Below are 127741 nucleotides of genomic sequence, written 5' to 3' on the forward strand. Positions count from 1 at the left end.
TCTGCCAAAAGACAAGTCATTTTTCTCAGTTGTTGCAAATATTGCTGTGATGCCTAAATGAAATCATATTATATGTTGTAGGGTTTATTGATGGAGGTGGAGTAGTTGCCGTAGACAATGTGTTTGTTATGCGTACATGTTAAAATCTGTGTGCCTATCGGGGTATGAAGGAAATGGGTGCTGGCAGTCCACTTGCAGACGGTGATATAGAATTTGTTATTTTTATTTTCACTTTAAATACTTCAAACCTGTTGATGAGCAGTTGAAAGTAATCCTTCCGATTCAGCTTCAGCAATTCCCAGTAGTACTATCCGTGTTTTAGGGTTGTTCCCATGCTGGGCGTTAAGAGTGTCTGGAGAATATCAGGCACACGCTCTGTAAAGAAAACAGATTACTTTTCTCTGGTGTTTCAGATATTGCTGCGATGCCTACATGAAATCTTCTTATAGGGGTGTCTATCAGGGTAAGATGAAAATGGATACCAGGTAGTCCACTTGCAGATGACTACATAAACTCTGTTGAATTCTTAGTTTCTTCTCATAAAGACCCCCTGAATATGAAAATCACCCTTACAAAGTCTGACCCCAGCAGATGAAGCAGCTCATTTTCTTGCCTGTGACTTCATCCTGTTGTGGTAATGCTCATCATGCGGTCACATTGTCCTCACAGTCATGCCTATGCTGTCATAAGTTGTGATAGTTCTATTTCTAATTTTACTTTAAATACTTCAAACATGTTCACAAGGGCAAGAAAATTCATCCTTTTCACAAAAGTGACCTAGAATAGATTCTCCTGGCATGGTTGAGGGCAGCCTTTCTCTCCTACGTCTCTATTGCAAAGCAGTGCACAGGAGCGTGTAAGTGTCAAAGGTTACCATTTTCTTGCCATGGCTCTCAGGTCTGCTGCCTGAGCTGACCATGGCCTGAATTTCAGATTCTGCTTCTCATGGTGCAGTCCATATATTTTGTATTTTTTTATAATAGCTAAGATTCACCAGCCGAAGAGGTCATACACTGAAGGAGCATCTCATAAATCTCGGCAAAGAGACACAGAACAGCAAACAAATATCTAAATGTACAAGAAGGTTTAGGTTGATTAGATTAAGATAAATTCAAAAACTTGTATTTGTAGTTAAGATGAAAGCAGCAGAGTATAAACAGCCCGGAGCACAGCCTAAGGATTTGAGGCCAAATTACAATGTATTGCAGTCAAGATCTACAATACAAGCTCAACATTGTTCAAACAAGTGCCTTATATCATGCATAGAAGTTTGACTGTTGTTTATGAAGTACCAAACAGTGCTACATTAAACTTTTTAAAGTTTATACCAAAAACAGGACCCAAATGGTTAGTTATTCATCTGACCCAAAAACATGTATCCAGACAGACGTTCCGAAGAGAAGCCTATGGAGCAGATGTACCTTTTAAACAAACTAGATTGTCCACATTTTGTATTTTTAATATTCACATAATGGTATCATGAAGTACAATGATGATATGAATTAATGAACAATTAAAGAATCATTAAATAAACTAGGAGTCTTGTCTCACGAGAACCTAAGGAGTGCCCACTTTTCAGGGATGACACCATTGGCTGATGGTGTCACATTATCAGGATTTATCTAGAGAAGTGCCTGGGACGGACACTTCACCTGGTGGAGCACCCGACCGATTTACCCTTTCAAAATACTCTTTGTATTTGTGAAAAACAATTTATTTCGCTGCGCGTCAACCACCACTTGCAAAGTCATACTTATTTTTTTCCGCCCGAAGGAAGACAGCACGCAATTAACAATATGCAATACGATGAAATCACCCGTTCAACTGATGCCAAATCAGACATTCTGGCTTTCGATGAGAGCGAAACAGCCCGCATCTATGCACTAATCAGTGAAGACATAGCCTCCAACACCTCAGACCGCACCAAGGCACAGTGTATAAGGCAGTTATTATATTTGTCAAAAAGAGAAGTGAACCAAAAACTACACGCTAGCACCCTACTCAAATATCACCGCGTGCTACGAATCCCCAGAGGGTTACGCATAGCGTTGAAACCATCGTTGTGTAAGAACTCTAAATCATTCCCGGAGAAACGGAACGCTGTATGAAATAAGTGCAGCTTGGATCTAATACTGCTTATAATTCAAGAATTGTCAAATATTCTAATTGATTTGAGCAAAGAAATAAAGGAAGTGGAAAATGAATTGTCGAATATGACAACAACTGATGAATGGGCGAAGATACTTGAAGATATAAAAGGTCAATTAAACAAACACTCCTGAGAAATAAACGATCGAAAAATTCGAAAATTTAGGAGGGATACCCAAGATTATAAATTGGGAGAGGTGTACATGTGGGCAGACATGTATGCCCAACGCAGGAGAAACAAACCTTTCAACTCTCAGACTGACACATCCTCCTCAGGCAGTGATTCATCTAACCGCCCATTAAGAAGAGTATTTACACCATCAAGTGAGTCAACCACAGGAGCCGAAACTCAAAACCAACAGGCAGGATCATCAACTGCGGTATCTTTTTTAGTCGAGGGCAAAGACACCCGAGACGAACCAGGAGGAGCCTCCGAAAAAGGAAAGGAGAAGGAAACTGCTCACCCCAGTACCCGGAGCACAAAGAAGGACAACAAGAAAAAGAACACTTGATTATCAACATCTCAGATATGACGCTTACTAAGCACGAAATTAATTTGTTATCCAAGGGAACTTCGTTCATACCTACTTACAGAACCAACCAGTTAGAACTGCAAGTAAGCACATATAAGTTCACACGCAAATTGAAGCTGCGACATTATTTTGACCACGTGATTCCCCCTCAACCAAAAAAACCTGATCAATTAATGGGCCTTAGACCGCCCAGCACTTTTGAAGCACCTACGAGTCACAAAAGTATTGATTTGTTTGAGAACCTCGTAAATCAAGACATCTCGAAATTGAATTACAACAAAAAAGGACACAAAAACATTACCCAGAAGGATCATGACACCTTGAGGAAGCTAGCTAACAACGAACAAATTAAATGCATCAAGGCCGATAAGGGTGGCGCCCTAGTGGTGATGAACTCTACCATGTATGATCGGAAGATACAAGAACACATACAGGATGAATCGACCTATATGAAACTCACTAGTAATCCCACCATACAATTCAAAGAAATCCTCACCAACATTGTTCAAAAAGCTTATGAATGTGGAACAATTGATGAGAGAACAAAGAAATATTTATTGAAACCATTTCCGAAGAGCCCAACGATCTACCTTATACCAAAGATCCACAAGTGTTTAGAAGACCCTCCATGCAGGCCCATAGTCTCCACCAGAGGTTCAATCCATGAACCAGTGGGAAGATTTATAGACCGCTACCTACAACCCACAGTAAGACAGATGGAAAGCTATATCCAAGATACAACTGATTTTCTCAATAAATTGGCACGCATTGAAATTTCTGGAGAAGAACAAATTATTCTATGCACCGCGGACGTCCGCTCGCTCTACACGTCGATCCCCCATGCTGGAGGCATAGAGGCGATAGAAAAATCAATTCTTGAAAGCAATCTTGAACCTGGTATGCAACAGTTCCTTATGGAACTAATGATTTTCACGCTGTATCAGAGCTACTTTCAACTGAACGACGACTGGTACCTACAGCTGTCCGGCACCTCATCTGGAAGAACACTGAAGAGTCTTTAATACAGGCCCTCACCTTATTGAACCAAGCAAATGAACGCATCCAATTCACTTGGGAAACGAACAGAAGTACGATTAACTTCCTAGATGTGAAGATCACAATGACAGCCACCGGTTTTGAAACAGACCTTTTTCGTAAAAAAACTGACCGTAACAATACGTTACATTATTCTAGTCACCACCAGGGGTCTTTAAAATTTCATCTACCTACATCCCAAATGCTAAGAGTGAGAAGAATTTCATCAAACCCCAGACAGACTGAAATTCGTTTACAAAAAATGGGTGAAAGGTTCCACACAAGAGGATATCCTAAACCGCTCATAGAAAGTGCCAAAAAGAAAGCTCTGGAGACACCAAGAGCGGAACTACTATCCAGAACATCACGAAAACAAAAGAACAGGATGGTCCTCGTGTCAAAATTCTCGAATATGAGTTCGCCGTTTAAAAGGATTATCTTACGCCATTGGCCGATCATGAGTATTGAACCTGATTTTGGTGACACCTTCAAAGAACCGCCTATATTTGCATACACCCGCAGTGGTAACTTGAAAGAAATTCTCACTAAAAAACATCCCATGGCATCACAAGCAAAAGGTACCAGGCCGTGCAGAAATTGTGGAAATTGCAACAATATTATCACTGGAACGGTGATATGTCATCCCATGAAAGGGACTCCAGTAAAATTACACGTAAATGCAACATGCGACACCAGCAACATCGTATATCTCGTCAAATGTACCTGCGGAAAGTGTTATGTTGGCAAAACTGAGAGAAAAATAAAGACTCGGATTAATGAACATAAATCGAACATTAGACTAAGGAACACCAAATCAGATGTAGCGATACATTTAAGACATAATGTGTCCCAACTCAAGTTCTTGATCCTAGAACAGGTCCATAAAATTGAAGGCATCGATAACAGTAAATACCTGTTGCAAAGAGAGTTGTTTTGGATTTACAGAATGCAAACCATGAAGCCCGTGGGCCTTAACGACCGTTTAGAATTTTCATGCTTTGTATAAGATATAATTACTGCAGTAACTGTTCCCTGATACGCTTTTTAGGTCTATTACACACACCGCACCATCTATTTCACACGTTGTGGTTTCTCTCCCAATATGGCCGACATCGCACTCCTACACCGTTGGACCCTTGTCTATGTCTATGTTTTTTCCCCGGCACTGAGATAACATCGCTTCCCGTAAACAGACTTCCGCATCACAACACCTACAACCCCTTGAAGCAGAAGATAGCAGCACATCGAGTAAGCTTTTTTAACTTTACTTTTCATTTTTCACACTATCTGGCCACTCGTTTGCACTAACGTTTGTAGCTCGCTTAGAACGGACCTAAGTACTTTTCACAATCACTCGACTAAAATCACTCGATTAAAATCTGAGCACTTAAATGCACCTCCTTCAAAGATGCATATTCTCAACATCCCGCATGAATTTCCAGAGCACGATCCACGTACCCGTTTCAGGCTTATGCGCCTCCCTAACCCGCCCTTAGTACACCCCCAATCATCACCAGCTTTCCCTCTCTTTAGTTTCCTTCCAGCATGCGGTTGTCATTTTGTTTTTGCGTTTTGGTTGCATATCACGTCCCCGCACGCGGCTTTAAGTAACAGATAGCTGGTTGCAAACATTTTCTTAGCGCTATGTCTTTATGTTTATGTATATAGACGCTCCCAGATAAAGGGCACACTGCCCGAAAATGCATTGGAGCCACTGGATGTAAATGCACTAATGAATTATTGGAAAAAAGTGGAATTCACATAATGTTATCATGAAGTACAATGATGATATGAATTAATGAACAATTAAAGAATCCTTAAATAAACTAGGAGTCTTGTCTCACGAGAACCTAAGGAGTGCCCACTTTTCAGGGATGACACCATTGGCTGATGGTGTCACATTATCAGTATTTTTAATATTAAACATCACTAGTGAGTGGTAGAGTGTGTTGGTTCCATATCTGATGCATCGTTATATCCTTCAGCTTTAACGTGTCACTATCTTTGCTTGGGCAGTGATAATACGGGTTGACAAAATGGCAGATGTTGTGTTTGATTTTACAATGAAGTTAATATAGGCCTCAATACTGTAAGTTACTATGGGGTAACCCAGTATCCGTGAGAACCTGGGCAGTACTATGTTATGCAAACAGTGGCTTTGTCAGGTAAAAACTTGATTTCTTCAACATTTCAAAACCCATTCTTTTACTAAATCCTTTGGTTATAGTCTTAATCACTCTGAGCATAACAAAAAAAAATGCAAATCCAAACAAAAAGAGGGAATTAGAAAATTATTATATGAATTTAGTTGCATTCATAAATACCCTGTATCAATAGATAACATTTCAATTGTATTCACAGAATGGCGCATCAATTTGGGGTTAATGTGATACTAAGTGCGCAGTGACATATTGTACAACAGTGATATAGAATTAGTGAGTTTATGTTCAGGAGAAGGGGGAAAACAGGATGTTGGCCAATGCGGTATTCAGTTGCAGTTATTCCTTTGTGCCACTTTTGTTAGCTAGTTCTATGGAATACTCTCTGTTGGTCCAAGGGCTTGTGCTCTTGATGTTTCGACCCTATTAGTGCCCGGTTTGCGGGTCAAAAGTGGGTCTTCATCAGGACTGGGGGCACACCCAGGCTTGACTTGTGGGGGATTCTTGTCGGTATTGTGATTTGGTCCAAATGGAGATCGATCTCCCACTTCGAGGGTAAGAAAGCCTAGCCAGTCACTTTATTCTTTATAATCAGTATCCTCTGCACAATCTGTTACGAATTTCCTGCAACTCTGTCTTTTTTTTTTTGTTTTTTGGGATTTACATTTTTTTTGTATTGCTCAGAGTGATTGAGACTATAACCAAAGGATTTAGTAAAAGAATTGGTTTTGAAATGTTGAAGAAATCAAGTTTTTACCTGACAGAGCCACTGTTTGCATAACACGTTAATATAGGCCTCAGCTGTCTTGGATGCAGTAACAGGACCTTGTACAGGCACTCTGGAATAGGAGTCAGCAGGGTTCTGATTCTATCCTGGACGATGCACAGTGATAAAATCATACTCTTTTAACAGTAGTCCCCATTGGTCATTATGAGGGGCATTTTGGCCACAGCTAAGCTTCCTTTTCCAGGTTGTGAATATGCAAGTTCTGTTTAGGGACAAACTCTACCTGCATATGTCACAATATGCATTCGAGCATTCTGCTGTCCACTGGGCTGTGCAAGGATAGTGCCTAACCTGACTGGTCTAGCGTCAACAACAACCTCAGTATGAAGCTTCTGTTTGAAAAATGCCACTTCCGCAGCATTCTCAATGGCTTGTTTAATTTTCCTAAATCTTTTCTCACATTCATGTGATCATACCAAGAAATGAACATACCATGGAAACATCTTGCGGGGGTTCAGCATTTGACTGTGTTTGTAATTTAACAGGATTTGATGTGATGCCGACATCAGAAAAGTTATGGACAAAGAGTTTTTGGTTGTCTTATGGAACTTACCCCTGCCAGCATTCAAAGGATGTCACTCTTTTCACAGGGTGAAGCTTTTTCTTTGCCGCTGCCCTCTGAGGAAATAAAAACAATGACAGCCACTGTAAATACTGAGCCCAAAAACAGTGCTTTGTTTTTTTCCCATAATGCCACATCAGAAACAAGCTGGAAATATGTAAATCATCTTTAGTCTTGCTCCAGTCAGAATGGTGCAGCCAACACTGTCAAACCAGGTCACCTTCAAGCTAGACCACAGGCAATTTTAGGGGGGTTATATATTTGGACCTCTTCAGTAAGGTTTTGTTTCATTCCTTTGACCCATTGAGCACAAGACCGATGTCTGGGTATATCTGTCACACTCAGGATAGCACACTTCTAAAAACAAAAAAATTATGTGTCAATTGCTCGAAATAATTCCAGCCACTGGTATTTACTCTGGGCCATAATCCAGTGCTTTTTTTTGCCCACCTGACGGCCCCAGGCAGGAACTAGCCATATGATAATCAGCCTGAATTCTCCTTCAATAAGATCAGACAACCCGTGTCTACCAGACCAGGTTGCCTCCAAGCAGGGACACGTTTAAGTAGGTAACAAGCAGTGTGTAGCTCGATCGATATGGCACAGTGAGCAAGAGACCCAAGTCTGAGCATTCCTGACAAACTTAATGTGGTTCACAAAGAAACACAAAAAAGTGATGGGTGGATGCTTGAACTAATCTCAACCATTCCACTCATCATGTGTTTTGCATTTGTCAGTGTGACGCCCCAAGCAATGAGTGTGTCCAAACATGGATTTTGTGATCCCACTCATGCGACTGGAAGCAAGCTGTATGCTACAGAAGAGGCCTAGTCCTCTAGTCCCTAGCTGGGAATGTCTATGTTCATGTCCAAAGGGGACTTGTCTTGGCACTCATGATAGACGGTTCCGATTATAGCAGAATGAGGCCAATTGGCAAAGTTCATGTGTGGGTAAAAAACAACAATAGCCTGAAATGCAGACCGAGCAATTATCAGTGACTGAGATTAATTGAAGCATACTGCCTGTCACACCTTTACATGCCTTTGGGAAGCTACCACGATATCGGTTGAGTGTATTTGCAGGTTTATTCTTTGCTATCACCCTAAAGGTTGATCATGAAAGTCTCCAGGAGGGTAGCTGCAGTCAGTGACATGATTAGTTCTGAAAAATGTTGTATTGGTTATTTATACTTCTAATATCCTTTCACTATCATGAACAGGGTTTTTGGAGAAGCATAACTTACTGTATGTGAGTCACATCAGGGGTAAACAAAACCTGTAAACCACTGCTGTGACATATTATAGTTCTAGTGGGCCACTCACTGAACCAATGGCAAATATAACTCTTAGAGCAGTCGCTTTCCCACACTGAACCTCTATTGAACATCTGACATAGTGAACTGCTTACTTAAGTATTGATGTTTAAGACGAAAAAACAATGTAAAGCTCTGTTTGTTTTTTCAACATCTGAAAAGTAGAAATCCAAGTAAAAACACCAGCAATGAATGCTCAAACCATCACAAAGCCTTTTGACACATTCCCATGTTGGTAAATTTGGGGATGTTCCAAAATCCATGGGTAAATGCGTGGGAACATCTACGCTCCACCCATGGAAAGCATTGAGTCTAGCTCTTGTTGTACATAACATCACTTAGAACCCTTCAGTTAACAATATCTATCCTTGTGTCTTTGAAAGCACAGAAGATTTGTTGCCACTTTTTTGCAGGGTTATGCCAGAACTTTTTACCTTCCTCCTGTATTTTTTCTGACCCTTTTCTTTTACTCTGGGCACTTTACCACTGCTATTCGGTACTAAAGTTCATGTGCTCTTTCCTGTAAACTTGGTAAGATTGGTCTACACCTATTTGGGATACTTAATTTTCGTGTAAGTCTCTTGTACAGTGGTATCCTATGTGCCTAGGGGCAGTACATTAAATGCTACTAGTGGGCCAGAAAAACTGCTTATACCACATATAGAAGTAGACTTTCAAACCAGTCTGCGTGCACAGTTTACTGCAACGTTGATGTGGCATTTAAACTGGTTGTAACATGTGAAGCTCTCCCTTTTACATGTTTAGGTAGGCCCTACAAAGCCATATGGGCACGGTGTAATATAGGTAAAAGGTAGGTCATGTGCCTTTGTTGTAGAGCAAGTCCTGGTGAGGACAAACAACCTATTGATGCCTCACTTCTGTGAGGCTGCTCCTTTCATGTTTGCATTGGGAGTATCCAGATATGTGCTTTAGTGGTAATTTCTCATATGAAAGGGGTAGCATGGTCATGTTTGGTATGTTTGGAATAGTACTGATAATTGGTGAAAGCAGATTTGTTATTATTTTTTTAGAGAGTGGACATTTCTGGTGCTTATGACTGTTTGTGCTGTGCCAGATTGTGTATTCACCGTCTGGTTTAGAATGACAGGAGAAGGCAATGTACTGTAACTGCACTCACAATGAGAGAATGAAGTATGACCTGTCTTAACTGAGTCACTCATAGTTGGGCTGAATAGGCCTGGGCTGCATTACACTGGTAGGAGGCTTTGTCACCTGCACTTGAATAGAGCTGTTCCTGCCTTTCAGAATGCTGTCTCCCCCCCTCAGTAGTGTGTCCGGAGCCTGGCTGGGGATTGAATGGGGTTCTTGTGCACTTCAAAAAGTTGTTTGACATGCCTCAGCATTTATTTTTTTATGGGTATAAGTGCATGGGCTGTGACCCTTTGTTTTTATACACTGTGTGGAACTTGTAACCAGTCGCTGCTGGCTCTACAAACTGCACCTTGCCAGAAGGAACTGTGATGCTGTCAGGAGGAACTGCCATTGGATTCCCTTTTTTGTGTTGGCCTGTGAGGCTATGAGAAGGACTGTCACTTTGTTTCCACTGGCCCTGATGTTCTAGCCCACTGGGTGTTCCCTGTGTTTTTCCAGCCAGTTGTTCCCCAGGGAATGGGTAGTGCAGCCCTCCCTGTTTTGCCATAAGCATGTGGTGAGCGCTTCAGTCTCTGGAAGTTCTAGAGTTTGCATGCTGTTTTGCACTGTATTAATGCTTTCCCTTTATTTTACACATCCCTGATGCTTGTGGGCCTTTGTTTGCACTCTGCTTACTTGGGGGAACCTCAGGCCGCAAGGACTGATGATCAATATTTACCCTAATACACTACCTATTCTGTTATGACCATTGCCTCATGGAAAAATGATTTATGATCTATGTGACGTTATGACCATCCCCTGGTTGGCGAAGGAATTTATCTGACTGAGGTCGAATGCATTGTATATACAATATAAGTGATAGTTGTATATAACATTGTGTGGAGTGTTTTTTTTTGGGTGTGTCTAGTGTGTAATTGTTCTTTAGCACATATCTGAATGAGTGTGTCAGTTTCTATTTAGGGCTGGGATTGCATGTCTATGTAAGTTGATGGTAAATGTCTGCCTGTCTCTATAAAGGGTAGCAAGAACTGCCCATGGCTGTGTTAGTAAGTATTAGATTATTTAAATGTTTGTGCAATTGTCTCCATTTGCACTAGATAGATATTGGCTCTGCCTGTCTGTGTGGGTGAATGTTCAGGGTCTTACCTGAGTGGCAAAGCGGATGTATAATTGGGCACATGGGTCTGTATGAGTGGATGTAGCTCACTGAAACTAGAGAGGACAAGTGTTACCTTGTAAGCAAATAGCACCCTACCTTATGATCTAGCTCCAGACTACCTCTCTGGTGAGTTATACCTGGCAAAAGAACAGTTTCTACTTTTTATAGGACTATTAAATATGAAAGTTGACCAAATAATAAAACTGCATATTCTGATCGATTGTGGCAGTCCCAAGACACGATGCATGGCCTAGTTCTCCGAATGGTAGACTTCAAAGTGTCAGATCTTTACCAGATTTCCAAATGAATGTCTCAGTTGCTATCTGGAGCTTTGATTGCATTTGTATGTGCGTTTCTTGGTAAATGCCTGCATGTGGCATGCACACGAATGTATGACGTTACAACACATACATTCACAACACATACCATTACTAAGAAACTTTTACAACACAGGATCCATTACAACGCATGCCATTACAACGCATACCATTACAATGCAGATGCTATTAAACTGCAGATTAGTAAAATTCTTAAATTTGGCCGAACAAAAAACACCTAATATTGGAATAGCCATGTAAGTAAGCCACACAAGGATGAAGCCCCAGCGAGTAAACTAACTAATTTATTATCCTTGACTGGTCCCATTTAAAGGACAGAGCGTTAGCCCTTTTCTTGAACAAAAAAAACTACTGCGCAAGAACAAACAACAAGAACATTACAGACTAAAAGGCTCGATCAACACGCCCACGTCCTTGACCAGCCAGGAACAGCGAATGCACTGTACATTATCTTGCGAATGAATCTTGGCATAGCTTGTATAGCTAATTGTATCTGTATAGTAATTGTGGTTCCTGTTTTATGTTTTTTTTTACTATTGTACAATAAAAATTTTAACATATGTTTTGTTCTCTTTTTGAGCAAATGTTGCAATGGTTTTAATTGACTATGCAAAGTAAACATAAACCTAAACTTAAACTGTGAACAACTTGATTTGATTAATGGAATTCCTTGTCAGCATACTTTCAAGCATGCACTTACATTCATGTTTGACAAACATTCCTGCACACCTAGACTAATATGGATACCACAAAGACATTGCTCGATACCTTTTTAGTTTTTTTTTATGTTCGGGGAATGGCCCATCAATAATAATTACAACCTCCTTCGCACTATTTATCTGGTCACCATTCTAACAATACATAATCAGTCTGCCTGGCATTTGCCACTATTTGTCCAATACCAAGATAGTTTGGAACTTCCTATGTTATGCTCCTTTTATTCCAAAGGATAGCTTTGTTTATGTAGGTTGCTAATCAGTGCTTTAAAGCGAAGCAAGGCCAGCAGAATTCTGCTGTGGAAAGTAATCATACATTTACATTAGTTTGAGAAACCCTGAGTAGAGACAAATGGCAGGCAGCTAGGGTTGTCCCAAGCTGATTAGATTGAGCCTTTGAAGCATTGGATGCTCCTGTTGCTCATGAGACATCCTATTATATTATAAACTATTAGTTGTGACTTAGCCATGAGGGCTGGGTTCAGGCACCCAGGGTGGGTAACACAGACAGATGCTGCATGAGCAGAGCAGTGTCACAGCTGAGGCAGCCACTGGCACACATAATCTATTGTCACTTGTACACTGGCAAACCACAGAAGCCTCCTCACCATAGTCATGTTGTCCACCTTTAATTAACCAATGGGAACCAAGGTTAATCCCTTTGACAAAGTTACAATGGTGATGGATGGCCACTGAAAGGTCCAATCGACTTGTGTTGCTTGCTCTGGCTCATATCCCACAACATGATTTGTGTGTAACTGTCCCAACAATAATTTTCGGTCTAATTAGACAACAAGACACTTGGAAAAAAGTCAAAACCTTTTTTGATTTATCTTATGTTCACTATGGCCAATTGAGGGACAAGCTCTCAAGGGCACATGTCATATTAAATAGTTATTTGTGCTGACCACCAGTACACTGGCTAAGCTTGGCAGAAACTAAGCACTGGCTGAAAGTCCAATCCTGAAGACTATGCTAAAACATCAAACCAACAACATGTTCTCTTCTAACTGCTTCAGGTTCTTACTCTTGCTTGACATACCATTGCCAGAGAGCTCAATAGGAAGCAACAGACATGATGATGAGTTCCTAATAGGATGCTGCTGTTGAGGAGAATAAATCTCAACTTATCTCACCTACAAGGACTCTTCCACAAATGTAATACTCTACTGATGATACAGCTGTCTCTGCCAGTCACATTTAGTTAGACTGCTGACCGGATGATTCTGAAAGCCTCTCCAGTGAACATTGGTCAGAGATGTGTCTTGTGCAGGTCTAGTAGAGAGGAGAGAGACATGTTAGATGTTCTGTGGCCACAAATGGATGTATATTAATGCAGGTAAACAAGTCCAATGTGATATATTCATACAAACTTTCAATTCCTAAGGTCTGGATTGGTGCTTTCCATTCAATGTTATATATCTTCAGCAGGGATTCCCAGTAGTGCTATCTTTCTTTTGATTTAAACTCATGCTGGACATTAAGGGTGCCTGGGGAAGACTGCACAATTCTGCCGAAAGACAAGTCATTTTTCTCAGTTGTTGCAAATATTGCTGTGATGCCTAAATGAAATTGTATTATATGTTATAGGTTTTATTGATGGAGGTGCAGTAGTTGCCGTAGACAATGTGTTTGTTATGTGTACATGTTAAAATCTGTGTGCCTATCGGGGTATGAGGGAAATGGGTGCTGGCAGTCCACTTGCAGATGACGACATGGAATTTGTTATTTTTATTTGCACTTTAAATACTTCAAACCTGTTGATTAGCAGTTGAAAGTGATGCTTCCCATTCAGCTTCAGTAATTCCCAGCAGTGCTATCTGTGTTTTAGGGTTATTCCCATGCTGGGCGTTAAGAGTGTCTGGAGAATGTCGGGCACATGCTCAGTAAAGAAAACATATAACTTTTCTCAGTTGTTGCAGATGTAATGTGTGTATACTTATAAAGCGCACTGTCACCTTACAGGTATCCTGGCGCTGTATACCGCTGTGGAACCCTTCCTGGCTTACCCTGTGAGATGCCCCTTACTGGGCACCTCCAAGGTGAGGCCAGGCATCCTAGCGCTTTCGAGCCGTTTGTGGAGATTAAGCAAGCTATTGCCCAGAGTCACAGAGTGGGACCCATGATTAGAGTAGGCACCGTGCCAAGAATTATCGGGTCCGTGGACATTTGAGCCCAAGACCCTGCCGCGTAGGGAATTGAACCCTGGTCCCGGGCCAGACCTCTGCCTCAGGGTCCGGCGCTCTAATCGGTGAGCCACACTTCTCAGATATTGCTGCGATGCCTAAATGGAATCTTCTTATATGGGTGTCTATCAGGGTATAATGAAATTGGGTGCCAGGCGGTCCACTTGTAGATGACTACATCAACTCTGTTGAATTCTCAATTTCTTCTCATAAAGACCCCCCGAATATGAAAACCACCCGTACAAAGTCTGAACCCAGCAGATGAAGCAGCTCATGTTCTTGCCAGTGACTTAATCCTGTTGTGGCAATGCTCATAATGAGGTCACATTGTCTACTCAGTCATGCTAATGCTGTCATACATTGTGTTTGTTCTATTTCTCATTCTTCAAACATGTTGACAAGGGCATGAAAATTCATCTTTTCCACAAGAGTGACCCAGAATAGATTCTCCTGGCCTTGTGGAGGGCAGCCTTGATCTCTTCCGCCTCTATTACAAGGCAGTGCACAGGTGCCTGTAAGTATCAATAGTTACCATTTTCTTGCCTTGGCTCTCAGGTCTGCTGCCTGAGCTGACCATGACCTGAATTTCAGAATCTGCTTCTCATGGTGCAGTCCATATATTTTGTATTTGTTTTATAATATCTAAGGTTTACCAGACGAAGCGGTCATACACTGCAGGAGCATCTCATGAATCTCAGCAAAGAGACACAGAACAGCAAACAAAGATCTGAATGTGCAAGTAGGGTTAGGTTGATTAGATTAAGATAAATTCAAAAACTTGTCTTTGTAGTTAAGATGAAAGAAGCAGTGTATAAACCGCCCGGAGCACAGCCTAAGAATTTGAGGCCAAATTACAATGTCTTGCTGTCATGATCTACAATACAAGCTCAACATTGTGTGTAGAATATGTTCATTAAATTTGCACAAACACGTTCCTTATATCATGCATAGGAGTGTCACTGTTGTTTATGAAGTACCGAACAGTGCTACATTAAACTTTTTAAAGTTTACGCCAAGAACAGGACCCAAATGGTTAGTTATTCATCTGACTCAAAAACATCTATCCTTATAGACGTTCCAAATAGATGCCTATGGAACAGATGTTCCCTTTAAATAAGCTACAGTGTCCACATTTTATATTTTTAATATTAAACATCCCTAGTGAGTGGTAGAGTGTGTTGGTTCCATATCTGAAGTATCATTATATCCTTTAACTTTAACGTTTCACTATCTTGGCTCGGGCAGACATAATACGGGTTAACACAATGGCAGATGTTGTGTTTGATTTTACAATGAAGTTAATATAGGCCTCAGCTGTCTTGGATGGAGTAACATGACCTTGTACCGCACTCTGGAAAAGTAGTCAGCAGGGTTCTGATTCTTTCCTGGACGATGCACAGTGATAAAATCATACTCTTTTAACAGTAGTCCCCTTGGTCAGTACGAGGGGCATGTTGGCCTTTGGATTTCCAAATATAATCAGTTACCATTGTGAAAGGTTTTCCATAGAGGAATACATTGAAATGTTCACAAACCCTCGCCACAGCTTTGCTTTCTTTTCCAGGTTGTGATAATGCAAGTTCTGTCTAGGGACAAACTCTACTTGCATATGTCACAATATGCATTCGAGCATTCTGCAGTCCCCTGGGCTGTGCAAGGATAGTACCTATCCTGACTGGTCTAGCGTCAACAACAACATTAGTATGAAGCTTCTGTTTAAAACATGCCATTTCAGCAGCATTCTCAATGGCTTGTTTAATTTTCCTAAATCTTTTCTCAAATTCATGTGATCATACCAAGAAATGAACAGACCATGGAAACATCTTGCGGGGGTTCAGCATTTGACTGTGTTTGTAATTTAACAGGATTTGATGTGATGCCGACATCAGAAAAGTTATGGACAAAGAGTTTTTGGTTGTCTTATGGAACTTACCCCTGCCAGCATTCACAGGATGTCACTATTTGCACAGGGTGAAGCTTTTCCTTTGCCGCTGCCCTCTGAGGAAATCCAAAAAATGACAGCCAATGTAAATACTGAGCCTGAAAACAGTGCTTTGTTTTTTTTCCCATAATGCCACATCAGAAACAAGCTGGAAATATGTAAATCATCTTTAGTCTTGCTCCAGTCAGAATGGTGCAGCCAAAATTGTCAAAGCAGGTCACCTTCAAGCTAGACCACAGGCAATTTTAGGGGGGTTATATATTTGGACCTCTTCAGTGAGGTTTTGTTTCATTCCTTTGACCCAGTGAGCACACGGCCCATGTCTGGGTATATCTGTCACACTCAGGATAGCACACTTCTGAAAACAAAAAAATTATGTGTCAATTGCTCAAAATAATTTCAGTCACTGGTATTTACTCTGGGCCATAATCCAGTGCACTTTTTTGCCCACCAGACTGCCCCAGGCAGGAACTAGCCATATGATAATCAGCCTGAATTCTCCTTCAATAGGATCAGACAACCCGTGTCTACCACACCAGGTTGCCGCCAAGCAGGGACACGTTTAAGTAGGTAACAAGCAGTGTGTAGCTCGATCGATATGGCACAGTGAGCAAGAGACCCAAGTCTGAGCATTCCTGACAAACTTAATGTGGTTCACAAAGAAACACAAAAAAGTGATGGGTGGATGCTTGAAGTAATCTCACCCATTCCACTCATCATGTGTTTTGCATTTGTCAGTGTGACGCCCCAAGCAATGAGTATGTCCAAACATGGATTTTGTGATCCCACTCATGCGACTGGAAGCAAGCTGTATGCTACAGAAGAGGCCTAGTACTCTAGTCCCTAGCTGGGAATGTCTATGTTCATGTCCAAAGGGGACTTGTCTGGGCACTCATGATAGACGGTTCCGATTATAGCAGAATGAGGCCAATTGGCAAAGTTCATGTGTGAGTAAAAAACAACAATTGCCTGAGTTGCAGACCGAGAAATTATCAGTGACTGAGATTAATTGAAGCATACTGCCTGTCACACTTTTACATGCCTTTGGGAAGCTACCAAGATATCGGTTGAGTGTATTTGCAGGTTTATTCTTTGCTATCACCCTAAAGGTTGATCATGAAAGTCTCCAGGAGGGTAGCTGCAGTCTGTGACATGATTAGTTCTGGAAAATTATGTATTTGTTATATATACTTCTAATATCCTTTCACTATCATGAACAGGGTTTTTGGAGAAGCATAACTTACTGTATGTGAGTCACATCAGGGGTAAACAAAACCTGTAAACCACTGCTGTGACATATTATAGTTCTAGTGGGCCACTCACTGAACCAATGGCAAATATAACTCTTAGAGCAGTCGCTTTCCCACACTGAACCTCTATTGAACATCTGACATAGTGAACTGCTTACTTAAGTATTGATGTTTAAGACGAAAAAACAATGTAAAGCTCTGTTTGTTTTTTCAACATCTGAAAAGTAGAAATCCAAGTAAAAACACCAGCAATGAATGCTCCAACCATCACAAAGCCTTTTGATACATTCCCATGTTGGTAAATTTGGGGATGTTCCAAAATCCATGGGTAAATGCGTGGGAACATCTATGCTCCACCCATGGAAAGCATTGAGTCTAGCTCTTGTTGTACATAACATCACTTAGAACCCTTCAGTTAACAATATCTATCCATGTGTCTTTGAAAGCACAGAAGATTTGTTGCCACTTTTTTGCAGGGTTATGCCAGAACTTTTTACCTTCCTCCTATATTTTTTCTGACCCTTTTCTTTTACTCTGGGCACTTTACCACTGCTATTCGGTACTAAAGTTCATGTGCTCTTTCCTGTAAACTTGGTAAGATTGGTCTACACCTATTTGGGATACTTAATTTTCGTGTAAGTCTCTTGTACAGTGGTATCCTATGTGCCTAGGGGCAGTACATTAAATGCTACTAGTGGGCCAGAAAAACTGCTTATACCACATATAGAAGTAGACTTTCAAACCAGTCTGCGTGCACAGTTTACTGCAACGTTGATGTGGCATTTAAACTGGTTGTAACATGTGAAGCTCTCCCTTTTACATGTTTAGGTAGGCCCTACAAAGCCATATGGGCACGGTGTAATATAGGTAAAAGGTAGGTCATGTGCCTTTGTTGTAGAGCAAGTCCTGGTGAGGACAAACAACCTATTGATGCCTCACTTCTGTGAGGCTGCTCATTTCATGTTTGCATTGGGAGTATCCAGATATGTGCTTTAGTGGTAATTTCTCATATGAAAGGGGTAGCATGGTCATGTTTGGTATGTTTGGAATAGTACTGATAATTGGTGAAAGCAGATTTGTTATTATTTTTTTGGAGAGTGGACATTTCTGGTGCTTATGACTGTTTGTGCTGTGCCAGATTGTGTATTCACCGTCTGGTTTAGAATGACAGGAGAAGGCAATGTACTGTAACTGCACTCACAATGAGAGAATGAAGTATGACCTGTCTTAACTGAGTGACTCATAGTTGGGCTGAATAGGCCTGGGCTGCATTACACTGGTAGGAGGCTTTGTCACCTGCACTTGAATAGAGCTGTTCCTGCCTTTCAGAATGCAGTCTCCCCCCCTCAGTAGTGTGTCCGGAGCCTGGCTGGGGATTGAATGGGGTTCTTGTGCACTTCAAAAAGTTGTTTGACATGCCTCAGAATTAATTTTTTTATGGGTATAAGTGCAGGGGCTGTGACCCTTTGTTTTTATACACTGTGTGGAACTTGTAACCAGTCGCTGCTGGCTCTACAAACTGCACCTTGCCAGAAGGAACTGTGATGCTGCCAGGAGGAACTGCCATTGGATTCCCTTTTTTGTGTTGGCCTGTGAGGCTATGAGAAGGACTGTCACTTTGTTTCCACTGGCCCTGATGTTCTAGCCCACTGGGTGTTCCCTGTGTTTTTCCAGCCAGTTGTTCCCCAGGGAATGGGTAGTGCAGCCCTCCCTGTTTTGCAATCAGCGTGTGGTGAGCGCTTTAGTCTCGGGAATTTCTGGAGCTTGCATGCTGTTTTGCACTGTATTAATGCTTTCCCTTTATTTACACAGCCCTGGTGCTTCTGGGCCATTGTTTGCACTCTGCTTGCTTGAGGGAACCTCAGGCCGCCAGGACTGATGATCACTATTTACCCTAATGCACTACCTATGCTGTTATGACCATTGCCTCATGAAAAAATGATTTATGATCTATGTGACATTATGATCATCCCCTGGTTGGCGAAGTAATTTATCTGACTGAGTTTTTTTTTGGGTGTGTCTAGTGTGTAATTGTTCTTTAGCACATATCTGAATGAGTGTGTCAGTTTCTATTTAGGGCTGGGATTGCATGTCTATGTAATTTGATGGTAAATGTCTGCCTGTCTCTGTAAAGGGTAGCGTGAACTGCCCCAGGCTGTGTTAGTAAGTATTAGGTTATTTAAATATGTGTGCAACTGTCTGCATTTCCACTAGATAGATATTGGCTCTGCCTGTCAGTCTGGGTGAATGTTCAGGGGCTTACCTGTGTAGCAAAGCGGATGTATAATTAGGCACATGGGTCTGTATGAGTGCATGTAGCTCACTGAAACTAGAGAGGACAAGTGTTACCTTGGAAGCAAATAGCACCCTAACTTATGATCTAGCTCCAGACTACCTCTCTGGTGAGTTATACCTGGTAAAAGAACAGTTTCTACTTTTTATAGGACTATTAAATATGAAAGTTGACCAAATAATAAAACTGCATATTCTGATCAATTGTGGCAGTCCCAAGACACGATGCATGGCCTAGTTCTCCGAATGGTCGACTTCAAAGTGTCAGATCTTTACCATATTTCCAAATGAATGTCTCAGTTGCTATCTGAGGCTTTGATTGCATTTGTATGTACATTTCCTGGTAAATGCCTGCATGTGGCATGCACACGAATGTATGACGTTACAATGCATACATTCACAACGCATACCATTACAAAGAAACTTTTACAACGCAGGATCATTACAAAGCATGTCATTACAACGTAAGTGTGGGTACGTTTTTTTTATTTTAATTATTGGAAATGTAATAGTAGTGTAAGTGTTGGATAGTGTAGTGGTTAAAATTACTATTCTAACTCTAGGGGGTGTAATAGTAGGGTAAGTGTTGGATAGTGTAGGGGTTAAAATTAAATTAAATACTTACCCATACTTACGTTGTAATAGCATGTTTTGTAATAGCGTCTGCGTTGTAATGGCATGCGTTGTAGTGGCATGCGTTGTAATGGATCCTGCGTTGTAAAAATGTTGTTGTAATTGTAGTGCGTTGTGAAACTTGCGTTGTAATGGCTGTTTCCCATGCACACTTATCTAAATGGGTCTCTAAGGGGCTGCAAGGATTGTCCCCCTGACAATGAGTTAATTTAATGTGTATGCAACAGCCTCCACTAGCGCTAGATTCATGTCAGATCTGTGGGTCCATGTGAGTGAACACTTAGTTCTTTCTGTCACAGTCTCAATGGGTGTTTTAGTGTCTGTCTGCTTTTCAACTTAGTTATATCAGAAGAAAGCCTGAATGACCGGGTGAATGTGTCATTGGGCAGGTGGATGTCTAGGAGTGCATATAGCTCACTCAAAATTCAGAGTACATGTGTTACCTTTCAGGCACATAGCACTCCACCCTATGGCTACGTTACAGGGAACCTTAGTAGTTAGTTACACATGTTACAAGGACAGTTTATACCTTGTGCCAGAGTTTTAGGTGACAAGACAGCCTTGGCAGTAACACTGCATTCAGAGGCTCAAGTGTAGCAGGCCCAAGACATAATGCAAGGGTTACATCTCCACATGGAAGACTGGAAAGTCTCAGTTCTTTAGCATTCACTGTCTTACTTACTATCCGGGACAGTGATTACATGTTTATGTGAGCTTGTTAGTAACCGACTCCTTCTCTTGGTGACATAAAACTGCTGTAAATATATCTGTACGGGGCTCCATGGATTCTTTCCTTGGTATGTTAGTGAATATTAAGTGTTTGTAGAACTGCCTCCATTAGCAGCTAGGCAGATATGAATTCTGCCTATGTGTATGAGTGACTTTTTAGATGCTTCTCTCACAGCTTCTCTAGGTGTTTTAGTTAGGCCCGGTCAGAGTGTGCATAGTCAGTAATAGTCAGTCGTGCCTGCCTCATGGAGATGGCCAATTCTGACATTAATCTCTGTCTACCATGCTTTGTAGCTAGATATTTGCAACAAAACCTATTTGGTTGTTGCACAAGAATGTCCATGCACCACCCATGGAACACCCCTTTGATGTAAAGTAATGCAGGGTATTGCACTGAATGAATGAATGAATTTACACTTATAGAGCGCAAAGGCCTCCCAGCGCTAGAGACAGAGTCATAAACCAAGATGAAGCAGAGGATTCATGGGACCAGTAGAGTCTTCAGGAGCTTGCAGAAGGAAAGATAATTGGCCTCAAGCCGAATATGGTCTTGCAGCTGATTCCAGCATTTCGCCGTAATGAAGGAAAACAGACATCGACCACTCCGAACTCGGTTTACTCTGGGGACGGCTGCTAGGTGCAGTGAACTTTTTAAGAGGTAGGGGGAATGATTGATCGAAGAATCGATGGGGCCCTTTCCGAGAGCGACTTATGGGCAATGCACAATGCCTTAAATTGAATTCTTTCGGCGACCAGCAGTAACATGAGGAAAATGTTTTTTTTTGTTGCAAAGATTGAGGTTTGCAAGTGAATCTGGGTAACAGAATCCGCTGAGAACTACACAAGTCAACCCATCCTGGATTCCCCTGCGTGTCTAGTTTTAAAAAATGCACAGGAGTGCTAGGTTTCTATAGGTTTCAATAGGTGCCAGCTGAGCTAGGGCCCAAAAGCTACAGAGAGGCATATTGCAAAAAAAGGGTCAGTTTTGCCCACAGAAAAATTTGATTTGTCCATGTTGAGTTTTGTTGCGTAGTGAGGTATCATTTTTACCGTCAGACTTGGGAGTATGCTGGGTGGGTAAAGTTTGTGGCTCCCTGCAGATTCTAGAACTTTCCATCACAGAAATGTGAGGAAAATGTTTTATTTTTTTACAAAGTTTGATGTTTGCAAGGGATTATTGGTATGAAAACCTCATTAGAGCCACACAATTCATCCCATCCAGAATTACCCTGCAGATATAATTTTATAAAATGTACAGGTTTGCTAGGCTTTCCTAGGTGCCACTGGGCTAGGGCCCAAAATCCACAGCTAGGCGCGTTGCAAAAAATGGGTCCGTTTTCAGTGGAAAATGTGATATTTCCTTGTTGCGTTTTGGGCCTATTCCTGTCATGGACATGAGGCCTTCCCACACAAGTGAGGTATCATTTTAACTGGGAGCCTTTGGGGAATGCTGAAAGTATGAGCATTTGTGGCTCCTCACAGATTGGAAAACGTTCCGACACAGAAATATGAAGAGGTTTGCCAGGGATTATGCCTAAAAGAGCCTGATGACAGTCACACAAGTCACCCCTTGCTGAATTTCCCTGGGTGTGTCAGTTTTAAAAATATAAAGGTTTCCTAGGTTTCCCTAGGTACGGGCTAAGCTAGGGTCCAAAACCCACAGTTAGGCACTTTGCAAAAAAGGATCTGTTTTCACTGGAAAAATGTGATGTACCCATGTTGGGTTTTTGGCCATTTTCTGCCCCAGGAACTAGGCATAACCCCAATGTAAGGTACCGTTTTTATTGGGAGACTTAGAGGAACACAGAATAGTGGAACAAGTGTTATTATGAATTGACTTTATATGCATTCCTGCCAGTTTGTAAAAAAGTAATTTTGAAAGAAATGTCCTCTAATTGACATGCTAGTGTGGGTACCCACAAATTCTAAGATGTACAAATAACCACTGCTGCTAAACTCCATGTCTTGTTCCCATTTCAGAAATACATACGTTTTCTTGATACCTATATTTTGCTCTTTATATTTTACCAAATGATTTGCTGTATACCCGGTACACAATAAAAAACATTGCAAGGTGCAACTCAGATATTGGCTTGGTGAACCGACAAGCCTCATTTATCGCCTCAACCAGAATGGTCCTGCGGATGTATTAGTATATAGCTTTAAAAAATCTACCATAGTTAGAAGAAGTTACAGGTGAAAATGTCGGCAGAAATTGCAGTTTTTTTTAACATTATTTCAATATTGTTTATTTCTATATGAAAACTTTGAAGGATCTACACAATGACCCCTTTCTTTATTCAAAATGTTGTCTACATTTTAGAAATATAGAGCTTTCAAATCAATAAATCAATCAATAAATACATTTATAAAGCGCACTACTCACCCATGAGGGTCTCAAGGCACTTGGAAGGGGGGTGCTGCTACTGCTGGAAGAGCGAGGTCTTGAGGTGTTTCTTAAAGGTGAGATGGTCCTGGATCAATCGTAGGTTGGTGGGAAGGGAGTTCCACGTCTCGGCAGCCAGGTATGAGAGTGATCTTCCTCCGGTGGTGGCTCTGCGTATCCGTGGTACGCTGGCGAGGGCGAGGCTGGCAGAACTGAGCTGGCGGGTTGGAGTGTGGAACTTGAGGCGGCTATTGAGGTATTCGGGGCCCGTGTTGTGGAGCGCTTTGTGTGCCTGGGTGAGGAGCCTGAAGGTGATCTTTTTGCTGATGGGAAGCCAGTGCAGGTCTCTCCGGTGGGCAGAAATGTGGCTGTGGCAAGGGATGCCAAGGATGAGTCTTGCAGATGCATTCTGTATGCGCTGGAGCCTTTTCTGAAGTTTGGCTGTGGTTCCTGCGTAGAGGGCGTTCCCGTAGTCCAGTCTGCTGGTCACGAGGGCCTGGGTGACGGTCTTTCTGGTCTCGGTAGGGATCCCCCGGATGATCTTTCGGAGCATGCGCAGGGTGTTGAAGCATGAGGATGATATGGCGTTGAATTGCTTGGTCATCGTGAGGGAGGAGTCCAAGATGAATCCCAGGTTGCGTGCGTGGTCCATGGGTGTAGGTACGGTGCCTAGGGCTGCGGGCCACCAGGAGTTGTCCCAGGCGGATGGGGATGGTCCGAGGAAGAGGACCTCTGTCTTGTCTGAGTTCAGTTTGAGACGGCTGAGTTTCATCCATTCTGCAACGTTTTTCATTCCTTCCTGGAGGTTGGATATGGGGGTGGCTGGGTCTTTGGTGAGGGAGAGTATCAGCTGGGTGTCGTCTGCGTATGAGATGAAGTTGAGGTTGTGCTTGCGTGCGATGGTGGCGAGGGGGCTCATATAGATGTTGAAAAGGGTTGGGCTGAGCGAAGAGCCCTGGGGTACGCCGCAGATGATCTCGGTGGCCGCTGAGCAGAAGGGAGGAAGGTGGACTCCCTGGGTTCTGTTGGAAAGGAAGGAGGTGATCCAATCTAGAGTGTTACCTTGGATCCCGGCGTTGTGGAGGCGAGTGATTAGGGTGCGATGGCAGACTGTGTCAAAGGCGGCTGAGAGGTCTAGGAGGATGAGAGCGGTTGTTTCTCCGCTGTCAAGCAGGGTCCTGATGTTGTCGGTGGATGCGATAAGGACGGTCTCGGTGCTGTGGTCAGCTCAAAATCCAGCCTGGGATGGGTCAAGGGAGCCGTTTGCCTTGAGGAATGCTGTCAGTTGTTTATTGACGGTCTTCTTGATGACTTTTGCAGGGAAGGGGAGATGGGGCGGAAGTTCTTGAGGTCTTTAGGGTCCGCCGTGTGTTTCTTCAGTATGGCGTTGATCTCAGCGTGCTTCCAGCTCTCTGAGAAGATGGCGGACGCAAAGGAGTTGTTTATGATGTTCCAGAGGTCGGGTGGGGTGCGATGATGGAGTCAGCTTTGTTGATGAGGGCAAGGCTCGGAGTGGATGGTGTACATAACGTGGGTGGTGTCTTCAGTGCTGATGGGGGTCTAGGCGCTGAGGGTGGTTGTAGGGGGCGTTGGTTTGATGGCTGGTCTGGGTGCCGAAGCTGTCGCGGATGTCGGCGATCTTGCGGTGAAAGAACGTTGCAAAGGAGTTGCAGAGGTCTTGCGATGGTGTGATGTCGTTGCTACTGGCGCTGGGGTTGGAGAGCTCTTTTACAATGTTGAAGAGTTCCTTGCTGTTGTGAGTGTTGGTGTCCAGCCGTTCTTTGAACTATGTCTTTTTGGTGTTGTGGATCAGTTGGTGGTGTTTGCGAGTGGCGTTCTTGAGGGCTGTCATGTTTTATGTCGTCTGTTCACGGCGCCAGGCTTTCTCGAGGGTTTGGCAGGTTTTCTTTGATTCTTTGAGGTCGTCGGTGAACCATGTTGTCTTCCTGTTGCCTGGGTTGCCGGGGGTTTTTTCAGTGGTGCAAGGTTGTCTGCGCAGTTGATGATCCACTGTGTGAGGTTGCGGGCTGTGTCGTTGGTGTTGGTAGTGTTGATTGGAGGGTTCTGGCTCACAGATGTCGTCAGCTGTTCTGCGGTGACTTTGCTCCAGCATCTACGGGGGATCTGTTGTGGGCGGTGGTGGGATGTTGTCTTCTTAAAGGTGAAGTGGATGCAGCTGTGGTCGGTCCAGTGTAGTCCGGTGGAGTGGCTGAAGGCAACATGGCTGCTGGTGGAGAAGATGGGGTTGAGCGCGTGGCCGGCGTAGTGGGTGGGGGTGTACACCAGTTGCTTGAGTCCGAGGTTGGCGAGGTTGTCGAGCAGGCCGGTGGTGTTGTTCGTCTTTGTTGTTCTCCAGGTGGAAGTTCGGGTCCCCTAGGAGGATGTAGTCTGATGAGGCGAGGGCATGTGGGCTGATGAAGTCAAGTCGGCGATGGCTTCACTGAATTGTGTGCGTGGGCCCGTGGGTCTGTAGATGAGAGTACCTCTGAGGGTGGTCTTGGGTTCGGTGGGGATCTGAAAGTGTAGGTGTTCGGAGGTGGTGAGGGCATCTTCGGAGTTGGTCGTGATGTTGATGGTGTTCCTGTAGACGATGGTGTTTCCTCCTCCGGTTTGGTTGACGCAGTCCTTTTGGGTAATCTTGTGGCCGTCCGGGATGGCTATGGCGATTAAGGGTTAATGGCGATGTCGGGGGCTGAGGAGGTGTTCATCCAGGTTTCTGTGAGGAAACTCTGGTGCTGTTTGGGCCCAGATCTTTTGACTGGGGTGAATGTGTGACATTGATCCACATTCTGTCCATCATTGTTGTGTTTGCAGTTGTGTCGAGTAGGTCCCAGAGTTTGACGGCGTGCTTGTGGACGGAGCAGGTGTTGAGCAGGATGCACTTGAGGTGGCTGTTATTGTTTCCTGGTCCGGGTGGTGGGGTGCAGGTTCGGACTCAGGTGAATTTGCATGTTTGGCAGGAGAAGGGTCCGTGGGTGTGCTTCGGAGTGGCTTGGTAGCAGGCAGATGGTTGGCCGGTGTTGACTGCGTGGAGGGTGGTGGGGTAGTACTTTCGTCGGGTTTCTTGGTATCGCCGGGGGCCAGGGGTTCTGGCGCTGGGCGCGGTCCAGGTGCGGACGGGCGCAGACGGGCTTGCCTTTGGCGTGACTTCGGCCTGTATATGAGGGGCTGTGGTAGGGAGGAGCAGCTGAGAGGCGGGAGTGGGACGGCCAATGGGATGACAGGGGGTGAGGCTGCAGGGGACGCAGCAGCGGAAGCGCGGGAAGCTGGGTGACACTGAAGGCAGAGGGGGATGGGGGAGGGCACAAAGGGCACACGGAAAATCGAGAACATCAGTGAGAAAAAGGAACAATGTGGCAACAGGAACTAGAAAGGTTGAGGGAGCACAGGAAAAAAACAGTCACAGGCAATGCAAGGCTGACCTCAGGGGGGAGAGGCGGTCAGCTCACGGCAGGCAGTGGCGAGGTAGCGTCACAGGAGGACCCTGTGGTGGCTTGGGGGGCGACCTACCTGGTGACAGGGTCAAGGGTCGCTCTCTTCACCACCACACGGCCTCCATATGAGGGGCTGTGGGTGGGAGGAGCAGCTGTGATGCGGGAGTGGGGAGGCCATTGCGATGACAGGGGGTAGGGACGCAGCGGCGGGAAGCACAGGAAGTGGCTGATACAGAAGGCAGAGGGGGCAGAGGGTAGGGCACAAAGGGCACAAGGGAAATCGAGAACTACAGTGAAAAAAGTAACAATGTGGCAACAGGAACGAGAAAGGTGGAAGGATCACAGGGAAAAAAACAGTCACAGGCAATGCAAGGCCGACCTCAGGGGGGAGAGGCGGTCAGCTCACGGCAGGCAGCAGCTCGGTAGCGTCACAGGAGGACCGTGTGGCGGCTGGGTGGGCGGTCCATTGTTGACTTTACACCCATTTCTACCACTAACTGGAAGGAGGTTGAAAGGACGAAAAACAGAAACACTAGGCTACGTCCCAGTAAAATGCCACAACTGTGTAGAAAACATTGGTTTTCTGACAAAATTCTGCCTATTCCTGACAGATGGGAAGATGGTGATTTTAGCACCAAATACCCTTTGTTGATACCATTTACAGAAAAAAAAACATATGCTATCTTCTTCAGAACTTTTTCCCATTTTTCCCCAGAATGCCAAAATATAGCTGCATTTTGCCTAATTTCTCAGTCACCTCCGGGGGAATCCACAAACCCTGGTTACCTTTAGGATCCTCAAGATGTTGGAAAAAAAGGAAACAAATTTGGTTTGGGTACCTTATATGGCAGAAATATTATGAGGGGCCTATGCGCAAACTATCCCAAATAGCCCAGAAAGAGCGAGGCACTGGGGGGAAAGGCTTGGTAGCAAAGGTGTTAAGACAAGTCAGCTTGCAGTGCATATAGGATAAGGGGAATTGAGCTGGTTACATGTATACATATGTGTACATGTGTGTTCGCATGTGTGTGTGCTTTGCATGTGAAACTGCTGTTGTGTGCAACCTGCAATTTGGGAACAGGCAACCTAGGACAAAAGGGATTATGCAAAGATTCGAGTTGAACAGGGGTTGACTTTATAATTAGTCTGTGTTAGACCTGGACTTTTCTACAGGGTCACTTCATATTTTTGCATTTGTTTGCTGAACTCATTTTTGCAGGCTTTTAGGACTCAGTGCACTCTGTCCCTGTTAACTAATGCTAAAGAGGTTATGCCCTCTCCTTCCAATGTGATAACAATTTGATGAAATTAGACTACATCTAATTCGCACATTTAATTTACCTGTACGACCCTAGTAAAAGGTACTACGTCTACCTAGGGACTGTAAATGACATGTTACTAGTGGGCAGCAGTACTCATTATGCACCCCAGCAATGTAGCTCATTTAAACATGTCTCAGGCCTGCCACTGCCTAACCCTTCCTGGTTAATCCCCTAAAGTAGGACCTAAGGGATAATAGGGCAGGGCGCATGGTCATTAATATGTAGAGCATGTGTGTTTAAGTTTTACATGTCCTGACATGTCTGTACTGGTGTGAATGTTTGACATTGTTCAGCATTCTGTCCATCAACTGTTCTTTTTACTTTTTAAAATTTGCCATTTTCCTGCCCAAATATTCTGAAATCTTTCTATGAGTTATAAGATTCCTGAGCTTATAATGTTTTCCCCCATCAAGGAAGTGCAATTTCCCCAGAGCTGCACCCTGATTATATTTCAAAGTATCATGCCCAAAGCACACAAAGGCACCTAAAACAAGAACTGCCCTGCCGTGTGTCACAGGAGACAGTTTGGAGCCAAATCCTGGGGAATTGGAAGTCTTTGACATAACTAACCCAGTCCCTATTGTCAACCCAAGCTCCGTCGTGGTCAGCCTGACTGTCCCCAAGTTTAGCGCTACCAGATAACTGAGGGGAAAAGTTCTCTTTTTCTTGGCACTATTTTCCCTAAATAATGTAAAATTAAAAATCTCTGTTTCTACTGATTTGATTCTGTTCATTTGGGTATCAATTTATGCATTATAGTTTACATTATAGTTTTACATTGGTTTAGGATGTTTCTTGTGTTGTGTTTTTACTTTATTACTGTTTGAGTGCTTCATTATTTCTTTGAATGTATGACATAATATCGACAGACAGAATATCTACATACAAAAATATCGACACAAAAATATCGAAATCAAAAATATCGAAATTATATCTACATAATGGTAAGTACAAAAATATCAAAATAATAATATCGTTGTACAAAAATATCAAACTTAAAAATATCGTTTTTTAAATGTATTAATAATAATTTAAAATTTATTTAAAAATACATATAATTTTACAACGCATGTTTTTACAACGCAGATACTTTTACAACGCATACCATTACAATGTAAGTATTGGTAAGTATATAATAATTTTTTTATGTAAATTAATTAAAATGAATATAATATAATTTAATTTAATTTAATTAATTTAATTAAAATTTTATTTTACTTTAATGTTTACACTGTACCCCTGTACCCCAAAAACCCAAAACTGACCCTGAACCCTAAAAATACCCCTTTACCAAAAAACTAAAAACTGACCCTGCACCCTAAAAATACCCCTTTACCCAAAAACTAAAAACTGACCCTGAACCCTAAAAATACCCCTTTACCCAAAAACTAAAAACTGACCCTGAACCCTAAAAATACCCCTTTACCCAAAAACCAAAAACTGACCCTGAACCCTAAAAATACCCCTTTACCCAAAAACTAAAAACTGACCCTGTGCCCTAAAAATACCCCTTTACCCAAAAACTAAAAACTGACCCTGAACCCTAAAAATACCCCTTTACCCAAAAACTAAAAACTGACCCTGAACCCTAAAAATACCGCTTTACCCAAAAACTAAAAACTGACCCTGAACCCTAAAAATACCCTTTACCCAAAAACTAAAAACTGACCCTGAACCCTAAAAATACCCCTTGACCCAAAAACCCAAAACTATAACATTTTAAATATAATTATATACTTACCAATACTTACTTTGTAATGGTATGTGTTGTAAAGGTATCTGAGTTGTAAAAACATGTGTTGTAAATGCATGCGTTGTAATAGTTTTTGCGTTGTAAACGTTTCGTTGTAATGGTAGTGCGTTGTAAAAGTTGCGTTGTAATGGTTGTTTCCCTATAAACACACAACCCACTACACATAAATAAATGAAATCATTTAATCACTTAATAATTATTAATTACCAATTAATTATTAATTTACAATATCAAAAAATAATACATTAAAAATATTAACACATTAACTCTAATTAATTTAATTTACTACTTAATATTATTTCATTACAAATTAATTATTAATTAACAATAACACTAAATTAAATATATTAGCACAATAAATCTAATTAATGTAATTAACTAATTAACACTAATTAATTACCAATTAATTATTAATTAACAATAACAATAAATTATATATCTTAGCACATTAAATCTAATTAATTTAATTAACTAATTAATATTAATTAATTACCAATTAATTATTAATTAGCAATAACACTAAATTAAATATATTACCACATTAAATCTAATTAATGTAATTAACTAATTAGTTTCAATTAATTACAAATTAATTATTAATTAAAAAATATTAAAAAATATATATTAATTATTTAATTATTATTAAATTACTTCCCACCCTATTCCCCTATAAACCCACAACCCGCTCTAATACTAAAACGCAAAATGTTAACATAATTACTAATTTTCAAACATACATTTCTAAACATATTTAGCAAACATATAAACAACATAATAAAATACATAACACTAAACAACAAAATGTTGATATTACTAACATACATACCTTAATCTCGATATTCTGTCTGTCGATATTATGGCACATCGATATACTATACCATCGATATTAAAACATCGATATTATTGTATATCGATATTTTAATTTCGATATTTTGTCTGCCTACCTATTTCTTTTTAATTTGTCTCCAAGTTAAGACTGGCTATTTTGTGCCAAAACTCCATAGGATAAAGCACAGGTTAATTTTACTGACTTGTGGTTCACCCTGACAAATACTGTGATTTTTGCTTGATTTGTGCTTCTATCTCTCCACATCAATAACCCAATTTCTTGCAGTAGACATTCATAGTTTAGGTCTGATGAGCTTACTGGAAAATCTGTAGTGCTATCACTGCACTATACATATAGGTGAGCTCTAATTTAAATTACAGTTTCACTCCACTTGGACCTACCGGACCCAGCAAGGTATCAAACAATCATAAACCCCACACACAGCGTTTCAGGCTTACATGGAAATATGTAGTGCTTTTACTGTATTATACATATATGTGACATTTGCCTTAATATACAGTGTCACTCCACCTAGTCCAGCAAGATATCAAACTGAGATGAACCATACACACACAGTGTTTTCATTTGAAGGTCCCAACAAACTAAATTAATTGCTTATGCGATGTCAGGAATTGCCATTCGTCTCTGCCTTTGCTCATAAACATAACCCGCTTAGGCCCACTAGAACAATTGAGGTGGTCCTGGCTTCTGAACCCTACTTAGTAAAAGTTCTTCTTTGCAATTTTAGTTGGAAGACATCAGGTATTGATGCCAACTAGGGCAGAGCTGAGGCCCTCAGAGGAGAAAACCACTTTTGTAACCGTTTTGGATCATACCAGCTTGCTTGCTGTGCAGAAGGGTTGGAACAGGGTGGAGGGATCAGACGGCTCCACGGTATTAGCCAAGGTGCCTTGGCCAAAAACATTCCACCCCTACTTATTAACCCAGCACAAGAGAGAGATGGTTGAGAAGAAGATATCAGAAGATTCCATGCTTGATAGGGTACCGTATGATATCCTGCAATGTTGGATTAGACTTTCAATCCTGCCAAACCCAAGGACTAGGATGGGTCTTTTAGGGCCTGCGGTTCTAGCCCCCTTATGCCAAATTAGGACCTCTAGGGGGAGATACCTGGCCTCCATTGCCCCTGATGAATGTTTCTCAAGAATACCAGGGTCTCTGAGGCCTGGGAAGTGCAGGCAGGATGATGTTCTGCATGCTGGGTGCAAAGGAACTCCGCAAGATGGCCCGACCAGCAGGAGATGAGTACCTGGAGCCAGGCAGGGACAATGTTCGTACACAGAGTCTGCAATTCTAACTTCCTGCAGAATATACCCCCATTAGAGGCTAGTAAGTAGCCTTTTCCACCATAAGGAAATGATCCAAAGATGATGAGAATCAGTCAAGCATAGTCTGAGATATTCAGCCTTGAAGATTATCCTTTCAATAACAAAGTGGAAAACATGGAGTGAGTGGTGCTCCACTCCATCTCCAGATCAATCCCCAGAGGTGTGCCAAAGTGTGGGGGTCAGCATATTTAAAGTAATTTTGTTCCTAGGAGGAGCAGGCATGCCTGGGGCCCATTCCCAGAATCCAGTCTGCCCTCAGAAGTCCCCATCTTCCCTATGTGCTCAGATCATCAAAGGGGGCCAACCGTTTGAGTATCACGGTACTCTCCATACTTCTCCCAGTTAGGACAGAGACAAAAAAGTGATGCGTGCTTCTTCCTCTGCCCCATGTTTATTTCTGGAAGGTATGGAGGGCCCACAGCTACAACAGCCACCTAGGCTCCACGCCAGTGGGAATCAGAATGCAGCAGTCTTTCCTCATCCACAAGGGAAGTAGTGTGGGCCACAAGATAGCCAGGAACCAGCACAACAGTGCAAGAGGGGGTTCCCTGTATCAACAGATCAAAAACCCAAGGGCGGATCCTGACCACCTTTGTTCAAAGGACATTTTGAATTACACAATCAAGTGTCTCCTTCTGAGAGTCATAATTGTGAGGAAAAACACAAATGTTTTTCAAAACCTTCTTAACAACCTGACAGTGGTTGATTGAATATGAAGATTTATGCTGCACTAAAATCCCCTAACATCAGGGCAGGGAAGCCAAACTAAAGTATATACAGGAGGGAAGAATTCCAACTCAGTCTAAGAGACAGATTAGTTATTAAATTGTAATATTATGTATATTTTAAGTCACATTACTCCTAGTCTATGACAATGTAATGCATTTTATTGTAGTTTAAAAGTTGATCATATTTTACACTATGAAAATGCCCTATGTTAATTTCAATATGTATGAGATTGCTTTCAATGCATTCAATATTCATTTTAATGCAAGTCACACTAATTTCAAAATGGTTCATGCGCATATCAAAGTATACCATTTTCACTCATGGGTTAGGAGGAAAGTTTATGGTTTGCATGTAGGCTTGAAATTAAGCATGGGCGGATTTTGCGAATTGGCAATCTGCGAAATTGCGTATTTACGGATTCGCAATCCGCAAAATCCGCGAACTCTCGCGAATTTTGCGGATTCCGTTTTTTTTGTGTTCGCAAGTGTTTCTGCCATTTCGCAAGGGTTTTTTACCAGTTCGCAAACGCGAACTTACTTGTCGGGCAGCAACGGTCGCGACCATGTTTCTACGTCTGGTTCATCACAGCACCCTCTGTTTCACCACTGCCACCCTCTGTTTCACCACTGCCACCCTCTGGCTCACCCATGCCACCCTCTGGTTCACCCATGCCACCCTCTAGTTCATTACTGTAGATTATGGGGGGAAAAGCACACCTGCCCTGCCTCAACTGACATGAATAAATTAGGGGCTGATTAATGTGTCACTGAATTTGAACTTCCAGGCTGGCACCTGCTTCGTTATCTGTAATTGCTTTCTGTTGCAGTGTAATTTTTTTTAACAGGACCTTTGTTGTATACATGTAGCTATTCTCTGAGCCTGCTAAGAGGGTCAGAGCAGGGTCATAGAATAGTTGCAAGTAGGCAACTGAACTCTGAAGGGGCCCCTCAGGAAGCACTACAGGGAATAGTTACTAATGATAAGATTGAACTTTTGCACATGCTGAGTGCTTTCAGTTTTTGCAAAAATCCAAATATCCAGCAGCATCCACAAAAAGTAATCCTTCCAGGCACTACAGGGAATGGTTACTAATGATAAGATTGAACTTTTGCACCTGCTGAGTGCTTTCAGTTTTGCAAAAATCAAAATATCCATCAGCATCCACAAAAAGTAATCCTTCCAGGTCAAGATCCAAATCAGAGTGACCAGCACATGAAGAAAGCACTGGGAGGAGCCTGCTGGACAGGAACAGGAAGTTGGAGACTGTGGGGCACATCCTTCCTCCCACCCACCCCCAAAATGGACTCCTTGCAAAAAAAAAGTGCAGGCAAATGTCAACCTGAGGAGTTATTCTGATAAAAATCATCATTTTCAAGGTTTATGCTGCCTGCTGGTGGATTTCTTGTGCAAAATTGCAAATTTTGCAATCTCGCAATTGCGAGATTGTCGCTGCCCGCCGCATCTACGTGTTCGCAAGTGTTTACTCCCGTGAAATTGTATAGTTGTCACGGGGCCACCGCTGAGCTGGGACGGGGTGAGGACTTTAACAGTTATTCCTTTCCACCCCGTCCACAGGATGACTGCGGGCCCTTTAATTCAGCCTGGGCTTCCCCTGAGGCGGAGCCCTTCCTCATGACGTCACCCCTTGTCGACCTATCAAGCGGTTGGAAGATGGATAAGGGAGCCTTCCCGGAACCTGTCAGCGCGAAAGCCGGTGTTGGTGAGGAGGAGACACTTGAGGAGACGAGGACGGAGGAGAGCAGAGCACGGGAGGCGAGGACGGAGGAGAGCAGAGCACGGGAGGCAAGGACGGAGGAGAGCAGAGCATGGGAGGCGAGGACAGAGGAGAGCAGAGCACGGGAGGAGAGCGGAGGAAGGACGGTGCGTGTCGGAATCGGAGGGGACGAAAATACCAAGGAGCCAGGAGGCCAACGAAACCACGAATCGCTCGGCCACGCTTCAAGGGAAGTGTGGCTAGAGAAGGTACGGGCTCGTATACGGAACGCTTGGTCACGGGGAGGGACGGGGTAAAACTACAGGGAGGTCACAGTACTGTGCTGGTGGTGTTTTTCTTTCTTTGTGCATTCTTTCTGTCTCATAACACCGTTCACCTTTCTGATCTACACACCCCCCCGGGGTTTTTCACCCGAGGTCCAGTACCGGTTTAGGTGACTCCACACACCCGTTCCCTAATTAGATAATCGGTCCGTTAACCGTACCCTAAAAAAGCCTCTTTTTCTTTTCTTTTGGTTGTTGCCATTTTCCTGTCCGGTTGGAGGGAAGAGGAGAGGAACGCCCGAGAAGAACATCGGGGTCAAGAGGCCAAGACTGCTGTCTTCATGCTTGTAATGGAGTATCTCCTTATCCAGCAACAATAGCAATAAATATTTCAAACTAACCAGTGACTCCAGTCGATACCTTAGTGGCCCCGTGGTGCAGTCTCACAATAGTATTCTAGTTGCTAAGTGCGACCAAGCAAAAAATCCGCTTCGCACGGATTTATGAATTTTCGGCAAGTTCGCGAGAGTTCCCGGATTGCGAATTTGCCGAAAATCCGCAAAATCCGCGAGCGGAACGGATTTTACGCCCATGCTTACTTGAAATGCTAGTAAATCAGAATTGTGAAGCTGATTTTTTATGGAGTGCTCAAGCTTTTTAGAGAGTGACTGTTTGGTCATTTTTCTTTATTGAATAAAACTGCAAATGTTTGGGGCATTCCCCCAAAAATGTGAGTAAAAACATGTTTATTTCTGTCTGTATTTGCCAATCCATTTTCTGAAGGAACCCGTATGGGGATTTTTTTTTTATGGTACACTGTATCAAAGCCAGAAGAAGGGCACCGTCCAGTGGTGTAATCAAACTAATGGGGACCCTTGTAAAGGCTGTGAGAGACCCCTCAGGCCTTCATATTTTAGAGACAGTCATACGCCTTTGGCCACTCTGTACCACAGGGGCTTGCATTACACCTCTGTTCATGAGAAGTCCAAGATGCCCTGGCTTTCTGATGAAGGAGAGATCGTACCACATTCTCATCTTAGGGAAGAGTTACTTCATTACCAGTGAATGACCTGAATCAGACTCATTGTGGTCAGTCCGGCAGATGCCAATTCTTCACATATACAGATACTTTGTAACCATGGATGCAAAACAGAGCATATCCTAGTATCCCTGGAATAGCTGGATCTACAGAGTCCTCTTTCACAGAATCAAAAGAAAAAGTGCATGCATTGAGCAGGACAAGGGGATACAGAGGTATTGTTAATGTTGCTATTGTTGAGATCTAGGTTATCACAATCTAAAAAAAGTTATTGATAAAAAAGAAAGTATTGACTACCAGAAAATCTGAGACACTTCAATAGATTTAAATTTACAATCATTGGGTTGTGACAATTTTTGGAAAAGAGGTAATGTGAGATATGTCAACCTTAAATGGGACTTACTCAGCAATCCATAAATAGAAAATAAAGAAATACTTTCATTTTGTGTGTTGAATTAATCCCATAAATGGGCTTCTAATAAAATTCTTTGGACTTGATGACAAGTTTTACACACTGCAACTCTAAGAAATTGCAGGCTCTATCTGTGCATCTATTCAGAACAGGGTGTCAGCTGTGACAGTTTTGTTCTGCCAGGTGTATTTTTCAAGAAAAATAGGCATATGGGTGTAGCTGACCCGAGTCCGGGGTGTATTGGGGCAAGACATCTCCCATAGTGTGTTTAGAGTTTACTAGAGTGTGTGAGAGTTGTATATAACAAATGATGTTTTTCCTTCCCCAAACTATTCATGTAGAGCAACAGTATCCACTTGAGGTTATCTACTCCTCTATCCTCCGTCCCGCTGGCTTCGTAAGGAGCACGTTGTGCTGTTAGGTGGGATAATTTCTGGGTGGAAGCAGTTATACTTGGGAGGATGTATCTCCCTGCCACCTTCAATTGTGAAGGGTCCTCTCATCCTTCTTGATCCACCAAGAACTCCTTTTCAGATCCCAAATTTATAATACTCTGATTAGTGTCTTGTTCCCCTGAACCTGCCTATATTTAACTCTGCAAATTGATATCAACTCAACTGCCATCCAAAAGTTATACCCTTGTGTAGACAATTGGAAAAGAAAAGAAATCAGAATATATCAGCTTTGTGTTAGTGGGCATATTTGCTTGTGATGATGGAAGCCTATTATAGTAATACTCTTGGGGCCAGATGTACGAAAAAGAATATTTTGCATCGCAAATTGAGACTCTTTGTGAGTCGTAATTTGCAAGGCACAATTTTTGATGTACAACAGTGTGTTTAACACTATTTACGATTCCCAATGGGGTTGCAAATTGCGAGACTCATTAATATCTGGGACTGCCATATCTGGGACTGCTTTGTAATAAAGCAGCTTTTTATTTTTTTTAAATTCAGTCAGTTTTCCTTAGAGGGAAATGTAAAGCATTTAGAAAATAAAAACGAAACCTCTCAGGTTCATTTTTTTAAGGGCAGGCAGTGGTCCCTGGGACCACTACCTTCTCTTAAAAAATTGTTTCCAACATACTCACACAGGGGAAGGGGTCCTGTGGAAACCCCTTCCCTTTTGCGAGTGGTTTACCACCTACTTAAAGTAGGTGGTAAACTGCAAGTGTTTTGCGGCTGCTAATGCAGTTGCAAGACAATAGTACATATCATGTTGACTCGCTATTAGGAAGGTGTGCCCCTTCCTAATAGAGAGAGTCGCAAATGCTATTTTGCAAGTCAGGGACTCGCAAAATAGCATTTGTACCTGCTATTACCCTATTTTGCAGCCGCAAAACAGGGTCTTGCATCTGGCACTTTGTATCATGACCAGAGAAATATGGAAACTTCTGTGAAGACTTTTTGTGAGCTACCCTATGTGGTGTGTGGCAGTGTGCATGTAATTAAACATTGCAGATGGAGTACTTGCTTTATGCAAGAAGTGATCACCCTAATGCTGAAAACAGTTCATTTTATTATCGTTTGTAGGGCCTTCATACATTTCCTCTGAATCAAAAAAGGTGGAATTCGCAATATCCTTTACTATTCCATGCACTGTATCAAAGTCCCAATCATCAGAGATAGTACTAGGGGTGGTAAAATAATTTAACAGGATGCAAAACACAAATGGAATTTGCAAAAGTTCATTAGGACTGAATATATCATGCAACACCCAATCCCAAACAATTCCATCATGAACATCAGATATGTTTACTACCTTAAGGTCTCTTCGCACTTTGTGTGCTGAAGAATGGGATATTACAATCAAGTTCACCATTAGTAGAGCATTCTTGAGGTTAGTGTATATATACAGGCAAAAAAAACTGTTGCAAAATCAATCCACAGAGCTCAGAAAAGTAATGAATTTGTAATCCACAGATATGGCCATGGAGGAACGAAGTATGTCCTCTTCAACAAAAAGTGGCAATTACGCAACCTACCATGGAGAGGTGGAATTGGAGGTATTAGTGGCATAGACGAACCTGATCAGAAGTCATCATAGCTAAAAAAGAAGCCTGAGGCTGTTCGATCTAAATTTGGCAGTTCTTTATGTTGTGTCAAACTTGAAGTAGATGTAAATACCATCCAAGTTGGGTTTCTGAATAGAAATCTGTGTTTCTTTACAAGTTGTTTGTATTGTTGTTGTAGAAGTAGCAGGTAGACGAGATACTTCATTATTTGATATTACCAAATGGGGAGTAGAAACTTCAAAAACCTCCAATGGAACTTCCTGGATAGTAGTAAGTAGAGACAGGTAACTACTCAGGATCCCACATTACCTACTGTTTAAAACTGGCCACATGATGTGCTTTTATGAGATCTATTGACACAAGTCTCATGTTTTGCAATCAGCAAGAGGTTGTAGAAGTAGACTTCTGGTACCTTTAACAGCCAGGATAGGCAAAAAGCTAATTCTTACTTGTCTGCAATTTTCTCCCTGACCAGATCACAAATCTTGGGGATCCAGCCAGAGGATGCCACTTCTCCAGTGGTGATGCATTTTATTTGAACGTTGCTTTGCACTTTCCAGATACTATGGTGTTTCTGTGAAGCAGTCAAGCATTCATTGAAATCAAATTATGCTTTTTCCGCCACTGTTTTGGGGCTGTCGAGGTAGGTTCCTACATTTTAATGGATCTCATAGGGGGTCCGTCTACAGAGGGATTATCTAGGCAGATTGTTTAGTGTTCTTTGTACCCCTCATAGGTGATGGACCCAACTGAGACCTGAACCTAATAATCTTTCTGTTAAAGACTGCTTTAGGTCTCAGTTTTTCCTTTCCACTACTGCGTTTCGCTTTAGGATTGTAGGGGGAGGAGTACCGCATGGTCACACCAATTTTTCCTATGGTGTTTCTATAACCTTAGAGGCATCTGTTCCAAATTTGCTAACTGAGTTTGTCTCGATAATTACGTGCAAGTCTTTGATAACAGTTCAGGTGTCAACCAATCACCGTGGCCAAACCTATAGGAATTGGAAGCGGGAATCCACTGGCACCAGGATGTATTTACGAGACTACCTGATCATAAGGGATACAGTGGTCCAGATAAATAAAAGCCTGGAGCTGTTAGTAGCTCAAAAGTGGTGGCCAGGCTATGGTGGAACCCTTCATCTGCTGGCTGATGTAGCATTTAAGGACAAAGCTCCAAATCCGTTTTTAAAGACATGGCCACCAATTGTGTTGCTGCAATAATGTAGTAGTAGCTGCCACTCCTGCATGTGTAGATGCCAAGCCCCCATGTGCTGCTATGATAAAGCCTAACCTATGAACTGAATCTATCCCCCACTCTGGGAATAAAACCAAATGATATGGTTTGTGCACTTAACTCATAGTATGTTGGTAAATGATGTTTAATTCATATCAAAATGTTTCTCAAAATGTTTTTCAGTAAAATGATAAGCCTAATGTGAATATGATAATATTAGCCTTATATAACATTGTGGATGTACATTTTTTATTCTTTTTTAAGTGATTTGTGTTTTCCCTATTGGCCTAATCTTCAGTCTTTCTCTAAGAACTGGTCCCTAGCCATAAGGTTAGCATTATACTGGATAACACGTTTGATTAACAGAATTTTGTTTCTGTCCATTAAGTCAGTATTTTTAATACTAGTATTTTTTTCTTTTTGCTATTTCATTTTTATAAATTCTTGTAATTTGTTTTCATTATTTGTACAGATGTATTCATGGTATTTCCTACTACTAACTGATGATATTTGACATTTTTCCTTTGGGTGTGCTTTGGCTAGAGTACGACGCATATTGACTCAGCTGCTATTGTGTATGCAGGAGAGGGACAACTCTGTCACACGCTAACCTCATGCAAGTTACATATTTAATCTGTGCAATAATATTTCTCCATGATGTAATTTTGTACCATGTTAGTGTAACCCCTTCACTGCCAGGTCTTTTCCCCACCCAGTGCTAAGCCTTTTTTTGGCTATTTGGGGTAGTTTGCGTTTAGGCTCTCATAACGTTTTGTTCACATAAAGTATCCACACCAAATTTATACACTTGTTTTCCAATAGCTTGAGAATTCTAAAGGCACACAGTGTTTGTGTATTCTGTAGGAAAGGACCTGGAAATTAGCCAAAATACAGCTCATTTTTGTTTTTTATGGCAACAATGGGAAAAAAGTGCTGCAATAGAAAGACTCTGTTCCCCACAAATGGTATTAGCAAAGGGTGCTAAAATAAACATATTCCCAGCTTTCAGGAACAGGCAGACTTGTATTACAAAACCAACATTGTATACACAGTTTTGGCATATAACTGGGACATATCCTATTGTTTGTGCTTACAACCTTCTTCCAGTTAGTGGTAGAACTGGGTGTAAAACTAATAATTGATCCTGGAAAGCTATACAATTCTAAAAAGGTAGACACAATTCTGAATTCAGCAAGGTGTCACTTGTGTAGATCCTTTAAGGTTTTCCTATAAAAAGTAACAGTTTAAATACATTAAATATTGAAATTGAGTTGAAAAAAGGAGCCATTTGTGCCTACATTTTCACCTTTGAAAGCAATATAATGTTACATCTGCAGGACCCTTCTGGTTGTGGGGATATGTGATGTTTATAGGTTCACCAAGAACCAGAGAAACCTAGAGCCAATATCTTAGCTGCACCTTGCCATGGTTTATTATTTTTTATCAGGTGTACAGCAATTGCTTCGGTAAAATATAAAAAGAGTGAAAAATAGGTATCAAGGAAACCTATGTATTTCCAGAATGGAAACAATATGCAGAATTTGCACATCTCTGGATCTGTGGGTATGCATACTAACCTGTTAAGTAGAGGGCAGTTTTCAAAATGACTTCTTTTTAAACACTGTCTTACATTAGAAAGCAGAAATGCTTTGAAAGACAATTGGTAACTACACTTTTTCTGCCATTCTGTGTTTACCTTCAACTCTGCAAAAAAAAGGTACCTCACAAGGAAATGGCCCAAAATGCAATGTGGACACATCATATTTTTCGACGTAAAACTGACCCCTTTTTTTAAATGTGTCTAATGAGGATTTTGGACAGTAGCTCAGCCAGCATTAAGAGAAACCTAGAAAATCTGTACATTTTTGAAAACTTGATACTCTGGGAATTCAAGGATGGGGTGACTTGTGTGGCTCTCACAAATGTATGTTACCCAGGATCACTTGGAATCCTTAAAAGTTGTCTAAAAAAACATTCTGTGATGTAAAGTTATGTAATCTGCTCGGATCCACAAACTTCCACCCACCCAGCGTTCCCTCATGTCTCCTGATAAAATTGTACCTTACTTGTGTGGGTAACTCTAGTGGCCGCAACAGAAAGCGTCCCAAAATACAACGTGGACACATCATATATTTCCACTGAAAACTGACCCTTTCCTTGTAATGTGTCTAGCTGTGGATTTTGGTCCCTAGCTCAGCCAGCACCTATGGAAACGTAGAAAACCTGTATATTTTTTCACTCTAGACTCCTAGGGGAATCCAGGATGGAGCGACTTGTATGGGTCTTGCCATTTTCTGTTACCCAGAAACCTGTGCAAACCTCAAACTTTGTCAACAAAAAAAATAATAATTCTCACATTTCTGAAGGGAGCTACAATCTTCCTCCCACCCAGAATTCCCCCAAATCTCCTTATAAAAATAGTATCTCACCTGTGGGGATAGGCGTAGTGCCCATGAGAGGAAATGGCTCAAAACGCTATGTTTCCACTCAATGAATACATTTTCTTTTACTTTGTGCCTTGCTGTGGATTTTTGGCCCTAGCTCAGCCGGCACATAGCGAAACCCAGCAAATCTGTACATGTTTGAAAACTAGACACACAGGGAAACCCACAAAAGAGTGACTTGTGTGGATTTTACTGGCTCTGTTACCAAGAATGCCTTGGAATCCTGGATTTTTTTTTTTATATTAATTTCTGTGATTTCAAGTTTTAGAAACTGCAGGTATCCAGAAACTTCCGTGCACCCTGCATTTCCCCAAGCCTCACAATAAACGTAGCACCTCACGTGTGTGAAGGCCTAGAATGCATGACAGAGAACGGCTCAAAACATATTGCGGAGACATTAAAATTAGCTATCACAAAAGGCCCTTTTTGGTCCTGGGCTCAGAATATATATGGAAATCAACCAACCCCTGACATTTATGAAAACTAGACACCTGAGGGAGTCCAGGGATGTGTGGGTAGCGTGGATCCCCCAAAGTTTACTTTCAAAGAATCTCCAGCAAACCTCAAATTTAGGTAGAAACAATCACGTCTTGCTTACATTTCTGGCCGGGCCAAGTGCCCATAAGGGAAAGGGCCCAAAACATATTGTGAAGGCACCAAAATGATAAATCACAAACAACCTAGTTTTGAAAGGGGGTAATCAGTGTTTTTGGTCCCGGACTCGGAGACCATCAAAACACAGAGATTTCTGAAAACTATGCACCCTTTGGAGTCCAGGGATGTGTTGCTTGCATCCCCCAACGTTTTTCTACCCAGAATCCCCTGCAAACTTCAAATTTAGGCAATAAAATAACATTTACTTCACAAGTCTGTGTGAGATCACTGTGCCAGCACAAATCTCCTACCACCCACCGTTCCCCTCAGCCTCCTGACTAAAATATTACCTCGTTGTTGTGGGAGGCCCACCGGGGGAGCTCCAGCATCCTCAGCATGTGAGCGCCATGGCTGAGGACGTAACTGTTACGCCATTTGGACCCAAGCAGTTAAGAACTTTGACCTGGTGACACAATTTATAACCAGTCATCTTTACAGAGTTGTGGTCATTTAATCGATTGTAAGGATTGACTACATACACAAAGCATTTTTGGAGTTGCCAATAGCCAGATTCACAGAATCAGCCCATTTCCAGTCACAAAAATGCTTAGCAAGATGCATGTTGAGGGCGTTCCTTCCTAACACAAATTGGAATGGTACGAACAAATGTCTTTTGACTGAAGTACGGTGACAAAACATTTGCAATTCACATTTACAATTGCCACAGCCAATTGAAAGTTGTTAGGAATCCATTTGCAAATGTAAAGGTGTCATTAAGAGACCCCTTTCCCCTTTGAGGATGGTTGAACAATTTTTTTTTAAGGGGAGGCATTGGTCCAAGGACAACTGGCACTACCTAGCTTATTGCTTGGATCAAAAGAGATTCAGTGGGACATCGTGTCACAGGCATACAGCCCTGCCTTACTGGAGGATCGCTGCATTTAAATAGGGACTAAGTACAAAGGTAACACCTTGAACCACGGAAAGGGAATACTCGCCTGCAAAACTTTCTCCCCCTGCAGCTTTGTTCTCCCCACGGGACCACCCCGCCTACCACTTTGTCCTGGTGCGACCGGATTCCAGGGACAACATTGAATGCTCCCAAGCTTCTTACTCCAGCACCAGTGAGCCTCCGGGGAGACTACAGGTCCAAGTGTGCTGTGCAAGCACACACAGCTGCCGCTAGTGAGGGAGAGGTGCCTGACATCATGCTTAAAGCGCTGCCTCTTCCCTCGTGGTGGGAGACACGCACGGGACGTGCCCGGGCAAAGCTCGTTCAAGGGTGGGCCCATCCTTGCCTGTCCTCGCCAGGAAGAGGCAGAGCAGGGCCCCCCCCATGGTTGCCCTGACTGGCATTACAGAAGTGCAAGCTGGTAAGAATTTTGCGAATGTTATCTCCCATGCAGTTATTACAAGCACCCAGCCCATTTTCCTGGGATATCACCGCCATAGACGGCCTACGCCTGTAACCTGAGGTGCACCAAGGACTTCCAGATTATAGTGACTTGTTCAAACATCTGTCAAGTGGGTTGATTATGTCATAGTAGGGCTGTCTGGAGCTGGCGGTACACTTTCTAGCCCATATTTGTAGATTTTTCCCCACAGGCATTAGAGGTCTACAGGCCCCGGAGCGGGACGAGTAACGCTGTAACTTAGATTAGAGTGGGATTGGGAACAAACCTGCCAACCAGTCAACCAAATGGGGAGGAGGGTAGGCCCTACTTGAGACAAAACGACAAGCACTTTCCCAATCCCCCTAACATCTAGAGATAAAACAGCGGCAGTGGATTCTGAAATCGAGATAACAGAAAGGCGGTTATCACTTACACCCGATCTGTTTAACCCCCTTCCACCCAGAACACTCAGTCAAACCTGGTCCAAATCCATGCAGATGTCCACGTCCCGCCACCTTCTGAGGCCTTATCCAACAAAAAAGTGACATGCAAAAATGTTCAGAGTATCCCAAAGTACGGAAAGCATAAACTAACATCTGAGGTTGGATAAAGAAAAGAGAAATACTGTGAGGATACTGCTGTAAGCATAGAGGGGGATGAAGAGCTAGAACTAAGAGCAGGCAGTCTGAAACCAGTTAGTGCAGACAAGACATACCCGCCCTGGGCTCTAAATTTATTGGCAGACTTGCAGAACAACCTGAGGGCTATTATTAAAGAAGAATTGGCACCCCTTGTTAGCCACCTAGACATTCTAAAGAAAGCACTAGTACCAGGGGAGGCCAGCTCATCTAACCACCTTAACGGCCAGTCCATAGGAGGGACTGATGCATGTTGCCAGGTTGAGAGCAAGGAACTAATATCACCATTGGGGCTGGAGGGGAAAGCACACAAGGACCCTAAGCCGAGCAATGAGTTAGGGAACTAAAGTGCCCCCAGGCTACAGAGAGACAGGAGCACTGGCCCCGACAACAGAACCAACAACAAGTCACCACGTACAAGAAACCGAGAAGTATCTAGATACCTAGCCCTAGTTACCAATAGGAAAGAGAGCAGTCAAATAGCACAAGGATCAAGTCAAGGTGGAAATGTCTGCCCAAGCTCAAATCTCCCAGATATAAACCTCCCACCTGCCTGTGCTCCATATGCAGCCATTTTAACAGGGTCTCGACCTCTGAACTCAGCACCAAAGAAACCCATCTCGAGCTGAGGAACAAATGCCTGTTCTGGCTTGCAAAACATAAACATTTTGATTATGCCAGGGCAGGAGAAATCATAATAGTTCGCAGAGTAAGGTGGGTGGGAAACTGGAAAAAAGTGATATGGGTGAGTGTGTTGTTATAAACTTTGAAAACCCCTACACGGTGACCATTGTATTCAAAACCCCCACTAGTTGCTACAATTCTAGATCATCCATGAGTCTTCGCCCTTTGTACTTCTTTTACCCACAACCACAGCCTTTTGTAAGAATTTGCGTTCCACCCCTGATTCTAGAAGCTGGCACAGGGCCCCTTTCAGAAGGCAGCTGGACTGCCCTTAACATGCTTCCTCCTTGCAACATCCCGGTGAATAATAGATATGATGCACTGAAGGAGGTAGATTGATTGATAGAGGGTTTACTGGTGGTTGGGCTCACTCCAGTGGTAGGACATGACGCTAAGTACACTAGGCAGGGTTCGAAGTGGACCACGGAGGTTAGCAGTCCATGTCTCCCCCACCTGAACAACCAGAAAGGAGAAAGAATTATATCACCCGTGGTCCCTGATGCTCAATTTGAAGTCCTGCTCAGACAACAAAGCACAGAAAGTATAGCGTGGGGGGTACCAACCAAGAGTTGTGTGGTTGTCTCCAGCGACTCTTCTTTAAAAAAAGATGTAGCCCCTGGGGATGCTAGAGGGGCTAGCAGGCATGCCAATGGGCTAAGGATACTCTCATGGAATAAGGCGGGCCTTATAACCAAACAGCCCTGCATGGAATGGTGCCATTTTATCGATAAACATGACATTTGTATATTTCAAGAGACCTGGGTGAGGGAAGACCGCCAACGGTTGGGTTATGCCTCTTATAACATATCCGCATCTACGGGGGGAGGGGAGACCCTCTGGTGGCCTCACCAGCTGGGTAGGCACCCACTTTTGTTGCAGGGTAGAATAATTGTCAACCCCTACAAGTGACATCCAGTGCGTGCTGCTCTCCTTCCCAACAAAGGTGAAAATCGCCCTAATAAATGTGTATTCACGCCCTGTTGACACCAGCCAGGAATCATCCACCACTGCCCTGTTGGGAGATTTTATTCCAACCCTAGATCCGGGGATATGGCTGATTGTGGGGGGTGACTGTAACTGCCACTTCAAACCCCTCACTGATCCCTTACATTCTGCCCCAACTGAAGAAGACCTTCATTGGTCGATTCCCAACCCTCTCATCACCCCCATTAAAGCACGGTCCTCGATTTTTACATTGAACAAAGGCAAGACAGCGATTGCAATGCCTTGATCTTGACCCTCAAACAATGGGACCTAGGCATTGCTAACCCTTCCCCCATATCAGCCGACCGTCATAGTGCCTTACTTGCAACCAACAACAGAAGAAATGTTAGATGGGGCCATGTTCAACAGTGCCCTGAGAAGATAGCTAATATTTATCAGTTAGCATTGCCAGCTTTAGTCAAAATGTGGGAGGCAGTCTACATGGTGGGTCTTAATATGGATCTTGACAAGGTAGGGGTAATACATTCTGAGCTCTCCTTGAATCTGGGGGAGGTTTTCTACCCGCTGACTCGTGTTAGTGAAAATAGCCACAAGAAATGCCCCTGGTTTAATGACCAGTGTCTTAAGGCCAACTGAGTCTATTGGATGCAGTCAAGGCCAATGACAGGCCGCAAATTAAACTTGCCAGGGCTAGATACAAACGCCCATTCAGCTGGGGAAAATGAACTGGGAACAAGAAAGGTAGGAAATGCTCATAAGCGCCCTGGATGATAATGATCTGAAAACCTTCTGGGCAATAGTGAGCATGGGTGATAGGGAAGGGAGACCGGCTATCGAGCCCAATATAGCCGCCGAAGCAATGAAGACCCAGTTTCGGTCACTGTATTGCCACAGGGACACTGGCTCTCTCAACACTATCACCATCAGCACTGCACCCGAGTTCCAACTAGAGGTGGAAATGGAAATTACCAGCTCCGAAGTGAGGAACACCATTAATAAGCTACACTGTAATAAAGCCCCAGGTTTAGACAAATTGCCGGGGGATCTTTTCCGAAAAGAAGCCACAATATGGGTTCCATACCTGTGTGCTTTTTTAATGCAGTACTGAAGGGATCAAACACCCCTGATATTTGCCGTCGGGCAGAGATTTTCTCCATATTCAAAAAAGGTTGCCCCCTCATTCCCTCCAACTATAGGCCGATTAGTTTAATCGATATCTCCCAAAAACTCTTCGGCTGGGTGCTCTTGGACCAACTCCAGGGTTGGCTCAAAGAGGAGCAAATATTAGGTCAAAACCAGGCCGGCGTGAGATCAAAAATTTCAACCGTTGACCAGACATTTAGATTACAACTACTCTACTGGAAAACGGTGAGTATAGAGGGTGGCAGCCTCTATCTAATATTTGTTGATCTTGTACCCAGAGAAACACTTTGGAGGGTGCTGAGTCACCTAGGGATTCCTCCATACCTCTTAAATGCCAATAAGAGGCTACACCTTGATCATTTTGCACAGGTGCGCTGTGGAAGGCATGGTGAACTCACTTCCCGTTTCCCTGTCCAAAAGGGGGTACGGCAGGGATATGTTTTAGCCCGTACTTTATTTTGTCTTTTTATTAATGATCTAATCAATCATCTTAAATTAATAAAGGACCACGATGCTGTAAAGTTAGCTTAAGGGAAGGTCCCTGCGCTGATGTTCGCAGACGATACTCTGCTACTCTCAAAATTTCCTGTGGGCATCCAGCACATTTTACAGGGTTTTGAAATTTTTTGCAAGGCAAGAGGGCTGGAGATCAACCTAGCTAAAACGAAATACATGGTCTTCAACTCTCGCCACACAACCCGGCCAAATTCTTCCCTACATGGTGTTCCCCTAGAAGGAGTTAAGATATTTGATTACCTGGGAGTTAGCTTGGCAGAGAACTTTGAATGGGGTCCACAGTTGGACAAAGCAAGGCTCAGATTAACGCAGACAGTGGGTGGGATAATGAAGCTGTATAGATCTTCAATTTTTAAACAAGCCGTCCCGGTGGTGGAAATCTCCAAAGCCCAAGCGAGGGGTGCCACACTTTACGGGTTAGAGCTGTGGGGGTAGTTTCCGACTGGCAATCTGACAGAGGTGGAAAATAACTTCATGCGCCAGTTACCAGACCTACCCCACAGCACCCCCCTAATTCCCCTTCGCATGGACCTTGGATTGAGGCCGCTTAATGAAGAAATTACCCTGAGACCCCTAACTTTTTGGCAGGGGATGTGGGTGACTCCAGAGCTGTCTGACTTTACAGCTGAACTATCTGAGTTTTTATCCATTTGCACTACAAGAAAATCCCATGGCTCTGCCACATAAGGGATCTCGCCCACGAGCTGGGCAAATCGGACCTCTGAAGTACGCCTGAGACATTGTGTGCTAAGCTTTCCAGACTGGACCCAGTTAATTCCTACAGAGTAGCCAAGCTAAAGTCCATTAGAGAAAGCACTTCAAGTGGCCGTCTAACTGTAGAATTCATAGTGGTCAAGGATGTGTACAGCAGGGAAACCATTTTAGATTTTGCTCAACCCCCACTGGCTAGGAAACTATATATGCAACTGAGGTTGGGGACTCTCCCATGGGTGGCATACACCAACAAATGGGCGAGAGACAATATGGTTGAATGTCCTGCCTGTACTTACAAGGCAGATTCCAAATTACATTTTTTGTTCCTCTGCCCTGCCTTTCGGTTGCCGCGCAAGCGTTGGTAAGACTTTAGGGTTTGTGCGCGCCATATAGGCTTACATAGTTTTAAAGTATGACACTCTCCCACCAATTGTCTTCGCTGTATCATGGTTCCTAAACTGTATGTGGCATACTCGTCGTGCCTACCTAAAGTAGATCCCAGGGGGTTGAAGATTTGCATTAACTGGTGAAGGGCGAGCTTGTCTATATCCAGGCCCTATGCCTTGCATAGCTGTCCTACAGTCCTATTTTACCATAACATTTGAGTATAACACTTTACTATTTTATATACTTTTATTATGGTTGGTTGTTTTTAATATTTTTTAAATGACCTGTTGTATTTTAACTCCCCTATGTTAGAAATATATATTTTTTTACATCCCTTCTGTACCTACGTACTCTTTTGGCCTTTTCATTGGTGGGACAATTATTATACATGAAGATCTTTGTTAATAGTTAGTGCTTTCTAAACCAGATGTGTATACTGTTTGTTTTATTTGATGCACTTTTATGGCCCAAGAGGCCGAAATAAAGTATTAATGATGATGATGATGGATACATCTATCTGCCTGGCCATAAACCAGGTTGGTCCCATTGAGAGTAGTTACTGACAAAATCAGTTTATCCAGCACATCTTGATGAGGTTACATAAAGTTTGAGGGAAACAAGTCTGACCTAGATGGTTTTCCTGGTTTTGTGCTGCTTCAACATAGCTCGCATTTCTTTGAAGTGTTTTTTGTGTGATGGTATGAGTTCCTTCTCCCAAATAGTAACCCCCATTTTTAAAAAGACATTCCCTACATGGGAACATTGATCAGCTTTCGATAGCACTCACATGGTTCTGCTTTAAGTTTGAATATTTTTTTGATACTAATAATAACATTGGACAATAAAAAATACTAAAAAGAAAAAGCCAAAAATCAAGCTTTTTCAAAAAATGAATAGCAAGAGCATGTTTTTGACTGACTTTTAAAAAATACTATTAACTGTAGTGTCAGAAATCATATTGCTGTATCTGTTTCAATTAAGATGATGGGTCATGTGGGCCAATTGGCAACATTATGCTTTGCAAAGAGAATGCTAAATATGTAGACCGTTGACTCAGCTGACAGCAAAGAATAATAGAATTTTGAATGAGGATTGGAGCAAACACCAATCAAAGTGTGTTCTGTTCCTCTATGTTTTGCAATTCAAATTATTTAATATAAGTATAGGTGCACAGGCAGAAGAATTTGATTTTGAAACTTCGCATCATAGAAAATGGCATCATTTTCTGAGCTGCAAGAGCTCCTTGATCGACACTTAGATGCGACTATGCAAGTGACTACATATATGGCAAAGGATGGTCCCTTCCTCGATGATGCGTTTACACGGATGTTACCTTCTTTCAACAACATCTTCATCTCAGGTCTGTTTTTAATGTCTCCTGTTATCCAAGCTGAAGATGGCGAGGAATATTGGAGTCGTACAAATATGTACTCCATGTTTATCCATTGAATTCTTGCTTTTGGTGCATTAGTTTTTAATTGGTTCTAGTTATTTAAATACAGGAATGATCAAAATATGTATTACAAATTTATGCTGCTGGTGAAGCCAAAAGCATTAATAGACAAATGACAGAATGATCAAATGAAATATTTAAAAACATAAACTATCTTATTTAGGGTTTAGAACATTATCTAAAAGCAACATGTTTTATTATGTTATGAATTATTTCAACATTTTACATTTTTATAATTAAAGTAACATTAGGTTTTAGTTAAAATATAAGAAATAATACATATTAAAAAGTACAGAGGCAGAATTAAAAGCCCTTTGCAACACTTTTGCACCGATGTTTGTGATGCAGCGGCGGCATAAGTAAGCGGTTAATTTTTATATTGACGCATCTAGGGAGATCTGTCATGTTGTAAAGCCCTGGGTCATATTATACCTGCGTCAGGAATAATGTTTGTAGGGTGGGTGTCCCATGCAGGAAGCATTGCAAAAGTGAATCGGGGAAATCTATAAGATTTCACTGTACCACTTCCAGGACACCACAGTGTCAAAACTTTATGCCTGCTTCAAGCAGAGAGACGCAGTAAAATAAGTATCAACCTCAACATGCATTACTGGAGTTACTTTGTGCTTCAGAAACAACTCCAGCAATGCCTGACTTTTGGGCCTGTTGATGTGTCAGAATTTCTGACGTATCTGGCACTCCTTGTGCCATGATGTGCCATATTGTAAATACTGCCCATCCATGGTGGTGCAAGGGTATCGCAGGCTGGAGCAGGGAAACTGACACATCTCTACAGATGTGTCAGTTTCTTTTAAATCTGATCCACACTATTTTGCGTGGGATTTTTTTTTGTCTTTGATACTTCAGAAAAATAATGGTAATTAAAGATATTTGACTAGAAGGAGTACCCGTCAAACAAACTGTCTGTCTACCGTACTTAGTATTGGGAGTGCCACCAGCTTTCTGCTGAAGGAGCCCTCTATTGATGGAAAGCTCGCTGTCATGGCCCGAGGGAATGGGGGCTGTGTGAGGAAGCACCTTACACAGACCAACCTATTTAGAGCATACTGCCTGAGGTCTTTTTTTCTGTTTCCCATTGCCAGGTAAACCAGGTGGTTGGGAAAGAAAAAACAAATATTGACCTCACACCCAGTGGAAACAATCCCTGAACACAGGGTTAATTTTTTTTATGCTCCTTGGACACCACTGTGAGTGACGTTCTGCAGATTCTGACATGCATTATACCTGTGGACATTTAGCAATTTTTGAAGGCACCATAATGCAGACACACAAAGACACAAAGAGTAGTTCTTGCAATTTGTCTAAACACGACGGGGCATATTAGGATGGCGGGCAGAAAATCACCCTGACCGCCATGGAGGCGGAAAACAACCATCCGCCGGGACCGCGGATAAACCGGCGGTCAAATTAGGATCAACCGCCAAAAAAGAACAACCGTGGCGGAAGCGGACTAACAAAAAACGCCCGACGCGGGCAGTGACGTCCAAAAACCGACCGCGGCGGTCGCAAACGCAACGGAAAAGCTACACCCCGCCGCAAGCAAAGCGGAGACACCGCACGGGAAATTAGGATTTCCCCGATGGACCTGCGGTACGAACGCTGTTTCTGACCGCCGCGGTCACACACAGGAGTGAATAGGAGAGACAGCCGAAGAGCTGCAGCATAGCCACTGTAGCGGACGGTCCATGAAAAACATGGCAGATGAAGCCAAAACACCGCAATAATATCTAACTGAGCACAAATCAAAGTAGCCATGCCCCACAAATACACAAAACACATACCAATGATAAAACAAATGCCCCAAAATTATTTACAATTCCCAGGACAACACCCACAACACACCTCAGAGCAAAAGCCCATTTGGACACACCCACACAGCTGAGTATAAAACAAGCCCCTTTACTGACCACAATCCTTTGCAAATACCACATCTGACAGGAGAGGCAAAACAACACAACACACACACCACCAACACCACCACCACCACCATCACTACCACCATCACACCAGCACCAACAATCCCCCAGCAAACAACACATCTCACACATCAACACCACACTCACCACACACACTCCTGCACCCACAAACACTGCAAACACTACGCACCATGGCAGCACAGAAAATGCCAAAATTCATAGAGGGTGAGTTGACAATCATGGTCAATGAGATAGTGAGAGTGGAACCACAACTGTTTGGTAGCCTGGTCCAACCGACACCATTAGCCACAAGGACACAAATGTGGGAAAGGATAGTCCAAAGGGTCAATGCAGTAGGGACCACCCCACGAACCAAGAAGGAGAGCATGAAGGGGTGGCATTATCTCAAGAGGGTTGGCAAGGAGAAGATGAGCAAGAACTGGGAGCTTTCGAACCTGACTGGCATTGGCCCTCCCATCCCACAGAAAACATCTACACCATGGGAGGAGAAGGTGCTTGCCATACTGCATCCTGAGAGGCTCACAGGAGTTTCCGGGTGGAATGGAGTCTGGTAAGTACAAACAAATGGCAACCAAAACACTGATAAGTACTTCATTGCACAACCCAAACACCATTGCATTATTCACCCTCACTAAACAGGTAGCTAGCCGTCTTGCTTGGGAGGCCTGTTTGGGGGTGGGAGGCCTGCACTACCACTCCCACCAAGCCCGCTGTCCCACACTCCAGCAGCATGGAGGCCTCCCCCACCCAGGAGCATATGTCAGCCATTGCACTGTTCACCCTCACCTAACAGGTAGGCAGCCATCTTCACTGGGAGGATTGCTTGGGGTGGGAGGCCTGCACTACGACTCCCACCATGACCCCTGTCCCACACCTGAGCAGGATAGAGGCCTCCCTCACCCAGGAGCATGTGTCAGTCATTGCACTGTTCACCCTCACATGACAGGTAGGCAGCCATCTTGTATTGGAGGATGGTTTGGGGGTGGAAGGCCTATATTACCAATCCCACCATGCCCCCTGTCCCACACCTGAGCAGGATAGAGGCCTTCCCCACCCAGGAGCATGTGTCAGCCATTGCACTGTTCACCCTCACCTAACAGGTAGGTACCCATCTTGTATTGGAGGGTTGTTTGGGGGTGGGAGGCCTGCACTACGACTCCCATGATGACCCCTGTCCCACGCCTGAGCAGGATAGAGGCCTCCCCCACCCAGGAGCATGTGTCAGCCATTGCACTGTTTACCCTCACCTAATAGGTAGGCAGCCATCTTGTATTGGAGGATTGTTTGGGGTGGGAGGCCTGTACTACATCTCCCACCATGCCCCCTGTCCCACACCTGAGCAGGATAGAGGCCTCCCCCACCCAGGAGCATGTGTCAGCCATTGCACTGTTCATCCTCACCTAACAGGAAGGCAGCCATTTTGTATTGGAGGATTGTTTGGGGGTGGGAGGCCTGTACTACCATTCCCACCATGCCCCCTGCCCCACACCTGAGCAGGATAGAGGCCTCCCCCCACCCAGGAGCATGTGTTAGCCGTTGCACTGTTCACCCTCACCTAACAGGTAGGCAGCCATCTTCACTGGGAGGCCTGTTTGTGGGAGGGAGGCCAGTACTATGACTCCCACCATGCCCCCTGTCTCACACCTGAGCAGGATAGAGGCCTCCCCCACCCTGGAGCATGTGTCAGCCATTGCACTGTTTACCCTCACCTGACAGGTAGGCAGCCATCTTGTATTGAAGGATTGTTTGGGGGTGGGAGGCCTGTACTATGACTCCCACCATGTCCCCTGTCCCACACCTGAGCAGGAAAGAGGCCTCCCCCAACCAAGAGCATGTGTCAGCCATTGCACTGTTCACCCTCACCTAACAGGTAGGCAGCCATCTTGTATTGGAGGATTGTGTGGGGGTGGGAGGCCTGTACTATGATACCCACCATGCCCCCTGTCCCATACCTGAGCAGGATAGAGGCCCCCCCCACCCAGGAGCATGTGTTAGCCATTGCACTGTTCACCCTCACCTAACAGGTAGGCAGCCATCTTCACTTGGACGACCCAGACACACCACCAAATGTGGAGGACAGGGAGAGTGTGCAGGGACCCACCGTGGCAGGCAACAGGTCCGTGGCAGCAGGGAAGATGGGAGGGCCAGGGTCTCCCCCAGACCTCAGGTGGTTGGCACATCATCCCTGGACCACTTCACCAGAGTCATCGGTGCATATGAACCGGTCCAGGGACAAAGTGGCCGGTCGGACAAGCTATTAAGTGAGCTCATCCTGCTGATGAGGTCCATCGACACACGCATTGGTCAAATGGTGGACCTCATGGCCAAGCAAGTGGCGTTGCTGAGGGACAGGCCTGTGTCACAACCAACACTTCCACCCCCTTCTGTTGTACAGGATGACAGTGCACCATCCTCCCCTGCACCAACAGAGAGGGGTGAGTCTACAGATGCCGCTGGCCATTCAGCAGACCTCCCCCGCCAAAAAGATCAAGGGGGCATTCAAAGAAGAGCCTGGGAGTCTCTGGAGGCAAAACACCAGCCACACGCCAGTCACAGAGCCAGCCCTGATGTCAATCCTCTTCCCCACCGCATTGACTGTTTGGACTGTCCTTCCCCACACTGCCTTGGCAATGGCACTTGTTCTGTTGGAGTTGGTCACCACATCCATGTGGTGTCTACTCTTGCATCTCATCTACCATGACTATCAATTCACTGCTCCATCACCACCTTCATGTAAATATGCCCACACCCCTCACACGTCCACTTTGCAAATAAAATACCTTGAGCACCAGAATTTGTGCTGTATTGTTTTTAGTGAAATATTTACAGTTTAGAAAATGTCCATGATGTGTCCAAATTATGTACCATATGTAGGGCTGGATTTTTTTGAAGCACCTAGGGAGACACAACAGAACAACAGTCACTGGTATCATTGTGGCATCACACACATAACACTACACAAAACATACACATGAGTCTACAGGCATACAACACAATGTGCAGCCTGTGTCAACAAATAGAGTCATTCATATGTCCACATATGCAATGTCAATGCCACCTTTCCTACACACAGGTGACTCAACATGTGCCTGTCTGTACCATCCGCACATAGCCCTTCACAACAACAACAACCACACCAGACAATGTACAAGTTGTACATCTTCACACCTTCAATTGAAGTAGCGGGTGATGAGCTGTTGACGTACGTCAACTCCTTCCTCCTCTCCACTGTCCTCATCACTGGACTCAGGTCCTTGGGCAGGTGGGGGCCGTGGTTCCTCACCATCATCTAGGAGCAGGGGAATCCCTTTGTGAATGGCCATGCTGTGCAGCATACAGCATGCCACAACAATCTTGCACACCTTCCCAGGCGAGTAAGACAGTGCACCTCCAGTCCTGTCAAGGCAGCGGAATCTTGACTTGAGTAGGCCAAAAGTCCGCTCAATGATACGTCGGGTTCTGCCATGGGCCTCATTGTACCTGACGTCAGCCGGGGTCCTGGGATTCCTTAGTGGGCTCAGCAGCCATGGACAACTGGGATATGCAGAGTCACCGAGGAATGACAAACACACATTGCAATGTTGCACAGGCAGAGGGCAGCAGGTCACAAACACACAGCACAACATATCACTAGGCATACTCACCCACAATCCAAGCACAATCAGGATGCAGGCTAGCCATCATCCGGGGCACCATGCTGTTCCTCATGATGTATGAATCATGGGCTGAGCCGGGGAATCTTGTGCACAAATGTGATATGGTCATGTCCGCAAGGCACACCACCTGCACATTTATTGAATGATGTTTGCGATTCCTGAAAATGTGCTCAGTGGCCTGTGGTGGCACCAGTCCGACATGGATGCAATCGATGGCACCAACAACATGGGGGATGTGCCCAAGGGCATAGAAGTCACCCTTCACACCGGGCAATTCAGCTCCACTGGAGAAATGTATGTATCAATCCTTATATCTCATCATGGCTGCAAGAACATCCCTCTGCACCTTACTGAACATGGGTTGCGACATCCGTGAAGCGCCGGCCATGGTCTCCTGGATTGAACAAGTTGCAAAAAAGTGGAGGGCTGCCATCATTTTGTATGTGGGTGTGAAGGTTGTTGTGTAGTGGCGACGAGGCTGCAGGTGGGGCTCCAACAGATCACAAAGGGTCTTCATGGTCGGTCTGTCGAGGCGGAATTTTCGGATGATCACTATATCCTCCATGTCCTCCAGCACTGTCAGGTGACGTATGAGATTTGGCCCCCTCCTAGTTGAGATGTAAATGGTCAAATGTCAATGACAACGATCATGAGGTGGACTCTGCACATACCGTGAAGCATGTCTGGCAAAACCTTACAATTCCATGAGAGATGCGTGGCACACAAGGTTACTTGTGTTTAAATTAGAGACACACAGAGGACACACCAATCAATTTTCAATACACAAATAACACATAGGTCAATGGAAATGCACACTTTCTGAACACCACATTCCGCATGTACATGCCTCATATCGTACCATCCACAAAAGTGTGTAAGATGACCATGAATGCCTCACACACATCAGCTGTACCTGTCACACCTCAATGCATCATGTCGCGCTGGCACACATCAAGAGCCCAATGATCGCAGTAGCTGGTAAACTTGTGTGCATGGGCTGATATGGTAGCACAAGTAAGTAACAACACCATACAGTGAGACAAGCCTTGCCAAGGTCAGCACTGACCCACAACACATTGATTTGTCACACATCATTGACAACAGCTTAGCACTGTCAGGCATCATCAACCATCAAATGCATCAGTGACAGTGCAGGGACCACAGACCAATGTGCGTCACACGTAACGTGCGACCACCTGTGCATTAAATCGAATAATGGCATTGTGTGCACAATGATGTGCCATTAAACATGTTGCTGCTGTGTACTGATGCAGAGTTCACGATGGAATTTGCCATTGCATGTGACCCAAATAGTGGCAGCTACCGCCTGTCCACGGCGGTATGACCCAAGCACCACCCCCTACACAAGTGCGGTAGACATTGGCATGGGTACATGGGTAGATGGTGGTAGGCATGCTTCGCCAAACAAATCATGGTAGCTACTGCCTGTCCACAGCGGTGTGACACAAGCACCACCCCCTACACAAGTGCAGTAGACATTGGCATGGGTACATGGGTAGATGGTGGTAGGCATGCTTTGCCACACAAATCTAGGTAGCTACCGCCTGTCCACGGCAGTGTGACACAAGCACCACCCCCTACACAAGTGTGGTAGACATTGGCATGGGTACATGGGTAGATGGTGGTGCTTATGTACCAACCCCTTTTGTACCACTTTGATCGCAATAAGTTGGCAGGGTCTGCTCAGACGTGAGTCCCTTGCTCACATTGCCACTGGATTCAAGCAAGCCGGGCTGAAGACGGCTGAAATGCCAGAAACCGGTCCTAGGAAGCTTGTTTCCGGTCCAGGGAAGGCATGGCTTGGCAGTTCGGGCTGGACTGTTCCCATGATGCACAGGGTCAGACTGATTTGCATATGGCCATGTCTGGACTGGGATGGCAGAGTGGGCTAAAGAACGGTGATGGATTAAACCCAGATCTTTTGACTGGGTGTGAGTGTTTGATTGGTTCAGATGCTCCATCTATCACCACCCCCTTCTGTACCACTTTGTTCGCCATAAGTTGGCAGGGTATGCTCAGACGTGAGTCCCATGCTCACTTTGCCACTGGATTCATCAAGCCTGGCTGAGGACAGCTGAAATGCCAGAAACCGGTCCTAGGAAGCTTGTTTCCGGTCCAGGGAAGGCATAGCTTGGCAGTTTGGGATGGACTGTTCCCATGAGGCACAGGGTCAGACTGATTTGCATATGGCCATGTCTGGACTGGGGTGGCAGAGTGGGCTAAAGAACGGTGATGGATTAAACCCAGATCTTTTGACTGGGTGTGAGTGTTTGATTGGTTCAGATGCTCCATCCATCACCACCTCCTTCTGTACCACTTTGTTCGCCATAAGTTGGCAGGGTATGCTCAGACGTGAGTCCCTTGCTCACTTTGCCACTGGATTCAAGCAAGCCTGGCTGAGGACAGCTGAAATGCCAGAAACCGGTCCTAGGAAGCTTGTTTCCGGTCCAGGGAAGGCATAGCTTGGCAGTTTGGGATGGACTGTTCCCATGAGGCACAGGGTCAGACTGATTTGCATATGGCCATGTCTGAACTGGGGTGGCAGAGTGGGCTCAAGAACGGTGATGGATTAAACCCAGATCTTTTGACTGGGTGTGAGTGTTTGATTGGTTCAGATGCTCTGTCCATCACCACCCCCTTTTGTATCACTTTGTTCGCCATAAGTTGGCAGGGTGTGCTCAGACGTGAGTCCCTTGCTCACTTTGCCACTGGATTCAAGCAAGCCGGGCTGAAGACGGCTGGAATGCCAGAAACCGGTCCTCGGAAGCTTGTTTCCGGTCCAGGGAAGGCATGGCTTGGCAGTTCGGGCTGGACTGTTCCCATGAGGCACAGGGTCAGATTGATTTGCATATGGCCATGTCTGAACTGGCAGAGTGGGCTAAAGAACGGTGATGGATTAAACCTAGATGTGAGTAGAAACTTCAATGTCATGTTCCTCCTGTGTTGGGGCATTTGATCTTAACCCTATGCATACTATATAATAGTGCCTAGCAGTTTAGAGGCTAGCAGCATTTTTTGCAATTGCATGTCTGCTCAGCTAAGACCCGGAGGTCATTTTAAAAGTAGCCCTTTGTTGCAGTCCTGCTTTTAAAGGTAAATTCACTGCACACTCAACTCTGGTGGCATGGGCACTTTAAAAGTGATAGCTTACCTTATTTTTTGATTTTACCTCCCCTAAAGGTCTCCCCTAGGTGTCATGTAACTTAAAGCAGGATCCCTATAAAAGTTGTTTTTTAAACCCTGTTGAGTGAAAGCGGCCCGTTGTATTGTGCCGCAGAATAGGAAATTCCCTGCAAGCTCAAGACATTAATGTATTTATTTATAAGGTTGGCTGGACCCTAGGGTATCAGAGCGCTTTACACGGTTACATCAAGATTTGCATTAGGGTACAGCGAGTCATGCGTAATAATGCAAGAATGGCGAAATAACATTTGTATAATGAGGTAACATATACAGACAACTTAGATCAATAAAAACTGACCAAGATGATTACCGGGGCTAATGAGATCTGGATTTACATTAGAATACAGCGAGTCATCAGAAAAACAGCAAGTGCTGTTTTTCTGATGACTCGCTGTATTCTAATGTAAATCCAGAAGGCTAAAATGGGGAAGGGGGAAGCAGGAATGGCGGGAGACATTAGAAGGGGGAAAGGTGAGGAAGAACTGGGTGTAGACTGGGGCTATGAGGGGATTAGTCTTATATAAGAGGGGGAAGGTAGTTTAATGAGGTAGTTATAGGAGGAGGGGAGAAGAGGAAGTCAAGTGATTGGTAAGGAAGCCCTGAACAGTGAGACGCGAGCTGGGACTATAAGGGGACTTAGGGATATAGGAGGGGAAGGAAGTAAAATAGGGTAGTAATGAGGAGGGGGAGGAGTAAGTCAGGAGATCGATGAGGGAAAACCAAAACAGTGAGAAGCTGGATTGATACATGTGCATGTGCCCAGTGTAGGGATAAAGGACACCAGTAGTTATTGGGAAGGTGCAGTTTCAGGGCTTTTTTGAAGCTGTAGTAGGAGGGGTGGCAGCGTAATTCGTTAGGGAGGGAATTCCAGATGGTCGGCACATTTCCAGAGATGGAGCGTGATTGTGTGGATTTATTATTTAACAGAGGGGGAATGAGAGCGAGTGTGTCAGTGCTCCTCAACTCTCTGGAGCTGCCCGCTTTGTGGAGTTTGTCCGATAGCTACCGCGGGGTGTTTTGATGAAGGGCTTTATGCATGATTCAAGTGGTTTTGTAGGTGGGTCTGCCTTCAATGGGGTGCCATTTGAGGGATTTGAGGGCAGCGGAGATGTGATTGAACCATTTGCAATATGTGATAAGCCTAGCAGCAAGGTTGAGAACATATTTGATTGGGGCTAAGTGGATTTTAGCGGTTCCAATGAGGATGGCGTTACCATAGTCAATTCTCGGTAGGACCAGTGATCGGACAACTCTTGAGGTGATGTAGCGTGAAGAGAGCACTCTTTGCTGCATTTTTTATGTGAGAAATAAGACTAAGGTTCTGGTCAATGTTAACCCCGAGGGATTTAACTGAGCTCGAAATGGTGAGAGAACAGTTGAGAGCTTTAAGGTCCGAGATCCAGGCCTGGATGGGAAGCAGGTTATTTTTTGGTGAGAAGAGGATGATTTCGTTTGGTTAGGGTTGAGTTGGAGGTGGTGGAAATTGAAAATAGGATTGAATCTTAATCAGGGTATCATTGAGGTGGAAGATATCTGAACGTGATTTAATCTTGCAGTAGATTTGGATGTCATTGGCGTAGAGGTGGTAATTAATTCCCGCTTGCTTACGAATGAGGGTTAGAGGTTCCATAAAGAAGTTGAAAAGAGAGGGAGAGAGTATGGATCCCTGGGGACACCAAGGGAGACAGGCCTAGGTTTAGAGAGGCAATCGATAATTTTAATGTGTTGGGTTCTGTGTTGGAAGAAGGAGGAGAACCATTTAAGGACTGAGCCATTAAGGCCGAAACGATCTTTGAGCGTACTCATTAGGGCAGAGTGGTTGACAGTATCGAACGCAGTATAGGGGTCGAGGAGAATGAGAAGGGAGTACTCGACATTGTCAAGGGATTGCTGGATGTCGACAATTACGCAAAGCATGCCTGTTTCAGTACTGCATCCCGTTCTAATGCATGATTGTAGTGAGTCCAACAGATTGAAAGTGTCAATGTATTTGTCTAGTTGAAGCAGCTCACATTTTTCAAGAGCTTTAGAGAGAAGCAGGAGGTTAGAGTTAGGACGGAGATTGTTACGGTCATTTGGATTTACTTGAGGATTTTTGAGGATGGTGTGATTTGTCCAAGTTGGAGGGAGACAGGGACACAACCCGTAGCCAATGAAGCGGTCCAATAGGGAGCAATGATGTGTTTTAAATCTTGGACAAGATAAGCAGGGAGCGGGTCTTTGGTGTTAGAAGAAGGTTTAATCGTTGGGGTAAATGTCAAAGGGGGAAGGTATTGTGGGGGAGGGGGGTTAGGATAAATGATTGATCAATTTTATTGATTTTTTCAGAGAAGAAGTTAGCAATTTCTTCACATTTCTCGATTGAGTCCAGTAACCTGGGAGGGGGGGAGGAGGGCAGAAGCTGTTTTTTTTTTTAAGAATGCTGAGCAATTCTCTGGGTCTATTTTTGCCCGATCCAGTTGTGAATGGAAGAAGGAGCCCTTTTCGTTGAGAATGTTTTTTTTGTACTTAGACCAAGCAGATCTTAGGAGGGTCAGATTTGTGGGGGACGGGTGTTGTCTCCAAGTACTTTCAATCATACTAAGAGAGCGTCTATCCGTGTTGAGGTCAGCATTGAACCAGGATTTGGAGGAGTTTTTTTAATGTTTTTAGTTTTTCTGGGGGAATTTGGTTGAGGACCTCAATGATGGATTTGTTAAAAGGATCAGTGATGTCATTTGCATTTTGGGAGAGGGGAATGAGTCGCAGTTGTGCTTTGACTTTGGACTCCAACTCTGCCGGAGGAATAAGGTGACGGTTTCTAGTCAGTTTCCTGTGTTTAATGGTTTTGAGGGGGGAGGTATAATGTTAGTGATCGAGAAGAGGATGCGGTGATGGTCAGACCAGTCAATGGGGACGATGCTGGAAAGGGAGGCCAAGTCATTGCAAGTAATGATAGCTTCAAGAGTGGCCCCTTTGGTGTGGGTCAGAGAATGGCAAAGTTGTATCAGGTCATTAATGTCAAGTAGATCAGTGAGGAGGTTAGCAGAGGGGGGTCATCTTTTTTGTTCCAGTGGAGGTTAAAGTCTCCTAGGAAGAGGTTTTTAGAGTTGGAAAGAGAGGATTGGATAAGGAAGTCAGACAGTTCCTCTACAAATGAAAGAGGGTCACCCAAGGGGTGGTAAATATTGTGTAAATGCATTGGGTGCGACCCCGGGATTTTAAGTTCCGCTCCAAGGTATTCAAAAGTAGTGTGATACAGAGTTCTTGATAAGTAAGAGTTGCACAAAATCTTTATAGATAATGACTAGCCCCCCTCCAATTCTGTCAGGCCTGTCTTTCCTGAGGATGGAGTAGCCGGGAGGGGAGAGCAGGTCCAGAATAGAAGAAGAGTGGCGATTGAGCCAAGTTTTTGTTCAGAAAGCGATGTCAATGGCATCACTAAGGATGGTTTCTGCTATTTCAGTCGCATGTCGCACATCGGATCGGCAATTAACCAGCATGCATGCGAGGGGTTCAAGGCTGCATATGGGGGGAGGGCAAGAATGGATAATTGTAAATTCTGATGGCGGTCTGGGTGAGACTGGGGAGGATGGGATTCTGCAAGTACCAAGGATCACTGGGATGGTTGCATGGGGACAGAAGGGTCTGTAATCAGGGGATTAAGTGGGTACGAGTGATCGAGGTCAGGGAGGTCGGCGGAGGAGAAATGGCTCAAGGAGAGGGAAAGCCCAAGTTTTGGGTTGCAGAGGGGGGTAGTACTTTGATGTTGGGGGTCTGTAGTGGTTGTCTCATCCGATTTGTGGGGAAAGGAACAATTGGGGATATTAAGTGAGGGGAGCATGTTAAAGTCTTTCCTGAGTGAAGAGAGTTCTGATGACAGGTTAGAGAGATGGTATTGTATGTTAGATAGAGTCTGGATTATAAGAGAGAAAAAGATGGAGGCTGGGAGGTCAGGGGGAGAAGAGTATGTTCCAAGTAAGTCAGGGAGGAAAGGCTGGGATGAAGGAGGGTGGGAACTCGGGGGAGGGTAGAGAGGGGAGTTGAGGATTACGGTTGAAGGGGGATTTCAGAGTGATAAAGGGCATTCACAGGAACCGGAGGCATTATACGCGATAGTACAGGGGCAGAGGGATAGTGGGGTGGGAAGGCAGCATGGTTATGTGGGGGACAATCAGATATGGAAGGGTAAATTGGTGTTAATGAAAGTACAGTGGAGGATCAGGGAGAGGGGGTTGGGAGAAGATAGAGGGGAGTGGGTTAGGTTTATTGGTAAGTGTGGAAGAGCCAAGAGGGGGAGAGAGTTTTAGAGACTGAAAATACTGTTGGGATGCCAGGATGAGGGAGGGCCGCAAATGATGGAGGGGGATTTAAGACTGTGTTCGGGGGATATCTAAGGTGGTTGCAGAGTCAGGGTGGGGGAGGGTTGGAGTATGTGAGAGAGAGAGCGAAGGGGCATCTTGTGATGGGGGATGAGGAGATAGAGGAAGGATGAGATAGTAAGTAGATAAGGTACTGACATATTGATCAAAGATGGTGAGGTGGTTATCTGAAGCTTGCATGAGGATATTACCAGATTTGAAGATGGAGATGTCCATTTTTCCTAGAAAAGCAGGGGAAGAGGTAGTAGATAGTTTCAATCCATATGGGATTTTGTGATGGAGAGGAGGTGGAGAAAGACGCTTTTCCATTTAGAGGGGCGTTTGGGGTAGAAGATGTAGTTAGTTTTAATAATTGGAAGTGAGGTAGTTGTCCACGAATAAGGTTTCTTGGTGACGTACTAAAAGTTTGTGTTTAAAGTTTTTCTTAGCGTTTTGTGAAAGGTTATGGGGTTAGAGGATGGTCCAGGAGTTAGGGCCATGTCTAGTGAGGGGTGAATCATGTGCTATGAGAAGGTCGATGCGAGGAGGCATGATGAACCGGTTAACACCGTCCGGAGAAGGGGGAAAGGTGTGTGGGAGCAAAATAAGAATGGATCTCCGAGAGGAGGAGGAGGATAAAGTGTAGTGGTAGAGGGAAGGTCTAGGGTGAATACAGAGTGAAAGATCACCAGAACAGGGAGGAGGGTCGTGCTAGGAGAGGGCACTGAGAGGCAGGAAATTAGAGTAACAAGAAGTAGGGAGAATAGGGGTGCCTCACAACTGAGGGTACGCAAATTAAAGAAGTGGCCAAATGTGGGGCTAATTAGGGGAGCTAAAACCAGTGGTACAGTCAAAACAGAAGAGTGAAAAGCAGTAAGGAGGGGAGCAGAAAGAACAGGTAGCTAAAGATATGGTTAGACAATTCAGTTGAACATGAAGAGTGGAAAGTGCGGTGTGCAAATATGATGAGAGTCTAGCAGTAGGCAAAGTAACAATCAAAACATTCAAACATCCAGATGAGGTAGGACAGATTGGGCATACATACAAACATTAGGCTAATAATGTCCTGAAGTAGTTTTTTTATAAAACTTTTTAAAACTATCAAACATATAGTATAAATATAAAATAATATTGTCTAAATATATATGTATAAAGTGTGTATATATATAAATACACATATATGATTTATGTGTATATGAACAAATGATACAATCTAGATTGAAACTCGAGAGGGGAAACTGCTACAAGATGGCCACCAAGAGTGAGGAGCATGGAATGTCCTTTTTTGTTTCCATGCTCTGTGGAACTACAAGTACAGAGGGAGTTAGCATCTACATCATGGGTACTCACAAACTTTCTCTCGGGGGCCAAATTTACAGTGTGGTTTGTGTCCGAGGGCCTCACCGGTGGGGGCGGGGTCAGTGGGGGAGGGGGCGGGGCTAGAGCAACAAAAAAACTGTGACCATGAGGTTGAACACAGGTCCCTGCAGCGGACGCCTTTGTCCACTGAGCTACCAGACCCGGTATATGGGTGTGTGTGTGTGTATATATATATCTGCCTCCCTCCCTCCATCCCCCTCTCTCTCTCTCTCCCTCCCTGTCTCCCTCTGTCTCACTCACTCTGACTGTCACACTCCCTCTCCCTCTCTCCTTCCCTCTCCCTCCCTCTCCTTCCTTCTCCCTCCCTCTCCTCTCCCTTCCCTCTCATTTCCTCTTCTTCCCTCCCCACACTCACTCCCCTCCCCTCTTCTTTCCTCACTCCCCTTCCCTTACTCCCCTTCCTTCACCCTCACTCCCCTTCCCTCACTCCCTCTCTCCCTCCCTCCCCTTCCCTCACTCCCTCCCTCACTCCCCTTCCCTCACCCCCTCACTAATCCACTTCCCTCACTAATCCACTTCCCCCACTAATCCACTTCCCTCACTAATCCACTTCCCTCACTCCCCTTCCCTCACCCTCGCTCCTCTTCCCCCTCTTCCTTCCTCACTCACTCCCCTCCCTCACTCACTCACTCCCCTTCCCTCACTCCCTTCCCTAACTCCCTTCCCTCACTCACTCCCCTTCCCTCACTCCCCTTCCCTCCCTCTCTTCCGTCACTCCCCTTCCCTCCCTCCCTCCCTCCCCTTCCCTCACTCCCTTTCCCTACCTCCCCTTCTCTCACTCCCTTCCCTCACTCCCTTTCCCTCACTCCCCTTCCCTCACTCCCTCCCCTCACTCTCTCCCCTCACTCCCTCCCTCCTTCACTCCCCTTCCCTCACTCCCTCCCCTTCCCTAACTCCCTTCCCTCACTCCCTCTCCTTCCCTCCCTCCCTCCCCTTCCCTCACTCCCTTTCCCTCCCTCCCCTTCTCTCACTCCCTTCCCTCACCCCCTTTCCCTCACTCCCCTTCCCTCATTCCCTTCCCTCACTCTCTTCCCTCCCTCAGTCCTTCACTCCCCTCACTCCCTCCCCTTCCCTAACTCCCTTCCCTCACTCCTTCCCCTTCCCTCACTCCCTTCCCTAACTCCCTTCCCTCACTCCCCTTCCCTCACTCCCCTTCCCTCCCTCCCTTCCGTCACTCCCCTTCCTTCACTCCCTCCCTCCCCTCACTCCCTTTCCCTCCCTTTCTCTCCCTCCCCTTCTCTCCCTCCCCTTCTCTCACTCCCTTCCCTCACTCCCTTCCATTACTCCCCTTCCCTCCATCCCTCCCTCACTCCCTTTCCCTCACTCCCCTTCCCTCGCTCCCTCCCCTCACTCCCTCCCCTCACTCTCTCCCCTCACTCCCTCCCTCCTTCACTCCCCTTCCCTCACTCCCTCCCCTTCCCTAACTCCCTTCCCTCACTCCCTCTCCTTCCCTCACTCCCTTGCCTTCCTCCCCTCCCTCCCTCACTCCCTTCCCTCACTCCCTTACCTCACTCCCTTCCCTCACTCCCTTCCCTCACTCCCCTTCCCTCCCTCCCTGCCTCTTCTTCCCTCACTCCCTTCCCCCTTCCCTCACTCCCTCCCCTCACTCCCTTTCCCTCACTCCCTTTCCCTCACTCCCTTTCCCTCACTCCCTTACCATCACTCCCTCCCTCACTCCCCTTCCCTCACTCCCCTTCCCTCACTCCCCTTCCCTCATTCCCCTTCCCTCATTCCCCTTCCCTCACTCTGTCTCCCTCTGTCGCCCTCCGTCGCCCTCCTCCCTCTGTCTGTCTCCCTTTCTCTGTTTCCATGTCTCGGTCTTCCTTTCCCTCCCTCTCCCTCTGTCTCTGTCCCTCTACCTCCCTCTGTCATCTCACCCTGCCTGTGTGTCATCTGGGCTGAGCCAGCTTCCCCAGCCAGCTTCCCCAGCGCGCACAGACACACAGCCCCACCCGAGCACTTAACAGGTCTTTAAAAAGACCATTTGCATGTGAATGGGGCTTTGCTTTATCTCACCCCCTCTGAGCGCCCCTGCAGCTCCACTCTGGCCTCGCTGGAAATAATCGCCCGGCCCTACAGAGCAGCAGAGTCTCTCTGACTCCGAGTGTCTCTGCAACCGGCAGTGTTTGCAGACACTCTTTGAAAATGCTTTTTTAAAAACACGGGTACAATGTCTCATGGTCCGCGGGCCGCCACGGAAGGCTTGCCGGGCCGCTGCCGGCCCGCGGGCCGTACTATGAGTACCCGTGATCTACATGAAGACAGCAGCAGAAGACAACATGGTAACCTGACTTCCCTATTAACGTAGAAGACAAAACAACATAGACATCAGGGGTAAACTCCACAGCCCTCGTGGTACTCCAGTAAAATGAGTCAAGGTCAAAATAGGAGACACCCATCCATTGTATGTCGAGTCATGAGGGGTCAGCAGTACCTGCAAGTGGGTCAAAACTATGCCGGTTTGCTCTGTCATACTCCGTCAAGTTCCCTGACCCCAACTTTATGTCTCCTTTCCCCGATTAGGCAAAAGACGGTATTAGCAGTAGGGGAACCTCAGAGACCCCAGGGCAAAGTCCACCGGGAGCGGGACTGCAACATCCGAGAGCCACCAGATCATGCCAAGTCAGGCCTCCCACGACAAGAGAAGCAGAGATGTGCACCAGGAAACACCCTGGCAGTTGCCCCCCCCGGAGGCGGATCGTCAAGTCATAAACTGCTGCAAGTCGGTTGTGAACAGTCCCTTTAACATTAACTTGTATCATGTGACATATTAGGCATCCTGCAGGGCTCCCCTAGGTATCCCAGGGGTAGGAGTCCTGTAATTAGGAGCAGGGTCTTCATAAAAGATGTTTTATAAACCCTAGCGAGGGAGAAATTTCACATTTCATTTTTACCATTGGAGATAGTTGGTCTCACAGGATAATATTTATGGAACATAACTATTGCTTGGGAATGATTAAAAGTTACATTTAAGGACTGAATCGATTGATATTGATAAATCCAACAATTTGCCATTGTTGAATCCATCCTAACTTACAAAGAAGTAAGCCAAAATCCAGTCTTTCTGCAGTCTTCCCTGATGGTTGAGTTCTAATAGACTTAGCAAGGCTACTATGATTAGGTGATGAGTGGGTCTCCAGGAGAGAGGCTATATGCTGGAGAGAGCTCTGCAGCTATACCGGAGGCCAGGGCAGGTGAGAAGGGTTGTAGAGCATGAGGCTCCAAAGGAGGACAGGGCAGGCAGGAACTGCCAGCCCTACATACCCCAAGTCCCCTGTGCCCCATCCAGATAGCAAGCTTGAAAAAGGAATTTGCAGATGTTAGGGGAAGCGAGCTATGAAAATGAGTCACACTGACAGTTGGTTTAGTTAGCTGTTACTGCTCTGCTGATATTTTAGTGAGAACCAAACGGGGATGGGTCCATAAACAAGTAGTGGGGGCTAGACCTTATATTTAAATTGCAAAAACACACAGTGCCCACACCACAATTACTCATTCAATATTCAAGAAGGGTAAGAAACCAGTTTATTGTAACCACCCTTACACAGCATTACTCAGTGTCTATCATTTTATGCTTTTTTTCAAATTTTCGAAAAATCATAACAGAATAAAGGACTACGTATTGGAATATTTACAAGACTAAATACACTTTGTACATACATCAAAAAACAAACCTTATTTACACACTAAAAAACGTTTCTGCATCAAACATTACAAAAAATTATAATTACATCACAACCAACAAATATTACAATAAAAAACATGACGAAAAATTATTTCCAAGGGGGTATAAGCAACTTAATAGCTTGTACACGCTAAAATACTGGACCAGCCGGTCCTCCTGTCGTGAAGTTGACAATGTATTCCACCCAAGAAAGACTGCCGACGCGATTCAAGAACCAGGCACAAAGTCACTGGTCTATCATCAGGGCTGTGTATTCTTTGTATCTGAAAAGATGCAAAGACATTGTTTTACTTTAACAGGCAAATTCATAGTGAGTGCCTTTCTCCAATCGTGGGCAAGGAGTGATAATAAAGGATACCTAGATACCAAAATTGTTTTAAAGAGGGGCGTGATGGTTAATCTTCTTGTGGTCCAACTCGCTAGTTATTGTGGTGGCCAGACAGAGATGTCTAAAAAAGATGGGAAATTGGTATTTAATTATCAAGCTCCAGTCAAAGATGTAAAAAAAGGGGAGAAGCGTACCTTATGTTTTGTGAACAGCCGTAGCACGGCGAATTTTGCTTGTACAACGTCACCATCAAGGTGTCATTCTACAACAGTAATGGCATAGGTTTCAATCATGTGGTTTTTTTCAAAACATTCTAAGTGAGTGGATATAACTCACAGAAGAATTAGCCTACCTTACTGAAGCATCTTGTTCTTAAAGGTTTAAAGGGAGAAACCACAGTCACCATCCTGTAATAGAACGAAACGCCGATTTCAAAAAAAGATCTCTCAAAAATATTGAATAAATGCTCAGACCACGATAAGGCGGGGTTTGTAAATACCTGCTCCTCTGCCACAGCACGCCCGCGCTCGAGTCTGATTTCTTTCAATAAAGATGGCCACCGCACTTCTCTGTTTGTTTTATACTTCCTGGTGCAAAATTGCATTATGGGACTTGTTTTGTACTTCCTGGTGCAAAATTGCATTATGGGACTTGTAGTCGCATTTAATCAAATCGCATATTCTAGGCACCATGGAGACACATATATACGCAACATGTTTGCCTATCCATTTTATCGTGCTAATGCGATCAAACTAATGAAAGTTTTGGTGTATGCGCTGATAAATTATGAAGCGCATTGGTACTGTATCCCATGTTAAAGGTACTTCTCAAGATTTGAAGTATATTGCAACTTGAGCATCATACGATGTTATTCTCAACACATCTCATGGCCATGGACCACAATTTTTAAAAATTATCGAAATAGATCGAAAGGACCACAGGTCAAACCAGGGATGTCAAACCGATGTAGGTCAGCTCAGATGAATTTTACCATGATGGACTCTGGAGGAGTAGTGCTTTCTGGGACAACAAGATGCCACACTTGACAGAAAGTGGTCATGGGCATGGGCGGCACAGGCATCACAATGGTCAGGAATTATTCTGTTTGAAACTACAAAAAGAAGGAGTATTTTAATGCTGAAATCCTAATCTGCACCCAATGGCCTGCTGGTGAAGTCTGTGCTGCTGAAATATCTGGGACTAAAACTCTGAGTACTTGCTTCAAGAAGAAGTAAGGAGTTCATGCCCTGCCACTGCAGATTAGTAGATCTTAACTGACCCTCTGTCCAGCCAAAGTCCTACTACTGGAGTGCATCCAGTGGAGGCTTAAAGGGTTGACCAAGTGCATTGTGGGGAATTAAGTCTAAGCTTTCTTGGGACCATGTAGGATATTCTAGACCAATCAATTTGTGTTTTGGACACTTGGAACCCTCCAGATGACCTTCTGGTAGGACCTCTAAAAGTTAGGGAAAGCATAGGAAAAGTTTTGGAAAAAGTTCTAGGAGGTGACTGACCTGACTACGAGAGCCAAGCCATCCACCTAGAATCTCAGTTTGTCCTGCTGATGAGCCTTAGAGGGCTGACTTGTAGAGTTTGACCAGGAGTTCCTTAAAAATCAAGCTTGCAAACCATCACCAAATCCTTACTGTTGGACAGCAGTGAGTGCCCTCGGCAAAAAAAGTTAATGTAAAATGTTTACTGAGGCCTCCCGCGTGGGTTATCCAAGCAGGGCTCCATTGTGGTCGACCTCAAATTTTGACTTTGCCCTGGTCAGCGTGATCAGATGTCCAGAAGTAGGGCGATTGGTTTTTAAGGACTAGAAAGTGTTTATTCTTAAAAAAATTATATCTCAGGTCCCCTATTTTGGTTTTTGTTTGCTATGGTGTAATTTTAAAGACATCAGTATTTCCTATTTTTATAAGTTAAGACTCCTAACTTTAGGACCCCTAAATGCCTTCTGTGAATACCGAAAGTCCTAAAGTTAGGAGTCCTAACTTCTGTGAATACCGAAATGAGTAAGTGCCTTCTGTGAATACAGAGTAGTAAGTTTAGGATTTTGTCTTAAGTTAGTTCTATGAATCGGGCCCCTAGTCATTTGACAGAGGCTCGAGATGAATCACAAGTCCGAGATGTTAAAAAAGAAGAAATGAAAACCAGAACAAAACCGGGGAAATGTTTTTCACAATGTTAGAGTGACTAGTCATATTTCTTGTGTGCATTGGATCAAAGGGAGGGACATAAAATGCTTACCATCGTCTAATATTTGTACCATAACAAGTCTCTCCTTACACTGTCTCACTGTGTGGAGCCTAGAACCAATACATGCACCCCTGCTTCATATTGTTAGGGTGTTTTTGTTATGGAACGTTATTGCTTGCTTTACTGCATGAATGTATACCATAATGCATATGTTTTTATATTACATGCATTTACCACTTCCCACATGAGCTGCTAAATGAATGACATGTGGGAAGAGGACATAAGAAGGAGCAACGAAGATATTACTCAGGTATTCCTCAAAGTGACGCTTGATTCTGCTACAACCATAATATGTTGCCATTACCAGGTACACTACTTAACGATTGTTAATAATAAGCCACACAGGTAAGATGGATTGGTATTGTGCTGTGTGTTACCCCTGAGGGTATCCAGACACTGAGTAGGTGAGTGTAGGTATGTGGTAAGGCTGGCCCTGAATATAGGCAGTCGTAGTGATCCGAACTAATTGAACTTGATAGCTTGGTTGAGAAGGATCAACCTCCCATTCTACATCTGTGGATGTAAGGTGTGTATACAAGTGAAAGTGATGCTGAGCAAATATGTCTGGTGGGTTGGTGGAAGTTAAGCAGGTGATTGAGGTAAGCAGCTCCCAATGCTAGTCTTAGTGATTTGAACTGGCAGTGCTTCTGAATGGGGAACTAGTGAAGCTCTCTAAGCAGGGTGTGGTGTGGGTTTGGCGCATCTGGTGGTGGCGCTTTCGATGCTTTGAAGTCTGTGAGGAGATGGATTGGGATGCCAGCGTACAATGATGTGGCATACTACAATCTGGTTGTAACTAAGGTCTACATCATGGTAGATCTAGCATTCAGTAAGAACCAACTGAAGATGTTACATAACATTGGTGTGTGTGGATGCATGAGGAGGTGACAGAAATGACCTGAGATTTCATGTTGAGGTAAGTGTCCTAGGTTTCTAGCATGGTCTGTCATGGGGGGTGTGAGTTCAAGATCAGGATGCCACCAGGTAAGCTCTTATTCCCAAAGATCAGCACTTCAGTGTTGTTGAGCTTCAGGCAGTTTTATTTCATCCAATTGCCCACACTGGTCATGCATTGTTTGATGTTTGTCTTTGTGGTGACAATGTCATATGAGATGAACAAATTAGCTTGGCGTCGTCAGCCTAGGAGATAATGTGGATTCTACGGGAGCTGATGATGTTTGCCAGAGGAGTCATGTATATGTTGAAAAGTGTGGGGGTGATTGATGATCTCTGTGGAACTCTGCAGATGAGGTCCATGGGTTCTGATATGAACGTGAGACTCTGACTATTCCAGCTGTGTGTAGCCTGGTGATGAGTGTGTAGTGGGAGGCCAAGGAGGAAGAGGCCAATAGTCTGTCTGTGGTCAAGGATGGTGCACATTTCATCTGTGGCAATGAAGAGCAATGTTTCTGTGCTGTGGTTGTTTCAGAATCCTGATTGTGAATCATTCAGGAGATTTTTGCATTCTAAATGTTCCTAGTTGTGACTTTGGCTGGACAGGGGAACAGAGTGAATGGTCGGTAATTGCTGAGTACTGCAGGGTTGGCTGAAATTGTTTTTGAGGAGGGCGATGATTTCGGCAAGTTTACAGATTTCTGGGAAGGGGCTGTTTTGATCCAGGTGTTGATGGTGGAAGTGAGTGCAGCATTTATCGTGGCTCTTCCCAGGTTGTAGATATGGTGGGAGCCCCTTAGTGGACTGTCTTTATTATTGCTGCAGTGTACTTGATAGAGTGTTTCCATGCAAAGAGTTGCAGTCGTTGGTTGATGAGCTTAGCAGGCTGGAAAGATGCACAGAGGTGACCGGGGATTATAGTTATAACTCTGGGCAATAGTTATAACTCTGGGCAATAGCTTGCTTAATCTCCACAACGGCCCCAACAACACTAGGATGCCTGGCTTCACCTTGGGGGTGCCCAGGAGTGGGCACCTCACAGGGAAAAGCCAGGAAGGCTTCCTTAGCGGCATTCGTACAAGCGCCGAGATGCCTCATGGGTGATTTGTGTGCTATACAAGCACCACTACATTACATTACACATTACATTACATAGTTTCCGCAGATATTGCTGGTGTTTTCATGGGAGAAGTCAGAGAGGTTGTTATACATCATGGATGTATGCATGGACATGGGCACAGACGACTTATTGCATGTATCCCGGTCGGACAACCAAAAGAGTTCAATCAGATGCCATGCTTAACATTTTGTTATAAAGCCATCCAAGGCCACACAAATCAGGCCTTGTGTGTCTTACTAGTATAAGTAGTAGTAAATTACTTTTTTCCATAAAACATACATTCAATTACATATTTTATTCTATGAAATAATCCAACGCTTAATACTGCATTAGTTCAATTGAATAGGTGCATCATGCATCTAAAGTATATTGCCCTTGTCCAATCAGCCCCCTCTTTTAAATAGTAATAGTTTTTTATTAAGACAATAATACAAGGAAATAAAACACAAAAACAATTGCTACGTTTTGATGCTTTGTTACATTGACCTAGCCTACAATTCAGCAACCATATTCCTAAAGGCTAGTTGTAGACACTTGCTAAGATTCAAATTCAATTTAGTTTCAGTAAAAAATGTAAAAAAGGATAACGAACTTGAGACTAGCCAGTACAATAGTCATACTAGGAGAGACAAGTATTAGTGATGGTCATTGTGATGTTCAACTATGCTCCTCCGCCGCCCCTAAAACTTCTGCTATTTCTCTCACCTTATGGGCCCTACTGCAAAGCGATATTTATGTAAAGTTGCCAAAGTGAATACAGAGAAGAGATATCACCTTTCAGTATCCTCAAAGCCTCTTCTAATGTCTAAGTAATTAGACAGTGGGTGCATTCATTTGCCTCTAGGTTTGTTATATTTGGGGCAAAAAGCAAGACATGGCTTAAGGTCCTTATTTCGAGTGTTTATCATGCACCCAGGTCAAGAACCTGGGTGTATGGCTGTATTCCAATCTATCATATGAACAACAGACTAGATGTGTAGTGGGGACGTGTTTTGGAGTTCTTAAAGGCCTACGGAAAACTATGGATCTCCTCCCTATAGAGGCCAGGAAGACTCTGGTGCATGCCCTTGTTACATCTCATCTAGATTATGTCAACACACTATCTGGGTGCCACCGCTAAATATTTCAACAGACTCCAGGTTTTGCAGAATGCAGCCGCACGGCTGATTCCTATGCAACCTGGGAGGGCTGCTTCCAAAAGAGCTTTGAACTCCCTACACTGGCTTCCAGTTAGGAAGAGAGTGATGTTTAAGGCACTCTGCACATGCCATCACATCATCCAGGGCACGGGCCCTTTGTATCTGAGGAGCCTCCTTACTTGCTATACGCCGGCACGGCTTCTTAGATCAAGTGGGACTGGCTTGCTGTTGGTCCCTAAGGTTAAGAGGGCCTGGATGGGTGGTAGGTCTTTTCGGCTTTTGGCGGCCCAGAGCTGGAACAAACTCCCTCGTAGCCTCTGGTTGGAACCATCCGAGATGAAGTTTAGGAAGGATCTCAAAACGTATCTGTTCTCATGCCAATAACGCTGTTGATTCAGGCCTAGGCGTTCCGGCTCTGCTTCCTCCACTTACCCTAGCACGGGGACACGCCGGTTTGGCATAACCAGGTGCTTTATAAAATCTCTTTATTATTATTATTATTATCATAGCCAAACTTTGGGTACACAATTTTTTGCCAATTGCTGCTGTCTAAAAAAATCTTAATATAAAGGGCAGTCTTTCAGAAGGAGGAATTGATTTGTCAGTCTAACTAGAGGTGTGAAGGAGACTAGCCTGGATATACTCCCAATAACGGGTTTTTAACTGTTTCTTTGTGGCAAATGTCAACGTAGTACGGTCTGTCCAAAAGGTGACCCGCATGTGGGCTGGTACGAGCACGGCCTCAAGGGCAATGGGCAGTATCTAAGTTGCTTTTTACTATGTATTTCAATTTTCAATTTCAAAAATCTTTTATTCGATTGATCATTTTGATAATCATAAAAAGTACGTCCTAAAAGTTATATACATCATTGTAAAATCACGTTATTACGTTACAAGTTAAAAATATTAAAAAAAGATTAATCTTTTAAATCCAAGTACAAAATTAATACAGTTAGTCAAAGATTCAGTTAGACGTTGTTCCTATAGCTTTGCGGATTGTTAAACAAGATTTCAGAAACATCGCTACATTCTTTGCCACATATTGTGTTTCTAGTTGTTGCAGTGCTAAAAATGCCGGGCGACAGGTCCTCAACCCCATCTGGCGCAACAGTGGAATAATCCAACGTTTACGCGTTTGATCATAATAACGACAAAACAACACAACATGAATAGTCGTTTGAGGGGAGACCTGATCACAAGGACATTTTTCTAAGTCAAAAGACCAATTTAACACTGTTGGAAAGGTGACCAAGCGAAAAAACAAATTAAAACGGAACCTGGTTAGTAGGTATTTTTCATGGTTTGATATATAAAATGTGAGGTAGGGCTGAATACCTGGGGACACGTGGATCATCAATACTTGAGCGTTTGATTGTTTGGCTACTTCGCCAGAGAGAGACGCAGTTCTCTTAAATGATTGAGACATTGGTGTTTCAAAGCTTTTCTGCTTATCTCTGTTATAGAGGATGGCTCAGTAAAGTAATGAATAAAGTCCAGGTCCTTCAGGAAATTGGCGACATACTTTAACCATGGAATTCTTTTCCAAGATGTCAATTCTAAACATTCTGAGATCAGGGCACGTGTTAAATGGCATTGTGGCTTAGTCCAAATACGGTGCCATAGGAGAATTGGTTGACATTTAATATTGTCTGCGAGATAGTCAATACCAAGCTCAATATGGCAACCGTATATAGGGGCGCTCTGTGGGAGTGCCAATAGGTATTTTGCAAAGCCATTTAGGAATTTTTGCAAGTCTTCGGTGTTTACGTAGCCCCATACACCTGCTCCATATGTTGCAATACTTTGGCATTTCGCTAGATACATTTTAAGCAACACAGATTGAGTTGGTTTGCCCAATTTTCTGGAGAAAGAAACAAGGGCAGAAGTCGCTCTCTGGTAAAGCAGTTTTCTGCATACCATCGCCCTTTTCCAGGTTAGCTGGTCATCAATTAAAATACCTAAGTAGGGGTATTCCCTAACTCGTTCCAGCCTAATTTGCTCAATGACAAGATGTTTGGAATTTTTTATCTTAGGCCCCGTATACATGACGAAAGTCTTACTCTTGTTCACTTTTAGCCCTAATGAAAGCATGACATTACAATATTTGTCCAACTGTTTTTGTAGCTGTACTAGAGTTCTGGCAAGAATGACGGAGTCATCAGCATAAAGTAGTGCTGGAATAGGGCGATGGTTGATGGTAGGTAGATCCAGGCTCCCCTCTAACATGGCTGCTTCCAAGCCGTTGGTGTATAAATTAAAAAGGAAGGGAGCCAGGACGCAGCCCTGTCTGACTCCTCGAGTTATAGGAAAAGAGGATGTTAATTCTCCGCCCATCCCGTATCTTACGCAAGCCGAAGCATCAGAATAAAGCTCATGCAGAAACTTGATGAGCGGAGGATCAACACCCAACTCCTCCAAAATGGACCACAGCTTGGCGTGGATCACACAATCAAACGCCGCACTGAGGTCGACGTAGACCAAGAATAGATTACCCCGTTTGGCTCCCACGTACTTTCCTATTAAGAGGGTTAAATTTAAGGCCTGTTCCACTGTACCCAGTCCCTCCTGGAAACCATACTGGAGGTCGGTGATGATGTTTTTCTCTGTCGCCCAATCCTGGAGACGTTCCAGGATCAGGCGACCCGCGACCTTCCCCAATGAATCCAGGAGGGAGATGGGCCTGTAGCAAGCAGGGTTGTTTCTTTCGCCCTTTTTGAAAATAGGGAGAAGTATAGAGGAGGACCAGGAGTCCAAAAGGCCAATATTTAAAACTGCCTCCATCACCTGGGTGACAATTGGGGACCATAGGTCGATATTGGTGACAAATATGTCGAGTGGAACTCCATCAAGGCCAGGAGCCTTTCCGGTTTTTGAGGAAGATAAAGCACTTATGACCTCACCAAGAGAAAAATGGAGATCTATTGGGTATACCGTGCAGCACAGATCGCGCGGGAGTCACTAAAGATCTTTGAAAAGTGGGTCACCCACTCGTCTGCGGTCACAGCGACATCCAAATGCTGGTGTGAATTTGCCTCAACCAGGAAAGGGGATTTGACTACCAGCCAAAAATGGGAGCTGTCCTTGCTATGGCAGCTCTCCTGTAGTTGAGCCCACAGTTTATTCTTATGGTCCTTTTTACAGTTGATTTGGGCCTGTTTATACTCAGATCTTAGTTTAGCTACTCTATTCTTATCTCTAGTTGGATTGTGTAATGCCTTTTTTAGGGCAGTTAACGCTTTTCGGCATGCCGAGTTAAACCATCTTGGCGCAGGCTGGTTACCTACTTTATGATTACGATGTAATTCAGCCTGGATAGCTTTTAGGATCTCCCTAAAGCTGGATATAATTTGCTCAGGGGGAGAGTCCTCCGCCAGACAGGTATTTATCCATGGGAGTGCCTTGGATATGACTTTATTTGTTATTTTTAATGGATCAATCTTTGACCATTTCACAGAGAAACCATTGGTACTATCCATAGTCAATGATTTCTGGGTCAGTAGGCTCTTCCTAATTGGATAGGAATCATTCGAGGTTAGCTTAAGAACAATACTCTTAGGGAAGTGGTCGCCTGAAATTTCTGAACCTGTAGTAAACTGAAGAAGTATACCCTTTAAAGAATAAGAACACAGTATAAAATCTATAGTGCTAGAACATCCCCTACCATGGAAAGTAGGTTTAAATTCTACAGGAGGGTCTGCAAGTTCATTAGCATACATCAATTCTAGGGACATAAAACTGTCATTAAAAGAGTCGCCTACGAGGGAATGAGTAAAGTGTGTCAATGGGCAATCATTTTCATCTAGAAGGCCACAATTAGTTTTTTTGTAGTTATCACACAAAGGAACATTGAAATCCCCTCCCCATATCACATTACATGCAGATGTTGATTGCTTAGAGCGGTGATCATTTATAGACAGGGAAATTGCAGACACAATTTTCGCACATTCTACTGAAGACAGGTTATTATAAAAATTAATGAGACAATATGACGTACCATTTTTGAAAATAACCACTATTATTTGATAATTCGGAGTGGTATAGAGAATGGAGATTTTCCTTACTACCAAGTTATTTGAGACGTATACTGCTAGGCCTCCCATAGGTCTACCGTGAGTGGTTGGACACGCTGGAGAATAATATGTTTTATAGCCTTGAATGTGGAGTGGGTCAATTGTCCAGGTCTCTTGCAAGCAAATTATCTGATGGACAGATACAAATTCCAGCCATGATTTAAGTAGAATCTTCGATCGAAGGCCTGCTACATTCCAGAATAATATAGGTACTAGCAGGGTCGACGAAGTTTCAATATTAAGTGCTGGACCTCCTAATTGAGGTAGGGTATGAAAAGATATACGGTTATCAGCATTAGGAGGACAAGGCAGAATATCACCTAGGCAGTTATCTGCGTTAGAAGGACGGGGCTGAGTATCAGCAGATAGTTGAAAGTGTATATTTACTACGCCCGTTGGGACTGCCGTAGGTGGAGTTGACATTACTTTGGCTGGTGAAATCGGTGGTGGAAAGGAAGAAAAATTTGGTGACAACGGTGTTGGTAAACCAAAAGGAGGGGGATTCCCGTTATCTAGATATTTAGCCGATGGTGGTCAATCCACCATCTCCAAACAGTCAAACCTGTTATACGTGGAAACTCCCCTCCAGTCAAGAAATGGTGTGGTGTCTCTACCTCCTTGACCCAACCAATTTGACCGGTCCGGTTTTCTATTCCAGCTTCCTACCTGGGTCCAATTCCACTCTGGACCTTGAGCTTGGGATTTGGCTGGAGGATAGAAAAAGGATAATCTTTTCGTACCTATTCCCTCTAGGGATATTTGGGAACCCCAAGAAGAAATATGTTCAACCGTTTGGGGGTCTTCAAAGTTTATTATTACACAGTCTCCTGGGATTGTTTTTGACTCCTTCTCTACCCAAGAGACTCTGCGAACTGAGATAACTCTATTGTTGGCATAGGGGGGAAGAGGCCTATTGCTTGATAGCCAATGAAGCACTTTGTTTTTTAAGGACCAACCTGGTTCTTTTGAATTGAAGTGCAACACAGGAACCCCAGTCATGATAATGACAAATGGGGTTGCTTCCGGGGGGAGATGGACAGGGCGAGCTCCATTTCGTCTGGTGTTGTAGGCTGCATTTTTGGTTGCTGGTGTTTTTGCAGAATTCGGTACAAGAGGTAGAGTGCTAGAAGGGACCGGTGGCAAGAGCGGAGCTGGAAGAGAAGGTGTAACAAGACTCTTTTTTGCAGCTGTAGTAGTTATCGTTTGCTGCACACTTGTACTTAATGGTTTTTGATGGACTACCGCTGTGGTCGTCACCGATTTGTGAGCCTGGGGTGTTTGATGGGGTATTGTTGGATGGAGTATTGTTGCCCCTACACTTTTTGTTTTAGGGTTATTTGTTTGGGCCTCAGAAAGTGAGGGGGTAGGGATTGAACTATTCTTTGTTTTTAAATCAGATATTAGTGATTCTAATGTTTTTTCAATTTTTGACAATGATAACTCAATAGGTCTCATGTGTAATTTGATTAAAGCCTCTAATGAAACCAATATATGAGAATCGTGAGTGGGAAGGTCCCGCCCACTACCCACATTACCACTAAAGATAGGGTTGAATATGTCAGATGAAAGATTTATAATATCTGACGTTGCATCAGTATTCTGTTGTTGAGGTAACGATGGTTGAGTTATACGTTGATCTGGACTGAGGGATTGAGCAATAAATTGTGTCGGGGAACCCTGCCGAAACTCAGGATTATTTTGAGGTGATTTCTTTTCCCCTTTATTCCCCTTCCTTTTTTTCGGTATAGCTCCTTCCCTGTTACCCCTAGTATTAGGAGAAGGAAAATCCTCCTCAGTTGGATTAATAAAAAGAGTCGCGGTTCTCTCAATGGATAAGGATAAATGAGATGTGGAGGGATGTGATAGTTGCGTCGCTGAAAGATCGATGGACACTGATAAATCCACGGTGCCCAGGACTATGTGGGTCTCTTGAAGTACGCCAGGATCTAAATTGCGTAATGGAGTTTTAGCTTCTGCCAATAGTCCCAAGGAGGAACGCTTAGCTGCAGCTAAGTCTTGTGAGACCCTCCTTTCCAACAGGAAGACGCCTTGGTTTATGGAGTCGTTTGCTTTTGCAATGAATTGATCTATTGGGCCTTTTACCTGAGCTGCATGAGAAGGTTTACTTCTTCTGGTGGTTCTAGGTGACATATTAGCAAATGGAATAAGCACAGTTTACCAATGTAATACAGGACACCAAAGGGTGACAGTAATATATCACGTAGTAGATGGATGGATAAAATAAAATGTCAATAGGGTGGCCCAGTCCAGTCTTACCCGGTCTTTAACGGGCTTAAACGGCCCCGCCCTTGGCCCGGGCTTCGCCCGGCGTCCTGCGAGACGGGGGTGACTGTGATTTAAAGCGCCACCTGGCGCGCGATTCACGCGGATTGCGCCGCTGAGGATGCTGGTCAGTGAAGTTTTCTGCCCCGCACCACGCTCCACTCTGCGTCCAGACCCCGAGCTGGAACAGGGGTCAGACGGCGGGAGGCGGGTGGGCAAAGACACAGGCTCAAGTGGATTCAATTGCCTTCCAAATCGGCAGTGGGTCCCAAAAGTACGGCAGCAGTTCACTCTGTGGAAGAATCCCCCCCTCGACCGGGGTGACTGTGATTTAAAGCGCCACCTGGCGCGCGATTGACGCGGATTGCGCCGCTGAGGATGCTGGTCAGTGAAGTTTTCTGCCCCGCACCACGCTCCACTCTGCGTCCAGACCCCGAGCTGGAACAGGGGTCAGACGGCGGGAGGCGGGTGGGCAAAGACACAGGCTCAAGCGGATTCAATTGCCTTCCAAATTGGCAGTGGGTCCCAAAAGTACGGCAGCAGTTCACTCTGTGGAAGAATCCCCCCCCTCGACCGGGGTGACTGTGATTTAAAGCGCCACCTGGCGCGCGATTGACGCGGATTGCGCCGCTGAGGATGCTGGTCAGTGAAGTTTTCTGCCCCGCACCACGCTCCACTCTGCGTCCAGACCCCGAGCTGGAACAGGGGTCAGACGGCGGGAGGCGGGTGGGCAAAGACACAGGCTCAAGCGGATTCAATTGCCTTCCAAATCGGCAGTGGGTCCCAAAAGTACGGCAGCAGTTCACTCTGTGGAAGAATCCCCCCCCTCGACCGGGGTGACTGTGATTTAAAGCGCCACCTGGCGCGCGATTGACGCGGATTGCGCCGCTGAGGATGCTGGTCAGTGAAGTTTTCTGCCCCGCACAACGCTCCACTCTGCGTCCAGACCCCGAGCTGGAACAGGGGTCAGACGGCGGGAGGCGGGTGGGCAAAGACACAGGCTCAAGCGGATTCAATTGCCTTCCAAATCGGCAGTGGGTCCCAAAAGTACGGCAGCAGTTCACTCTGTGGAAGAATCCCCCCCCTCGACCGGGGTGACTGTGATTTAAAGCGCCAGCTGGCGCGCGATTGACGCGGATTACGCCGCTGAGGATGCTGGTCAGTGAAGTTTTCTGCCCCGCACCACGCTCCACTCTGCGTCCAGACCCCGAGCTGGAACAGGGGTCAGACGGCGGGAGGCGGGTGGGCAAAGACACAGGCTCAAGCGGATTCAATTGCCTTCCAAATCGGCAGTGGGTCCCAAAAGTACGGCAGCAGTTCACTCTGTGGAAGAATCCCCCCCTCGACCGGGGTGACTGTGATTTAAAGCGCCACCTGGCGCGCGATTGACGCGGATTGCGCCGCTGAGGATGCTGGTCAGTGAAGTTTTCTGCCCCGCACCACGCTCCACTCTGCGTCCAGACCCCGAGCTGGAACAGGGGTCAGACGGCGGGAGGCGGGTGGGCAAAGACACAGGCTCAAGCGGATTCAATTGCCTTCCGAATCGGCAGTGGGACCCAAAAGTACGGCAGCAGTTCACTCTGTGGAAGAATCCCCCCCCTCGACCGGGGTGACTGTGATTTAAAGCGCCACTCTGTGGAAGAATTACTATGTATAAATGTAGCTTTTGTGCACTATTTGCATGATCTTGCATGGCACAAATGATTACTAAACTAAGGGCCATAGAGATTGCATATTGTATGGGCATTAAAGGCAATATCACTTCATAACAGATGATGACTATCACAATCATATTCCCATTCAATGCCTCTCCGTTATGTAACACTGTACACATCACAGCCTAGCCTCACACAGCAGACATTGTGCAACAAATGGTTGAACTATGGATTTTCCCATGCAAACACCTATAATACATTCCCATGTATTAAGGTGTTGTGACAAATCCATAGCTGTCATTCTTGCCCCTCACATACACAGTTGTCAAGAGTAGGAACATATATATGGTGGATACCTAAAATTATTTTCAAGTGTCTACCTATCAGCTACACACACATGTTTAGGTGTATGGAGCATCAAGTGAAGGATGTAGTCCTTCATTCACATACACACTGTGGCGACATCCACACCATGAACCTAAACTGGCTGTGCAGCTCACAGTCATGCAGTGCTTCGAGACAGCATAGAAGGCACCAATGTGTCTCATTATGCATGTTACATGCATATGATTATATGATTGTTTTAGGATTTTGAAAGCACCTGAGTCAACCCCAAGGGGTGTCTCTGTGCTCACCAACTGCCTAGTTGGCCAGAAACAGCGGAATAAGTTAGAGCAATAAGGTATTCAGAAGCCTGCAGAGCTTCAGGAGGTCAGAACATTCACACAAATTGATTAGAAGTTGGTTCCAGAATGTAGGGGATGAGTGGAAGAAGGATGTCCAGCCTAGCAAAGCTTTCTTGCAGCGTGGGACCACAAGTAGAGATTTGGTCCCTGAGCGTAGTGTCCTAGGAGGCTAATATTTATAAAAATGTTCTTGAAGCAGATTTGCTTCCGTACTTGCAGCCAATGCAGTTTCTGCAAGAGAGGGCGTGAGGTCAGGATCATTGGAGACCAGTATTGCAGCAGTGTTTTGGACTACTTGCAATTTATTCAGTGATGCTTCACTGGCTGAGATCAGCAAAGCATTGCAGTAGTCTAGTCGACTCAATACGAGTGACTGGTTCAGGGTTTTTCGAATAGACAATGGGAGGAAGAGAAATACTCAACTCAAAAGACCTAGTACATCGAAGCAAGCACCAATGGTGGTAGAAGCCTGCCCCTTCATATTTCTTTTGTGATCCACTCGGACCCCTACATTTTTTACCACAGTCGTAGGCTCCAGTGCAGGTCCCAATTCTGTTGGCCACCAGCTCAGAGGCCATCTCGAAGGAGCAACACCAAACAGCATGATTTCCGTTTTGCCCAAATTACGCTGGAGAAAAGTTTGCCTCATCCTACTGGCAATGACTTTCATACCTACTGAGAGGATGAACTGGGCATTGGGATCATGTTTGTCAAAGGATAGCAGGAGTTCAGTATCATCAGCATTGGAGATGGGTGTAAAACCTAGCTTCCTGAATAAACCTGCCAAAGGGGCGACATAGATGTTAAATAAAGTGGGATTGAGATATTGTTGGAGGGAGGGTTTGTGGGCGGTTTAACTTGAGCTGGGATGCTCAGTAATGCCTATACTAAAATGAAGGAAGTAAACGTGTGAGTCACAGAAACCAAGCCGAAAGGTTCATCAGATTTATTATAACCCCTTGGCTGCGGGGCACATTCCCCTGCTGTGCTGAGCTTGTCATGAGCATGGGAGGGGTTAAGGCACAGATTCAAAGAAATGATAACGGGACACAGAAAAAAATCACTTTGTTTTCACATATAATCACATTATCAGAAGGCCTTATTTTGTATGACTTTCAATGGTATCTCAGAAAGCATTTGAAATTCTTAGACGAAAAACACGTCAGACAAGAACCCTCAAAGACATATTTGTAAATACAATATGAAATACTCAACTTTAATTAAGAAATAATTCTCTCAACATACCAACCAGGCTTTGGCTGTGATGCTAAATAAAACACACATTTAATATAAGAAAAAACTGCTTTGCAATTGCAGTATAAGTCTTAAATTTAAAACCTGAAAACATCAATTTAAAGACTACTTGGCACATATACTATATGGCAAGCTGAATTAGATCTTAAAAAAATACAATGAAAAAATCATGAGCTCTTGGGTAGCACCCACATACTGTCTGTGACCTGTAGCACAAGACACAGTGAAAGTCCGAGGACTGACCGGTGGGTTTCATACGTATAACCCTAAAGGCAGAAATTAAATGGAGAACTGGTCAGTTGTACTGACATCACTAATACCCACAGACGTACATTTTATGAGAACTAAAATAAATATTCACAAAAAGGGGGAACTTCACCTGGTCAGGAGGCAGTGTCTCACGCTAAGTGCATGTCTTATGTTGCATAGGGCTAGTGAGAAAATAATGATAATAAATGAAAAAATAGATAGGACAACTCCTTGTTTGCCAACACCCTGTTCGCCACAGCACTTACTTCCCTGTACTCTACTCTGTGAGAAGTTCTGTATTCTCAAGATCAGTTGTCTTCCTGCGGTCAGAACTTTGTGTTCGGTGTTCTTACGGTGTGAGAAAAGATGTGACAAAGAGGACTGATTGTTGGGCTCCCATGAGAAAGTTGACCACACGAAGACAGTGGGGGTGTGGGCCTGGGTGCTTCGCAGAGAGAAGCTGCTTGAGTTTTCAGGTCACAGAGGCTTAGTTCAGAACAACGGGTACAGAACTCTCATCAATTTAACAAAGGCCTACAGATCCGGCTGGCAGGGCCTATGTGAGGGATTCATGCTGGCTGGCAGGGCAAGGATGGCCCAGGGTTTCTTATATGGTAAAACTGAAACCTCTCCTTACATGATCCCTGAGGTACTCCTTTGGTGAGTTCTGTGGTCTCAGAACAGTGTGGAAAAGTAAATTTTGCCATGTTCTGTGTCCCTACGTGTCATCCATCATATGTTATGTGTGCATGACCAATATGCATATGTTATTCCCCATGTCCGATTAATGACGCAATTACAGTTGTGTCCACCTCTAGTATGCTAGTTTCCAGTCCTCGTGAATACTACGAATACCAGGCCTATGTAAAGCTACGTTGCCACGTTTCTCAGTGTGCACGTTATTTCATTATAAGTCCCCGTTTCCAGGCCTCAAAAGGGCCCGGACATCAGATTCAGCTCCTGTCTCCTGAAGCCTCGCTGAGGAGCGATACAGCCCCCACCTGTATCCTCGACCTTTCACTTACTTCCTGCCTCGCAGTGCCCGGTGCAGCTTGGCTCTGCCTCTGAGTCTGCCAAAAGTATGTTATAGTTCCAGTTATCAGTTTAGTCCTCCTTCTCTGCATTCCTAAACTACTGAACTGCATCAATAGTTTCCGTCATTGTCTAGCCTTCTCGTCTCCACTTTAGAGAAATACTGTATTTAATGGTCATTTAATATTCTTCATCACGCACTACATGTAGAATAAATGCATGCTCTAGTCTTAGAGTCAATTAGCCTTTCTTCTGTTGACTTCTAGTTTATATCAACATGTTCCCTAAACATCAGATACTAGATAGGGTTTAGGTACATGTCGCTCCGACCCTCCAGACTTTAGTCTCTGCTCCTAACACAGAGTTCATAGCCCCCAGCTTCTCCTCGTAACACGTCATTGCCAGTTTGCGCGCACCACCAGGTTAGAGGTCCCGGCTCCTTAGGTAGCCCCCTCCAATGTTTCCGCCCCATTCATGACATATTCTGTTACGTCTGCACCACATGTCTATGTATACGCCCAGTTACACCTACTTTTACTCTTATCTTTCGCGACTGCTACGCGTCACGTCTTCTGTTCCACCCACTGCTACGCCTACTGCAATGTAATGCTATGTGTTTGCGCTATGTATATATGCTCGTGTATTGTTATTAAAAGTTAGCGCGCTCATCCCAGACCCAGCCCCAGCAGCTGCTGGGCCCCTGTCACCCTGCTGGGCCCCTGTTCCTATGCAGGTTGTCCTGTTCCTGTCCTTATGCTGTATTAAACCTGCAAAACTCCTACTACCTCGAATCTTGACTCTTATTTATTGAGCTATCTGTTATGATATATGTCTAGTCAAAAATAGGGTATTATTTATTTATTTACCACATAATGGCGCCCGAACAGGGACTTGCCCTTTCCCCACGCGTCGGTGAAGCCACGCCGACCCCCTGACCCTCTGCAGCCGTGACGGAACCATACCGGCCACGTGCAGATATTTCTGCTTCAAGTATCCCTCAGGCCCACGGAGGAGACGGAGGAGGCGGTCCAGCATCCAAACGAGACGGTGGAGGAACGCGGCGAGTCCCGACCAGAGCCCATGCCAAGAGTCCAAGGTCCGAGGTATCCGGAGGCCCACCCGTAACTGAAGTCTGAAGTTCGTCGTCCGTCGTCATAAGCAGTCCAGTCCAGTCCGAGGCTTTCCGTTCTTGCTGCCCGGTGAGTACCATTGCTGGGGTAGTATCTAGACAGGGTCAATCTAAATTGACTCTGGTCCGTGGGTTGGTGGTACCCAGGCCCACAAACGAAGTGTTCACCTAGGTGGATACGGGTCTTGATGCGTCCCTTTATGGGACCGGTATGTTCCGTACTGTTTCAGCAGTGCATCCAGTAACTCTAGTCTGTTCCGTTCTCGAGAAATTCTTGTGTTTTCTGTTCTCAGTATTCCAGGTAATATTTCTGTCCGAACCGTAATGTTATGATGTTGTTTAATGTATTTCCAATGTCGTGGTATGCCTGAATTGTTTTCCCAATTGTCATTGTTCCTCGTTTATTGTATTGTGTTCCGATTCAAGTTTACAATGTCTCTTTTTTCGAGATTACGTCAGTTAAAAACTAGAAAGGGTTTGTTAGAAGAAGCAGTTCCTGTTCCGCCTAGGGACAGTCCAGGTCACTTTATGTATCAGAAACATGGCATAAGCGCCATATTGTATCTAGATTTATGGGTAGATTATACCAAACAGTTAGAAGAAAAGTATAGATGGCCCGTATCGGGTACATGGGATGCCGAATGCATCATGCGAGTCGAAGAAGTATTATGGAAAAAGAAAGCCAGACAGTCGCAGAAAGATGCCATCGAGTTATGGCGCAAAGAAGCTCATAAAAGAACCGAAAAAGAAATCAGAAAGTCAGAACTAAGTAGAGAATCCCAAGAACGAACCCAAGAAAGAGAATTAATCGAGATAGGTGAACGAGTTAGAACTGAGCAATCAGACAGACAGAGGCATGCCCTTATTAAGGGTATGTATCCTCTTCTTGCTGAGGGCTTGCCAAAAGCGACCCCAGAGGCATCCAGTAATTTCCCGCCACCATTAGTTCCGACCAAGCTACGTCACAAACCGACCGCAGCTGATATTTTTATTTCGTCCTATCTGGACGACACAGTCCCAGAATATGCAAATCCTGTTCGCGCTCCGCCAGTCCCTGTAAATCAGGTAATTCCTGCTCCTCCAGACACCGGGGTGCCCTTAACAGCCCCCCCGGGTCAGCCCGCCATACAAGTCCAGCCCACGTTACAATTACCCACCCTGCCAGGACGAAAAGCATCAGTCGATGATTCTAGTTTAGGGGCCGCAGGGGGAGGTCTTCCTCAAACCCCGCCGCCATACAAACGTTTATCAGCACTCGAATTACATGCTCAAGCATCACAGCGTACTCCTAAGAGTAATAAGTCTGTTGCAGAAATCAGGCAAACCCTTGGCGAATGTGTCTATGACCCAGTTCCAGGCGAATTTAATATGGTTTTATATTCCGTACGCATAAGGAGGGTGACCGAGTATCTAGTCACCTTGCCGAATATGAAAGAAGATCTAGACAGAATATATCGTTTCATCCGTACAGGGGATGATCCAGAAAGTATTAGTGATGCCATGTCTCAAAGGAAAGCCGAGATTCAGCGTATGATATTAAAGTTCTTAATTAATTGTCTAATAAGAGAACAAGATTACCCGTCTAAAGATCCAGCCGAAATGAAAATCCTGACAAAGTGGAGTGATAATATAGCCGAAGGAAAGCACAATACCATTAGTGCCATGGAAAGTATGTACAAGAAAATCCGTAGAGAAATAATAAAGATACACGAACAGCGTAAAGCAGCACAAGTAAGCGAGAAAGAAAGTACCTCCGATCCTGAAGAGGAAGACGACGAGAATACTGCCAGAATAGCGTATGTAGGGAAACCTAGATTTCCAGATCGCCATTTACGTCTAGAACCCAAGTCTACTTTCCATCATCCAGCACCAGAACAAGGTTCCCTAGAACAAGTATTTCAAGCTACCGATCACATTCTGAAATCACGAATCGGTTATAGTGAGTTAAGTACTATGCATGAACAGGAATTAGTGCGATCAGCAGTCCGATGGATTACTGATTCTACCACTTTTCCAGACGAAATAGTGGCACAAATGTTTCTGAAATTGCCCCCAGCCGAGCAGCGACTGGTGGGTATGTATATGATCCAGCACCTCATTACTCTGTATGAGGGTCAACATTCTGATCCAGGTCCGTTACATGATATCCTGAACGAGTTACTCCAGTATAAATGGAGAGGTCTAGGTACCGATTTAATTAGTGTCATTCTAGAACAGCGCCACAAATATAGAACATTCTTGAACCCGCATTTTGTTCATGTCTCACCCCCAGAAAGTAAATCATTCTACATAGACAGACAGAATCCGTTACGAGAAGTCCACCCAGTCAGAGGAACGGGTGGCGAAATGCAGCGAGTGTTTGTATACACTCCGATCACAAAGATGGAACTCCTTGAAATGAAGAAATTAATTCCCTGTCATGACAAAGATCCAGCAGGGTTCCATCGAGAATTAAAAGACATGCTCCGTATGGGAGAATACACTTACCCAGATATCATTAAAATGTTAAAGGTCCTGTTGCCCGCAGGGGTGTATGAAAAGCTCAAGGAAAAAGAATGGGAGGTGGGAGAGAAAAAGATCGATTGGACAGTTCTAGAAGCTGAAGACAAGGCACGTGTACCAGGTACCGGTCTTGGAGATAAATGTAAAGAATTACCAGAATTATTGATTCAAGTTTTACCTAGATTATTGACAACTAGAAAAGAAGACTGGGATGCAATCTCAGCCTGTAAACAGAAACAAGATGAAGATATTAGTGATTTTTATTCTAGATTTGAAAAATGTTTCAGTATCAACAGTGGTCTCAAGACAAGTAGTGAGTCATACCCTCACCTTTTCGTTACTAAATTAGTCGAGAATTCAAGTCCACAAGTTAAAAATCGAGTTTTGAAAGTCGAAAGCACCTGGCAAGCTAATACTCCGTCCCAGATGCTCCAGATGCTCCAGTACCACCAGAATAGAATCAGGGAAGAGCAAGAACACGAAAGAAAACGTATGAAAGACACGAAAATGAAAGTGCTAGTTGCACAATCTGTTCCTCAAGACAGTCAGAAGAGGGGTCCGAATCAAGCCAGTCATCCTGCAGCTCCCGTTAAAGGGAACTGCAATTATTGTAAACAGCCAGGTCATTTTATAAGTGAGTGTGCAGTTCTGAAACACAACATAGCTACTGGTAAGACTAAAGAAAGACCACGTCCGCCTAGACAAGAGCAAGTTTCACAGACTCTTCAGCCACAGAATGCACCACAGACAGTTACAGTACCGCAGCCTATTGCTGCAACACAGCACGTTACATCACAGATGTACCAGTATGCACAGTCTGAGTATCCAGAGTACCAGCCATATTCATGAAACAGCCTAGAGAGGGAGGTAGGCTTGCCTCTCATCGAGATACCTGTAGATCAAGAAGGTCCCTATGTTCACAGTCAAGTACTAGGGAAAGATAGAAAGTTTTTGATTGATACAGGGGCAAGTAGGACCACAATTAGTCACGCCGAAGTTCCAGGGGCTCCGCTCTCAGGCTCAAGAAATGTTTCCCTTGGATTTTCAGGAAAGCCTATCGTAAATGAGATTTCAAAGCCAGTTACTCTAGAAGTAGGTCCATTGTCCCGTACTACTGACCTGTTACTTACTAAGTCATGTCCAGAAAACCTATTAGGCATTAAAACACTGAAAGAGTTAGGTGCAGTTATATGCTGTTCCCCGGAGGGAATACGTCTGTTCCTACGTGACTTTAAGGGTCACTATGTATTACGAGATTTTGATTCAAGACTGTCTAATGTTCCGCAGCATTTATGGGCGCAAGGTCCAACTGATGTAGGTTACATGCAAATCACACCCTATCGTGTGACTCTCAAACCAGGTGTAGTGTTACCACGAATCAGACAGTACAGATTGCCACCCGAGGCTGTAGCAGCCTTATCCAAAATTATTGACGAGCTCATCGCTCAAGGAGTAGTTGTAGAAACTGACTCCAATATATGCAATTCTCCGATCATTCCAGTCATGAAACGTACTGATCCAACTGCACCCCCAGTATATCGATTAGTGATTGACCTACGAGAACTTAACAAATGTATTATTCCGCAGTACCCAGTTGTCCCAGACATCTCTTCCCTGTTAACAGCCATTGATTCCGAAGCCACGTTCTTTACAGTAATAGACCTCAAGAATGCATTTTTTAGTGTTCCAATTCATCCAGACAGCCAGTTTCTTTTCGGATTTTGTTTAAATGGAAGGAGCTATATGTTTACACGCGCTCCTCAAGGTTTCACAGAAAGCCCTAGTATTTACAGTCAAGCACTTAAGAGACAACTAGATAATATTCACATGCCAACTGACACTGCCCTGCTCCAGTATGTCGATGATCTACTGATCACAGCCCGTTCTGAACGTGACTGCGAGCGAGCGTCACTCACGGTTTTGTATTTCCTAGCCGAGATGGGGCACAAGGTGTCACCTTCGAAGCTTCAATTCTGTGTCCAGCAAGTGGTATACTTAGGACACTTACTGTCCAAGAGGGGTAGGCAGTTGACACCAGACCGTATCCAGTTGATAGCGAGTTTTCCCCGGCCCAGGACCCAGAAGGAGGTACGTGCCTTTATCGGCCTTACTTCTTACTGTAGACAATGGATTCCCCAGTATGCATTTCTAGCCAAGCCACTGATACAGTTAACGACACAGGAGGCAGCCGTATCGACTGTTCTCCCTTGGACATCTGAACATACACTTAGTTTCAACGAGTTAAAGAAAGCCCTATGCCAAGCTCCAGTTCTAGCTACACCGAACTACAGTAAGCCTTTTACACTTTTCGTTACTGAACGTGAAGGTACAGCATTATCTGTTCTCACACAAGATCAAGCAGGACAGTACAAGCCCTGTGCTTATTTTTCGAGCACATTAGATCCAGTCGCCCAGGCGTTGCCTGCGTGCCTCAAGTCAGTTGCAGCCACAGCACTAGCTATCAGACAAAGTGATTCCATAGTTTTAGGACACTCCCTGACAGTACAGGTTCCACACTCCGTAGAAGTTCTTTTAAACCGAACACAAACACAGCACTTGACAATTGCACGTTTAACAGGTTATGAATTGACACTGTTCCAGCCACACATAGAAATTAGACGCTGCAACATCCTGAATCCTGCTACACTGTTACCATCAGTTAATTCAAATCCTGACCCACATGACTGTGTGGAAGTAGTCAACATTACGACAAAGCCAAGACAAGACCTGACAGACATTCCGTTACCAGATCCTGACCTGACACTTTATGTGGATGGTTCATGTATGAGAACTAGTACAGGAGAACTAGTCGCCGCGTATGCAGTGACTACTGATACTGAAGTTATTGTAACACACCGTATTGATACCCTGTCCGCTCAAGCAGCAGAGCTAGTTGCTCTGACACAAGCCTGTATACACGCCAAGAACCTGAAAGTTAATGTTTACACAGATTCACGTTACGCATTTGGAGTTGTACACGACTTTGGAGTGCTCTGGCAGGAGAGAGGTTTCATGACTTCTCATGGAACCAAGATTCAGCATGGTCTCCTTATTCAAGCTCTGTTAGATGCCATACATTTACCGACATCCATTGCTATCATGAAATGCAAAGCACATACGAAAGTCACTGACATTATTTCCCAGGGTAACGATCTAGCAGATCGCACAGCCAAGCTTACAGCACAAACTCCAGACATTCCAGTTAACCTGACACATACTCCAGATCTGACTACATGTATGACAGTTAAGGACCCTACACAAGATGTCATAGATATCCAGTTACATGCTACTCCCGAAGAAATCAAGAAGTGGTCTGAACAAGGAGGGGTCCAGACAGATCAAGGATGGTTAACGAAGGGTAGAGCCACATGGTTTCTCCCCGACTCTATGGTTCAAGTCATCATTAATACCGCACATAGTCCAGCACATTTAGGAGAAAAAGCTATGTTAGACAGTATCCAGAACATTTGGTTCAACAAGCATTTACGAGCTGCAGCCAAGCAGAAAGTCCGTACCTGTATGATATGTTGTCAGTTTAATCCAGGTAAAAGTGTCCCGGTGGAACAAGGTGGTTTCCAGCCTCCTGACCACCCTTTTGAAGTCCTCCAGATGGATTATATTCAGATGGAGCGATGTCGAGGTTTCAAGTATGTCCTTGTAGTTGTATGCGCTCTGTCCAGATGGACAGAAGCATATCCAGTCCCAGATTATACAGCCGCGACCACTGCCAAGCAGTTGGTTCGTGAATTCTTCCCTCGATATGGACTCCCTAGAGTCGTATATTCTGATAACGGTCAGCCATTCTCATCTGAACTCATGAAGCACGTTTCCCTGTTGTTAGGGTACCAGTGGAAGTTCCATTGTGTACGCCATCCTGAAGCAGCCGGTCTAGTCGAGAGACATAATCAGACTCTGAAAATTCGAATTGCAAAAATATGTAAAGATAAGGGTGTGGACTGGCTAGTAGCTCTGCCAGTCGCTTTGTTTTATATGCGCATGGTCGCACATTCCAGATCAGGTCTGTCCCCGTATGAGGTCGTATTCGGCCGCCCCCCTAACATGTGGGGTACTCCTAGACCCCGAAGTATTACTGATGTTTCATGTAATATGCTGACAGATTACCTAGCTTCCTTGATGTCTGCCCTCCACTCATGTCGTTCACAGGTTGCTGCCGCATTTCCAGACAATACCGAGGTGGCACCGCATGAAATCGTTCCAGGTTCCATGGTGATGGTCCGTAACTTTGACAGATCAAGTCCGCTGGAGCCTCGATGGAAAGAGCCCCGTCAGGTCCTCCTCACCACCCGTACAGCCGTGAAGTTGGAAGGCCGAAAAGGATGGATACACCTTTCTCACGTTAAACTTTTAAAAGGACTGAAACCCGTCTTTAAGAACATTTCCCAGGATTTTAAGGACTGCCAAAATATTGCTCTTAAGGACTGTCCCGCAAAAGACATTGATACAACCCCTCCCTTGATAGAGAAAACTCCGCAGCAGGAGTATAAGCAAAAACTACGGTCTAGTAAAATAAGTCAGTCAGTTTGATTGTCTAAGTCCTCCCCTAGGTGAAACGGTTAGACTGTTTCTGACATGTATAAAATAGACCCCCATAGTGAGAGAGTTAGTAAAAACTCAATCAAATGTATCGTTTTTCTAAGTTTCATATTGTTTCTCAGCATTATGATTTCCTGCACCAGTTATGCCTTTTTCCTATATTTCCCAGTTCTTCATGTAAATAAGTCTGCTAATGCTACAGCAGAACACACGTTTAGTGATCTGCCCCCTCACGAATATTCATATCGCCTCGCTATGCGTAATAACTCATTTATCCGTATGTTACATTACTCACACCAGACCAGCAATGCCACTAATTGTTGGGTGTGTGGTCGACTCCCCCCTTTCCAGACACCGAAGGGAGTTCTGCCACTCTTTCCTTATCCATTTTCACATAATGGTTCGTGTGGAGCATGGTCCACGTTAACGTCATCCTCAACAGATATGTCTTTTCTTAACAGTACATGTTTCCCAGACAAGCAAGGTCTCCCCCACAGAACAGGGTTAGATCTAGAAAATGAAGTGTATAATTTAGGTAATTATTCTTCGAATTTCATGGTCCTGAATGTTCAGTCTGATACTACTCCAGACTCACCTGCTATTCCAGTACTACCAGTCAAAGGCGAATTATGTGTCCGTAATTATGGTTCTGTACACGTAGGACATAGTGATTGTACTACTGTTATCCAGTATAATGACAGTGGGAAATCTATTTTTAAAGCTTCACGTCATTCTTATTTTGTTTGTGGTCAAACTGCATATGTTCGTCTGCCCCTCGATTGGGAGGGAACCTGTTACATTGCTTTCCTACTGCCACCTGTTTTTCTAGCCCCACCTGACTACCATAGGAATTCCTTCCTAGTACATACTAGACACAAGAGAAACCTCCCGATTGTCGATTATACTGAAACTGCTGCAGAACAATTCATTGATATTGATAAAGGTGTGTTCCCTTATTTAGGTACAGTTGTAAATAGTAAGCTAATTCGTAGATTAACAAGAACCCTTGAAGCTGTAGTAGACGAGACTGCCTCCTCTCTAGGTAACTTAACCGAAGAGCAATCCTTTATGAGAATTGTCGTTTTACAGAATCGTCTCGTCCTTGACGTCATACTGGCCGATAGGGGCGGGGCCTGTAGACTCATCGGATCTAGTTGCTGCATTTTCATTCCAAATAACGCGCCGTCCGTTTATTCAGCTATAACCAGACTTCATAAAATTGCCCATCTGTTACACCAAGATCCAGGCACCTGGACATGGTCCGGTTGGTTCTGGAATATAATTTCCGCCTGGGGATGGAAAGTCCTGTCCTTTCTAGGTATCGCAGTAGCGATCATATTCAGCTGCTGCCTCTGTATACAATGTGGCCCTGCGATTTGCGGCATGTGTGCTACCTCTTGTATTCCTAGTCCCAAGCCCCGTTCTAAATCCCGTTCCAAGACAATTCGAGATGAACAAATGGTACTGTATGAAATGATAGATGGTATCATGAGTATTGATGTTTCCTGATGGAAACGTAGTGACAAGGAGGGAATGTGGAAAAGTAAATTTTGCCATGTTCTGTGTCCCTACGTGTCATCCATCATATGTTATGTGTGCATGACCAATATGCATATGTTATTCCCCATGTCCGATTAATGACGCAATTACAGTTATGTCCACCTCTAGTATGCTAGTTTCCAGTCCTCGTGAATACTACGAATACCAGGCCTATGTAAAGCTACGTTGCCACGTTTCTCAGTGTGCACGTTATTTCATTATAAGTCCCCGTTTCCAGGCCTCAAAAGGGCCCGGACATCAGATTCAGCTCCTGTCTCCTGAAGCCTCGCTGAGGAGCGATACAGCCCCCACCTGTATCCTCGACCTTTCACTTACTTCCTGCCTCGCAGTGCCCGGTGCAGCTTGGCTCTGCCTCTGAGTCTGCCAAAAGTATGTTATAGTTCCAGTTATCAGTTTAGTCCTCCTTCTCTGCATTCCTAAACTACTGAACTGCATCAATAGTTTCCGTCATTGTCTAGCCTTCTCGTCTCCACTTTAGAGAAATACTGTATTTAATGGTCATTTAATATTCTTCATCACGCACTACATGTAGAATAAATGCATGCTCTAGTCTTAGAGTCAATTAGCCTTTCCCCTCTTGACTTCTAGTTTATATCAACATGTTCCCTAAACATCAGATACTAGATAGGGTTTGGGTACATGTCGCTCCGACCCTCCAGACTTTAGTCTCTGCTCCTAACACAGAGTTCATAGCCCCCAGCTTCTCCTCGTAACACGTCATTGCCAGTTTGCGCGCACCACCAGGTTAGAGGTCCCGGCTCCTTAGGTAGCCCCCTCCAATGTTTCCGCCCCATTCATGACATATTCTGTTACGTCTGCACCACATGTCTATGTATACGCCCAGTTACACCTACTTTTACTCTTATCTTTCGCGACTGCTACGCGTCACGTCTTCTGTTCCACCCACTGCTACGCCTACTGCAATGTAATGCTATGTGTTTGCGCTATGTATATATGCTCGTGTATTGTTATTAAAAGTTAGCGCGCTCATCCCAGACCCAGCCCCAGCAGCTGCTGGGCCCCTGTCACCCTGCTGGGCCCCTGTTCCTATGCAGGTTGTCCTGTTCCTGTCCTTATGCTGTATTAAACCTGCAAAACTCCTACTACCTCGAATCTTGACTCTTATTTATTGAGCTATCTGTTATGATATATGTCTAGTCAAAAATAGGGTATTATTTATTTATTTACCACATAATGGCGCCCGAACAGGGACTTGCCCTTTCCCCACGCGTCGGTGAAGCCACGCCGACCCCCTGACCCTCTGCAGCCGTGACGGAACCATACCGGCCACGTGCAGATATTTCTGCTTCAAGTATCCCTCAGGCCCACGGAGGAGACGGAGGAGGCGGTCCAGCATCCAAACGAGACGGTGGAGGAACGCGGCGAGTCCCGACCAGAGCCCATGCCAAGAGTCCAAGGTCCGAGGTATCCGGAGGCCCACCCGTAACTGAAGTCTGAAGTTCGTCGTCCGTCGTCATAAGCAGTCCAGTCCAGTCCGAGGCTTTCCGTTCTTGCTGCCCGGTGAGTACCATTGCTGGGGTAGTATCTAGACAGGGTCAATCTAAATTGACTCTGGTCCGTGGGTTGGTGGTACCCAGGCCCACAAACGAAGTGTTCACCTAGGTGGATACGGGTCTTGATGCGTCCCTTTATGGGACCGGTATGTTCCGTACTGTTTCAGCAGTGCATCCAGTAACTCTAGTCTGTTCCGTTCTCGAGAAATTCTTGTGTTTTCTGTTCTCAGTATTCCAGGTAATATTTCTGTCCGAACCGTAATGTTATGATGTTGTTTAATGTATTTCCAATGTCGTGGTATGCCTGAATTGTTTTCCCAATTGTCATTGTTCCTCGTTTATTGTATTGTGTTCCGATTCAAGTTTACAATGTCTCTTTTTTCGAGATTACGTCAGTTAAAAACTAGAAAGGGTTTGTTAGAAGAAGCAGTTCCTGTTCCGCCTAGGGACAGTCCAGGTCACTTTATGTATCAGAAACATGGCATAAGCGCCATATTGTATCTAGATTTATGGGTAGATTATACCAAACAGTTAGAAGAAAAGTATAGATGGCCCGTATCGGGTACATGGGATGCCGAATGCATCATGCGAGTCGAAGAAGTATTATGGAAAAAGAAAGCCAGACAGTCGCAGAAAGATGCCATCGAGTTATGGCGCAAAGAAGCTCATAAAAGAACCGAAAAAGAAATCAGAAAGTCAGAACTAAGTAGAGAATCCCAAGAACGAACCCAAGAAAGAGAATTAATCGAGATAGGTGAACGAGTTAGAACTGAGCAATCAGACAGACAGAGGCATGCCCTTATTAAGTAAAACTGAAACCTCTCCTTACATGATCCCTGAGGTACTCCTTTGGTGAGTTCTGTGGTCTCAGAACAGAGGGGACCCAGTTGACAGTCTGGGTTCTGAGTGAGAGGAAACTCATCATCCATTGTAAGGCTATTCCTTGTCTCCCAATCTCACTGAGTCTCCTGAGCAAAGTTTGGTGTGAGACAGTGTCAAAGGCCGCAGACAGTTCAAGCAGAACAAGTATAATTGCCCGTCCATTGTCCGGTGCCTGTCTGATGTTATCCGTGACGGCAATCGAGGCTGACTCAGTGCTTTGTCTGTGCCCAAAACCAGACTGAGTTGGATCAAAGCAGCGAGATTCATCATCAAAGTCTGAAAGATGTTTATTAATTTGTTTTTTTTTAAACTTTCTCAGGAGAGGTAGCAGTGAGATAGGACAATCATTGGTTAAGTCTTGCACAGGGGCCATACGGTTCTTCCGTATGGGGATATACGTGTGCTTAGTCAGACTAGGAATGTCAAGGTCATATGTATGAATATTTGTTTCAATAAAAAACAATATCACTTGTATGAGCTTACTGTTAGGAGGCCAGACATGAGGCGTTTGTCAAAACCAGGAACAACTGGTTTGATTAAACACAGTTACAGAAGCTGATCTGAGGACTGCCTCAAAGTACAATTATTTGAGTGCCATTATATGCATTTCTCTGGGCATCATAAAACAATTCATAGATCCTTGTTTATGATAAATTACTCCCACCTGATAACAATTGCAGGTGGGGTCACCTTGCGTGGACAGAATGAGGGTCAGTGGGAGTCCACATGTCCGGCATGGGAAGCGCATGATCACTGCACGTGCTGTGTCCTTATTGGCTGAGTGTTCCTAACTTCGTGTAGAAACTAACTTTATGCTGGTTTGGGAACGTGCACCCCTCAGTCTATGTGCTCTTTCTTTGGGGGCAATCTCCCCGGACCATTGTGTTGTTGCTGCCGATCTGTGGGATTCATCTGTTTTTCATCCTGCTCACGTATTTCTTCTGCTGGTTACGTGTCACCACACCCATGATATGTCAATAAGTTGCTTCAGTCATAGGTCACTGAGCCTGCCTGATCAAGTTTTTCTGCCTCGGTGTTATTGGCGAGATTGTATTGGGTGATTTGATCAAATTTGTGTCCACACATGTATCATTGTATCTATTTCCATGCCTGACCGCTCCACAATATTTTAGCTTATACATGAACAAAACCACAGGGATAGATAACCTTTGTTACTCATGAATTTGAAACATTGAGGATGTACACTGATATGGGTTTTCTCTTGGACCTTTATTGCGTTGCTTCCATTTGGCGAATGTCTCTCATTTGCAATCATATTTTGTTAGAAGTCCATTTACATGGATGAAATGAGTTGCCTGTCTTCATTAAACACATATTATGCAGTGTAAAAATAAGAAAGTAAAATAAAGACAAGAATCATATCTATGCTTTGAGTTATTGCTTTGATGCATCTATACACCTTATACTACTATTTGTAACCTATTTTGGTTTATGCACCTTTGCAGCAAGTGCCTGTAGTGTCTGCACAGAAATTTTATATATATGTATAGAACTCTACTTTTGGAACACGGGTTAGGAGCAGCCTTTATGGTTTGCTGCTCTTTGCTCTACTAAAATATGTGTCATTGACATCATTATTAACAGACATATACACATATTTTGTGACAACTGATACCATGTGTAACTTTAATTTTGATTTGTGAATTACAGTTGTTTTGTCTAAGAATGGGACTACACGTGTAGAGACCCACAACAGATATGATTATGAGGCCAGTAAGTATTTTGGCCTGACTGCAAGTGATACACATACATTGTGCTGTGCTGATACAGAAAGAGTGTGTCACCTCACCCCTGTGCTTCTCGCATCTCTCCTCTTTTGATGACACAACTAAGGAACTTTGCAGCGAGCACAGTCTGGTTCCATCATCTGGCTCAGGTTCCATCATGGTTCACCAGAACTATTGTATTTGTCCCGCTCAATCACTACCAGATAGCCCCTTTGTGCGGTTTATGCTTCTAAGCAATACATTTCAGTGTATTCTTTAATAAATAATAACCCAAGGTCAAATTAATGGATTTTTCATTGTGGTATTATTTTGTTAAATGTATTAAGCTCTAGTTTTGCACCAGGTGAGTTGTACTGTTTGAAGTGCTGTAAAAATATGTTACACGTTGCCTCTAAAGTTAAGCCTTACTGCTCTGTGCCAAGCTACCCAGGGGTGAGCAGAGGTTGATTTAATGTAATTACTTCAATATTGTAATTAATAATCCATTCTGTAAATTTTTCATACCAGGGGCTGTGAATGGGGAGCTTCTGATTGTGCTGTCCCATGCTCCTTTCTTCCACTGGGCGTTTCCAGCCTGTGACTATTTTTCAGACATCGTTCTTGGCGGCTCCACTGACCAGTGTGTTGCGGTGATTGAAAAGTGGAGGAGAAATGAACCTGGAGCTTTGGATTGGAGTCACATATTAATGATGCTTTGTGAGCATCAGGGCAACAGGTATGCATTCTGCCCCTGATGATGTATTTCAAATGCCTACCTTTGTTAACCTTGCCAGCAATACTAGCACCAAGGGCTACAGGATTACTTTCTTGAAATCAGTTTCAATTTTCCAGAGGTGAGCAGCAGGTTCATGCCATGTTTCCATTGTTGATACTAGAAATGTTTATGGTGCATATAAAACTGTTTTCCACCTTTGAACCTGTAAGTGAGCAAACATGAACTGTCTCTCACATTTCTTGAAATGCATCACATCAAGTGGTGTGAAAAGTGTTTTGCAATGTACTAACGACATTTTGTGATTCAGTAAAGACTTATTGCATTGCACATAAGTTTACCAACTCATTCCGAATCACAGATAGGAGAAGTCATGAATGGGCATCTCCTCTGTTTCTAATCATTATCTATGAGATTTATCACTGGTTTGTGACTGAAATTGTGGTAATAGAAGCTTAAAAAGTTACCCCTTGAGGAATCTTGTAGGTGTGCCTGCTCCTGTTAAGAATGTTCCTTAATGGGATTTTGTTTACAACAGTAGCAGAGGATCCTGTAGGGAACATGGGCAGCTTTGGAAAAAATCCCATTTTGGAAATTAAATACAGGGATTGTGGTATGCTGTTCCTCATAAACGTACATTATAGCTGTTTGGAGCCAGTCACTGGGAGCCACAAAAAGTGCCCTACCTATTTACTAAACATTAGGCAGCTTTTTACGTACCCAATGAAGCTAAATGCTCACAAAACAGAGTGCCTTCTAATTTCACCACCAAGGTGCCATTCGGAAATTAGGGAATGGACCAAACTAGTGTCTGCACTAAACTGCACCCCAACACTAGTCGAATCAGCTAAATCACTTGGAATCACCCTAGACGAGAACCTCGACATGAAAGCTCACATTAATGCAATGGCTAAAACTGCCCGCTTCCACCTTAACTACTTAAGGAAAATGAAACCTTACTTCTCTGAAGCGGATCTAAAATTAGCAATCCAATCTCTTGTTATCTCTAGGATCAAATATGGCTGCTCCACCTTAGCAGGTTTACCAAAAATGTCAACAGCTCCGCTAAAAGCCTGCCTCAACGCAGCGGCAAGACTGATTACAGGATCAAGGAAATTTGATCATATATCCCCTCACTTGAAAGCATTAAACTGGCTTCCTTATGAAGCCAGAATACAAATGAAGTTAGTATGTATCACCCATAAAGCGCTTCACTGCAACACTCCTAGATATCTAGCCAAGAAAATTACGATATCTGGAGGTGACAGACCAGCTCGGAGTGCCGTTGAACTGCTATTGCGGCCATCCAGATTCCGAAAGAAAAAGACTTACGACAGAGCGTTCTCTGGAACTGCCCCTAGAATCTGGAACTCTCTTCCTCCAAGCATTAGGAAGATTCACAATATTTCATCATTCAAACGGGAAGTGAAGAGCCTCTTGATGAGCAAATACCTTGCATAGATTCGCTGTCCTGATCTAGGGCTGCTCTCAGAAGGAGAAGCTCCAACTTGAATAATATGAAAGCTAATTGTTGGCTCAAGACTGGCGCTTTATATAAGACGCAGATGTACCCTTACCTAATGCCCTGAAGGGCGATGTGATAATATATCTGTATCTCACAGTCTAAACCTTACCCTCTCCTACCTCACTCCTGTCGGGGTATATGACATATGATATAAGCCTTACCCCACCTATTAATGTGAATTGCATGGTGTCTGTGTTTCTCATATATACTGTCTCACATAATCATAGGCACACTATTATCTACCTCATAACGGTTTTGTTCTTAGAAAGGTTAACTTTTTGTTAAGCCAAAACCTGACCATCGCCTACCTCACTTTTGCGATGCCTTTGGCATATGATTTAAGCTTAGCCTTACCCCACCTCTTAATTGCGAATTGCACATGTGTTTCTGTTTGCATATATATTGCTCACACAATCATATTCATGCTATTATATACCTCATATCTGTTTGTTCTTTGTAATGTCAACAATTGTGTTAGTTAACTATTTCGATGTTAAGCGCTCTGATACCCACAGGTCTTGTTCGCGCTATATAAAACTCTATAATAAATAAATAAATAAATAAATAAATAGCAATTTTGAAATGTAACTATATTAGAAAAACTCGAACTGTAGTATTTCTCCTAGGCTATAGGTGCTTTCAGGTGGAATTTACACACATCGATTAAGTTATAGTGATTATATGGGACAATGCTGAAAGGTATAGAGAACCACCAAACTCTACATGGGTCAAATTTACTCATTGACGCCACGGTCGAGGTGCTGGGCAGAGTCGTCCTGCCCATTTAGAGACTTGGGAATCCAATGTAGGAGTCATGTCTAAAACACAATATGGTTTTATGAGGGGATTAGGCACAACTGAGCAATGCCTTAATCTCTCTGTAATTATTAACAACTACGTGAAGGACAGAAAGGGTTCAATCCACTTGGCCTTCATGGATATGTCCAGCACGTTTGACAGAGTTAACCAGGACACATTGTGGGCCGAGTTGAAAGGTATTGCTGCAGGTATCCCTTCTCCAGAGGTTGCACCTTAACACTATGGTCGCCATAAGATATGGCACCCACAGAGAAAAAACTGAGTCAATCACATCAACAGAGGGTGTTCGTCAAGGATGTATCCCATCCCCATTCTTCTTTTATAATATATATTAATGGCCATTTTATTAAGCAGGGAGCTTGATTACCCTAAAATTGGTGGTAACTATGTTCCTTAATTAGCTTTTTTAGATGACACAGTGCTAATGACAACAACAGCTAATAACCTTCAGAAATCCCTCCAGATTTTTACAGATTTTATGTTTTCGCTCAACCTAAAAGTTAACTTCACCAAATCATATATAATAGTCCCAAGTCTACAAGAACCAGGAACTTTGTTGTGCGAGGCATGAAACTAGGAGAAGTAGACAATTGTATATATTTGGGGAATTTATATAGTTATCAGTTGAACTGAGATCCACTTGTTGCAGCCCATCTTACAAACAGGGCCATGGATGGGCTATATCATTTTGCACTCAGGTTAGGCCACAAGCCAGTGAGGGAATGAATTAATGTGTAAAAAACAAAATGGCTTTCAATTGCAACCTATGGAGCAGGGGCCCGGGGACGCCACTCAAGCCGCCAGCTACAAACGCTGGAAAACAAATTTACCAAAAGGCTATTGCTGACCCTATGGAGTGCGTCCAACCCCCTATGTCTGAACTTATATATAGTAGTGCCAATGGTACCAATTCTTTACGTCTAGTTGCTCAGACAGATACCATGAATTAACTGTCTTCAATTTTAACCAATATTTCTAGAACTAATCGAACCAATAATCTCTCATTGTTCATCCAATCACTATCCATTCAACTCAAAAAAGAAGAAAATCAAACACAATTATGTTTCTTTCAACTGCTTTTAGTCAGTCAGTTTTTTTGTAGACAACATAAGTTTTACTTCGTATTTCCTTTCTGCTTTCTATCTACATTTGTTTTTCATATATATATAATTTGTGAATCTTTATACTTTTTTTACATTATACACAGTATCTACAATAAAACGAAACACAAATACAACATCCAGAGAACACTTTTTTTCTTCAGTGCCCAATTATTTATAACAAAGGAAAGGTATAGCACATATTTATCAACCTAATTCCTTCCTCTTGGTCATCACAATATTTAAACAAAAAGAAGCCGGGAAGAAAAAGCCATTTCTACTCCCCTTTCACATTGTGGCTCTTAAACAACTATTTGATTTAGTTTTATTTTCTAGTGATGCCAACATAAAATACAGTCGACGCGTTTCAGCCTATATTGTTTAGGCCTCCTCAGGACTTGGGCAGCAATCAATTATTATCTACAAAAATACAAGAAAACATCAAAAAAACATATTTCATATATCCAATTAACCAAACTTAAGTCACTAGATACATTGCACCATTTACCAAGTCAGAAATTACAGAATGTCATTTATTATATTGATACATTATTCCCTCGAGGTGAGGAGGCAACCACTTAGCACCCGAGCCAGTGTATTATAAAAGTCAATTTCTCCACAAGAAAAGAAATGAAACCGGCAAAAGCACAAAAAAGCAATAACCTGTTGCCTTGCCTATTCACCTTATTTCTCCTATAAACACCCGAAATTTAATGTGTCCAGTGCCACAAAATCAAAGCCAGCACATAGGGAGGAATACCCCAGTGAACTAAAAAAACATGCGGTAACAACGCTACCTCCACGGGTGTCTCGGTGGCTAACCAAGTGACACTGGACGCTCTATACAGCCTGCCCAGCCGGGCCAGCTGTAGGATTACGATGCGCCCTTTCATCAATTATCCTCACCAAGTTCGCACAAATCAGCTTTCTATAGGAAAAAGGGAACTATCAATCCAATGTCTGCCAACACACATAGGGGCCGATTAGGATGGCGGACGGACTTGCGTCCGTCCGCCATCCCAGAGGTGGAGGGACCGTCTGCATGGGCTGCGGCGGTCCCTCCGTGCAAATTAGGATGTGACCGCCACCCTGGCAGTCACATCCTGGATATTTAACATTGCGGCGGGTGCTGCTTCAAGCAGCACCCGCCGCAATGTTAAAAGTGCATGTTTAACATTTACATGCACAAAGCGGCAGGCACCGCGCGGTGCCTGCCGCTTTGTGCATGTAAATGCTGGGGGGTACCATAGGTACCCCCCATGTGCACCCCCCACCCGCCTACACCCTGGGGGCCCGCAACGGGCCCCCAAAATCAAAAGTACACATGCTTTTCCACGGCGGAAAAACCGCCACGGAAAAGCATGTTTACAAATGTTTCCTAATTTGGCTGGCGGTGTCTGATAGACACTGCCAGCCAAATGAGAGCTTTTCCGCCGCGGTTGTAATCCGACCGCGGCGGAAAAGCAGCGGACAGAAACCAAGACCCACCAGCCATCGTAATGCGGCGGTGGGTCTTTGGTGACTCCGCAGAGGATTTTCCGCCTCCTCCGGGCCAGAGGTGGCTTCCGCCGGCCCGGAGGAGGCGGAAAATCCTCCATCCTATTCGGCCCCATAGTGCGGTAAACAAAGTAAGACTGTTCTCAAAATGGGTATATGGTATCTCTTACATACGGAGGGTCCCAACTGTGAGTAATCTGTTTTCCTTCAGTTGTAAAGCGGACTAGGTCTGTATACAAGTTACAGCGTGGAATGCTAATCCTACAAACCACGGGAGTCCATAAGTCTGAAAGGGTCGATTACCCTTATATCACCGCGAGCAAAGCGCAGCCATTGTTCTGTGGGCTAATGCAATGAAAGCAGGACTCATCGCTTTCTCTTACTCACGAGCTGCCATAACAAAGGAAGGACATCACTGGATCCTACACTCGTCCTTTACAGGAAATGAAGGACGGACTAACCAATATCCAGCAAAGGGCGGTCGGCATCAAATAGAAATGCCTTATGTCACCAAAGCCTGGTCAAAAGAATGTGGAACATAAATAAAAAGGAAAAGACTTTTAGTTCGCGGCCAGGAGCATTGAAAAATAATCAAGCCAATGAACTAAAAATAAAAATAAATTGAAGGACAAAATCTGGACTCAAATTAAACAAAACAACTAAATAAATAAAACAAATTTATAAGTGTGAATAGAAACCGTATATCCCCATTTGTGTTGCCTCACCTCGTACACTCTAGCAATGTAACACTTTACATAATAGTTATTACACAACCAATACAGACTCCTATTGAGCTAACACAGAGTATAGGATAACAAATATCATTAAACCCTATTGCAGTAAAGCCCAGATCTCATCCCTGTCATTTAAACCAGTTCTTGACATTTGATATTTTTCTATCATTCTTGCTTCGAGATGATTAAGTTTGTTTTCACTTTCTGCCTTCTGTACATTACTGACACTGCATAATACAGTCCAGTATATATCTTTTTCAGAATGATTATGTGTTTGGTAGTGGCTCACCAGTGGGGCTCCTGTTGTTTTACATTTAATTCTGGATTTGTGTTGTAGGATACGAGATTTAATTGTTTGGGTAGTTTGCCCAATATAGAATTTATCATAGGGGCACTTTATGCAGTATAATATATTTTTTGAATTACAATTCGTAAATGATCTTTGTACATGAATGCTTCCATTAATCGTCACTTCTTTAGACTCTTTTGTCAGACAACAGGCCGCACAATTTTGGCACCTGTAGTGTCCCACCACTGGGGGTAATTCAAGTAAATCTCTTGTATCTTTAGGAGGTGCTACATTCCTTAGTGTCGTTGCTCGAACTCACTGATTGCGGACATGTGAACCTTTCTTAAACGCAAACAGTGGTTTAGGTATTTTGAGATCCCCTAGCAATCTCCAATTGTGTTGGATGATTTTCTTCACTTTATTTGCTCTTGGGTCAAACGTTAAAATGCAAGTAAGGGGCGTGTTCACATCCTTCTCTTTTGGTGTTAAAAGGGTTTCTCTAGGATTGTACCATGCCCTCTTCAGTGCAACTTTAACAAGTTTCTTTGGGTATCCACGTGAAACCAATTTTTCTTTCAATATGTTTGCATGAGAAAAGTAATCCTCCCTATTGGTACAATTCCTCCGTATGCGGAGGAATTGGCCATAGGGTACATTTTCTTTTAATGTGCGTGGGTGATTACTTGAAAAGTGCAACAATGTATTGCGGTCTGTTGGCTTAGTGTATAGGCTCACTATCAGTTTCCCTCCCCCCTATGTCATCAGGAACTGGGTCTAGAGTTTATAGAGGATCATATATCTAGTGCTCCCTTGTTTCTATGGGAAAAGATGTGGCTCCCAGAAGAGTTAACGTTCTCTTTTGAAGTAATAACAGATTGCAAACATTTGGCTCATACCCAAAAAATACCAAGGCTTCGCTTTGTGAATGATACTTATCATGAGATAGGACTGGGGCATTATTATAATAACCCAGGAAACAGTCCATTATATACTAGTGTCATTATTTTTTAGGGCCAATTCGCTCCATCTTGTACAATACAACATGGGCTCAATACAGTTTCCCCTTGCCCAGCAGCAATACTATTTAACTTTTACTACAAATTTAAAAAACAGATTTTATTTAACTAGATTTTGTTCACGCACTGTGCACTTTTTATTGGTATTTCCACGCCAAAGTGGGTGGATTGAGAAGTTTGTACCTTGTCCGTGGGACAATTTAACGGGTCAAAGCACACACCTTATTTTGCACTGTATATGAAATGCCAAGGAGAAAATTGTTATTTCCATTATTAACCCATTCCGTGCTTGTGTCGGCCATTGGCCACCGCAAGCACTACCTCGCTGGTGCTGCGCACGTCCGTTGGCTGACGCAGCCCCGCCCTCTCACCAATTCTCCCGCACTGCAGGAGAATTAGCGCCGCGGTTAAGCGGTTACGGAAAATCCACCCCTGCACATACACACATATGTTGATAGTTTACATTTTCTGCACTCACTGGCTGCCCCTGACATGGGGATTATTGTAGCCAATTAAATAAAGTTTCTTTGGCTATCATAAAATGTGACCAAGGAAGAGCCCCTGCATAATGCTTGGTTCTCATAATATGCTTTATAAACATCACAGGACCTGACCTCTGTAGAACGAATGTCCTTATATTTTCATGACTCACTGGGAGTTTCTCAACAACTTTTGACTTCTCCACAGGTACAGCTAACTGCCAGTGACCTGTTGGTCCAAGTATTCAATTTAAATAGAACATAACATACACACATAAGAGTGTCTTTAAACCTTCAAATACATGTGTGTAACAGAAAAAATCTGAGAAAAGGCCAGAAAGCACCTCATTGAGGCATACCCAGGGAGCTGCTGAATGGTACTCGCCAGCATGCCCACGTTACCATCATAGGTTGCTTTCATGACCACACTGAAAAAGAGATGGTGTGTACTGAAATTCCTTAGAGGTGGGAAATCAGGAAAGATGTACAAAGAATAAATCAAAAAATTTGGCAAATACTTCTGAGAATACTAGTTCGCTCAGTGCCCACTGGTCCCCAACCATGAAAAGAGTATTATTATTCTCACAATTAAAATGGGGTACCACTCACATGCAGAACATACTTTATTCGATGCCATGAGTGTCCTCAGGTTAAAAGAAAGGCATGTATATGGCCCACTTTCAAACAAGAAAGACCAACATGTTTCTTTGCCAGCCTGTTTTCAGCAACTTCATCAGGGCTGCAAACCACCTCTTTAAAGGATTGCGAGCCAGACGGTTGCGTATCTGCTTCAAGACTGCAATCGTTAGGGTCAACCGCGTCCTCGGGCAGCTTCAACTTCTGTGCTCCATCCCGATCCGTACACAGACTGGTGGTTTCCCCATCAGCCCTGATGAAGTAGCCAAAAACAGGCTGGTAACAAAACATGTTGGCCAATTTGGATGGGTGGACATGTAGCTGTTTTTTTTTTACTGCCTGTCACTTCCAGGCATACAAAAGAAATAATTCTCCCCACCCCATGGGAAATGATTCACATGGAGGGGTGTTGTTTTATATTCAAAAAGAAATCCCACCATAATCTTCTTTTTTTTTTTAAAATAAAGAAAAAATGATTTGGTCATGTTGCCAGTGCCCTGTATCAAACATCGAAAGACTTTGACATAAACTAATTGGAGTGTGGTTCCTGCCAATGCGTTATGAATGACCACCAGCTTGGTGGACATTTATGAATCTGTAGAGTGGTAACTCCACCCGGGTGATAGGCAAATTTACTTGTCTACCACCCGGTATACTGTCCATTGGAATATAAATCAGGCCAAAGTTTTGATTGCTTTCCTAAAGGCAGCTCTTTTAGGTTCTGCACTGAGGGTCAATTGTAAAGAATTCCATAGTTTTGCTGCGGCAATACAGAAGGACCTATCTCCAAACGTAGCTGTTTTGGCTCAAGGCAAGCAAACAATAACTGTTTTTTTAGCACAAGAACCTATTTGGAGCAAAATGTATATATTTGGATGTCATTAACTGTTGTGATGTAAAATATGAAGGACAACTGTGCTAGCTTTAAAATATATTCTGGATCAGCTAGGCAGCCAATGAAGAGATCTCAAAATGCGCAAAACTAATTTATGACAGACTTTGACCAGGTTAACGTCTTTGGCCAGGTTAAGGTCACTTACATAATTCAGCCTAAACTGATACAAAACATTTACCGAGGGCACATGCCAGTTTCCTCTAATGAATACAATATAAATGATGCACAAGTGTTTGTTGTGAGTCAAGTGAGAGATTCACATGAAGGTAAATTCCCAGGTTTTGCATAACTGTTACGGGAGAGGGAATGGGTACATAGATTTAGCGCTGCATAATAAGGAGTGAGTAAACCCCACCTTAGTCTTTTGGGGATTTTCCTAAGAAAATGGGTGGAATTCCACCGGGGTGAGAGAGCAAGGCGGACAGACAACATTTTTGCATTCTCTGAGGAGAGGCACCCTCTAGTTCTAGACAGGGCAAATATGAATGTTGCACCATATTTCACTTTTTTTATTCAGCTAGCCACCTTGCTGCGCTGCATGAAATTGAAAGGGCAGGAAAGTACCATATTTAACAATATATGGCCCATTCAGATCCTAACGCCACATCAGGTACCCTTCTGTCATGGTGCAATGAAACCTACATTGTAGGCTGGATTATTTCTCCACCTTCCTTCACAAAAACAATCCTCAGAGGCATTTTCCTATTTCTAAGTGTGCTGCAGAATAAAAATAGAAAAGGAAAAAAGAAGAGAAATAATATTTTTATTGTGATCCTGGTGCGGTGTTGGATTGTGATGCATCCCCAGGTCGACCACTCATGGTAAATATAGGGTGAATGCATGGGAGCGTCCCTGCTCATCCAGGGTACACCTCCGTGGGGCAGAGTAACGCAAGGCAGCAATCCGCAGACCCATGCAAGGTAGCCTTGTGTGACTTGATAGATCTGACATGAGTGGCACAGGGGTGATGCAAAACCCTGATGAATCAGACCCTTGGTGTCACATGCATACGGATAGAACAGTGCACATAGAGGGTGGAGACTAGCGGCTGGTGTTCAAATGCTGGGCATATTTACAATTAAATATGTGGCACCACAATCACGCTTACATCCTAAAGAACTCCGGTATGCTGTTTTCATTGGTTGAAACCAACTCACATGGCACACATTCATCATCAAAGAAATTCCAAAAGAATTCTTGTATAATGATGTAAAGTGATAAGAGCTTAATATGTGTTTGCATCCATTTTATGTTCATGTCTTTCCCTTGTGTTCTTACAATTTCACTATACACAATCTAATCATTTTTCATATTATTATAAGTAATATATAAAGAAGAAATAAATACTCAATATTATATGGATAACCATTTCATAATATTATTAGGATGGGGTGGGCATAAGGGGTTAAAGGTATGTGGTTATGAGTGATAGGTTAAAATTAAGAAGCAAGCATGCAAGGGTTTAATGGTAAAAAGTTATGGTGAAGTGGCTTAAGGGTACACATTTCATTATAAGGGTAAGAGATTAAGTGCTGTTCAGCCTTTACATGGCAACAATTGGATTGCAGTTGGTACAGTTATACAGTTATAGTTATATCAAGTAAATACAACTCATCCCCTAGGGTAACTATACAAATGTTGCAGTGATATTGTCAATGCTATGATATGTTATATTGATTTGTATAGCGCTCTAATCATCTGAACGGGTATCCAGGTGCTTGTGAAGTTGTGATGGTGCGATGTCCCAAAGGTGTGTAAACAAAGAGGCACGCATTCAAGAAGTAAGAAGGAGGCTCTGATATTTTGAGGGAGGTTGTTTCATGTCTTGTTTGCAAAGTAGGATACTGAGCGACCTCCAGTTTTACTTTTGTGGATGTGGGAAATGTGTGCTAGGGAGAGGCAGGCATAATGTATATGTCTGGATGGCTGGTGAAAGTGTATGTTCTGGTCCTGTGTTGTGTGGGGCTTTGTGTGTGTGAGTGACACATTTTTAATTTGCTTGGTCTGTGAGTGGAAGGTTGAGTATGAGTCTTGCAGTGGTGTTCTGAATTCTGTGTAGGAGTTGTTTAGAAATGTTACCGTAGTCCAGCCTGCTAGTGATGAGTACTTGCATGACGTCCTTCTGGTGTTCTGAGGCCACCATTTGAAGATCGTTTACAATATGTATAACATGTGAAAGCAGGAGGTGCACACTGCATTGACTTGAGCCATTATTTTGAGCTTGCCATCTAGAATGAGACTTAGATTTATATTGTGGTCTGTGGGAGTTCTTCCTAGCTCCACGGGCCACAATGTGGAGTCCCATGGAGAGGTCTTGTTGCCAAAGGCAAGTACAAGTGTCTTGCTGGAGTTGAGTTGCAGGAAGTTGGATCACCATTGGTCTGTTACCATGGTCATGCAGTTGATGAATTTGGTCCTGGTGGTAAGTTGGGTGTCATCAGTGTAGGCGAAGGTGGTGATATCTTGAGATCTGATGATGTTGGCCAGTGGTGTCATGTATATGTTAACATGGGTGGGGCTAATGGACGATCCCTGTGGGACTCCACATATCAATCTCTCAATCTCAGCTGTGAAGAGTGGCAGTCAGACCCTTTTGGTGCTTTCTGTGAGGAAGTATTAGATCCTTCTGAGAACAGTTCCTTTTATGCCAGTCTCGTAGAGTCTTATGATGATGAGGGTGGTATGGTAAACAGTGTCGAAGGCCACCGAGAAGTTGAGTGGGATGAGGGCTGCTGTTTCTCCTCTCCATGATGATTTGAATGTTGTCAGTGGCCACGATAAGTGTGGTTTTGGTGCTGTGGTTCTTTCTTGGCCCCATACACCTGAGATCCACGCACAAAGGGATAAAAAGGAAAAAGAAACAAATGAATTAGCAATTTACAATCTGTGTATCATCAAGATAAAGAGATATGAACATTTAGTTATAAAGATACATTGAGATTCTCAGCTGTATTGCCTTCCTATGTTGTTTTTACTGTTTTTTGTCACTAGTATGAGAATGTACGATTTTGAGCGAATGATGTGGAATGAATGATGGATAAATTGCTAGCACTTTATAGTTCATATGTGGGGTTCATAACAAGTTTATCACTGTAATTAATGAATTTCTAACGCTGAAATATCTAATCTGTACTATGAAAAAAATATCAAAACATTTTTTCTTCCCTTTAAGCTATGAAAATGAAAATAAATAGAAAATTTAAGAATAATATGTCTGCCAGAATACTCTTTACTAGTGTTGCATCCTTGTGAAATGTCTAGATTTATTCAACTTTTTGAAAGCAAATAGGTCAGGTTAGAGGTATTTGTTTATAGTTGCTTTCTTCTCTCCTTCCTCTAGACCTAAAATCAAATTTGGGAGTACCCTTGTTGTATTTTTTTGGGTTGCTTGTTGATAGCCTTCTAAATTTCAATGGATGGATAGGGGAGCAAAGAGATAGGTTGAATGCTGCTAATTTGATCTACGCCTGTGGTGGACTTCTTGAGGATGGCATTGATTTCTCCCTGTTTCCATCCATAGTAAAAAGTGGCGGACATGAAAGCGGTGTAGGGTCAGGGTGCTGCTGGTTTGTGAGTGAGATCGGGTGTCCCCTATCATGGATAATCACAGCAATTGAAGCCAGAGGGATGCATTTTCTGGTGCTTGAGTAGATTTTCTACTCCACCAACAGCACAATCAAATTGAATGGCTGTGCACTCTTGCACACCACATGCTGCCGTTTGTGCTGATTTTTCAGCACTGTTCATGCAACGGGCATTGAATTGCAGCACAGACAGTGTGACATGCGTATTTCCACTCATTTGTGGAACTGCAGAGTTCTTATGTAACTCTATATTAAGACCACTGACTAATTGTCAGTGAAATTGCTCTCCCTCCCTGGCAGCTCCACCATTAACTGAGGCCTTCCCCTGAGCCCCTGCACTCTCGAGTGTTGGCATTTGAGGCCCTCCTCCACCCACAGGTTTCACCTGCACCTCATCCATTGTGGTCCAGTGGACCTCTGTCTCCATTCTCTTGCTCCACTTTTTCTCTCCTTTTTCACTTGTTTTTTTCCTCACTTCTATCTCCCCCTTCACTCTCCTTCTGGGTCTTTCCTACATTTTTTGTTGTTTTCCCCTCATTTCAAGCTCCCCCTTCACTCTCCTTCTGTGTCTTTCCTCCATTTGTCACTAATTTTTTATCCTCATCACAATCTCCCCCTTTCACTCTCCTGTGTCCTCTGGGTCTTTTCTCTACTCTTTCTTGTACTTTTGCTGCTTATTTGCACTTCTCTCTCTTTTTGCCTCTTTCCTTTTGCCTTTTTTAGCCCATTTTTTCATGCCGCTGCTGCTCCCGCGGCCCCTCCCCAAGCACGACCAGTGTGACCCGGCCAATCCAGCTCCCCTCCCCACCTCCCAGCCCTCCCCGACCCCTACTTAATGGCCGCACCACCGGGCGCCAAAGGCAAGCCCGTCTTAGCTCGTCCGCGACCCAACTGCGATCAGCGCCAGGAACCCTGGATCTCTGCATTGCCTACGCCAACACCCATGGACCCTTCAGCTGTCACCGCTGCCGGCACACCTGCAGCACCGCTAAGACCACTGACCCAGCGCAATCTGCCCGCAAGAACACAACGGAACCAAAGACCCTGCAATCCATCCTCCTCAACATCCGATCCCTCCACAAACACGCCACCAAAATCTGGGACCTCCTCAACAGCACTACCCCGGACATAGCATTCTTTACCAAAACCTGGACCAACACCACCTCAGGACCGGACATCGCCATCGCCATTCTCCAAGGATACAAGATCTCCAGTAAGGACAGCCCCACCCGCCCTGGAGGAGGAATCGCCATTGTCCACAAATCCACCCTCTGCCTGAGCACACTCCCCGATGAGCCCACAGACCTGATGGAACACCTTCACTTCAAGATACTGGCCAGCCCTACCCCCACCCTCCGAGGAACCCTCATCTACCGACCCCCTGGACCATGCGGACTTTTCGCCAACTTCATCACGGACTTCATCTCCCTGCATGTCATCGCGCCTATCAACTACACCCTAATGGGAGACCTCAACTTCCACCTCGACAACCAACTGGACCCCAGCACCACATCCCTCCTGGACAACCACCACAACATTGGACTCCGCCAGATCGTGGCTAAAACCTCGCACCCAGCAGGACCTGCCCTTGACCCCCTCTTCACAACAGGAAACTCCATCACCTTCAGCAAAACCAACGAACTTCCATGGACTGACCCTTGATGCATCCACTTCACCTTCAGAATACCCACCATCACAGACACTGGCACCTGCTCCCACGAAGAAACTGGACCAGATTCACTGATGACCAGCTAATCTTATCACTTAGCACCTCCACCCCAACCATCACGGAAAACGACGACGCCAACACCGCAGCCCGAACCCTAGCCCCTCAAGAAAAACAATAACACCCACGCCAAGAAAGCTAAATGGTTAACCACCGAACTTCGGTCGCTCCACACACCGCGAAGCTCCCTCCGTGACTGCCGGGACCCTTGACCCCCCGCTGCTGCCTCGCACAGCCGTGTGCCTGCTTTGCCGTTCCGCCAGCTCTCTGCCGTTTATGCCCCGTTTTTGTACTCTGTTACTGTGCCTGTGCCCCTGATACTGTAAATTGTTGTCCCTTACTGTGCCTGTGCCCCTGATACTGTGCCCTTGTATTTTCGCCGCCCCAGTGTCCTTTTCCCCGTCCCCGCTCCCCGCCGCTGCTCCCCTGTGGCCCGCCCCTTTTTTCCTTGTAACCCGCCCATTGGCCACCCCGCTTCCGCCTCCCAGCTGCTCCTCCCTCCCACTTCACCATTTATGGAGGGCGCCGCGTGGGAGCGCAGCGGACGAGTGCAGCGGATGCGCCAAAGGCAAGCCCGTCTGCGCCCGTCCGCGCCTGGCTCGCGCCCAGCGCCAGGACCCCTGGCCCCCGACGATTCCAGCCCACCCGCCGGACCTACGACGCGGCAACCATCTACGCACTCAACACTGGCCGTATCACCGGTTGCCACCGAGCAGCCCCAGGACGCACCCACGGACCCTTCACCGGCCAATCCTGCAAGTTCTCCTGCATCCGGACCTGCACCGCATCCGCCAAGCCGAGCACCAGCAGCAACCACCTGAAGTGCATCTTGCTCAACACCCGCTCCGTCCACAGACACGCCGTGGAACTCTGGAACCTCCTCGACACCACATCACCTAACGTTGCCTTCCTCAAGGAAACCTGGATGAACGCCTCCTCAGCGCCCGACATCGCCATCGCCATCCCGGATGGATACAAGATCACCCGGAGGGACCGCCTCAACCAGACAGGAGGAGGCATTGCCATCGTCCACAAGGACACCATCCGCATCACGACCAGCTCCGACGACACCCTCACAGCCGCCGAACACCTACACTTCCAGATACACACCGACCCAAGGACCACCCTCAGAGGCACCCTCATCTACAGACCCCTGGGACCACGCACACAATTCAGCGAAGACATCGCCGATTTCATCAGCCCGCACGCCCTCCCCTCCGCTGACTACATCCTCCTCGGGGACCTCAACTTCCACCTGGAGAACAACAACGACCGCAACACCACCACCCTGCTCGACAACCTCACCAACCTCGGACTCAAGCAACTGGTGACCACCCCCACCCTCCTCGCCGGCCACACGCTCAACCCCATCTTCTCCTCCTGCAAGGACATCGCCTTCAGCCACGCCACCGGACTCCACTGGACGGACCACAGCTCCGTCCACTTCAGCTTCAGAAGGACCACGATCCACCACTGCCCACAACAGGTCCCTCGCAGATGCTGGAACAAGATCACAGCCGACCAGCTCGCCACATCCCTGAGCCAGAACCCTCCCGCCAGCTCAACGAACCCCAACCAAGCCGCCAACAATCTCACGAGGTGGATCAGCAACAGCGCAGACGACCTCGCCCCACTGAAGACCCCCCACGCCAGACTCGGCACCAAAAAAGCATCATGGTTTACAGACGAACTCAAGAGCTCCAAGAAGAACTGCCGAGCCCTCGAGAAAGCCTGGCGCAGAGACCCAACTTCAGACAACATGACCACCCTCAAGCTCGCCACTCGAAAATACCACCAGCTGATCCACGCCACCAAGAAAAAGGCATTCAAGGAACGACTTGACAACAACGCCCACAACAGCAAGGAACTCTTGAACATCGTCAAAGCGCTCTCGAACCCGAGCGCCCCGGGGACAATGACATCACCCCATCGCAAGAACTCGCTTGCCTCGTTCTTCCACAACAAGATCGCAGACATACACAACAGCTTCAGCACACAACCGACGCACCTTACGACCACACCTACGCCCCCCACCACCACCATCCGTGCCTGGACCCCGGTCAACACCGAAGACACCATCCGCACGATGAACTCCATCCACTCCGGATCTCCAACCAACCCCTGCCCTCACCACGTCTTCAACAAGGCCGACTCCGTCATCGCACCACACCTGCGGTACATCATCAACGCCTCCTTCGACACTGCCACCTTCCCAGAGAGCTGGAAGCTCGCCGAACTCAGCGCCCTACTGAAGAAACCATCAGCGGACCCCACCGAACTCAAAAACTACCGACCCATCTCGCTCCTTCCTTTCCCTGCCAAAGTCATTGAGAAGACCGTCAACAGACAGCTGGCCATCTTCCTCGAGACAAATGGATCCCTCGACCACTCACAGTCTGGCTTCCGGGCCAACCACAGCACCGAGACCACCCTCATCGCAGCCACCGACGACATCAGATCCCTGCTCGACTACGGAGAAACAGCGGCCCTAATCCTCCTAGACCTCTCCGTGGCGTTCGACACGGTCTGCCACCGCACCCTAGTACAACGCCTCAGCAACATCGGGATCCAAGAGAAGGCACTCGAGTGGATCATCTCCTTCCTCACCGGGAGAACCCAGAGAGTCCGCCTCCCCCGTTCAGATCCGAGGCCACCGAAGTCATCTGCCGCGTACCCCAAGGATCATCACTCAGCCCCACGCTGTTCAACATCTATATGAGCCCCCTTGCGGCCATCGCACGCCAACACAACCTCAACATCATCTCCCACGCCGACGACACCCAGCTGATCCTCTCCCTCACCAACGACCCCGCCACCACCAGAACCAACCTACACGAAGGGATGAAAGACGTAGCCGAGTGGATGAGGAACAGCCGCCTGAAACTGAACTCAGATAAGACGGAAGTCCTCATCCTGGGATCTTCGCCCTCCGCCTGGGACGACTCCTGGTGGCCCCCTGCCCTGGGCAGCGCACCCAAAACAACAGACCACACACGCAACCTGGGCTTCATCCTGGACTCCTCCCTCTGCATGACCAGACAAGTCAACGCCGTCTCCTCGTCATGCTTCAACATCCTCCGCATGCTACGTAAGATCTTCCGGTGGATCCCCACCGAAACCAGGAAGACGGTCACCCAGGCCCTCGTCACCAGCCATCTGGACTACGGCAAATCCCTCTATGCCGGAACCACAGCCAAACTTCAGAAGAGACTCCAACGCATCCAGAAAGCCTCGGCACGCCTCATCCTGGAAATCCCCTGACACAGCCACATCTCCGAACACCTGAGAAACCTGCACTGGCTTCTCGTCAGCAAGAGAATCACGTTCCGACTCCTCACCCACGCACACAAAGCTCTCCACAACCAAGGCCCAAGATATCTCTACGACCGCCTGACCTTCTACACCCCCACCCGCCAGCTATGATCGACCAGCCACGCCCTCGCCGCCGTACCCCGCATCCGAAGAGCCACAACGGGAGGAAGATCCTTCTCCTACCTGGCTGCCAAGACGTGGAACTCCCTCCCCATCCACCTCCGCCTGACCCAAGACCACCTCTCCTTCAGGAAGCAACTCAAGACCTGGCTGTTCGAGCGGTAGCGGACACCCTTCCCCCAGCGCCTTGGGACCCTACGGGTGAGTAGCGCGCTATACAAATGTTTTGATTGATTGAAAAATGTTTTTTTGATTGATTGATTGACTTCGGGAGTCCAGACGCACTTGCCGCCGCCTCGGAAAGGGCTGTAGGAACACCAAATCCACAGAAGACCACAACAATTTCAGAGCCACCACCAACTCATCAGAAAAACAAGAAAAACAGCGATTGAAGACAGAATCTTTACTCATGCACACAACAACAAAGAACTCTTCAACATCATTAAGGAGTTCGCCCAACCCACCAGTGAGTCCACCAACATCCCTCCCTCACAAGGCCTATGCGACAAAGTCAGCAACTTTTTCCACTACAAAATCACTTTGACGAAGACAACCAACACACTGAACCCTCACCGACCACCCCCGACACCCTAAAGCCAGCGATCGACAACTGGACAGCCCTCAGCACCGAAGCCACATTGAAGACAGCGAAGTCAATCAACTCCGAGGCCACCATAGACCCCTTCCCCTCCATATTTTCAACAGAGCCGCCGACACCATCACACCCATGTTCTGCCACACCATCAACCACTCCCTGGCAACCGCATCATTCCCTGATGACTGGAAACATGCTGAGATCAACCCCCTCCTGAAGAAACCGTTGGGGATCCCATTGACCTCAAAAACTACAGACCCAACTTCCTGCTCCCGTTCCCAGCGAAAGTAATTGAGAAAACCATCCACAGCCAACTCATCACATTCATCGAAGTGCACAACATCCTCGATTCCTTCCAATCCGGCTTCAGAAAAAACCACAGTACAGAAAACACCCTCCTTGCTGCTACAGATGACATCCGTACCTTACTGGACAAAGTAGAAACAGCAGCCCTCAGGCTCCTCGACCTCTAAGCGGTGTTTGACACAGTCTCTCACCGCACCCTAATACGCAGGCTCCAAGATGCAGGGATCCAAGACAAGGCCCTCGACTATATCTGCTCCTTCCTCTCTGGCAGAACGCAGCGGGTCAGACTCCCCCATTCCTCTCATACCCTACACTTGCCACATGCGGAGGTCCCCAAGGGTCCTCCCTCAGCCCTACACTCTTCAACGTCTACATGGCTTCGCTCGCCCCCATTGTCATAACCTACAGACTCAACATTGTGTCGTATGCAGATGACACCCAACTCATCTTCTCCCTCTCCAACGAACCCATCACTGCCAGACTCAACTTTCGAGAAGGCATGGAAGCCGTCACTAAACAGATGAAAAACAGCTACATACATCTAAACACCAACAAAACAGAGTACTCATCATGGGCCCGAACCCAGATGCCTGGAACAACACCTGGTGGCCTCCCGCCCTCGGAAGACCACCCACCCCAACGGACCACGCATGCAACCTGGGAATCATCCTGGACTCAGAGCTCAAAATGGACCACCAGACCAACTCTGTCTCGTCCTCCTGCTTTCACACCCTCTGCTTCCTACGTAAGACCTTCAAATTGATCCCGCTCAAACACACAAAGACCATCACTCACACCCTGGTCACCAGTAGGCTCAACTACGGCAACGCACTCTATGCCGGAATAAACAAAAACCTCATCCGCAAGCTACAGAACATCAAAAACGCCACCGCAAGACCTCAAGGTCCTCAAACAGCCAAGCCACTGACACACGCTCACAAGGCCCTTCACAACACTAGACCAGCATACCTGAACAGCCGACTCAAATTCCACTCGCCCCAAAGGACCCTACGATCAGCCCAGCTCTCCTAAGCCGTGGTCTCCCATACCAGAAAGACCAGATCGGGAGTCCGCTCCTTCTCCTTCCGCACAGTCAGAGCCTGGAACGACCTTCTGCTCTACCTCAGACAGATAACATCGCTACCCATCTTTGCAAGAAACCTCAAAACCTGGCTCTTCGACAGACCCCCTCCTTTGAAGGACTGGAACCTGCAACCCCCCCCACACCCTCATTGCCTTGAGACCCTTACGGGTGAGTAGTCTTGCTTAACAAACACCTGATTTGATTTGAATTCCATGGAATCCTGCAGAGTGAACCTCTGTGACTTCAACCTTCCCCTGTATATGACTGGGTAGTGTAGGGATAACAATGACTATTCTAACTCCAGGCAGTGCAACAGTAGGGTAAGTGTTGGATAATGTAGGGGTTAACAATTACTATTCTAGCTGCAATGGTATGCGTTGTAATGGTATGCGTTGTAATGCCTGCATTGTAGTTACATGCGAGTTATAAACTGAAATAATGATCACAGGAAGCCTGGAAAATAATGTATTAGTAAGCACAAACATCATTCAGAATGCTTATGTATGTGTGCACATGTATGTGGTGCATGTGTATGTGGTGCATGTGTGTCTATATGGAGCACTTGCTATCAAGACTGGACCAGTCACAATTTTGTTTAATGTCTGTGTCATACAAACCCCATATGGGTGAGAGCCACATTCACTATAGGGACCTCCTACAGCCTTGTATGTTTAAATTATTTTACATTGGAGTGTTTCAAATGCTTTAATCTTGAAACATTTACTGTACACCTTAGCACAACATACCAGGGTGTCAATGTGTGTGTGGAGTTATTATTATAAAGTTGCACTTTGTGCAAATTGATGGCTAGTGTATATATATATATATATATATATATATATATATATATATATATATATATATATATATATATATATCCCATTTGCAAACATATTGTTTATATGCATACAAACTGGTTTTGAAAAATTGCCGTAACTTGTGAGAAAACAACACGTTTTAATCAATACTAAAATAAAAAATAAATGTTTGTATTTCATTTTTAGAGACACATGGACTGAGAAACAAAATATGTTAAGAAGAAAAATCAAAGATGTTCTTAAATATGATCCCAGCAAATGTAACCCCTTGTCACCCACCATCCTGCCTCAGGCTGACTGTCTGATTTTGCCTCATTCTTTGGAGGCTCACGTGGCAAATGAAGAAGAATTCTGCTGTGCTTTAAGAAATGTCTCATCACTGTTAAAAAATGGAGGGTACTTAATACTGATTGCGTGCCTCAATACCACTTTTTACATGAATGGGAGCTTTAAGTTTCCGCATATATGTATGGATGAGAGTTTTATAAGGAAAGCGCTAGGGGATGCTGACTATGTCATCAAGGAGCTGCAGGTGTTTCCCAGGTCAGTTAATCAATTGTATGATGTGATAGATTACAGTAGTGTAATACTTGTTCATGCTCAAAAAGAAATACCTGTTAAATGTACTTATGGATCCTAATTTGTAGACAAAATGAGGATTAGCTGGTCCCTGTGCTCAATCAAATGTGTTCTTTCACTTCCTTTGTTGGCCCCATCACTTCTGACACCAGTGGTGCTCTGCTCTCTGCCTCGCCTCACAGCTTGACAACTGGACATTGCTTTTGCTGGGATTGTTTTCCCTTGGCTCTGTGAGGTTCTCATTCAATCAATATCCCCTTGTCCTTTACTGCAAGGTGAAATGTAGTCAATAACAACTGGTAGTAGTACTGATTGATATTGCATTTGATTCTGAATTGCAGCTAAAAAGGTTTATTCAATCTTACAATAAAATGATGGTCACTTTCTCAAATATTTTAAATGTTGCGTATTTTGTTCTTCAATGTTCTAACTTTTTGTGTGTGTCTATTAATGCCCATACATAGATGGTTCAGCTATATCGTGGATATTTTCCATTGAGGGATAGGATATAGCCCTCTTTTCACTTTTTATGAATTCCAAATATGTGTTTTATATTTAAATACAGCTATAAAAATACTAGTGAAATGTGTAATAATATTAATTCTAATGATATATTTTGGTACTTTGTAGTACACTATGTGATGTGTTGGAACCATCGAGTTCTGTGGTCTCATTTTAGTTTTAAATATTTTTTTAATAAATAAAACAAGGAACTTTCATCCGACTGTATTCTTTCCAACACCCTTCCCTTCCTAAGACCGCCTAACCCTTTTACGCACTGCCCACCTAGCCACCTTTACCCTTTTAGAACCTGCAGCCATCCTATGAACAACATCTGTTCAGTAATGTATTGACATCTCACGATTTCCAAATAATTCGCAATCTACAGGCCTGACTTCTATCTTGACATTTTGTCCATCCACCCTTCATGATGGAGGTTTCAATCTGCTCATCGTGTTTGTGAAGGTTTTTCTGCCTACTTTATATATGCAGAGGAAAAACTCCATCAGCCTTATCATCTGACCGGCAGACAATCATTCGGATGCTTGCTATGGAGCTCCACGCCTCCGAGTAGCCGGCTGTGACCCGTGACCCAAGAACTCACCCCCAAGAATGGCGGAACGGACTCGGACAGTGTCCGAATCAGTTCTCTAGTGCCCTAATGGAAACCGTTACTATACTAGCAGCCTCCTCCCCCAACTTCATGATTTTAGGAGATCTCAATCTCCACTGCAATGATCCCCTGGACTCCGTAGCGTCTGATCTCCTCCTCGACCTCACTGCATACGAACAACAAAGGTCATCTACTTGACCCTATTTTCACCAATATCCTCGAGCTAAAAACAACACCTCCCTACCCTCTCCCGTGGGCAGACCACTTTTTCGTCCCTCTATCCTGGCAAATCAATGCTCCGCCATCACAACCCCCTAAGACGCGTGTCATGGATAGAGCCTGGCACAAACTCTCAGCGGATAATTGGACCTCTATACTAGAACAGTCCTACCCCCCCCGGCACTCGACCCAGTGATTGCAGATACGAAATTTAAAAAATGGCTCACTCACTCAACTCTATTCTTCCCATAAAAAGCATCCAGAAAAAGGAGAAAAGAGCTAACCCCGCCCCCTGGTACACACCCGAGCTAAAATTACTTCGAAAAGAATGCAAAAAACTGGAGCGTTCCTGGAGGAAAGACGGGACTAGATCCAAAAAAGATGAATATCGCACCGCCATGAGAACATACAAAACGGCCCTGCGCAATACCAAGAGGCAGTTCTTCGACGATAGAATCCAAAAGTCCTCTAACTCTGCCAGGGAAATCTTCACCATCATGAAGGAACTGCTCAAAGTGCCAGACCCTCCTCTAGCTCATGACATCTTTGAGGACAAGTGTAACAAATTGGTAAACTATTTTGATGAAAAAATCCAAAATATTTTAACCTCCCTGCCCGAGCCAATCAAAGAGCAGATTTAAACTATCAAACAGCTAAACCAGCCTCCCACTTGGATACCTTTGGTCCTGTATCAGTGGATGAAGTACTCAAAACTTTGGCCATTATTAAAAGTGGCTCACCCAGCGTCCCGGTCCCCATGCGGATACTTAAAATGATTGCAACCACTATTGCCACTCCCGTTACAGACCTCATTAACTCCTCACTGCTTCTGTGGTTCCCCCTGGATGGAAGAGAGCCATTGTCAAGGCCCTTCTTAAAAAGCCGCTCCTAGACCCAGCGGATTTGGCCAATTATAGGCCAATCTCCCTTCTCCCCGGAATTAGCAAGGTCACGGAAAGGCTAGTCAATAAAAAACTCCCCCACTTCTTGGAATCTAACAATCTTCTCCAGAACTCACAGACTGGCTTCCGCCCTGGACAGGGCACGGACACCGCCCTTCTGGCAGTAGTTGAGGAGGCCAGATGCATTCTGGATGCAGGAGGATCAGTGGCAGTGATCCTCCTGGACCTAAGTGTGGCCTTCGACACTGTTAACCACCAGGTCCTCATCCAGCGACTGACTGACATAGGAGTGGTAGGAACGGCCCTGTCCTGGCTCACATCATTCCTGAGCAATCGCACTTTCAAGGTCTGGGAAAGTAACTCCTGACCAGCGGCAATCCCCCTCCAGTGTGGGGTACCACAGGGCTCCTCCCTTAGCCCAACATTATTCAATGTGTACATGTCCCCACTGGAGGAGGTTGTCGCCCCGTTCGGAGTCAAAATCGTGAACTACGCCGACGACACCCAACTTGTCGTCTCCCTTTCCCATCCAGACCAAGGGCCGGGTCCCCTTCACGCCTGCCTATCAAAAATATTCACTTGGATGTGTGAATCTTCCCTAAAACTGAACCAATCCAAGACAGAGATCATGATACTAGGGAATAAAGGATCCACCCTTCCGCCGAACATCTGGCCTACCTGTTTGGGGGAGCCCCCATCTCCAAAAAAGGAGATCAAGATTTTGGGGGTCTTGATGGAACAGGACCTATCCTTTAAGACCCAAGCCAAAAAAGTAGCGGGAACCTGCTTCGGCCTCCTTCGATTGGCTCGGAAGGTCCTGCCCCTCCTTCCGCAGACCTCCCGTAAGCTGCTCATTCAAGGACTGATCCTGTCCAGACTGGATCACAATAACACCATCTTCCTTGGAGCGCCGGAATCCACCCTCAACAAGCTCCAACAAATCCAGAATGCCGCAGCACGGCTCCTCACGGACACCCCAGCCATATCATCAGCCAGACCGGCACTGAAACGGCTGCACTGGCTCCCAATAAGAGAAAGGATAACATTTAAATCCCTCTGCCTGGCACACAAACTACTACAGGACAAGGGCCCCCCATCCTTAAAAACCTAGTCATGCCCTATAAAGCCAATAGATCACTCCGCTCAGACCACGAATGCCTAGTCACAGTGCCCAGAGTAAAAAAGGCATGGACAGGGGGACGGCGGTTCTCGGTCAACACAGCCAAACTGTGGAACTCCCTTCCCCTCAAACTTAGGACCGAACCTTGTCATCTCCGATTTCGGAAATTTTTGAAAACCCACCTCTTCCCCTGATCCCCTCCTCTTTTTTCTCCCAGTCATCCCCTCTGATTCCGCTGTCTTGGTCTTTAGCGCTGGGATGCTTCCGGGTTACTACGCGCTCTTTAAACCCACATTCATTCATTCATTCATTCAGTGTCAGACGCAAGGCTGAGCTTTCTCTTTTCTCACTGCGCCGTCTCCCGTGGATGAAAGCGGACAGACTCGGTGGGGGCGCTTGACTGTTGGAGCAGATGGTAATGGATTTCCAGGGAGCTTCCGCAAGTGCAGCGTTCGTGTGACACGCTGCTGATGGCGCTCACTGTCTCTTCTGATTCAGCCCTTGCTGCACATTGCACTTCTGGAGCAGATTGTAATGGATTTCCAGGGAGCTTCCGCGAGTGCAGTCTGGGAATGTCCCGGTATCGAGTCGAATTTGCGATATTAATGGGTGAACATTGAGATGAAAGAGTGAGTCAGTAGGGCTTAATGGCTACGCCTTCCGCACATGTGGAGAGTACGTGTGTGTTCTTGTATTTACAACAAGATAGAAACTGAACTTCTGTTTATTCTTTGCAGTAAATTGAAGGGGAAGGACTTTTTACCCATGGTTGCAGTTTTATGGGAACTCTAACCCCCCCGGCCGGTACGAGTAGGAATGGCCAAGTGAGGGTAATTATTGCTAAAATATATGCTTTTGGGTTGAAGTGGCGTGAGCCCCACACGCAGGTGGTTTACATAAGTGTGTTTTTATGTTTTTTCAGTTGCGAAGACCAATCTGTCCATATGCAGTGGCTTTAATATACATGACGCCCTGAAGAAATTGCCAAAAACTTTTGATGGCAATGAAACATGTCGGCAAGTATAGTAGTGGCGGTTGGATAGTTAGTAACCACATCTACTATTTTTAAACTCCCACACCCAACACAAGAGACAGAATAAAATTGTTTATCTGTGTTGTTGTGTGATGTGTTTTTATATGTTGTTTGACTCTTTGTAGGTTATTTTCGACCTCTTTTCACTGCATATTCTTACACAACTTTCTTGTGGTTTTTTGGACACATTATTCTTTCCTGAGCTTGAAGGTGCCAATGATGAGAACAGGGCAATCCTGGTGAGTACCTGCCAGGTTCCCGTTGGTGGTGCGCCCGTGAGGTGCCTTCTCGCTTTCACTCACTTTTTTCGTCGTTTATGTATCACGGTTTGACACTAAAGTGTATATATGTGTGTTGTCTCACAACTGAATTTTATTATTCTGGGAAAGGGCGACTGTTAAAGGAGGCACTATCCAGGGCTATACCGACTACCCCAATAACTAATGATAGGGGAGTGATTTTTTGCAACAATATTGCAATAATTGGTATTCCCGAAAGAGAAGGATGAAGTTTATAAGTGCCTACAAGGTCTAGGTCTTTTTTGTACATGTTGCATTATGAGTGGAGGGCGACCTATGACTAGCTTTACCCTCTAAGCTCCTTTTGTTTTGAACACCCCCAAGATGAAGCCAGGCATCCCAGTGTTGTAGGGGCCATTGTGGAGATTAAGCAAGCTATTGCCCAGAGTTGCAGCGTGGGACCCATGATTAGAGTAGGCGCCGATGCGAGAATTATCGAGTCCGCGGACATTGAGCCCAAGACCCTGCCGCATCGGTACTTGAACCCTGGTCCCGGGCCTGATCTCTGCTTCAGAGTCTGCCGCTCTAACCAGTGAGACACACTTCTCCACTATGCAGCCCTCAAGAACACCAACAACTCATTCGAACCGCCAAAAGTACCTCCTTCAAGGTATGCATTGACAACAACGCGCACAACACAACAGCATAGAGCTCTTCAACATTGTGAAAGAACTCACCAATCCCAGCTCCAGCTCCAACAACATCCCATGAACACAAGACCTCTGCGACTCCCTAGCCACCTTCTTCCACTGCAAGATCACAGACATCCACAACAGCTTCAACACCCAGACCCCCCCAACAGCTGCCAACACTTTAGACTCACCGCCCCCCAACCACACCAGCCTCCTGCTCTCTTGGAACCATGTCAACGACAACAACACCATCAAAATCATGAACACCAGCCACTCCGGTTCACCATTTGTACTGTGTCCTCACCACATCTTCAAGAAAGCGAGCTCTGTCATCGCACCCCAACTCCAGAAGATCATCAACAGCTCCTTTGAGACTGCCACCTTCTAAGATAGCTGGAAACACGCCGAGATCAACGCCCTACTCAAGAAACCCAAGGCGGGCCCAAAGGACCTCAAGAACTTCTGGCCCATCAGTCTGCTCCCATTCCAGGCAAAGGTAATCGAGAATACTGTCAACAGGCAACTGACCTGCTTCCTCGAGGAGAACAACATCCTGGACTCGTCCCAATCCTGATTTTGCAGCAACCACAGCACCAAACTGCCCTCATCAACACCACTGATGACATCAGAACCCTGCTGGACAATGGCGAGACTGCGGCCATTATCCTCCTGGACCTCCTGGCCCCCTTCGACACCATCTCCCACCACACCCTACGCACAAGCCTCTATGACACAGGGATCCGCAACAAAACCCTGGACTGTATTACCTCCTTCCTCACCGGCAGAACTCAGAGAATCCTCCTCCCCTTTTTGATCCTATGCCACCAAGATCACCTGCAAAAAACACAGTTGATGGACAGAATGTAGAACAATGTCATACATTCACCCCAGTACAAGGATCTGGGCCTAAATCCATCGTTTATTTGCACTCCACACCACCCTGGGTTAGACACTGGCTATATGCAAATCAGCTCTGACCCTGTGCCTCATGGGAACAGTCCAGTCCGAACTACCAAGCCATGTCTTTCCCAGACCGGAATCAAGCATCCAAGGACCGGTTTCCGGCTATCAGCCTTCGTCAGCCTGGATAGCTTGACTCCAGTGGTGTGGAGAGCCTGGGACTCACGTCTGAGCATACCCAGCACACTCGGGGTGAAAATTTCAAAAAACACAGTTGATGGACAGAATGTAGAACAATGTCATACATT

The 127741-nt window shown here is 44.7% G+C and overlaps 1 protein-coding gene across 1 annotated transcript; it reads left to right on the plus strand.

Moving 5' to 3' along the window:
- The first annotated feature begins 50066 nt into the window (after positions 1–50066).
- Positions 50067–121439, plus strand: LOC144752107 (nicotinamide N-methyltransferase-like). The gene is made up of 3 exons (XM_078640049.1): positions 50067–50214; positions 99896–100103; positions 120822–121439. Exons 1-3 carry the CDS (start codon positions 50067–50069, stop codon positions 121273–121275), a joined length of 810 nt encoding a protein of 269 aa, XP_078496175.1. The 3' UTR covers positions 121276–121439.
- Positions 121440–127741: the final 6302 nt, after the last annotated feature.

Source organism: Lissotriton helveticus, chromosome 4_2, assembly GCF_964261635.1.
Source record: "Lissotriton helveticus chromosome 4_2, aLisHel1.1, whole genome shotgun sequence".
NCBI lineage: Eukaryota > Metazoa > Chordata > Amphibia > Caudata > Salamandridae > Lissotriton > Lissotriton helveticus.

Bases quoted from the DNA above. Each gene is read 5' to 3' on its own strand.
- LOC144752107 (XM_078640049.1), top strand. From the start codon at position 50,067: ATGGCATCATTTTCTGAGCTGCAAGAGCTCCTTGATCGACACTTAGAT. The intron at 50,215-99,895 runs GTCTGTTTTTAA...TTTTCATACCAG, and splicing joins CAACAACATCTTCATCTCAG to GGGCTGTGAATGGGGAGCTT. The intron at 100,104-120,821 runs GTATGCATTCTG...TTTCATTTTTAG, and splicing joins TGTGAGCATCAGGGCAACAG to AGACACATGGACTGAGAAAC.